Below are 144,179 nucleotides of genomic sequence, written 5' to 3' on the forward strand. Positions count from 1 at the left end.
TATTAAAGGCTTGCCCAGCGGTGAAGATGGCGCTCGTTACTCGCGAAGATACATTTATGCACAACCGGGTTCTATGTTTCCGTTTGAAGAGTGAAGGGCATTAGGACGCCCATAAAAAAATCAAAGACACACAGGCGAACATGCCCCACCTCTCCTTAGTTGTCTTCCATTTCCTCTCATTTTCTTGCTTGCTCCAAATCATACTCTCGTTCGATCTCGTTCTTTCTAGGTATCTGCTTTCAGTGTTTTCCTGCTAAAGTAGTCATCCTGTAGTTAGTAAAAGTATTATTGGAGTAAATCATGAACCTCACCATGTAAAATATTAGAAACAAGGCCCTACGTAGAAAGAAAGGGTAACCTGGAGAAAGGGTAAATGGCCCTCTAAGAACGTGATGTCTACACATGAACTATCAGGAAAGAAAAAGAAACAGTTTTTAAACTGAAAAATAACTTTACTTGAGAGCTGTTTATGACAAAGATCCACTACTTAAATCAGCTAGAAGATGTGAGCTCAGAACACTTAAATATAATGAAGCGGCTAATCGGCACTTGATGGGTGAAATCAGAGCTCCTAAATTTCATTGCGCATTAGACGCGTGCTAGCCTCGACAATCAAGGTGGCCGACTTGCTCCTACTGACTGGGATGCTAAGCGCAGTAGGTCGAACCGTGCTCAAAAAGTGCGCAATCCACCGAAAGAAGTGTGAAGATAGCTCCACCCTTGTGCAGCCTGAAGTTGTGCCTATTTGCATTAAATTTCGTACAATCCCGAGGAAATGGCTAACACACAAAGCAGAGAGTTCTTTATCACTCAACCCCGAAACAGATATATAAACGTTTTACACCGGATCCGCCCCACAGAAGAGACTGGCAGCAAGATAAGACACGAGGCAGCTCTTGGGCTACCGGTGCATGAGGTGTGGGTGTGTGTGTGTGTGTGTGGGGGGGGGGGGGGTTATGAAATCCCATTGACATCTCAAATATACGATCTAAGCCACACAGAGCTGCAGTAGTAGTAGAAAATCTTTATTCAAGTATATGCTTTAGGAATTTTGGGGCGGAGTATTTCATGTTCTAAGCCTGGCATTATTTTGTCTGAAGCCGCTTCGGAAGGTCTGTAAACCTTAGACTGAGCAATGCATCGCCTTATGAAGCAAGCCAAGAAGCTAGAAACTACTGAAGATGATATCCCAAATTGTTTTGTCAGGTCCGCAAGTGAAAGTGCGAAGATCGGCCTGAGAGAGGGAAGGCTCTATTTAGAAGCATGAATAAAAAAGCGAGGGTTCTTTTAGAAGCCTATCAAATCATGAAGAATACAAACTACTGCATAAACGCTGCATCAATGAACTTGTACGGCGTCGAGTTTGGCTATCTAGTTGGCTCGATGCTGCGGCACACAAGTGTGGGCAACAATTAAGTGCAGACATTAGTGCATCAAGGTGAGACTGGATAATATAAAGATACTTGTGCTCCCATTTCGTTGAAGAGGGTTTTAAATTGTCGTCTCTTTTGTAACACCATTTTTGTGTGCGCCCAAGTATCCTCTTCTTTCTAAACTTCTAACGTACAGAACCACCAGCCCGGTGAGATATTTGCTCAAGTGAACCTGATCATCCAGGGTACATCTAGGTCCTCTCGCACAATTGCGTAATTCGATCTGTCGTATTCCAGTAAGTATTCCTTATCCACATCTTGCGCAATAGCGTTTTACTTCGCTGCCATCAAGTGTCGCTCACTGATTAGTTTTTTTGCCAGTACTCCGTTCTTACAGGCTGCCATATACGCTGCCATTAAATGCGACGTCCAACTTTTATTTTTGTGACCTTAGACTCGTGCACATCAAACAGGTGCGCGTGGCTTCATTATGATAAGCTTTAGCTGTGGAGGAAGAGCAGCTTGAGTAAATACCTTGCCCAGTCGTGGTCGGTAGAAACATGGATCAGCCCCATGTGTACCACTTGGCACGGAAAGCAGAAAAAACAGCGACTGCATCACCTTCCCTACACAAGTGAACTCCGGCGGCAAATCCCTGGGGCCTGTGCCAACCAAGAAATATCCTAAACTTTCGTATCAGCGCTCGCAATCCCACTGAAGGAGCCTGTCGCCTTGGCCAATTGGCAGCAAAAGCACAGAATCTTCTTATCCAAGGCGTCTGCTTCACAGAGCAAGCGGTTAGCAACAGCAGGCTACAGCATAGGCGAGCGATATAAGAAAAAACGAAACACGCTGTAACTTTGACCGGATAACCAGCTGATCTAACCGAGCGGCCGGAAGCCTTGTGGGCAACTGGAGGATGAGTTGTTGCGTTATATTCTTTTTGTTTGTATGCTTGCCTGCACGTTAACCGGTAAGCTCGCGTCGCATTCCTTCGAGGTAAAGGCTTCTTTTTTTCTTGTAGTTGTTATGTGTGGGTTATTTGTTGGAACGTTTTTACATATGTTTTACTTTGCTCAGGACCTTGACTTGGTCGGGGTGTCCGTGTTTCGAAGCCAGTCGAATTATTTCTGCACGTGCTGATGGTGCCGACACTCAGAACGGGAATAAAGGCTCGGCGCGCCGTGCTTCTTGGCACCTGTCAAGGATCTGGTTAGGGAAAGACGTGAGGCTCGGTTTACGCAGGTTGCAAACTGAAGAAAGACAAAGTCGATCCATTACATGAAGTAAAAACAGGGAAACAAGAAACAGGTAAACAGACAACGCTTGAAGTTTAACTGTAGAATCCAAAAAAAACTACAGAAACTTTTCTGTTCTGACGACAGAATTTTTTTGCGGGTTTTGACAGTAAGCCTGCTCTGACAACGGGAGTTTCTATTGTTCAAGTAGCAGTTCTAGTAGTTACAACATAATGTACTACCGAGCTGCAGAAAAAGATACCGCTGTCAGGAATTACAGAACTACAAAAAATTCTGGTGCTTACGACAGAGACATTGTAGAAAACTGCAAAATTACAGAATACTTTCTCGTATTCTTTAGATGCTCAGTAGTCTTTCGAATGGGTGTATACAGTCAGCAAATAAGTCTTATATTCTTTAATACTGTCTCAGCCAACTCATGAATATCGCATTGTTTTTATTAGCAGGGTTTAAGCAGGTATTCTGCCACAAGCCGCTTTGTGAAAGCCGCTAGGTATCTGTTAAGGATCGTATGAAATACAAAAGCAGAAAAATATAATGAACAATGAAGAACGCTTTTCTTATCAGGATTTCCTAAAAAAAAATGGACAGTTAGCAGCTAGCCGCAGTCACAGTTCTAATGAGTTATTAATTGGCACTGAAGCCATTTATCACAGTTTCACGATTTCCGAATTTCACTATGAAGGTTCGCTGGGGCACTTATCATGAACGAATCGGCTTTATTTAGGTTTCTAGGTGCGTTCAAGAGGGCTGCTTGTTCTCTCATGCCTAGGCGCGGCGGCTTTATGAAATGTGGAGTGGATCATAAAGCTTTTTCGCCCTAAAATGTTGCGTTGCTTACATTCGTTTTACTTTGCGTGATCGCATAACCACACAAACAGTGTATAACCACACAAACACATGCAAACAAGAAATGACAACCTTTAAACTAACTGTTACCGAGACTTTTGTTGCCTTCGTATTTGAGACTAGATCTTCTTTTAAGCTTGTTAATCTCTTGCACAGCTGGAAAACACGAGGAAGCATAATATAGCAATATATGCCCTCTAGAATTCTACTCCGCTTCATGAATTTTTTGGTGTAGCAAAAAGCTGTCGAAAGACACACATACATGTTCGCTATAAACGTTTTACAGTTAAAGGCTGAATTACACGCAGTACATTTGTGAGAAAAAGGTAAGAGAGATTGTCTCCGGAAGCTTTCATAAGAGTAGATATATGTTCGTTTTTGAAGTTATGTTAAAGGAAACATTATACACACCGTACAATGAGCAAACGTGGAGAGGATTTGGTTTCTGCAGGCGGAGCAGCTGCGGGGAAGCACTGTGGGGCTGCTCTATTGCTGCATACACCGTATGGTGTGTACGCAGTTTAGGAATGCAAACCATCGTGAGCACCAACAAAAGTACCGAATAGCAATGTGCGAATGGCGTGCGAATGGCGTGCGAAGTTGCGCTTGCGACTGGTGTCAACATATTCATCAGACTGCGTATGTTGCTGGGTTTAAAGTCATAAACTTGCATGGAGAGAGGAGCCACGTTCTGACTACGCCCTGCATCCTCAACCCGGAAGTATACGATCCGCTAATTGATTCTCTGTACCCAGCTTCATCCATGTGCGTATTTACATTTGGCACATAGTGACGCGATGACTAGCCTGTGTCGCTGTTTTTTTTTCTTTCAGTCCTCATTGCGTTGGTCGTCCTGCACCCCACAAGGCACATATTGTATGGAAAAAAATTCTAGCTGGCACTTATCATTAAACTGGCTGTATCGCTTCACTCTTACAATCGCGTGAAGAGGAGCAGCCTCTGAATTTTAAGCTGCAATCGAAAAATATTCACCTTAGCAGCCTTTCGTGCCAGTTACGAACACTGTGTTTGTAGATAAGGGACAGGAAAAACTTAATACCCGTGCGACAATAGCAGGCGTGGGGCAACAAGCGGATAATACTCTATGCGACAAAAATTTACTACATGCCGTCTGTGGAAGAAAAAATATTACGACGCTGTCACCTGATATTTATAAAAATATAAAAGAAACATAACCCATTGGAAGACAAAAATTTATATAAAGTTGTTGTCAGCGTATGATTTAGCGAAAGAGCACTACAATATATTTTTTCTGAAACACGCATTTCCTAAGCATACGCTACCGAAAATAAATAATAATGTGGTCATGCGAACAGCAGCCATTCATTAAAATAAGCAAATCCTGCGACAACTGATAGGCTGTACAATAACTGTTCATAAAATCAATTTTCGCTGAGGTCGTAATCGGACATTATGTCAATCGTCAGTTTTGTTTTATCTGGCCGGACCTCAGCATGACGGCAGCATCAGAAGAACGGAGCTCGCACCCAGTCACAGAAATTCCTGGATAGCAGCTCCCGCCCTCGAAGACAGTCATTGTCACTACCCGCAAGCACCCCGCGGCAAGCCGGCAGGTGAGTCATGGAGGCAATGCTGATATCCGATCGCCAGGTAGTGGACGCTTTGTCACCTAACAAAAGTAACTTAGGGCAAATTAAATGGATCCGGAATGGATAATGGCTTCTTATGAATAAATCCCCAGTGAATGTGTGAAAACGCCACGTAGCAGCCACTCAAGCAGTAAAATGTATATGAATAATTACTTGACCCAACACATGTAGCGCGATTAGCATTGCTCCTAAAAATGACAGAAAATGGCTACATTCGCTTGCTTTCTTTGCTCACACTGTTACTGTAGCCCGTCTCTACGAATCATTCAAAGTTAAAAAGTACATAAAAAGCTTCCCTGCATTGCTTGCTTCACTGTTATCGCAGTGAGTAGTGCGCCTTCTCCACTTTGCCACACACACTAATTGTAATTAAGCTTGTAGTTCTCGGCCGATCCGATCAGGCGCATAAGTTCCAGTAATGTCTGATCGAACGGCTCCACTGCTTCTGAAAAGTTCTTTCTTTCAGCCAGGTACTTTCAGACTCAAAACTTGGCATGTGAAAGATTCGAAAGGCCGACGTGCGCTACTTATTGTCTGCGGTTCAGCGGATGCGAGCGCACATACCCGCATGGCGGTTGTTTTCAACATAGCCGCTATATAGCACCACCTGTCTAAAATGACATCGCTGATGATAAAACGGTCTATAAAATAACAATCCTATTTCGAAAAAAAAATGATTTTTGAAAAACTATAAGAAGCATGGCAGCCAGAACCATGATTTAGGCTACGATCCTTCATCACCGCAGCCTAGTGCACAAAACAGTTTTCAACGGCTTTTCCTTATCGCGCTCAAAATATACCGTATTTGCCCAAGAGCTCTCAGCCGCATTCGACTGCGATAACATTAGTATACTTCTTGTTACAACTGTCACATTTTTTTAATCTTACGTAACTTTCACGTTTCGCAGTTTGCATCTTTTTCTCGAATGAAGAAAATCCGGTCGCTGTTCATCGATTGTCCTTTATATGCGCTGAATCGTTTTCCTGGCTATCAATAGGCGTCCTCAATGTCTCTCGTCTTTATAACACACAGTTTTTTCAGGGAGACCTCAAAATATCCCAGTATACTAGTGCAAAATGTCTTATCGCCTTAAATCATATGCAGTTTTTCATACATGCAGAGGTATCTGGCACAATAGTGTTTTCATATTGCATCTTTTAGCTTCACATGCTGCCATTGAAGCAGCGACGACAACGAATGAACCTATGATTAAGCTTTTTGCATACGTAAACACTCAAACAAGCATCGCATGATGTGCGGCAGTCAGTGTGTATTTCGGTGGTCAGCGATGTGTTTTAGTCATGCGCGAGCATTGTTTTGTTGTCCCTAGCGAAACGCTTCGTTAATCCTTGCACTTTCGCGTGGGAGGCTTTTCTTCATGGGCAGATATGACGGCACACCCTAAGATTTCAGGAGCTGCCGCGATCCCTGCCTTTAATGCATGCATATACTCTCCCAGAGAAGGACGCAGAAAAGCGATACGATGCGCGTATGCACTTCCTAGTGTGAACTTCAATAGTTTCATGATTTCGAGTTATTTGCGAAAAGCGTGTGTATGTTTTCATGCTTGCTTCGCGCGCCAGCGTGCTCCAGCATAGTCGTTCTGGTCGAGCTTTAGCAGTCGGTCCGATCTCAGGTGAGAAACGGAAATAATCTGTCTGGTATCAGTAAAATACAGCACGGATTCGTCCGATTTGAGTTCCAAGCCGGACGTGGTCTGTCCGGTATATGAGCTCCATGCCGGACCGATCCGTCCGGTTTAAGATCCATAGAAGAACGGCAAATCCGCTTTGAGATGTAACTGGACATGGTCTATCCGGTTTAGCCTTCATACCGCAAATGGTCTGTTCAGTACTGGATCCATACCGATCAGTCTGTCTGGTTTACATTCCATAGCAAACATAGCCTCGTTGATATAAGCCTCATATCGGACTGGGCATGCGGCTTGAGCATTATTCCAGTTCGCGTACACCTGTTGAACCTTTCACAGGACGGGCCATATCAGGATATGAATATTTGTACCATGCATGCCTGCTAAAAGTCAGTCTGGCCCTACACCGGATTTTTAATAGGGTCATTTAGTCGCATTTGGCCAGTCAGTGTGGTGTGCTGTCATGATTTCATGCATGACTTCACTCCACTGTTTGGAATTTCTGTAGCGCCTGATATCAGCTGCGTGACGTCACCAACGGCACAAAGGGGACGCATCGGATCTATAGCGACGATCTGCAGCAACCAAGCTTGGTGATAATGGGGATTTATGTTCTACTTGCTAGACAGGGGACAGGAAAAGGACCACACACGACACAAGCGCTTGTGTCCTTTGCGGTCGATCTCCTGTCTCCTGTCTAACAAGTAGCGTATAAATCCCCATTATGATAAACCAATTAGCCTCTGTGTTATATAGCATTGAAAACTGAGAGCTTTCTAATTTCTGGTGTTGAGCACTTTCTCGTTAAACCCTCAACCTATCACAAATTATGGTTTTGAACCTTCCATATCCCATTCTGAAAAACGGGGATGCAAGGAAGGAATTGTCACTATACCAAGTCTTAACAGATGGCAGGCAGAGGCAGATGATGATTTCACAGCAGAGCCCATCTGCCACTTTGGAGTGTACGCAGGAGCCGTTTAGCCATGGGACCAAGAACGTGGCACGTAATGCGTCGAGAGAAGCCACCTTGCTGAAACGGGGACGGAACTACTTCGTTGGGAAAACAGTAGCAGCCTACTTCTTACTTGGAGCGTGTATGCGCCTTGCAGTCCAGTTTTTTCATCATGTGCGACACCGGTTCTAATTATCTTTCCTTCTCGTGACGCTTTTACATTGCACGTGTTTCGCCTTATCTGTACGTCCGGCTCATTCCGTTAAAACATTGCTGCACTATCGCCGCCTGCTTTCAAACAATCCCCTACTAAGTCTTTATTCATTTATTTTAACGCTACATCTTCAAAAGGTCCCAGCTTTCAGAAAATGCGGTGTCAATGTTCTAAGTGTATTCAACGTCGGCGTTGCAGTGAAATCACAAGCATGACTCTGGGAGGCAAAAGTTGGCTGGCGACGCGGCTTGCACTGAATGGTAATCGGGCTGCGTGGTGTCACGAGGTCTCCATCATGAGCTCGCGATTGAGATGAGAAGTTGTGATAGGATTCTAATCTTGCTGGACACTTGGATTCCCAGTTAACCAGAATGCCCTTAGGCAGCGCAGAACTTTATGTGGCTTCAATAAAGCGGCGCTCTATATCTCTCAACCAATATTTGACATTAGTGGGTAGCTTATGACTGCATGCTAATGAATGTGTGTGTGTGTGTGATATAACCATCACACGTTAAAGGAATAGTATAAAATTTGTGTCCGCGAACCAAGATTCGTGAGAAGATCCGAAGAATGGAAACCAATAACGCATCTGTGTCACACTTTAAAAGGAGGCCTTATGCACCCCGCTAATGTTTTAATTTCATTGTTGTTCACCACAAAAAAAAAAGAGGCAGAGAATAACAAACAAAAAGCGATGTCTGTGGTGGCTTTCCTTTGGAAAACTGACCCTGGCAACGTTTAATGCTGAAATCTCAGCTAGTGAGGCTAGTTTACCATTGCTGTTAGAGGCCCTACAGGGTACGCAATGGGATATTATAGGGCTTAGTGAGGTGAGGAGGCGAAATGCGGCATACACTTCACTGAATGACGGGCATGTACTGTGTTATCGAGGTTTACTGGAGAGACGAGAACTAGGAGTAGGTTTCCTTGACAATAAGAATATATTGGTAATATAGACGAATTCTATAACATAAATGGGAGGGTAGCTGGCATCGTAATTAAGCTAAATAAGTGGTATAACCTGAAGGTTGTGCAAGCATACGCACCTATATGTAGTTACAATGACCAGGCAGTAGAAATCTTTCATGAAGATGTAGAATCGGCAATGGGGAAAGTAAAAACACATTATACTGTACTGATGGCCGATTTCAGTGCCAAAGTAGGTAGAAAGCAAGCTAGAGACAACGCAGTGGGTAACTATGGCATTGGATTAAGAAATAGCAGGGGGAAGTTACTAGTTGAATATCCTAAGCGCAATAACTAGCGAATCGTGAATGCCTTCTTCAGGAAACGGAAGAACCGGTGTAGACATGTAAAAGCCCTAACAGGGCGACTAAAACGAAATTGATTTCATACTGTGTTCTAACCCCGGCACTATGCAGGATGTAGAGGTAATCGGAAAGGTGCGATGAAGTGACCACAGGATGGTAAGATCTCGAATTATTCTGTATTTGAAGATAGAGTGGAACAGATTAGTGAGAAAGAAGTCCCTAAACGAATTACGGTAAGGGGAAATGTAGAAAAGTTCAGGCTCTCGCTGCAGTTCTATCCGACAAAGCCGACCTTAGCCTAGAAGCAAGGAACAATAATTTTAGAGATATCATGACTCAGTGTGCGGTAGAAGTAGGCGGTAGAGTTGTTAGAGAGAATACCGGTAAACTGTCTAAGGAGACGAAAGACTTGATTAAGAAACGGCAAAGTTTGAAAGCCTGCAACCCAACAGATCGGACAGAATTGGCAGAGATATCAAAGCTAATCAATAGGTGCAAGATGACCGACATATGGAAGTATAGCGTGGGGAAAATTGAGTATGCTCTAAAGAGCGGTGGTAGCCTGAAGAAGCGGTAAATAGGAAATTAGACGTAGGCAAACATCAGATGTATGCACTGAGGGACAAGGCGGGCAATGTCATTACTAACATGGACAAGATAATAAAGGTAGCCGAGGAGTTCTATACGGACCTCTACAGTAGCCATAGTAGTGAGGACAATAATGAAAGTGGCTGTAATGAAGAGTAATCAGATGTTCCGCCAGTAACAAAGGCGAGGTTAAGAAAGCCTTAGAAGCTATGAAAAGGGGGAAGGTAGCTGGGGAGGATCTGGTAACTAGAGATTTGTTCAAGGACGGAGGGGATATCGTACTAGAAAAACTGGCCATTCCGCATATGCAATGCCTGTTGCTTCACCTGTTGCTTCCCCCGCATGCCCGAATTGTTCTGAGCACTATGCAAACTTAGAACACTACATGCTTTCCTGCCCTGTTGAAATTCAGTCACCTCACTTTCCACACCTTCCTCCCCCAACGTGGCGGGCTTGGTTAGCCTCTGACCAGCTGAAAGACCAGTTGGCCTTGGTGACCCTGTCCCATGACATTCTCGACGCTTAATAGTGCGGTAAATAAAATGTTCCCAACTTCTCCTCCTCCTAATGTTTCCTTTCGCTATAGCTACGGATATTTCAGAGTTCACAACTTATAGACAAAGCGGTACAGAAGTTTTTATAGCTGTCTATAGCTATTTCAATGACACTATGTGTGTGGCTATAAATGTCATAGATAGGCATAGCTAGTCATAAGCTTTTCCAAAGAAGCACATAGACTATTTTTGTATGGGTGTGCTCACTTTCGATTTTGGGGTCCTTCATTTCCCAGCATAACACTGCTGCCTGAAATCGGAAATGATTATATAATAAACTCGCATAGATAATTAGGCATTCAGGTATTACGCTTTATCCTGTGTACATATTATGAAGAAGAATATGGACCCTTTCGCTGGACACTGACGAAGAAGAAACAGTTGTGGAACTGCCATCGCGCAGGTCGTGTTAGTCTTGATCGCCCCGCTTCCTCGCCGGCCTCGACGCCTACCTCGACGTCCTTCTACAATATTATAAACCCTGCTTCAAATCTGACCACACAGATCGCGATAACACAACCGTATCTAAACATTACAAAACAGAACTTGTAAAACATTAAAAGAAATAAATAAATAGGAACATATTCTTCTTTAGTGCGCTCATTATTTTTAGCGAAAAATTCTTTTATGAAAATCATATTCGTTAAGCACGCCACAAGGCTACAGAACGCGTCCCTCATTGATTGACATAGAAACATATAGCTTATGTCCGTAGCCGTAACAGAAAAATACAGTAAACAAAAAGTGTTCAGGAGTTTATCCCGGAAGCTATAATATAAACGAGGTAGATATAAGATCACGCAAAAAAAAGCGAAACAAAAAAACGTAAGAAAAAGTAAGTTAAGCGCAGAAACGTGGCGCACTTATGACCGTGTCCGCAGAATGTTACTGTCCGAAGTCGGTAACAACGCTAGCAGGAAGATTAAGCATGCCTGAAAGACCCCGGGATAAATAATCCAACATGCAGCGATGGTACACAGCTCATTAGGCTCATCGAAAAGCTATTTACTATCCACTCCACACATCTGTCCGTGGCAGTTTGCCATGTGCGAAGAGTTCGTTTATTAGAGCTTGTCGTTTTCTCTTGCTCGACTGCGAAAGTTCTCAAGCCATGAAGTTCACCCAGAATGCATTTCCGCTTTCTCCGAGTTCTTTTGCCTTTTGTTTCATTAATCTGCTCCGGGTTGTTGTGACAGTGCAAGCGGTGTAAACATGGTGCATATCGTTTTTGCACTGCAATCTTCCGGGAAGAAGCCAAGGTGTGTTTAGGAGCTCGGCCGCAAATTACGCGGTGCCTTGCACTTCGTGCACTTCGTCGCCAGTAGCGCTGCGCATTGTAAACATCTTCGCGACGTTCCCGGAAACTCGATAACGGAAGTACTTAGGGATAATTAAGTGCCGTTAATCACCGGATGTAGAAGAAAGCCGTTAAATAAATTCTCATCAGGGACCGCCTGACCTCGAACTAGACCTCCTCCTTCTTAACCAAACGCGTGAGCAGCGCTTCGCCGGAACTAGAACTTTTCTGCTCTCGTTCAGTGGTCGCGGCAAAGTCCCGAAACTTTGTCTTCAAACTTACAGAGAGAGTACATTTGTGTTCCGTAAACCTCGAGGGAGCTGAGAAAGGCGAAGTCTCCCCCACTTCCACGAGCACATTCCCACTTCATTGTCTTGCGATGTATTGCAGTAATTTCTCAGGGCACTCCGGCCGACTTAGCCGTATGTTTGTTTCTGTTTGCCATTTGTCTGTTCTTACTGTGTTTCGTTTATATCCAGTGATGTGGTGCAGCGTGTGGTACAGCTAGATGCCAAGCTGCAGCAGCGCGTAGGCCAATGCCTGTCATGAAACATTGTAATGGAGGCCACCATCGCTCTGCTCAATTAATCACAGCGATACGGCAGATTTTGCTGTGACAATGTATTGCCGCTGCTACACTGCATTGCGGCTATTCACAGATATGTTTTCATGTTTAAGATAGAAGTCAACTCTGAATTGTTCGCAGGAACGCCCGTCGCTTGATTGGAAATGTGGAAATTTTTTTTATTCACGAGGTATACGATGCAGTTGAAAAATACTACAGACACGCGGTCGTTGACTCTTCGCGGAATAGGATAAGAGAGGGAGAGGACCGCAGATGATTTTATCACCGCATGTGGTAGGTGGGAAATTGGCGCTGCTGTAGCATTAAATGCATGTGCCTCCTCTCTTATTCCGTCATTTTCTCCTCAATTCCGTTCATTACGCAGAATAGCATGTGAGCGAGTTCTAAACACTAGTTAAGTTTCATGTCCCAGTCGAAAAACACTACAGAACTGTGTCAAACATACGACAAAATATCCTGTAGTTCTGTTGTAACGATCACATTTTTCTGTAGTTCTGTAGTACTTTTCTGTAGTTTTTCTGTATTATATTTCTGTTGTCTGTAGTACTGTAGCACTTTTTGTTGTAACTACAGAAATTTCCGATGTTACTACAGAATGTTCTGTTGTCACAAAAGGCTCCCAGTCAAACACCGCACAGAAATTCTGTCGTAACATCAAAAAAATGTCTGTAGTTTTTTCCGACTGGGATGTCTTTCATTATAGTGTTTCTTTGTCTATATATCTCGTATTCCTGGTATATATGTACTGTCCAGAAGTGAAGCAGCAGCCACTGACGTCTTAAATGCTGGGAGTGGGGTTCAGCCACATTTCGATTGTGCTTGTGAGCATACATCACTTTATGACGTGTGAAACGCTTTATAGGGTTATCTTTAAAACCGTTTGCTGGTCACGACAACTAAGGTTTCCCAGCTCACTGCGTATCTGGTGCCAAAAGTGTCGCTGATGCGACCAAGAAAATGTGTGGATGGCCCAGCATGGTTATGCCAATGCGATTTTGGAGCGGTAGCACATCGGGTTACAGTTCACCTTTGGTTCGAGGATCGGTTTCCCATGTAAAGCGGACTATAGACAACGATCGGCAAAGTAGATAGGCGGCAGTGCAGTGCTATCGCACTGTAAAATAAGTTCGTTTAAGGAACGTAATGCAATTCCTTGCACACGGACGAAAAATGAAGAGGAAAAAAATATATGCAAAGCACGTACAGCGCGAGTGACTGCCAGTTATACCCGCTGAACATATGGCACACGGTCTCGGAGATTGCTTAGTGAGATTCTATTTTTATTAGCTTCTATTTTTCAGCCGAAGCATTCGAGGTACGGACATGTTTGAGGCCTTTATTTCTGTCTTTGTTACAATACATTAGGAAAACAAATGATTGACCTAGGTTTAGCGAATTACATTAATCAGTGTGAACTGATTGGCATTTGCCAGGGTCAAGCCATGCAACCTGGCAACTGCCATCTGCGAAAGGCTCGGTTGTGAGGATGACTGGAAAAATAAACAATCACGGGCGCAGTGCGGGAGTACGGTTTTCAATGATAACACCGCACCTTCTTTTCTCGCCGGCGAGCATGTGCTCTTGCATGGAATACAGGTTGAAGCCATCCCCTGGCCATAACAGATATCCACCAAACGTGTTTTTGTAGCAGCGTAGCTGTGGAAGAGGGCAGACGTATGCGATTAGGGATGGCCGATCTCTTCCGCTTTATGTTTTCGGCGAGATCTCAAGTCACCGTCAAGGGAAGAAGGTAAGCATAGTGGGATTTCAGTGCCCTTGCGCTTGTCGCCTCGATCAGTCGTGATCAGGCATGGTGAGTATAGATCGCTGATTCAGAGAGCAGAGGCGCTAAATTCAGCACTTCGCCCCTTTATGGCAAAAGAGAAGGAACAGGAGAACGGGTAGGATGAGAGAAGGAAGAGCGACCACTTGTTCCCGATAAAGCAGATGCGTAAGCGACACCGTCGCAGCGAGCTGTCCCAATTATTACACCTTCGCGAGATTTAAAAGAGCTAAAGTGTACAGTTAGGTCTATAGGCTCGGCTTGAAGCCTCCTGTCACTCGAGCCATATTATCGAAGGGCATCCGGCTGAGAATCGCGATCATTGGCTGTTTACTGCGTTGCTCATTGAATAAACTATAGGAAAGACAAGGACCTAGAACCGAACACGTCATCTGCATCTCCTTTGTGGATCGAAAAATACTTCGACGTTAAACAAGCAATGAGTTATACATTTTTGAATATAAACTACTCTGGACTACAGTGGAGAGAACTAACTTTGGGTTTAATAAGCGTGTCGTGCTGAAGTGTGAATTGGCGGACGCTGTGTTAATCCATCATAATCCCTACGAAATTAAGGAGGCTGTTAGACATGCAGAATGCTTCTATTGCCCTACATATCTCTCCACTATATTTGGAGATCTCTTCTTCGCCGAGGAGCGCAGGCTTCTTGTTGGGAGAGGGCCACTTCCGGGTAGTGTGTGTATCTATATCATGTTTACAAACATCAGGGGAACCATGCGGACATCTGTTGCGCAGTGGACAGCTGCATTTTAGCAGAATTCTTTAAAGTTGAATTTCGGGCATTTCATTTAAAATGCTAGGTCGTTTCTCTATTTTGTATTTATTTGTTCCTTTCTTAGCAAGGGAAACGATTTTTTCATGTTTCAAATGTATGCCATTCTATCTTCAAAGTACAGATCGTGTGATGTCCTGAACTTCGTCAGGTGGAAGAAAACACATTTTCTTCAGGGAACTGCAGTTTATTCGATGGGGAAGCTGCAACATAAACTTCCAACTTCAATCTAGCCACCATGATAAATCATTGTTCTTCAATTTCCTGAGCCAGCTTGAAGCAGCTAAATCTTCTCCACTTCTCGTTTCAGCCATCATGACACTTTTCAAACCGCCTTGCATGGAGAACTCCGCTTTTTGAAAAGTCTTATAAGCTCGTAAAAGCCCTTTAAAGAAGAATACATAAAACGTTGGGCACACATTGCGCGATGAGCCCCTCTTTCTGCGTTTGCGTCTTTTAGCGCTTTTACAGTCATATAAAATACAACCGATCAGCTGAAACATTACCGCGATTTAAAATCTATTCCCTTGCAAACGATTTAGATGTGGAAAAAATTAATTTCTTGGACGCTGTTCAATTTACACTTTGTCGTTCTTCTGTGTTGGTCCTCAGATGTTTCGCATCGAACTGTTCCGAAGTAGCGACAATTGACATACACTCATTGTTGCCCTCGCGGCCGCCTGTAGCGCCGCAGGGCACAAGCTGTAGCGCGTCGCGACTGTTATCGGCATCCGGCCCTTTTCGGCATCCGGCTGATTTGATTTAGATGCACAGCACCGCGTCATGACTGCCCAGTATTCACATGACTGCCCAGTATTATGCACGTGATCGCGACAGTGATGAGCGTTGACCGTGCTTCCCGAGAGTTCTCCGTAGACGTGGTGGTTAAGGCATGCTAAGAGCTCCTGCCGAGATGTCCTGGACTGCGGCTGAGGAAACAGCGTCTTCGGTCCTTCGTCACTGTGGTGGTTCAATTCTGTCGGCAGACTGGAGCGCTATTCTACGTGAGCAACTGCTTCTCCACGAGCATCCACGATTCGAGCTATGTCTTCGGAGGTGTTACGTTCGCCGAAACGCCGCAGTGTTCCGACTACGGTTCTGAGCGCTATTATGCAACAAAGCTGTGTCGTCGGTTTGGCGCCTTAACATCCAAACCAGTTTCATGTTAATGGCTTTGCTAAATTCGCAAGTTTAGACGTTTTTCGGTCAGTCTTATATTAACCGGTTTTTAACTGTCACTTATCATGTTATCAGAGGAACAACTGTACGGCTTCCGGGTCCTGGTGATTAGAATACGCAGCCTTCATTGCTGACTGAACATTTTTCTTTTGCTTTTTTCGTGCGCTCGAGTTCTGCCACTTCAGCAGGAAGTTTGACACCGTAATTTCGACAGTGGATATAATTTTTTAAAAAGAAGCCTGCTCATCAGCAAGAGGTATCTGCAGGTTGTATTTTAGAGGGGCTAGAACCATTGAACGAAATGATAAAATTGCTTGTTCAATCTACTCTAAAGAAAAAAAAAACGCTAGATAAAACTATGTGCATTCATAAAAGTATTTCAATGCGGTTTTTGACACTGAAGCTGTGGAGAAAACAGAGTTTTCTTTAGTAACATAAAAATATTGTGTAGTCACCGCAGAAAAGGTTAGCAAAGCAGCAGACAACAAAAAGTCTTACAACACGAAATACACATCTACAGAAAAGTAAGACATTCCGATAGTGCAGAATATGTTGTAATGTTTTTGACATGGTTCTGTTTTCGTTTCTACTTAGAATGGTATCAGTCAGGTATGACTCACAAACACACACTCCCAAATAGTCTTACTGAATATATCAGACTTGTAAAATAATTTATTTTCTACGTTGGCAAGTTCAAGGACGCTATACACCTATTATTAGCTTGAATTACTCTGCATATTGCTTCGCTTTAAGATGGAGCAAGCCTGGGTTAGCCTTATGCCTCTTTCTGCAGCTTTGCTCCAACCCAAGATGTCTGAATTGTAAGCAAACTCTGTGACGACAGTTTGAAAGTGAATAGCGGCGCACAACTGCCTCAGAGACTTGTTGCCTAAACACAGACCGGACACTACCACAGATTCCTTGCTAGGACTGTCGCTTGTGAAGGTACATTTAATTATTTATTTTACCTTTTGCATCTTATAAAGCTCCTGTGTTCTATAGCGGTAGTGTATATTTGTCATTGGGAGAGCGTTAAATAATGACACATAAACATTTGAATACTTTTATTTATTAATTTATATCTCCAGTCTTTGCCCCTGTTATCCTTAGAAAGAGCGTATTTCTCATGATGACACAGTTAAGTAATATTACAGGAGCGCTTTAAAATCTCAACGCCTATATCGATGCCTTAAAATGGGAAGCAATCCGTCTTGATGTCAACATACTACTGCATTAGCAGGACCCCTTTCTAGTGAAAATACTGCATTGACGCTGTCGTCGGACACGGATTTGTCGGTAGGCTTTTTGACGTCACGAGAGTATATGACAAAGTCCAGGTGGCAGGGGCTACAAACTTGGGAGATACATTTGCAATGGACGAATAGATGGTAATTGAGCTCGGGATATTTGTTCCCCGGATAAGACACGCTACTTCTATGCCACGTAGGCAATCGTGCTGCTCGCGTAAAGGTAGCGATGCTTTATATCTAGGTCGGGTGGCCTTCCACCTATTATACTAGCTTACACGTGTACACTGATGAGTATTGGTAAGATAAAAGATGAAATAATTTAAGGAACTAGTGACTGCTCAAGCAGTAAACTGCATGTACAGTGTCGTTCACCCTTAAAGTGAACACGCCAGCTGGGGGTCATTTTTTGTCGTGCCATTGCATCCGCCATGTCCGTGCACAGAAGCGAAGTAGCAGACATTGCGAAGCATCTATTCTAGGAACCTTTGTAAATGTACCAATTTGCTTAAATGTGCGAATGCTAGGAATTCAACAGCGCTTTGAAGAGGGCAGTGCCCGACTCCCGTGTACACCCTAGGATTGGACGCCCAGGTAGTAGAACAAGTATCCACAAAGAAATCAGCAGACGGCAGCTATCAACATATTCTCGTCATATCTTCAAAGGCGGAACTCAATTTTTTCCTCATGTTTTTTTTTTAAGTAAAACCTCCTTTTTTGGCGAGAAAGTAGCGTTCGTCACCGGAAAGTCATTAAAGAATGATACATAGAAATGTTTGAAATGTCCTCGATGCATCTTTATAGCAGGCGTAATAAAGTTGAGAGTGTTAAACTAACAGTGTGAACAGAGTAAATGAAAACTTTATCCTAATGGTAAGATAGCAACACTCGGCGAACTCCCCCTTGCTATCATCTGCGCGGGGACGAAACAGAAAAGAGGCAGGCTCCATTACTAGATGGCTTGAAGGTTCGCACTGCTTTTTGCTTTAGCGCCCAAGTTTCTGTCAATCGCTTTGGACGCAGATGCCGGCGATATTTCGCAGACGAAATATCAGCCGTAACTGTAAAAAGGTGTAGAACAATTATGACCACCGCCAATGTGTGCAAATTGCTGCAAGTTCTCACAGTCAATAATGTCCTTGAGACCTTAAGTTCGAATATAGACAATCCTGACACCTAAAAGAAACACGACCTGGGCAGCTAAGGTTTTGTTCATTCCTGATGCCAAATAATATTACAGACGAAAGAGAGAGCAAAAAATTGTATTGGAAGAAAACAATTTCGCGTTTAAATTAAAGCAAAATTTCCTGGTTTTTGCCACTTCACAAAGCGTGTAAGCTGCCTCGGAACTCTTTACCTTACCTGCACGCTATTGAGTTTGTGAGCCTGTAGCGTTAACCTTATGAAAAATGATAATAAGGCAGTGACCCGATTTCAGCTCAAGCCAGAGAAAGGTTAGCATTCATTTAGCTCTGACGCGTGCCAGAGTTTGTCCTGGTTTCGTTATGGCTATTTTCCTCATGTAGCACTGTCGGGAACAAGGGTCCAGATTCCATTACTCGCCCTTTCACGCTCGCTTTCAAAAACACAAAGTCCCTCGGCCTGAACTTATTGGTCCCTAAAAGCGTCTGTATCCAACTAGTAAGAGGATTTCAGGGAATTTGGGTAAATATTACGAATAAAAGTTTGCTGCGCAGATGGGTTCCACCATCGGATAAAGCTGCGAGCGGTGGGCGATGGCTGCCGATTTCGATTTATGGCCGTCGTGTAAGTTGGGGGCTGAGTTATTAAGCTCTCATTATTTCCTTGCACTTTCCTTTCCTCCTCCTCCTCCTCAACTACTCATTCACCCGCCAGAACTTCACCGAGCCAGACGTATAGTCGTTTCGGAGTCTTCAAATCGGAATTTCTTTGCGGAACGAAAGGAAAAAGACTAGTGAAACTGATGTACAAAGGAAAGACAGGAAATCGAACAGTGTGACACTCGAGGCGTAGTGGCAGAACTATTGGGAGCGAGAGACGAACACATCCCATACGAAATTGGAGCACGTGTCACTCCATATTCTGCGCGACAACCAATAGAAATGGAAGCGTGCCGAGCTTATCCCACAGCTGCGCAGCAGAAAGACGCGGGAAATACATTCACGCACAAAACTCCAAGTAAAGCTAACGACCGGAGGGGCAAATAATTGTGAGGCTTCCAGGACACCTCTATTCATATCGCCCCGTGGCTGTTGCTTTCTTCTAGAAGTCTTCCCTCTTCCTTCCGTCCCTTATGTACGTTTCCTTTCTACCATTCGATCATTACCATGTCAGAGCATAATTTTTAGCTTGTCTTTTATTTTGAATAATGTACAGAGAAATATAATAAATACCACAACAGAAAAAATAATTTCCAACTTATGCGACAGAAACGTTTCGTGCTAGCTGGTGCTGAACGTACGCATGTGTCATGGCTCCTGGAGGCCGCACGATGCATATGCGGCAGTAGCTGCATGAAACGCTCTGCATTGTTTATCTTCACTTGTCATAGCCCAATCAGCGAGAAAGAGGGCCATACTAGATTATGTGAATTAAACGAAGGGTTTTTTAACACTGCTGAGCATCCCTTATTGAACTCACAACGAATCCGGTGGCTAGAGAAGGCACCGTTCGACGTGCTGATCACACCCGTCACAAGATGTCCAAATCTGCAGCTTTCGTCACCTAAAATCTGGCATCTTTGCGTCGAAGTCGCGGCGGATCACTCTGCAACTGCCGGCGGAGCAGCCGAATGGCTTTGGTATATTGCTGAAACAGCTTCGGATATGCCTTCGATATTGATGGGAAACGCTGTTCACTTTCCTTCCGTTGCTCGGGTGAAATGAGAATGGGGAGGCATGTAGCACTAAGTGGGGGGTGCACTCCTTCAGTAAATATGTGCGGCTAGAATGATATTTTTCAAAAGGAGGCTAACAATACAAGAAATAACTACGTGTGACACCGGAAGAGCTCGACCACCAGTACTTAGACTAGTTTTCGAAGGCACCGCATGGTTCAAATCAAGTACATGAACGTGCATACATCTTCCATCGCGCTAAGGTGTGGCTGGGTTAACCAGGACAATGCAGCAGGAAACTGGGTTGCGAGGACCCGAAATAGTGCAAGTCATTGCCACACTAACCGGTTCATATTGTGATACAGAATACACGAAAATTGCATGTGCACGTTTCTAAAGTTTTTCTCGATACTTGACGTTTCATAAAGTGCGAAATGCAGTATAAGGTGTTCGTATATAAGCCGAATCACGGCCATGGAGCGAACCCCTCTTTGGACTCAACAATTGGCTTCCGTTTCGTGCATGACAGGGACCGCAGGCCCTGGCAATAAAGAAACGGTTGAATACCGCCTATAGGCTCGTTTATATCTTAAAGCTGCAAAGTTGACTGCATATATCATGTGGCGATACTCGAGCATGGAAAGATGTAAGTGCAGCGACCGTGAGGGAATTAGGGAAACGTATTTCGAGAAAGGTAGCCTTCACGGAACCGAAAGTGTAAAACGTTCGGGCATAAAAGTCTCTGTCCTCTGTGCTTCATCGGTGGTATGGAAAACGGTTGCTAGTGGCATAGAAATACCCCCATTGTGGTGCTTCACCGGAACTATGTGATATGAAGCACTTTTTGTGGGCCCCGCTGTGGTAGTGCGGTGATTAGGCGCTCTACTGCTGCGCCCAAGGATGCGGAATGGAATAACACGTGCCCTGCAGCTAAAGCAGCCTCGCCTGTAGACATGCCATCTGTCTTCATAACGCCGTCTATAGTAAAGGCAACTGTGCCTGGAGATGACGCGGTGCTGATCGCGAGGCAAACGACCCGTGGCGTACAAATCAAAGAATCAGCGCAGTTTTCTATGTGTACATGGCCAGATAGGAATTTTGTATTTACATATGTAGGCTCTGCTTCAATTCTTTTGTAATTATGCTTCGTCCTATACTGACCGCTTCGTATACATGAATTACGGTATATTGCGAGTCATGTTATAGCTGTATGCACTTCAGACATCAAGTGCTGTATTTGTAGACAATCACACAAAATTAAGGTGTAAAGGCTGGATTTTGATAGCAGAAGGCAGACGATGTTCTCCAAGATTGTGTTTTTCCTTATTTATGAAAGTCAACTTTTTTTGTTGTAGTTTGATTTAAGTGTGAATCCGGTCAAACTAGCCCAGTGCGCTGTTCTAATTGTACTAGGTATCATTATTCTAGGACGAAGGCCGGCAATGAAAGTAGAAGCCAAATGTGCAAAGGAGGACGTCAGATGACTTCCTGAGGTTTCTGGGGCAGCAAAGTCAAGAACAAGATAGGAACAGGTACGCATGTGCGGTGACTTGGAATTAGCAGAACCCGACGTTATAAAGAATTGAAGTAGGATGTTTGGTTTGCTACTTTCGTCTCTTAATTGGTATTTGTTTCAGGACATAATAATGTAACGCGGTCATCGTCATAGAACTGTTATATCTCAGCGCGTCTACTCGGAGTCTGTCTTCTCTTAGCGCTTTCGTTTTAATTTTATGAATGAGAAATCAACATGCCGAGATACACGTACTTCTAAGTTTCCTCTTTCAAACAGACTGCTGCGTTTATTGTTTCTTTTTTTTTGCCGCCGCCGCTTTTTGTTTTTTTTTTTCGCTTTTTCGTTTTCCTTTATGCTGACTTTCCGCGACGCAACAATGCAAGCGAGCAGAGTACAGTTTTTTCAGGATTATTTAAAAATCAAGCAGAAAGCTAAGCTAACGCGGAATGGAAAATAAAACTAATGCGAGGGTTGGCGCTGGCCATCCCTGAAAAAATAGAGCGCCTAACGAAGGCGGACCCATTCTCTAACGTAATTATCTGCCCTTAATCTCTCGAGTCTATATACAGCAAAGTTATTAATCTCTCGCGAACATGCACACGGGGATAAATTGAGCTCGGCTGTGGCACAGGACCGGCAAAATACTGAGAAATTCTCGGCCTGTCGTAGGAAAGAAGAAATTGAAAAGCCTGTCGAGCGGCGGCTCGGGTTTCGGCGTACACCCACGTACAAAAGTGGTATACACCACGCGCTGCGAGAAGATTGCTTGCCAGATTTTTCCGACAGAGAAGCAGTTCTTTCTGAGATATGCATAACGTATCCTCCTTGATGTATTTGCCACCTCCTCCAAGCAATTTTGTGTGGCACATTTTTTTATACTGAAAAAAATGCAATAGTTGCGGTTTGCGTGGAGTATACTCCTTTTGTTCACGGGTGTACGTGCAGGAGGCTTTACCGTGCTTTGACTGTTTGGGCTTCAATTTCAGAGTCACGGAAACCAAGATCGCAAGCGCTGCTTAACTCCGCTAAAGAGAGGGCGCGCTCTGGCGAGCTCTGCTGTCTTGTTTGATACCTGGTCCCGGAGACCTGAGGCGGCCAGAGGAGCAGTATTGAGTTTTCAACAACCGAAGCTATTCTTTTCTCAAATTTTTTTAAAGGAGAGACAAGCGAAGACTTATACTTGCTGCGAGAAGTGGTGCATCGTGGGGGTCCAGGGGCTTATTTCTGTCGATTTCTGCCGTTATTCCCTCCCTGTATCTGCAAATTCTGTGGTGGTCACAATATCGTGGCATGTTGATTGTTCCTAGAGGTAGCTTCTCTTTAGCCCGAAATTTCTTCCGCAGTAGTGTTTTGGCATTTTTTCTTGAGCCTGGAGGAACGTGTGCGTCCAATAGGAAAGATATATATATATATATATATATATATATATATATATATATATATATATATATATATATATATATATATATATATATATATATATATGCATTTGGCAGGCCAATCGGGACGTTCGCGCCTGGGGTTGGACTAAAGAACTTGTTTTTTTTTCAATGCATTGTTAGAATTTTCAGTTAAAGAATTCCGGGTAATTTTTGAACCCTGGTGTAAATTGTGCTGCTTTGAGTGTTGAGAGAACAGTTGATGGAATGAAAGGAAGAATAAAACGATGGTTAGGATACTTATAATGTGCGTTGCTAATTGTTTCCGGAACGCACTCTCAGAACTGTTTTAATGTGCGAACATTTGCATGTGATTCCCACAACAAACCCCTCTGTCCGTAACGTAACCCACAACTAACACGTCAGTGCACTGTAAAGAAGATGGCCTCGTGTCACTGCGCCGGAATGAGACGCGAGCCCCAGCTGGACGAGCCCGAACCTAAACTAGTCGCTTATTGATTGATTGATTTATAGAAAGGAAAAGGCGCGGTAACGGTCTCACTTACTTTTTGTGGACACCTCAACCGCGCCGTGAGGAAAGGGAGGAGGTGGGAGTGAAGGTGAAAAGAGAGAAAGTGTAGCCGTAGTGGAGGGCTACGGAGTAATTTCGACCACCTGGGGATCTTTCGCGTGCGCTGACACCGCACAGCACACGGACGCCTCTTCGCTTCGCCTCCATCGAAACGCAGCCGCCAAGGTCGGGTTCGAACCCGGGTACTCCAGCCCAGTAGTCGGGCGTCTTACCAGCGCACCACCCCGGCGGGGCAAACTAATCGGTTATTGAGATGGAGTGCCTAGCCATAGTTTGGGTGATAGGAAAATTCCGACCTGACGTGTGCACCCGGTCACTCGAAGTCCTTACGGACCACCATTTCATGTGTTGGTTTCCCTCGCTCAAAAATTCAATTGACCGCTTTATTCGCTGTGGTTTACAACTTCAAGAGAATAATATTCGCGTAATGTATCAACCTGCGAGGAGGCATATTGACGCTGACGCGTTCTCTCGTTCCCCTCCACCCCCTCGTTACCAGGGACGGCAAAACACTGGACATATGACGAGCGTCTGCAAAATGACGGGGAAATCATCGACCATTATAAATTAGGACGTAGACTGGTACCCCCGCCATATGTTAGACTAAATAATAGAGAAGCTGTCGCGTGAAGGCGGCTACAAACTAATACGTTCATGAACCCGGTCTGGGCGTTTCACGCGCTAGAAGACCATGGAAAAATGATCTGTGCAAACACTGTGGGGCGATAAGGACCCTCGACCACATAACTTGGAAGGGCCCATAATCTCCAGGGATAGGACAAAATATTAAAAGTAGAGAAGCCTGGGATATTCTGCTGCGAAGCGCGGACCCTGCGATCCAGCACCGCACCGTCCATCTGGCGGAAGAGGCCGCAACAAGCCAAGCGCTACCTGCCAGCCTCTAATCCGCGGGCGCACGACTACCCGTCTTCCCCGGTACGCGTGCCGGGGGCGGGGAAGAGGAAGTCCATTTCCGATGGAATTAAAAGTTGTGCAACCAACAACCAACCCTCCACCCTCTGAAAGTGTTTGCGATTACCACATAAATTGCAGTTCCTTGTTTTTGACCAACATGACAGTCGAGCAGCCCACAGATCTCTGAATCAGGTCCTTCCTCGCCTTCGTTTCGCACCTTTCGACCATTTAGACACCTCGCGCAATTCGCCGCCAGGCTGCTCACTTCCAAATTCTTCATGGCCTCTTATACTGCCTTAATTATCTTTATTCAGGCCTTAAATAGCTGCTTGTCATTCCCCAACCCTTTCGACTGCTAATTGTGCCTAAATTCACGGTGACCCGGAAGCCGCTCACGCTGGAGCACTCAAGACTTATACTCAGCATTTTCATGCGTTACTGCAGACGCGGATTGTACATCTACGTTTGTAAGTTCGCCAGGTCCTGCCCTGATGTTCAAGAAGTCAAAAGACCGCTTACAGGTTCGCCCTCGTCCAGCTGGTGCTCGCGTCTCGTGCCGGCGCGCTGGCACCATTTCATCTCTTTCTTTACAAACATACACTTTTACTCCGCGATGTATGTACAAGTTCAAGGTATCCAGTACAAGCGGGGGTTTCCAGTCTTTATTTCGTTCATTTTCTAAAGTTTTGCTGTTCATACAGATATTACATATCAACAGTCCCGTTCAGTCACGCTTGCACGGTGCCTCGTAGAGCCCGGTGGAATATTCAATTCATATCTCAAAAATAAGTTAAAGGAGCTTTGTAATTCCCGCTGCGAAACGCCAATGAAAGTAGCGATCCTTCGCATGAGTGCAGCAAGCATTTCAGCGAGCAAGATTTAGCCTATGAAACTGGCGCTAAACAGTTCAATGAAAAGCGGTAGATTGACCGGCGCGGGCATTTGCATTCTTGTGGTTATCACTTGTGAAGGCAATATAGGCTGATTGCGGGCATTACGGAACATATGCTGGGTCTTTCTAGAAGGATTACATTCTAAGGGCAAGGAAGGTTCGTCCGAAAGCAGAGAGGGTGCGAAGTTCTTCACACTGAAGGCATTCATGCCTGATAATAAACGCTTCATTGTAAAAGTGTTCATTCTGCCGTCCCACGGCAGAATATTCATGATGAGGCTCACTTTAGGCAGCTTTAGCAGTACTGACGTAGTAAATTCAAGTGACCTCGAAAGCAGATAAACATGAACAAGAATATCACAGTTCGTTATATGCAGAGGTAAGGGCCTGCTAAACTGCTCTGCGCGAGAAAAGCAAGCATTCGTCCGAAGTCTAAGTGGTAACGATCGCCGTCAGTGTGCCACAATATGCAGCGTAGAACACACCTCTTCACTGCTGCAGTAAATATCTTTTGCGGCTCCTCTTTAGTGCTCAACCTGCCTATATTCCATTACGTTCAGGGCAGTGAATGCTTCTGCCTCCAGTGCCGAAGTGCGTCACGCTTCTGTCAGGCCCCTTACAGCAGCGCTCATCTCACAGAGAAATTTAATTTTACTGAGAATAAATGAACGCTTACCTCTGACTGACTGTTAAGCATATTATGTTCTTTAAATAACGGCATCAGCAACACTTGTTACTGCACGCCATTGTCGCAATAAAAACATGCCTGGCTATGCCTCGCCTTTTCACCGACACGATAAGTGCTTTCTTGCCGAAAGAGCGGACACACTGCCTGAATTTAAACATAAAACAAACCCAGACTGAATTGTAAAAGGCATAAATAAATAAATACTAACAATAACGCTAAACGAAAGGGCCTAGGAAAGCAACACAGAATAATATAGTTGAAAGCGCGTTATCCCACTTAGTGCGTCACGGACGTGGCCTTTCATTCGTTGTAAACAAAAGTTATCGCCGAGTCTAGCATCGCGAGCTAAATAAACGCCAATGTGCACAGGAACTCAGGAAGAAGGCTGAGTCAGGCTGATTGGTTCACTGAGCCAAGGTTAGAAATCCACATTCACAGAAACTACCGAACGGTTCCGGCGTCTGTCGTTTCTCAGTGTTCTGTGTTAAACAGAACAAAAACATTTTCGTAATTTGCGCTTCGCACGATCTGGCTAAAAACCTTACTGCCAAATTTATGCGAACGCTGCTTTTTAAGGCGAAAGCCTTTAATGGCTCATGCTGTCATGGACAAAATGTGTCCCGCTTTTGCGGCAGCTCTTATTTGCCGAGGCGGGATGACGTCATAGAGGTCTCGACCAATCACAGAGCACCACCACAGTATGCGCGAATGCGTGCCTTATATGGGCATATGGCAATAAATGACCAATTACTAATTAATGATTACTTATTTACCTAATTGCTGATTGATGACAAATTAAGTAACTAATTATTTACTTAATCAGTTATGTACTTAAGTAATAAATTTTCTATCTCCGTAATGACTTATAAATTATTAACTAATGACTAATTGATTGCATAATTATTTACTGCTTAGTGCCAGTTGCTAGCAAGATGCGGCGTTCTGACTTTCGCTTTTCACTGCTTTAGTCGCTAAAGTTTCTCGTAATTTTTAAGCACGAAGCCTGAATATGCCAAGACAAGAATATCAATAAGTTGGGGAACGACACAAGTGCACGGAAGAAACTCTCTTCGGAGACTGTAATACATAGAAAACATTTCTTGGCGGTCGCATTTAGCTAACGAGATTGAAAATCTTTTCGCGGTCCGTTTTTGTTGTAAAGTGTCATTTTCATCCTTTGAACGGCACTCAAAAGAGGCTCCCCAGTTGATGCTTTGAACGTTGTAATATAGTAGTTGCTCGCTACTCCCTTCAAAATGATTACGCGCTTCGCTGAAAGAAAACTGAGGGGTACTTTGCTTCTTTGGTTCGACGCCACTTAGAGCATGATCAGACCGAACCTCTTATACTCCAGCTCTGAGATGACATTTTAAACGTGGCACCAGTGGTCATGCGCCACTCGCAGCCGCCTTTATCTACAAATATCCCTTCTGCTCACCCTGCTACATTCGTGCTTCAGTGTGACTGCAGAACAACAAAAGAAAACAATATGAATGAAAGTGGACATATTTTTTTTTTATTCGAAGCTAAAAACTGTGATAGCCTATCCTCGGCAGACTGTGTCATCGTCTCCAGCAGGTTGGTGTGGTTTCTGCTCTTCCTTGCCCAAAATGGCCTCTTGGTAATTTTGAGATGAACGCATTTGTCTTTATTAGCCGTAAGTCTCGATGAGCTTCGGCAGGATTACTTAGCGCTGGCGGAACCCAGGCTGTTCTCATGGTGGTGATCAGAGAACTGCATGCATCTTTAGCACGGAAGGTGCTGCCTTCGCCATCACTTCTTCGTACGAGGTGGCCTGTCCACCTCGCCAGGGCAGTGAAGAGTCACTTCTTTATTGTAAATAGCAGCTGCATATTCTCGGTAGATCCTCCCATTATCCTCGTTCATTACGGGGGGACAACTGTAACCTTTCTTACTTTCCTGATATATACGGTCGCCGCCCTACGTCAAACGGCTCGGAAGAGCCATCAGCGTCTAGAATCCCATGCTGGTCAGTTTTATCTTTGCTTTTTATTCTTGTCCGACCGCACGAGCCACATGATTTGAGAGAAGTAGGTGGGTGAGCGTTTGGAAGCCTAGACGCAAGTAAGGAAATCCACACGGATAATATCCCGTCGACTTTCCCGCCCTGTCAATTCTCATTACAGTCTGACCTTCGTTTCAAGATATTTAACGCGTCTCTGCTTTTCCTCTCCTAGCGCTGTTATTGCTACGTTCTTGAGTTACGACGTCGTTATCCAGGCACCTTAATTCCCCACGGGCATAGATTCTTCAGTTCACGTATCCGTGTAGGAGAATTTAAGTCGACGGCCTGCTCAGATAGCACGTTTTCTCTAAAGCGCGTGCCATTATGTGATACACTCTTTCATATCTTCACTCTTTGCTTTATACCATAGTCGTTTCTGGTTGCCTAGCGACTGAGAAAAACTAATAATTTCTGTGCCGCGCCACACAAATATAACGGGCCGAAACTAATAAAAGGATTTAGGGATAGCCACCATGAGGAATTTCACATAGCAGGGAGGAAAAGTGTATAAAATTGAAAAGAACAGAAATGAAAGAACTACGAGAAGATGTGGGTGTTTAAACAAACATCTTGCTGGGTCTGTATTGAACTTGCCCGGTAAGCGGAAACTTTCTGTCAACATGCTGCGACGACGACTCGTCGTTCCGGCCAAATCGTTTAGCACGATCGAGGTGCACGTGGATGACCCGGATGCACTTTTTTAAACAAAAACATGAAACGCCCCATTCTTCACGAGTCACGTACGTCGGTGCACCGCCAGTGGTAGAATGAGAGCGCTCCCAGCAGGTTAAATTGAAAAGGAACATGAAGGCGTTAAAAGAAAACGTGACAGTGCGACAGAGACGCAGCCGGTGGGCTTTGCTGCAGATGTACGCACGTGGTTTCATGGAAAGTAGGCCAGTAGTGCTCGAGCGTGTCAGGAAAATATCAGTTCGCTACAGAGGCTTACGCATACTGCGGTAGCGTTTCCGCAGAATTTGGAAATGGGTTATGAAATTGTTTACAAAAACAAACTGAGTGAGGCGTTGAAAGATGGAAATATTGGCGCATGCAATTGCCTTTAGTCGTGAACGCGGCGATAAATGTAGACGAATGAAATCAAGTAAATTGTTGTATTTATTTCTTTCCTGAGGCGCTCACAAAGGTGTATTGTGTTCCCTGGCGAAGAGCTGTTTAGCTCCCGTTTGTTATGGCTCAGGCATCAGATCAAGGCACACCTTTTGACGTGTAAGTTACAAAGCAGATCATATGAAAATCTTAAATCAACGAATCTCCGTGGCCACGGCAGCCATCGCCACTTTCCGGAAATTGAAAATGCAGAGCGAACAGAGTCGATCTCCAGTTTCGATTGCACCGGTTGGCAGGTGTTATCAATGCAACAAAAATAAATAAACTGACCAAATTAAGCCTCGATTTGATGGCAGGATGATATTTGAGATAGCTTATAGATACCAATACATTTTACTGCCTGTACAAAACTTAATTCTTGAATTGGCTGTTCACAATACCTGATAAGTAAAACTGAATTGAAGACGACAAAAGCATAATGATAATGTAAAATACCTAAAACTTTCTCTTAGTGGATATCATGCTGTATTGTTCAACAATTGTTGAAAGCTAGCGCTCTCTACTAAAAAAAAAATATGAAACCCAATTACATATGCCACATGTCTTCAAATGAGCTACTGAGGCTGGTTGAGCGTCAAATCAACATTCAGTCCATGATGCTTTTTCGTGAAGACTGACGGTAAAATTAAGTACAGCTATTTTTATTTATTACAGGAGTGAGGGGTGACGTAAAAGTTTGCTACCGAGGAGCATGCCTAACGATCAACAGGCAGTGTTCTTCCGTCACCACTGACAGTTCTGTGGTCCACATTACCAGGCTTGTGCTGCTGCTGGTTTGTTGCTGCTTCTTCCCACCAATGGTGTTTCTTACTGCTGCCAGTTAGTGCGTCTTGCTGATGTATGCTGCTATGCTGCTCACTACTGCTCTTTGAGTGTGGGCGGTGTCTGTTTTTGGCCCTATGGGGCTGGGACATGTAGGTCACCGCCGCTTGCGGCGTGGACTAGCCTGCCACCGAATGTCTATCTGTTGAAGGCCATCATTGCAACCGGCACCGCTTCGATGGTGGACGACGGCTGTTGCGACGCGCGTCTTTCTCTCCCTCTTTTTTTTTCTTTCTCCTCTATTTTCTCTTCTGTCCGCACGATGCAGCGGAGGTGGATCAGCTACAGAGCTAGTAGCAGGTCCGTGAATTTTCTTTTCCTTCTTCCTACAGTCGCAACAACAACAACAACATGTTGTTGTTGTTGTTGCAACAGACAGTAACAGCAAAGAGCAGTAGTGCACTACTGCTCTTTGCTCTTTGTGGTACTGCTGCTCCTCGCCATTGGTCTTTGCTACTACTTTCCGCAGCTTCTAGTGAGGGTTGGATTTCTCAAGAGGCAGTGAATTTGCCCCAAATCCAATGCCCTGGCGCGGTTTTGCCATTATTACAGTTTTATTAAAGAATATCGGGAAAATTTGAGCGTGTTCAAGGAATTGGAAAACAGACGCAAAAATTAAGGTTTGTCACACATTGAACCACTGACACCTATTAGATCATAGGGGAGTTTTCAGATACGTACCAATGTGGATTAATTATGTAAGCATGGATATAATACATTACCAAACGACGAAAACAATTATGGTGGTTTATCCCGGTTAAGCCTGGTTACCCTAACATCAGCTCTGCTTAATGTGGCTACTCATCGAGCTGCTTCCTGCTCCGTAGGTGGTCTAAACGTCCCAAATTCTCCATCATTTCGTCTCTCGGCTAAACACAGGAGCAAGCGAGTGACTTTGGAAGTTGGACTGCAAAGAGTCAGGCATACGCAGTAAACTCTTAAGCATTTTTTGTCAACCTCAATTTCTAGACCTTTTTACGTAATGGGGTCTTCGGTACAACTTTGTTTTCTTCAAAACAATGTACGAACAATAAGAATATAGTTTGGGGTTAATTCGTATTTTGTGGGTTCTATCCAGAAGGAGTGCCTGAAGCGAACAACGCACCCTTAGGACAAGCTGTCCAATTTCTTTTTACACGTACTTTAAATACCATTATGGGAAACTACTTGCGTGAGAGAGCAGGTGATTTCGCTTTATTTACCACATACAGCGTTCCCTATATTAACCTGAAAAAGCGCAGAGAATATTTTATTCAGCGAGAAGTGCGTGCAGAAATTTTGATTAATCATCCCGCCTGTTTCGTTCATTAGCGTGTCATTCTCGTATTGCTCGTAATATGTTGTTTTCATCATTCATGTTGTTCAGTGTGGTGAAGGGAATGCTCAAACACTATAGGACTTTGGCACTGACGTCAACGTCAGAACAAGTCAGATTTGTTTATGATTATGGCTATGTAGGTTTCGCGTGGGCGTCACCTTGTCTAAGCTGTAAAAGAGGAACTAATAGGTACATCGGAAAAAGATTGGTACCATCGGATAGAGCATCAGGGAATGGTGTGCGGGTCACAAAATGGTTGATATGGGTTGATTAGGAGAATAATTAGAGCTGATTAGATTTCTAATTGCGAGCTAAGGTGGCCGCCAACCAACTTACGGTTTTGTTTCTCAGCTTCTTGTCACGTGTCCCAGTGTATTCTGTTTCAGTGGAACGTACATTTTTCCTTTGAACGCATCAGAGTTCACCGGCGTTCTATCATTGGTTTACAGGAAAGTAAAAGTGCAGTCTCTGCCACTCGCGGAATCTCGCTGACACATATCGTGGACAACCCAGCAAAGCTTAGGCTTACGCAATTCTTCAGGGCAGACTATGCAGGGATCTGGGGAAAATTTTTATCTTTCAATTTTTGTTTTATCACAAAGTCAGAGACTCGACAGCAACTTCAAAATCTTGTGTGTAAACATGAATTTCCGACAGAAAAGCTGATAGCCGAGATTTAGGGATCGATACCTCAGCTGTCCTGGAGTTGAGAGCCTCCCTGAATACGCGGGCTTTGAAAAATTAGAGGAGGTACAAAATAATACTTTGCAAGTTTGTCCATATCTCGCATCGAGTGGTTAAGATAGGCTAAGAAAACCACGGGGAACGCACACTAAGAAATTTAGGACCGATTCTGCAAAGGAGTTTATGAACGTGTTTTTTTTTTCGCATACTTTATGCTGCTGCTAAGGTAACAATTGCATACGCAGATGCTCCCTCGGTAGGCTTGTACTTTGTTTTATTTTATCAAAAACGCACCTGAATGCTTTTTATGACATTCATATGACTCGTTCCCAGCGGAGCGAAAGAAAACTATAAAAGCTAACTTCGCCAAGCATTAAAAGCTAGGACCATTCGCATAAATAGGTACATGACAATTTAATACATTATACCGGAATTTTATCAAAATTAAATTTGTGTTCCGGAAGCAGGGGTTATGGTTTTACTATATCGAAAGCGGCAATAAGCTCCTAAAAGTCGGTCTGCAGATTTGTTGATTGCTTTATTAGATTCCTGTGTTATGCAAAAAAAAAAAAAAAACCACTGCTTCATAAAAATATTTTATCAACGCTATTCCCACTTCGAGTTATAAATCAATTCGCTCTCGAGCTACCATCGGATCTGCTAGCCGTCCAGGTTAGCTCAGTCGGTAGAGCGACTGCCCCGGAAAAGCGGTGGTGCCTGTTTCGATCTTCTGATCAGGACGAATTTTTCTTCAACTACGAAGTTTCTCAGAAAGCTGGATAGCTTTCCTTTGTTGCCGTAAGCTGTGCATGGTGAATTTCACTGAGTATTTACTCCCTTCTTAGGTCACATAGTTGCTGAGGGAAAGGAAAAAGAAACATGCGTGTAGAGCGAAGGAAAACGAAGGAAAAAAAGTCGTCTTTCCGAAGACGCAAAACGGAAACGGAAGGGTAACAGAAAGAGTGAAGCATCGTAGCTAGGGTCTATACGTACTTTGAACTTTCCCAGCTGTAGTTGATTAATATTGGTATTGCGTACCCGTATATTTCAGCGCCGCATTTCTAAGAACAACAGTGGAATGAATATCGGGAACCAGAATCAAGTCTAAACGAAAGGGCGCAGGTATACGGCCATCGGTGACGATACAACATTACAATAATTCCTGTGGATGAAGATGGGGGAGGGAGAGGGTGGGGGTGAAGAAGATTTTATACGTGTCTAACTCTCATCTAACATAGGGGCAGCACCACAGAAAAATGGTTGGGAGGCGTCAATTAACCGGTTCACACAGGGCAAACTAATGAAGAATAATGAACCGGGAGCTCGTGGATCGCTTCGATTCTCTTGTTGCGGGCCAACTGTTTCATGGGAGCTTCTGTCGCTGCACCACAGCTGTCCGAGCCTCGTGACCTCTATCACCTGGTGTTCGTTTTGAGCTCATTGTATTTACATATAGCTTAAAGGTCCCGTATCGCAGAAACGCCAGTGAGTCGGGGCAGTTGGTCGCGTGAGAAAAATTGTGATTGCACAACCGGGCTATGACGTCGCGCGGCATTTTAGGAGCCCCGCCAAGCGCAAGATAAACACGACGTAAGAGATCGAATGAAAGGCAATAAAACCGGCATTTCTCTTCGTTGGATCACTCTTGGCGTGCTACACTACCAGTTATGAAAGCACCTGAGGCCACCTGCGCGCGACTGCTTCGGCTCGTACAATGAACCACGGGTACCGTGGGCCTCTGCGTGCAACGCAATGTCCCTTCAGTATATGCCGTCTTCCATGAGAAGTGCAGTTCGGGGTTGAACTTTGTCTGCATTTCTTCTCATTCAGGTCGAAGTGTGAATTAGAACATTTGCAAGATCACCTTCGCAGATATCTGGGCAAGTTTGTATGAAAACATCGCTAACATGAGCTCATAAACACGGACACAGAGACACCCTAAGCAAACAACAAGCGCTTGTTCTGTGCTTATATTAGCTCTGTATCCATGTTTTTCCGCTCATGCTATAGCTATGTTTGAGCACCTTACCACTATTAGAGCAAATACGCCTAATACCGACTTGTATAATATTTACTATTGAAATTTCATTGTGTCGCTCGATGAGCGAAACTCGTGGGAGTACTCTGCAGCAAAATGGACAATTCTTACTTTATTGTATTTATGTATTTATTTACTGGTTTTCTTCCCAACTCACGGCACGCGAAACCATTTCAAGTTTTGCGCTCAGAAAAATGCGAGCGACACAGCCGCAAGTTATTGTATGTTCGGGTGTTACTGCAGGTTGCACACTATTCTTAGCTTACATGGCGGCGTCATACATAAATTATTACGCGCCCAGTCCAGTTTAGAAGAAGGAGGAATAACAATGCACCTACTTATCTTCAGCGGCTGGTACGAATGTCAAATATGCAGGACATGGAAGCGAGCGACGAGACATGCCGGATAGCTAAGTACGTCTGGAAAGGAAATGCTTCGAGCCTCGACCAGCTTGACACCTTGCAGTGTGACAGGAGATGGCGCCGAAAAGCAGTCTTGTGTTGCTTCAGCAAGTATTGCAAATCTCACAAACGTTTACGGCCGAGGCACCGATGGTAAGCATTCTTCAACGACTGTGACGAAAAAATAAAGCAGGATAGAAGCACATAACAAAGTGAGAACATACTTAAGAACTACTACAGAAGAAAGGCTGAACACTAGAGACAAAGAATATTCCCCTTTTGTACGAATCTCTACTCTTGAATACACATCCCGTGACGGCAGTCAGAAACACCTCTCGGAGCCGAAAATGATGCAGTTTAAACTGTGCCTGAATTGATCCCCTTACAGCCCTGTCAATGTTACTTCTTTGTTGGCATCGAGGTGGCACCTAAGGAAAAACTTAGGCACTTTTCTTTGTAAATAATCTGAAGGTATTATCGCAACCATGTTATAGCTTGTGCGGGCGTAAGTGCAGATGTGCCTGTAATAAAAAATGTGTTGGTATAACCTTTGCTTATTGTTTATTGAGCTCTGTTCTTAACTCTGTTTTATTATCCAATGAATTACACTCGCGAAGTTTGTGTAGTTCCAGAAAATGCAGCACTATATAGCCTAACCAACACGGTACCAGCTGAACATCCTTAAAACAAATCTAAACTAAACGGCATTCTGAAGCTTCACTGATGCAATTGGTGGGCAATAAAGTATGGTAACATTTGTAGCAATTTGTCGACTTTAAGTAAAACACTGATTGAATGCAACTGTACGGTATAATTGTTCTGTTTGAATGAGTGCTACATCAGAGACTTTTCGGGAAACTTTTGCTTTTTAACCTTCTCTTGAAGGAATCTTGTCAATGAACGCCAGACGTTAATCGCACAACATTGTGTTTGTACGAGTAATATTTAAATCAAGACACATCTTAGCGGTCTCTGTATAATTGCAGATCAAGTTTTTACATATGACAATAATCTATCAATGTAATTCATAGTTAGCGCACAAGTTTTTCTGTATGAGGATGATGAATGTGTTAGGTTTGTCACCGATGAGTAATAACATAGGATACGAGTGGAAGCTAAACGCACAGTCGCGTTACACACAATCCTAACGAACGCATATGATCGGCGGGGATGTTTACCTAACTCGCCTCATTTATGTTTCCAGAAATCTCGGCGACCATAAAGGAAGGTAATCTCCTTTACCGTCTGTCGTTTTATTTACTCTACGGAGCATATGGAAGAAAGGCCGGTCAGTAGCTTTGTGATTTCTGCTCCAAAGGCAAACATTGCTGCCCCGTTTGAGACGGTGAATCGAACACGGATGCGGAACCGGATCACAGGAAACGCTGGAGAAATGGAGGCTTCTTTGCGTAGCCCTGCGTATAAATCGTCCGAGACATAGCGGCAACGAAACGAATCGCTCTCCTTTTGTATAAAGAGATAAGCGAAATGCTGCCTGCGAGAGCAAGACGAAGACATGGGGGCAACAAAATTGGCGGAACGCCACGTTTTGACGTATCCGCTTCCGAGGCCCATCAATAGCGCGATATGCGGTAGGACGGACAGGGTGGCAGAGGTGCTGCCTGTGCATGTGTGCTTTGTGTAGACGCACATTCTGAAAGAACGATAGGCTGACATTTCCGCGACACAGGGCGGAGAGTTGTCTGAGGGCGATATTGAGGTTATGAGCGCCGGCTAGCAGCAAAACTTCAAGAGGAATCTCGGTAAGAAAGGAAGAGCATTAGGAAAAAGAGCATTCTTGCTTTGGGCTTTCGTGAGAAGGAAATTCGATGAATTTGAGTATACTGGAACATTGCTGTCACCATCTATCGAATGGTTCTCCACCACGAACTCTATAGACGGCAGTACTGCTCTATTATAATGAAAACTGAATGACTTTCTTGTGTGTCGCTATTGATACGGGCCAATTGGTTTCATTCTTAACATTCTTCACAAGCATTTAGTACATGAACTCAGGTTTGAACCCAGTGTTTGAACTCAGGAAGTCTGAACCCAGGTTTGTATGCCCCGTTGTCATTGATTCCTAGAATTGTGACATCAGCCTAGCACGCCAAAAGCGTAGCGACATTGGAAAAGAAAAAAAAAACATCCATCAAAGAGCCGTACATTCGAACCAAGGCATCTTTCGCGGGAAGCGAGTTTAAAATCACGATGTTATCACCGCTTCTTTTTAATTGCACTCAAAATATCAAATAATTACACAAGCACTGTGACGCGTATTTGACCGACGTAAGATGGCTAAAATAATGGTATTGATTTTTAGGTTTCACTACGCGGATGCCGGTCTAACTGGAGCAGCGATAACTTCACACTATCTTACAATACAATACTTAAAGTATTCCCTGACTTGGCTGATGTTCAATACCGACTTTGCCCAACTCTACAATAGACTGTTTCCACTCCCAGTTTTTTGCCCACCCTTAACAATTAGGTTAGAAAGTCCTTGAATACCGACGTACAATCGAAATTGGGAAGATGTTGTTTGAAAATACATTGTTTGGGGGCATGAAGTGCACAGTTACTTATGATGTTTAGATTTACACTTATCAGACAGAGTGGAATATCTTGACATTGCTTGCCGGCTCAGCAATCGGGGACAGCAACGCTTGTTTCGAGATCAAAAATTAGTAATTGTCTAATGTGACCGAGCAGATAAAGCAGATAAGGCTTTAAATAAAGCTTCTAAATTTTCTAGCCACTAACTTTGACACTGATAACCTTCTGCGAGGTATCGTCTACAACAAAAGAATACATTCGAAGAAGAAAAACATTCATCACATGGCTCAGTCGCGCCAATTGGGCAGTTTTCCCCGCTTTAACGGTGCCTATATTTCTTAAGCCCGAAGTGTGTGTCTAGTAGCTATTGACTATATTCTGGAAACTTCGCACAGATCAGCAAGCTGAAGTTGTTTGTTTCGGCTGCCCAGTTAAGAAGGAACAAATGATCTTCGGCTCCGAAGGACGAACGTTGTAAGTCATCGTACAACAATGACTCGCATGAACAAGACAGGAACGATGTACGACAGTGCAACACGACATGTCCATTTATGTAGCCAAAATACACACCCACCGAACCCTACACAGGGCAGAGAAAGTTGACGTAGCTCCTAAAATAGACATTTCATCCTTGAAATTTTTTTTCGACATATCGCAAAGCCTGACAGTCATGCGCAGAAAGCGCAACAGGACCGCGTTGCATTGGCGTGGTCAACTCGGCGTAATTTTGCCGCCCGTATAAAGAGTCAAAAAGATGCCAAAGAGCAGAACATTTTTTTCTTCAGTTTGACGGCCGCACAAAATTAATAGTCCTGAGAGAGGCGGTTTTACAGCGACGTCGCGTATAATTACATTAGAGGCCGGCCACGCCTCCCTTATGTCTTCTATTTTCCCCATCCTCTTTCGACGACCTCGTAGCCCCAGCTTTTTTTTACAGGTATGTTTCTTGTCTGGGCCGTCTCTTGTGACGTTGAAGAATGTAATATTGGGTGGCCTTCGCCCTTGATATTTGAAGAATGTGCTGGGGAGTAAATAATTTTAGAGCGCAGCTCTTTGGCGTCCGTTCCTCGGTTTCGCGTCCGCGTCGGCCTCGTAACCAGCTCCGCCCCCCTTTCATCCCCCCAGCGCCGCCGCTGCTGCTGCTTGCTGCTGCTTGCTTGCTGCTGCTTGCTTGCTGCTGCTTGCTTGCTGCTGCTTGCTTGCTGCTGCTTGCTTGCTGCTGCTTGCTTGCTGCTGCTTGCTTGCTGCTTGCTTGCTTGCTGCTGCTTGCTTGCTGCTTGCTTGCTTGCTGCTTGCTTGCTTGCTGCTTGCTTGCTTGCTGCTTGCTTGCTTGCTGCTTGCTTGCTTGCTGCTTGCTTGCTTGCTGCTTGCTTGCTTGCTGCTTGCTTGCTTGCTGCTTGCTTGCTTGCTGCTTGCTTGCTTGCTGCTTGCTTGCTTGCTGCTTGCTTGCTTGCTGCTTGCTTGCTTGCTGCTTGCTTGCTTGCTGCTTGCTTGCTTGCTGCTTGCTTGCTTGCTGCTTGCTTGCTTGCTGCTTGCTTGCTTGCTGCTTGCTTGCTTGCTGCTTGCTTGCTTGCTGCTTGCTTGCTTGCTGCTTGCTTGCTTGCTGCTTGCTTGCTTGCTGCTTGCTTGCTTGCTGCTTGCTTGCTTGCTGCTTGCTTGCTTGCTGCTTGCTTGCTTGCTGCTTGCTTGCTTGCTGCTTGCTTGCTTGCTGCTTGCTTGCTTGCTGCTTGCTTGCTTGCTGCTTGCTTGCTTGCTGCTTGCTTGCTTGCTGCTTGCTTGCTTGCTGCTTGCTTGCTTGCTGCTTGCTTGCTTGCTGCTTGCTTGCTGCTTGCTTGCTTGCTTGCTGCTTGCTTGCTGCTTGCTTGCTTGCTTGCTGCTTGCTTGCTGCTTGCTTGCTTGCTGCTTGCTTGCTTGCTGCTTGCTTGCTTGCTGCTTGCTTGCTTGCTGCTTGCTTGCTTGCTGCTTGCTTGCTTGCTGCTGCTTGCTTGCTGCTTGCTTGCTGCTTGCTTGCTTGCTGCTTGCTTGCTTGCTGCTTGCTTGCTTGCTGCTTGCTTGCTTGCTGCTTGCTTGCTTGCTGCTTGCTTGCTTGCTGCTTGCTTGCTTGCTTGCTGCTTGCTTGCTTGCTTGCTGCTGCTTGCTTGCTTGCTTGCTTGCTTGCTTGCTTGCTTGCTTACTTGCTTGCTTGCTTGCTTGCTTGCTTGCTTGCTTGCTTGCTTGCTTGCTTGCTTGCTTGCTTGCTTGCTGCTGCTGCTGCTGCTGCTGCTGCTGCTGCTGCTGCTGCTGCTGCTGCTGCTGCTGCTGCTGCTGCTGCTGCTGCTGCTGCTGCTGCTGCTGCTGCTGCTGCTGCTGCTGCTGCTGCTGCTGCTGCTGCTGCTGCTGCTGCTGCTGCTGCTGCTGCTGCTGCTGCTGCTGCTGCTGCTGCTGCTGCTGCTAAACGAGCTGCCAGAGCAGAGGCCCAGCCCCGTCGCCGCCAGAATCCAGAGCAGTAAGCGAGGCTGAAGCAGAAGCTCATCGCCGCCGCCGAGAAGTGAGTCTTTGTTAAAGGAATACGTGTGAAAAATTAAAAAAAAATCTGTGATAGCGCATACATGTGTTTAATATTCCGGGTGCTGCCTTCGCGGTCTTCACGGCATGACATTTGAGCCATCCCACTGACAACGGGGGATGGACGTACACGGACTGGAATAGCCCATTCTTCACCGCGGGGTACGGCTGTGTGCGCGTGTGTTGTGTTGTGTGGTCGGTGGGTGGCGCGCGAGAGGGACACTCGTGCACGTGCTCCCTTGAAGTGAAAGACACTCAGCGTTTACAGAGCAGTGCGGTGCATGGTTCATGGAGACGCTCTCCGAACAGTGTCCAAAGTGAGTGCAGTTTGGAGAATTAAAATTCATGTTGTAGTTGTTTATAAAAGTTCTCCCTAACGTCATGGAATAACGAACATATATTTTTTGGTGCCAAAACCCGGGAGTAAGCGAAAAAAAACGGCAACTTGAAACCAGCGTTCCACCTGCAACGGACGACAGCGATGGAGCGTCTCCAAACGAAGAGAGAAGTTACGCGCGCCGAACTGAACCGACTCAACGAGGAGCTGGAGCGACTAACGACGGCGAATGAGTTCGGCCCCCAGCAACGAGACATCCTCGCGGAAATATCAGATGAGTTGGAAATTGTTTCGAGAGATTTGAAACAGTTAGGTGCCCTGATTGAGCCGCATGTGCGTGACGAAGGCCTCGCGGAAGAATATAAAGGCGTTCGTCAGTGCCAAGCTCTCATGACACGAATGCGGAAAAAGCTTCGGCGTTCCAGTGAAGCGAATTCTAACGATGCAACAAGCACATTGAATGCTGAAGAAACCGCGTCCAGATTACCTGCTGCCCGTTCGGGACAACTGAGGTTGCCTAAGCTGGAGCTTCAGAAATTCAGCAGCAACAAGCTCGACTGGCAACCGTTCTGTCAACAATTCCGGCAAGCAGTCCACGAGAATACCAGCTTGACCACCATAGAAAAGTTCTTGTACCTGCGGACAGCGTTGACAGGAAAGGCGGCGGCCGCTTTGTGCGGCATCCAAGCGACGGAGAAGGATTACGACTACGCTGTAAAGACACTCCAAAAGCGTTTCGGCCGTCAGGACGTGCTCGTGCTAGAACACCTTACGCAGCTGTTAAACCTTCTCTAGGTTAGAGCTCTCAGTGACGTGAACGCGCTGCGACGCCTCCACGATCATGTTCAGCGAAACATCGCAGGGCTTGAAGCATTAGGTGTCAAATCGGACAGCTATGGTGCGATGCTGTGCGCGGCTTTGTTTCGGGTATTGCCGGCCAAATGGGCTGTTGAGCACCATAAGGCCCACAGTGCAAACAAGGACGTGCTCGACAATTCGAGTCTCCAAGCCATTTTGCAATCAGTTCGCCCGGAAGTGGAGAGCAGGGAAAAGGTACACGGAGGAAGCACGAACGCTCCTCAGCAAACGCACCTGACCGCGCCAGTGAACGGCGTCCCAACAGCGTCTACGGCAAAGGCTCAGCGGCCAGCCTCCAGGTGGGTGCCAAATTTAGCAATGAAAGATGCCCTTTCTGCGCTTCAGAGAGGCATGAAGTTGCAGATTGCAATGCTCCGATATCAACTGATGAGAAGAAAAGAAAACTGCGAAAGGAAGGAAGGTGCTACCGATGCGCGAAGAAGGGGTACATGACGAAAGGGTGTAATAATTGGACACTACGTTGCGCGAAGTGTGGCCGAAGACACATCACCTCGCTTTGTGATCCACCGGCACCGAACGCCGAGGGCGAGACCGCTACTGGGTTGCACTCAACAGCGTCTCTTAGCAACAGCAATAAAAACGCCGTGCTGCTGCAGACGGCGCAGGTGTGGGTCGACGGACCGAAAAGAAAACGCCTCGCTCGCTGTCTGTTTGACGGAGGCAGTCAACGATCGTTTGTAACAGAGAAGCTCTCGCGAATACTGGATCTTGAGGTGATCGGTGAAGAGGAAGTGACCATTTACCCTTTCGGCGGCTTGACCAACGTTATGAAGAAAAAACGACGCCGAGTGATTCCGGCTACGAAGCCAGTACGACCGTAAGGAGCACAGCATCGAAGCCCTCGAAATTGAAGAAATCTGCTCCGAGCAACTGCTGCTTCCAGAAAACGCTGTTGAGATGAGTCAGGTGGCTGATTTGAAATTAGTGGATGTCACCATCTCACCAACTCGCCTCTTCACACAAGGCATCGAAATTTTAATAGGCGCTGATTATTATTGCACTATTGTGCACGCAGAAGTAAGGAGAGTGCAAGGGGCATTGGTTGCGCTCAAGACTGACTTCGGCTGGACCTTGCAAGGGCCTATAGCGCTGTATGCTTCAAGTGTGTCGTGTTCCACCATCGCCGTTCTGCGAACCAGCGTCTGTGACAAGAACGCCAACCTTTCAGACGAACATCGAGCGTTCTGGCAGCTGGAGAGCCTCGGTATCTCCTCAAGCAGCTGCCTACTTGGAAGCGAGGAGCCGCAGGTGAGAGAAGACTTTACTCGTTCTCTGACTTTGACCGATGGGCCATACGAGGAGAGCTTCCCGTGGAAGGCACTTGACCAAGGGCTAGCCAACAACGAAGTTGTAGCAAGAGAACGCCTGGCCTGGTTGATGCGGCGTCTGAGACCCAACAAGAGCAGGCTAGTGGTCTATGATGCAGCCATCCGTGACTACCTAGATAAAGGCTTTGCTAAAAGGGTTCCAGCCGACGAAATCGACAGCACCTCGTCTCGAGTGTATTATATGCCTCATCGTGCTGTTTTCCGTTCAGAGAGCTCTACCACCAAAGTTCGCATAGTGTTCGATGCATCTTCGAGAGCACAAGGCTGCTTGTCACTTAACGAAGCCCTCAGTACCATCCCGAACCTAAACTCTGACCTGCTGCGGCTTATTCTGAATTTTCGATGCCACAAAATTGCATTGACCGCCGACACCGAGAAGGCCTTTCTTCAGATTGGCTTCAAAAGTGAGGACCGCGACGCACTGCGATCCCTCTGGTATTCCTCCGCGTCATGTGAGGACTCATCAGAGTGTGACATAGAGGTCTGGCGCATGACAAGAGTGCCTTTTAGTGCCACAAGTAGTCCTTTCAAGTGGGCTACCGCAATACAACATCTGGCTAATGTCTCTGAGGACCTCTCTCACACCGCACAAATCTTAGGAAGCTGCCTGTACGTCGAAGATTTGATAACCGGAGTCAGCAACACGGAACAGGCGACGAAATTTTATGAGGAGGCAAAGCAAATAATGAGCTCAGCAGGAATGAAACGGCGAAAGTGGAGTTCCAACAACGAACTCCTACAACGGTTCAATGCTGACGGCGTTGAAAATGCCTGCGCTGACACTGCGACGACGACTTCAGCCATGGCAAGAGTGTTGGGGCTCGAGTGGGACAGAGGAAACGACGAGCTGAAGTATTCCCTGAAAACGGCGCTGGAGCTTCTTACTGTCAACAGGAACACTAAACGCTTCGTGATCCATGCCACAGCGAGAATCTTCGATCCCCTCGGTCTGCTGAGCCCAATAACAATAACAACACAAGCACCTCTTCCGGTGATAGAAATTAGGCGCTTCAGCAATCTGAATCGCCTACATCGAGTCACAGCTTGGATGCGATGCTTTGTTCGCAACTGTGATCGGAAAAAAGAATCGACATGAGGGCCTGCTATGTGCATTCGCAATCCAACAGGCGCAAAAATGGCCGCATCACGGAGGAGTTTCCTGGGCCAGATGGAAGAACGCGATCCTGTATGATCCGTTTACCAGGTGGTACTTTTGTACCCGTTGGAAACCAGAAATTAGTGAGCTAGCGCTCATTCGGCGGGGAGGATGTTGAATATTCCGGGTGCTGCCTTCGCGGTCTTCACGGCATGACATTTGGGCCATCCCACTGACAACGGGGGATGGACGTACACGGACTGGAATAGCCCATTCTTCACCGCGGGGTACGGCTGTGTGCGCATTTGTTGTGTTGTGTGGTCGGTGGGTGGGGCGCGAGAGGGACACTCGTGCACGTGCTCCCTTGAAGTGAAAAACACTCAGCGTTTACGGAGCAGTGCGGTGCATGGTTCATGGAGACGCTCTCCGAACAGTGTCCAAAGTGAGTGCAGTTTGGAGAATTAAAATTCATGTTGTAGTTGTTTATAAAAGTTCTCCCGAACGTCATGGAATAACGAACAACATGTGTTGCTCGATTTCTTTGCCTCAATCTATCGAAAAGGTGAAACAGCTTATTTGCTGAGCTCAAATTTCGCATTAGGAAAAAACGTAATCGTCGGTAATTTTTTTCTTAAACGAGAGATTGAAAATTCACAAGGCAAGAGTCAAAGAGAAAAAAGAAAAAAATTTAGCACTTTTAGGCTTCGTCTTTAAGAGTTGAACACGATAGCGTTATCGGGCCCCGTTCGATGACCTTAATACCCATTGCTTTGAAGACGATGGATGGGTGTATAAGGGTTAGAATCGGGCTACGGCTCGCGCCATCTGTTGGAGCAGCGCCGTACGAATGAAGGAATTTTCTGGTGAGCGTCATATTGCAGGTATGCAAAGCGGAAGTGTTCTTTACGATACATGCTTAACTAGTGCATCTGTAATTAGTTTCTTTCTAATCACGCACATAGACATTAGCTGAAGGTCATATGGCAATGAATACATTAGGTTCAACTTTATTCGCAAAGAAACAATACGGTTCTATGGCGGAATGGTTGCGTGCTCGCCTTGCGCTGCGAAGAAAGCGTATTCGACTCCGCGGGTTCCCTTCTTGTGGTAAAACCACTACGCCGACACCAGCTTTTCTGCGACGCGGGGCCCTAAACGCTTTCGCTTTAAAATGGCGTTGAATTCAAAGTTCTCTGAAAAGTTGTTATCCTTGTTCTCGGTAGAAACAAGACAGGGACAGCTAACCTTCAAGTCATTTCTGACATGGAGGCATTTATAGTCCGGAGCTTTCTGGCCCAGAGGTAGTTGAAGCTTGCACAAGTATCCCTTTCCCCGCCTGCGGCAGACCAGCACAGCTTTTAAGAACCACACATCGAGCAGCAACTTTGCCACACGAACGCATGGGCGCTTTTTCTTTCCCACTTTATTTCTTCCTTTTCTCGGTTTCTAGATGTCCCAACAATCGCAGCTGAAATATTTTCAGCTGAGAAGGGTGCATCAAATATTGGGGGACGCTTAATCTGTGTGTTAAGTGTAAGACGCGATGGCGGCTTATGGTTCGCTGTAGTGCTTCGCAAATGACAAACATTACAAAGATTCGCAGTTTACATGGCGAACGCAGTCTGCGAACGGCGAAAGCTAACGCCACGAAGGAAAGGCTACTCGGAACAAGGTTTTGAAGTGTAATCTTAAGTTTGTGTTTTAAGTGCAATCATTTGATTATAACGGTAAATCATTTGTGATATGCGGCTACGTTCAGTTCGCCATCCAGACCATGCTGCAGTACTTTCCCTTCCTCAACTGACTTTATGTTTCAGATGAGCTTTATAGGCTCCTTGAAATAGGCATGCTATGACATGGCTGTGATGTCATGACCCTGCCTATCAATCGATGATTTTAGGACACAAAAGCGACGGCAGCCCAGGCACCGGGCTTCCTGCGACATGGGACTTTTACGCTGTCTTATAACAGTGGACATTTCTGGCACTTTCTCTCTCCTCCCAGTCCCTCACTCATGACCAACATATTCTGCATCAGATGATACAAGACATTCGCAGAAAAGTCCGCTTAAGCTTTACTATGACTGTCATGAGCCATGTGGTGTAAATTATCAGTTGAACATAGTTATTTATATTTTTATGACAGCTTAAGTATTCGACGTGATATAACACCCAACAAGAAATATGACGTCTATAACGGACGACACTTTGTTTCTACTTCCCCATGCAGTTTGTTCTTTTTTTGAGAGTATGCCTGCTAAAAGGTGCAGTGTTGCACATGTGTCCTTCGCTGAAGTACATGCCAATTATGAGGCGAAAGCCTTCTCTATGCCCCATTAAATCAAAACCCGGCATTCGCGAATGCGGCACAAAACCCAAATCACGATATCACGGGTTATAATGACTCCATAACTCACATAAGCGGCAGTTTGTGCAGAAAGTAACGTCGTTGCACTTTAGAAAACGCCGTATGCAGAGAAGTCATAAGGCTTGAAAGTAGTGTCGTGGATTATTATTTGAATACGTGGTGTTGTAGCTCAATGAAAGCCACATGTCATAAGTCATGAAATAGACTAACGTCAATAAATGACCTAGACCCAATGAAGGGAATGGTCACATCATACACACTGTAAATAACCAGGGGTCATGACATTCATGAGCCATGGTAGCAAAGTGCAATGGGAACATGGCCAGACATGCTTACATGCTCGCGGACCAGGCGCTTCAGCTTTTCGGTGAGGAGAGGGTAGTACGCACATGTAGAGCCAGATAACCTGCGAGGGAAGAGAGGATAATATCATGGGGACGATGAGATATCACTACGCAAATTGAAGCAGGGCGTTGCTTGCCGGAGCCTCACTAACAGAATACTCATGGATTCCACAGAGACTTATATTGCTTTCGATTTCAAACACGTTCGCAGTTGTGAGTCTGTGGCAAATTGTTCTCATTTAAAAATGCCACGGCTATGCATAGCTAGCGGTTTTAAAATTGTGTTTTATGTTCAGTCGGTTAAACGACAACGCTGGATCAATCGTACCCTATCTATATTTGGCACGAGAACGGACTCAGTTTTGCCTGACAAATTTTAACTCATTCCGGAGTCATGGAAAGTCTCCTTTTATAAAAGAGTACTCCTCTGTACATATGCTTATGCCTTGACATGGCCCCATTACCGTGTCTCTGTTAAAGCAGCACTCAGCTCAGCCAGAGAAAACGCGAACTCTTGAGGACACAGGAGTGCGGCACTAGGTCCATGTCCATTTCCGCGAGCTGGGGACTGCGCTAGGACTTTAAACCTGCCACACGGGGAGGTGAAGGTTTGCCCACATTTTCTGCGTATAATAAACCACTAGAGGTGCTTGCGACTCTTGGACACATCGCTCATTAGTGCCTCGGGCAGGCCATCAGCGCATTTACAAAGAACCGAGGGGCATCGAATCCTACATAAAGGATTCCACGTTTTTGACGCGGTGAAAGCAGGCGGGAGGTTTCGTAATTAAGGCGGCTAACTTATTCAAGGCGCTCCGAAAGAGGCGCCTGCAGATGAAAGCAGGACGCTTCACCTTCTTTCAACTCTGTGACCTACATGGAATTCAAGTGCTGCTGTATTCGTGACTTAGATCGAAGAGAGGCGCTTTTAGATGCCTTCCATCCGTTTCTGGGGCGGAGAGTAGAGCGTTCACTGCTTTTAAACGCGCCGTGATGCATCCATCTTTGTCATGAAAATGGTCACTCTGGATAGACTGACTTCCTGAATAAATGCATGTCTCTTCTATGCTTCAGGTAGAGTCAGTTATTTGTCGGCGTAGGCTAAGCTTAGAGGCTGTTTAGGTGTATAGCGGGGGAGGCCTGCTCTGAAAAACTTCAGTGATATGCGTAAGAGAATTTCAGAACGGGTATAACAACGTGGAAAGGAGTCTTATGACGCAAGAGCCTTTTTCTTACCAGTTTTCTGAAATCCTTGAAGCTATCTTGTGAGTGCTTTAGGTCACATATAATTTCACTATTCAGCTAAAGATCTTAAAAGATGGGAGCCAGTAGAAGACCGCCTAAAGAGAGACGTGAAACCAAGCAGCCTTTGGATGAAAGTGCCTTCAAGCAGGAGTGGTAGAACTTTTTAAAAGTTGTTATCGGTCGGAACATTGCAACAAAGACACAAAAGCAACTATTGGAGTAAAAACATAAATTATCTTCTTTCTCGAAACTTTGAGAGCCTTCTTCAAGGTCATCATTTTTTAGCCCGCACATAACAATAGGAACTATTACAAAAATATTTTCTACAATATTTTGGTGCTCGGGTTTTCATATTCTCAGTACCTGCAAGAATTAGGAACAGTTAATTGACATAGCGAGTTCCTGGTAGACAGTCACAATATAAAATTCCTTGCTGCGCTACATTAAACTTGCGAATGTCTTGCTCCGACGTGTCAGCCGCTTCCCTATAATATGTCACGATACCCACCAGCGCGTGGCACATACACCGCAATATATCCGTATGAGTGGGTCCAAGAGAACGTTAGTGCCTTGTCAAAGCAATACTTTTTCCACTTTCTGAACGTGAAAGACCGCCATTCAAGGAGGGTTCATGCCGAGCTACTGACGGTGTATATCGGTAATTTTCAAGCCTATAATAGTGCCGCTAAATGATACGCAAGATTTTAGGTCACTTAAGCAAGCCTGGATGACTAGGAATGAAATTCATATAACATTTCATGCTCTGAAAAGAAAAAAAAAAAGGCGCCAGAACCCTTAGAGAACGTGTAGTTGCTGGCACTCACGGGCGTTGCTAACAACTGCGCCGGCCATGAGCAGCTAGGAGATGGGTCTGCGCAGAACCAGGATGTTCGAACGCAAGATTGCGTGTAAATATTATTATGCTTTTTTTTTTTCATATCATGTGAGAGCATCGCAGAAAACATTAACCATCAATGAAGACACGGTGGCCTTTCAATTATTATTGCGTTTTAGGGACTGTGAATGAAAAATAGCAGTTCTGCAGTAAAGTAATAAAAAACTCTTACAAAGTACTTAAAAGACGAGAAAATTTTTCATCTTTTTGTAAACAATAAGCTTTTATAGACTGATGTGTCCACTGAAAGCAATGATAAAGTAGGGGTAGAAATTATAATCCACGGGTGAATAAAAAGATTCCAGCTCTAAACAATAACTCTTTGTGTACAGCAAAAAAAAGAACAGGCAATTTCTTATAGGCTTTGGGCCAATGTTCTTAAACTGAAGCGAGTAAACAAAGTAGATGTATGCAAAATGTAGAAATTAAGATTATCGGGCATAGAGAAATGACAATTCACAGAGAAAGTACACATCAAAATAGCACTTACTGCGAATTTTTGCCGAATTAAACCATAAGCTGATGAAGGCATGGCTACAGAAATAAAAAAAAAACGTATTAATAAAGCAAACTGTAGTTCAACTCCTTGTTTTCTTGCTTTTGCAATTATGACTCGTGTATCTACAGGTTTCTTTTGTTTAGTATTAAGTCTTTGAAACCATAGAAAAGACAGGCGGGTCTAAGGAGCCAAGAAAATAAATATTCCTAACCGAAACATTTACATCTTCCAACAGCGTGTATTACAATCTATCTTATCAGATATTTTTTCATCCGCATACAAATTATTCTTTTTAAACTTAAATATGAAACCTGCAGAAACATATCTGTGAGCTTGTCAAAATACAACACAAATCGAAGAAGGCATGAATATACTGATAAAAAGCCCCGACAACAATAATATCAGAATGTAAGAAATGCGCTGCACTGAAACATTTATTAATTGTAAACCTTCCCACGCGTATCTCCATGTTTCTGTTTTTTGTGTGTGATTAAGTACCAGTGGTAACCACCCAGCTCCCAAGCGACCTCTACGATTCTGATGTGCGGGTTTCTCAAAATATATCAATAAAATGTTATGAACTAAATTTCTTGGTACACAAATATTGATGTGGTAAGGTCGTTGAGAAGGCGTGCTGCTATCGTAACATTACTAATTTGCTAAAAAAAACACCCCTATCTCGATCATTCTTGGTTTCAGAGCACAAATTACAATTTTCGGGGCCTCGAACTTAGCTTGGATTATGACAGAGGCTGTTTGCGAAGGGTGGCTATTGTCGGTCGGTTTGCATCAGTATTGAGCGCCGGCTTAAGGAGCTGTTCTCTGAAAACTAGATGGCCACACTTGGTTGAGTGTTGCAAAACGTAGATATATAGGTGCCAATATACGTAACTGAGAGTTCCTCGTGACGTCTGGGTCGTAACATCTATCTCTGCAACTTGCACGAGCGCCGGCAATACAGTAAAGCGTCTTCGACGCGTCGCCCCTGCGGAAAGCAGACCTCACTATAGATGTTTCCCGCACTTCAATACAATTTGAGTTTTCGAATCGTTACAATGCCCATGAAAATAGCGAGGCCTATGACCTTGAGCATTACACTTGGAGTGCACTTCGAATGCAATAACCCCTCGGAATACGTATGCGTTATTTCTCCCAAATATGTGTCCGTGTCCAAGCATACTTGTTTTTTAAAGACATTTATTGCTTCAGGACATCAGCGGGGGTATGCAATAAAGGATGAAGAAACGAATAAATTAATGAAAATATGGTTTGCTGATTTTATGAAATCCAGGAGTGAGCAATGATTTGGTCCCTGTTTCTAGACAATATATGAAGCCTGTGTTCTCGGTGAAAGGACTGCTGCGGCCGCCAGGTGTCGAATTCTGGCAGGTTTCAATGCTGGGCAGTCCCACAGTAAGGGGTGAATATAGGCTTCAAAGTCTTTATATTTGCATATCGGATACCCTGGGTAGGGATATAAGTGACGTAAATGAGACTGCATCTGAGTGACGGCAGGAGTGAGGGCAACACCGACCCGGATCCATCGAAGTGCAACTTCCTCGGCAAGGATCAGATCACAGATAATTGTTGCCGCACACTGAGGCATGAGATCACGTGTGGCGCCGGAGGTGTTACTTTCTCGATAAAAAGTAGAATAGTATCGTCTAATTTAATAAACCGATGCAATGATGAGCTTGCGGTCTTGGCAGGGTCAATATATCTGCAAAGTTTTGAGACAGTAGTATGTCTCGTAGGACCCACTCGTACTTATAGACTGCGGGGTATGTGATGCGAGCTAGGGGATGCCCCGACATAGTAATGGGAACCGGCTGACACGTCACAGTAATCGTACTGCTTCATTGGCGTCAGTATCAATTATAACGTAGGCTGCAGGAGGCATAGTTGTGGCGGCCACGGAGTAGAGTGTGTATTGAACTGCAACGAGGTCAGCGCTTGAACCTTGGAGGTCTGACTAAGGCCAGGTCTGCACGGACAGTACACTGCTGTTCTTGCTTCGCAACGTTGAAAGCATGCATCCACGAATATAACAATGGGTCCTCGATGACAGATCACCCTCTTGCTCTTCCATCTCTACCAAAGCGACGATATATGCTCATGATTTCACAAATCACTTGTCATACATTGAATGAAGGAAAATATGAAGAGAAAAGAAGTTTCTGCGCAGGCAGAAGTTTGCCTTATTCGGTTAAGCCGAAAAGCCATCGCCTTTGCTGTTGCTGTCGCTGTAACACAAACTCAGAACCACAAGCACTATTCAATGGAAACCCGGTTGCCAGTTTAAGTCTGGTTTTATTTAAAGATATCACCTTTTTATCCCTTTCAACGACTGGCTCTTGATTCATCTTCGACCATATGCGGCGAAGTGCTCTTCAATTTTGCGTGCCGTAAATTTCTTATGTGCTCTTACGCATGATATTGCCCTGAATATGTTATAGTGGTGCCGCTTTCTCTCGCTTTCTTTTTATTTTCACCCTTCTTTTCTTTATACCTATGGTTTTCAATAAGCTCACACGTGTGATGTTGTTAGGATTGTAGAAATGGCGATATCTCAATACTGAACTAAAAACAAAAGAATACTACAGATACATAAACACAATAGTGGATTCAAATGGATGAGGCGTCTTAACCTCCAGTAATGTAAGGCGGAAGAAACGCATCCAAGAATGATGCACGCATGTAACCGGAACCAGCAAGCAGGCGCGATCTACATTATTATTTGCACGCGCTACCGCTAACGTCGTAAAAAGAACAACAAGCGACGATGACAGTAAAAGATACGTATCTTCGCAATGACGCGCCAGTCTCAAAATGAGTGAGTCGCATGTGTAAATAAAACCCATAACAATGAGAAGTTTGATCTGACTTTTATATGATGACTCATGTGTTTTTTGTTATTGTTTCTCATAAAGTTTCTTCAAATTTTTATATTAGATTCACCAAATTGAAGAGTAATAGCATCCTGTCAGGTCGCCACAGAATTCCTCACAAATTTGGCAGGTGCTGGGTTCAATTCCTAGTGCCGCCATGTACCCACCGCTTTCAGATCAAAATTTTGAAATCAATGTTTCTTTGTCATCTACAGCTGCAATAAAACTCTTAAGTTCTTTACACTGACTCATCAGAAAATTTAGCATGCGCATTCCGTTTCTTCTAGAGCGCCGTCATAGCATAGGTAAAATCAGTGCTTCATCAATGAAAAATATAAATGAAAAGATAATTCATGCTTATAAAATCGGACCTTTAGCCAGCCATCCGTCTGTTTGTTGTATTTCATTTAATGTCATTCGGCTGTTCACACTCAATGCAACTCCGGCGCAAACTTAGCTTAACATGCGCTGTTTCTGAGTCCGGCCAGCATTACTAATGGAGCTATACGAAAAAAAAAGCGAATTTAGTTTTAGACGAAGCAACCTCCGCAATATAACACGGCCAGCATCTAGAGCGTTTGAACAGCCCGTTACTATAGTGATATGGTTTTGTCACAAAGTTATCATATATTTGAAAGAGCCCTGCCTGGCTTGAGCGACCACCAGTGATCCCGCCTGTACTATTGTATTCCACGTACGAGCTTCACATAAGCGTGTAATTGACGAAGCGAGAAACCCCTAGGTATTTCACAAAATAATAAAACTTTGCTTTAACATTTGCTGACATTTCGATATAGGTTATTTTTTGCACAAAACAAACACGGATAACTAAAATCTGACTGATGAAGAACATTGCAATGAATTCCAGTTCAGAAAAAAGGATGCACATGCGCCATATTCCCCCAAATTTATGAATACACGAATACGCGCGGGCCATACGCGGGTGCGTGAACGGCGACAAGAGGCCCGAAAACCTAAATAAATAAAACCAATAAACGGTTCAATTGAACCGCTCGATAAGCCGGCAGCGGTGCGAAGCAGTTAAAGTAAAAAAAATTAGAGAAGGATGCTGGAACTTTCCGCCAAACAATTCCTCAAATTGTAAAAGGAAACCTTACTAGGAAGGAGCTTATGCCTCATTCGGTAAAATGGATCCCCGCTACTCAGGCTGTTTACAGTGGCTAAGACTTTCTTCGCAATTAGGTCGATCTCCGAGAAATCCGTTTTACGAGAGAAGTCTTGAAGCGGTCGTAGGGAAGGAATGAGGAAAGAATGGACGACTAGTCGATAGAAACAAGCGAGTGCTCAGTGCCAGTAGGTCTAATCCAGGGCTCAGATGAAGAGTAAAACATTAAGGAAGAATAGACGGACGTGCCCAGCTTAGACAAGTCATCAGAGAGCGGACGACGCTTCTGTGTTGTTTTGTTGTTGTAGCTAACTTGAAGGAAGGAACCAACATAGAAAAGTTTAAGGAGAGCCTAAGCTCTGGAAGCTAAACATTCTTAAGAAAGCCAAAAACAATTTATAAGAAAAACGGGGCAGCATCACAGCAGCATATGAAAGAGGAAGACAATACTTGCGGGATTTGCGTCCATATTTTTTGTCATCAGTAAGGCAGGATCTTAATTTGCGTCCATATTTTTTGTCATCAGTAAGGCAGGATCTTACAATATGGTGGAATTAGGATCTGAAGCACCATAATATAGCGATGTAAATTGCTCATTTATCGATTTGCGTGTTCTGGGGTCCATCATTCTGAAGCTAAATAACCATGGCATGCCTTTATATTACATTCTCAATTGTCGTCTGTACTTTTTTTCAATTTCTGACCACCCCCTACCAGTGTTGTGCAGGAGGACCCTGTGCTTATCACATTAATATATCTTGACCTTCAATAAATGAGGTGCAACAGTCCTGATTTTATAATCGCCGTGCACGTGTGTTTCCGCATTTCATACTGGATTTCATCTTGGTTTTCCTTACTGTAAGCTTAGGATCGACGTTTTGAGCCCTTTTCTGAAGGAAGGGTTCTAGCCGCGTACAATATTCATCCACATATTATCTAGGATTTGAGAAATGTTTCGTGAAAACAAAACGCGATCGCGTTATATTGCACAAATGGCTTACAGTGGTTATTATATCAGCCTGTTCATTGGGTTCCGTTCCACTCACACCTAATATAAGCAACTAGTAACTGCTGTAAGCGTATATACCGTCCTAAAGGCTACGGAAGGCGAAGAGACGTGGAATACAGAAGCGAAGGCCACTCATAAAGGTGAAATGCCAACTTGCACACCAACGTAATGCATATACTTTCTTTTTGTCTTGAAATAATAGGCTTGCTGCTTTGCTCATGCACCCTTCCTCTCCGCTTTGCTGTACTATTTTAAAACGACCAGCCTAACCCTACTGCGCATGCACAATTGAAGTAACTGACAACCGCATATACGTTTCATCTTAGCTTCAAGTTCAAGCGACCGATCACGGGATCTGTCAAACACAAACACTTTCGACTCCACCGTTGGTGCCTCGCGGAACCGGCCCGTGGCTGCGCCTACTTGAAGCGTGTATTTCCGATCAATATCAGGCGAATATAACCTATTCCCCAGAGGGCTTGAATACACATGAATAATGGTGAATATTTGTAAGGTACGTGACAGCAGTGTTTCCAAAAAGCTTATGCGCCGAGTGATTTAAATGCTCAAAATCAACGCTTTTCGAATTCATGCATTATACGGTACAATCGGCCTTCCGGTATTGATGTTTATCATTGTTTTGTCCCATTACTAGCTGGCGACTGTGGCCAGCACTAATACTCATATACTATACTTAACAGACCCGAAATATTTGACATGTGTTTTAGAATGCGCATTACCAGCACTTTTCATTTGCCTCGAGAAGCTCTTAACTGATTCCTATTATCCTCGAATATGAAGTGAACCGACGTAAATGTACTAGCCATTATAAAAGCGGTATGTCTACAAAACGTTAGCGGTGCAGAACTGGTACAGCGTGCAATAAAGCCAAGATATGCAGCGCTTAAAATCTCCCCCTGGAATGCGAGTCTTTTCGCCCTAGTGTGAAACCAAGTATTCCGGTACTGAAAGGAAGCGCTAACGCGTGGTCGCCTACTCCGTGCAGCAATGAACGACAATTTGTCCCATCTGCGCAGATACACTGCATTTGCTTTCAAAGCTTCTGCAGTATTTGCTCCACGGGAGGCTTTGAACGGCTGCTAATGGCCAGTTCCTGGATTGTGCAGCATTCTCACAATCCGAAAAGATAAGAGGAGGAAGTAAGCGGAGAAAAGAAGATGAGGGAAATCCACTATTCTACGCTGATAACTCAGAGTATAGCGACGCCCTTCTTTACACCCCTGCCACGCACTTTGTTGTTAGGTTTGGACACAGTGGTCTCACACACTGTCTTCGAACGGATATAGATAGGAAATGAAATTTGATATGCATATTTAAATGAAGAAAAGATTGATCGGGAGCTGCAAGTCACGACACTAGCTGTTTATACAAGACAGGCGACAGAGTTTAGAAAAAAAACCTACCTCCCCGGGCTGCTCTGTCTAAACTGAGAACCCGTTTGTTTACTGACCGTCAGTATTAGTTGACGGTAGACCGGTGCGGCGAATGCATTCGGTCGGAAGTAATCAAATTTCTGGATAAGCCATGAAGGCACTGTTTTTTCATTTTCCTTCAGAGCTGTTCTACCCCTTCACATGCCTCTCAGTTTGGTTTAAAAACAACGCCGAGGCCAATGCTCGCACGGATGGTCCACTGGGGACCATCCCCGGAAAAACACAATACTCTGATTTCATTTATCCACTCCTACTTTTTTTTTTTAATGCACCTTTTCACCTGCAATGCATCCAGGCGGCGCAGAACGTTAAGCAAAGGCGAGAAGGCAATTCCGAGAAGCCTGTGCAAATAAAATATTCTTCCAAAAAGCGAGGATGATCACAATTTCAAAAAACAAAAACGGAAGATGCGTCAAGGAGAGTCTCCGAGAAGCCCTCGACAAAGTCCCTGTAGAATACCGACAGCCTCCAGGCAAGTGACCATGCTTTTCGGTGGGATTTAACGTCAGCGGACGTCAAGCGACAGAGGAAAGTAGAGTTGGGAAGCCGCTCCGCTGCCGGAACTTGACCAGTTTTTGTATTTGGTTCTCTTCCTTTATTCTGATGTTATTTAATTCTCTTTCATTCTCTTTCTACCTCTCGGGGCGCATGGAGGGAGGATGGTGTGCGAAGCAGTTGTCGGAGTTCCGCAGTTTGTCTACGTTAGCATGTTTTCCGACCACTGCTGTTTTTCGTTCGTGTTTCAGTTTCATTTGTGCTTTAATGTGCTTAGTATACTCTCTCTGTGAGAATTATTTGGAGCAAGCTTTTGCAAATCCAGGACCCTAATTGCAAAGGTTATGCCATGGGTCCCGCAAAGTTAAACTATGGTTTGGTTTGGTTTGCGGGATTTAATGTCCCAAAGCGACTGAGGCTATGAGAGACGCCGTAGTGGACGACTCCGGAAGTTTCGACCACCTGGGGATCTTTAACGTGCGCTAACATTGCACAGCACACGGATGTGGGCGGCACGCAGTAAAATACCGAGGCTGAAGTTGCCAGCTGTTTAGTGTTTTCCAGAGGGCAAAACAAGTTGCCACCCCATCGGGGTGGTGGTGGCGGTGGTGCAAAACGTTTATTGTATATTTGGAGGTTTGACGCGGAGCCTTAAGGGCCTCGGCCTTACAATACTGGGTGGAGACCTTAGTCAGAGATCCCATTTCCCAGTTGATCTGTTAAGGACCTCGGCCTTATAATACTGGGTGGAGACCCTAGTCATGAACCCCATTGCCCAGTTGATCTGGTAAGGTGTGAGAGCTTAGATCGTTTGCACTACGTCGCATCGAAGTTTTTATGTACTAGTGTAGAGAGGTAAGTAGAATGCGTGTTTGCAATGTCCCAAAATGTGTGCGAATATTAGCGGCAAACTTATGAAGGTGAGAGACAAACCACTCTTCTACTTTTGTTTTTCATGTCATGCGATTTCTTGCTGCCTTTTAGCATATATATGATTCAGACTTCTTCAAGTGAAAGCTCTGCAGAATTTAGCATGCTCGCAACGCCCGGTAAATATGAGTTACACTCAGCATTCTTCCTGATGGTATGGCCACAAAATGCAGTATTAAACGTTAAAAGTGGCCCAATAAAAATTTACATACTCTGTAAATCTCACCGAGGGGCACATACAAACGGAAAACGAAACAAATTGCTAACGCATAAGCAGTTGTATTTGACCACACTTGTGACATCGGAGCTAGGCTACGAAGTACACCCTGTTTAAATTTAAATAGAGCCTCTTATCTTTCTTCCTTCACAATGAGAAGCATTGTTAAACACTGGCTTATATTCGCTTCTTCTTACGTTCAACAACGCCTTTGCGTGCTGAGCCAAGAGAGAGAAAGTGGTCTCTTGCATCCTCCCCATAAAACGCTCTACTCGTACTCTGGACCTGCACACTTTCAGCTATAGTCCTAAGAAAAGTATCCTTGAACCGGAGTACACCTCTGATGTTATTGAAGTTGTGTGTTGTGACCATCTTGTTAGTCGTGGTTTTAAATGTGCGCAGGTATCCTTGCCTCTGCCACGTCTACGTTCATAATAACATTATGATCCTTAGCATAAATCTGTGCACGTTAGTGAATAGGAGATACAAGCGCCTCTAGTGAAAAGCAATAAAGTAGATATTAAGTTCAGCTGCATTTTATCAGAAATAGGTTGCAGTCCTTAGAGTAACCAGTATTTTTCTAACCTCAGTCTCGTTCTTTTTTTAATTTGTGTTATTCGAGCTACAAGACTTTGGAATTGTCAATTCCAGTGATGCATCGATGTGTGCAGCACATCCGAATAGTATACCTAAAATCAAATGGTTGTTGCATTACATCAAGACATGCATGTTGGTCTTCTCAATTTCTGTGATTGTTATGCCTGGCCATCGCTTTCATCTTTCCTCTTCACTGATACTATGGTGAGGACATGGACATTAAGAATGAAGGTGAGCGAAAAACAAGACCTTTCTCAGAGGATGGCGCAACCCCAAGAACTGACGGATGCCTTCTACGAGCAAGAAGCTGTGCTGCCCTCGGGGGAAGAAAACGACCAAATGGGCCGCTTCATCAGTGACCCAATGCGAACACCACGGCTACCCAGGCTCTCAGAACTGGGATGATGATCACCCCGCCGGTGTGGCGCAGTGGTTACGACGCTCGACTGCTGTTCCCAAGGACGCGGGATCGAATCCCGGCCTCGGCGGCAGCTTTTCGATGGAGGCGAAAAGGAAGGCGTCCGTGTGCTGTGCGATGTCAGTGCACGTTAAAGAACCCCAGTTGGTCGAAATTTCTGGAGTCCTCCACTACGGCGTCTCTCATAGCCCGAGTTGCTTTGGGACGTTAAACCCCACAAACCAACCAACCAACCAGAACTGGGATGAGAACCAATCCGCCGCATTGTTGCTTACACATGTAGCGCGCCCGTGCGTGTGCCTTTTTTTTTGCCCACAGGTATAAAAAGAAAATGCAGGCTCTCTTTTGGAGGCTCCTACATCATAGTCTGGCCCGACCACTTCATTTGAGGCACCTGACGTGACATTCGGACGGCGTTCCTCCCTGCACTCCTTTCGTCAACTGCAATTTTTTTCCTTTGAAAGGAGTTCCCTGCGGTATTACGCTTCCTGGGCGTTGCCCTCTAGCCATCCTGTTTTTGTGTTTTTATTTATTTTCCACTATGAAGTTTCCTATTTTTTTCTCATCGGGCGTCATGCATACACGTCATGGAGCTTTCCATCGCCTTCCTCTAGCTACAGGGACTACCCACCCTCCGGCGGATTCTCGCACTCAGCAACCAATAAGCCTCGCAGGAAGGGTCTTTTTTCAGTGATTACAAAGCACTCCTTACCTGCTGCCTACAGGCTGCACCGCGCCGCGGTTCGCGTAAGCAGCGTTTTTCGAAATAGCAGAAGGCCATGATATCCTCCTTCAATGGCTGCCAGGATGGTGCTATATTACAAAAACGGCGGACTAATGAAGCGGCAAGATCTTCACAAAGAACACTGGCTGAACGAGGCTTCCCGACCTGCCCATAACGACAGACTTGAAATCAATATTTCTTTATCACGAGGGGAAGCGATGACGTGCTTTTAAGGTGCTGCAGAAGCTCCCATGTGAAGCGTGGAACAGGAAGAGGTTTTCAGCCCCCACCTCACTACACTGAACCCTGGGTTACGCCTCGGCATTCCACTTCACATACTACAGCATTGTTATGCCGTCTATGGACGACAGTTACTTTAAGGAAGTAAAATACGTTCCGCATTGAATGCGTTCGGATCGTTAATAGCCAATATTGTGAAGTTGTTGTTTTTCCTCTTCTCTTTATGTATTGTAGAATAGTAATCAGTTTTGATTCCAGGGGAAGGAATTGTGGGGCCCTGTGTGGTTGTTGAGGCGCTACGTCAACAACTTGTATTTTTCTGTCCAGTGGTGCGCTCACGGCCTGTTCAAGGTCATGTAGCATCCGCTTCTTCTCTGTATTTTCTTTGATAGTACTAATCGAGTGTATTGCAAAGAGTGGAATTTTTTTTTTTATTTACTGAAAAACGTTTCTTTAACAATATTAGAGTCTGCACTAACGTGCAGCTTTTTTCGTTAACTGTAGGAACACGGTAACAAGGAACTTTGAAGAATCCTGTAGAGTAGCGTGAAGTAACAGTATAAGCAAGCCAATGACAGGCGAAAAAACGAACGAGTTAACATTTAAGTTGTTCTTTCAAGGGTGTGGGACGAAATCGTTAACTTCTACCATTCACGCCTGCGCTTGCGGATCCTCGTTTGCATATTTCATTTCACAACTCGCTTAATCAACAATGTCTTTATTTGTGCCTCTGTTATCTCCTATATAAAATTTAGCGTAAAATCTTAATGTACCTCCTTATTTGAAGGACCATCGACTCAAATCTTAATCCGCGCTTAAACAAGCTTAATAAATGTGCCTTGCATGGGCTAGGAGTACCAGGTGTGACTCGGAACGCGAGTTGTAGATGAATTATATTGCCCTCGCCTGTCTATCAGATGCCCCTGAGCTGCCAATTCCTATAAAATCCTCAGGTGATCACGTGACGTCGCGAAAACTCACGACCAATCTGTGCGCGGCCACGTCAGCTGTCATCTACCACCTTCCACAGCCGTGGCCGCAATTGTTCTCATCCACGGTAACGACGCCTACAACGCGGACAGCGCTGACACCGGATTTTGTACTGAACAAGACGACAAACGCCATGTTGTCGAAATGTTAAATTAATTATCCTTACACTAAAAGTTAGAGTTGGCGCCACGCATGCCATGGAGGGACAAGGCTCAGAAAACGATCGTGAATGCACAGTAGTTGTGACTGCGACACTGTGCCTGCAGCGAGATCCTGAAATAGGAACACGAGCTTTTGCTTGTTTGCCAAAGAGGTGCGGCAGCCCCCATGCAAACGCAAGCAGCCGGAGGCAACAACGGGGACGCAGTTTGAGGCCTTTTCGATTGAACCTGGCTTTCTCACTACCTCTAGCGTTCTTTGCCCATATGTGCTGCTCAAATTTGTTTCGTTGATTTCTGCCACGTCATGTGAAATTGAATGGAACTCGACCAGGAACAGGGGTTATGTTTATGCCTGGGGCGAAATGTGATTGATGCGACCACTCTTAAGCTAGCGTTGTATTCTTGTACAAATACAGTGTTGTACAAATACAGTGCTGAACAAATACAGTGGACTTGATGAATCTCTCCGCCACAGCCTTAGTGAATGATTATTGATCCGGTTGGAGAAGGGCTTGATGTGGGGAAACTGTGTCGTCTGGGACTGAGTAAGATACGCTGAACTTTTACATGCGTGAAGTATTCAAGGGCTCCCTTGTTGGGTATTCAGTTCAGTATTCCCGCGGCCAGTGCTGCCCGACTAAGGCTTCAATACACCGAAGGTGGTCTTACGGATCTCGGCTGGAATGCGCAACATCCGACTGCTCCCGCATGGCGGTGTCTGTTATGTGATACCGCATCTATTTTCTGGCTGTTTCAATTGGTGCTAATATGAGCTTGTCTCTGCGCCAGAACACGCAAGAACACGTGTATGCATTTTTTTACAGTTGCTGTCAACCGCTGACGGCTCTCTGTATACTTTCTTTCTTGCAGAGAGGTGTATACCATCTCAGTGTTTTTTGGAAATGCTCCAAAATTTCGCCGTTAGCACGGGTCATGACTTCGACCTCTCCAACTCTTCATTTACTCCTATTAGGATTGCGTAGCCTCAAGATACGAGGTTGGCTTGGAGATTACCGGTGAGACTAGTGTGTCCCGCCGCACAACCTTTCTGGTGTATTAAGGCAAAAACCTTTTATGGCTCATGTCTCACCGCGTGTCCGTGTGTGCGTTCGTGCTTCCGTGGCATCTGCCCACCAGAAAAAATAAAAATCCTGCCTCCACTGAGAATCAAAACTCCATCCCTCGGATCCCTAGCCTAAAGCTTTAACCTACTACGCCACGCCCGGGATCGTGAAGCGAGCCTCAGAATTCTCCTCGTCTATCGTGAGAATTATAATAGCGCTGGCAATGATGCCGAAATTATTGGTAATCTCAATGATGACAGTGGCAATGATAATAATGTAGCATTTAGTTGATAATGATAATGAGAGAAAACATGATATACCCTGCGCAGCAGCAGTGCTTATGCGTGTGCATTTCTGCAGTGTAGATTCCACAGAGCTCTAGGAATTTTTTTCTCAACACTTGCCACAACCTTTAAGATGCTGGCGCTTTTTTTTTCCTCTCATGTCGTTGGTGTACACACAGTAAGCACCTTGAAAATCTGTGATAATTACTTGCGTACGCCTGGACCTGTTGCTTTCAGCGACCGATGGAACATTGATGGCCTCTTGAACGTTAGCCACAGTGCAATTCCTTTGTATCGATGCACGGATCGCCTTTTCATTGTATTTGATCACCGAGCAAGTCAATTATATGATGAATTCTGCATAAATTGCGGCATTCTTCTACATCATCTAGAAATTTGTTGCTGTAGATGGCGGAGAAGCACAGGAAATCGGATATGCCAATGCATATACACCTTACCCAAATACTCAATTACTTATTAGATAGGACGTTTGAGGTAATAATGAATAACATTAATAAATACGAATATCAGCTGCATTAAAGCAAAAGTATTATGTAGCAAATTATTGACTTCTTATCACTTCTCACCACATCAGCGCAGCTGATGGTGCTGTTGACTTTACCTTCCAAGCATCTAGAGCGGCCCGTTCTTGTTTGAAAGCTCCTCCGGTGACGTTATATTAAACTACATCGTTCGAAATATATTGAACACTGTTAATGACACTGAGAGCTAAAGTATTTGGTGCCTCTATTACCATCTTGCTTAACTCACTGCCTCGCAACTACCTGCTTAATTGCGTTTTAATTGCAAAAGCAATGCTACTCTTGGTTTCGAGCCTTCAGTGTAGCGCGGCCGGTAGCCACGTCTTACCCATGTGACGCTGTGACATCACACCCCACATGACACTAGGATGAGAGCTGGGCTACCAACTCAAGCGGTCGGCGTAGCGTGGTCGCAGCCGCGGCGCTGTGGGCGGGCAGGAGCTGCCAATTTTGGTCTCTCGTTTCACATGGGATGGTTATGTTAGAATCAGCCTGCTAGGACCTTGGCATTCACGTTACCCCTATAGGCCACTAAGGCACGTTCATACGGTTTGGTTAAAACGGAGCTTTATATGTGGGCTGAGGAAGAATAAAAAAGCGAAGAAGTAGAACCCATGTCTGACTCCTGCTTTACCACAAAGGGGAAACGAAAATCACCACCAAGGTGATCCACAAGCCGAACCTAAGCGCAGCCAATAAGTATTGCTTTCGCAGCCCTCTGGGCTTAACCATGCTAAGCCTCTGCCAATTGTGTTTTTCTTAGTGTGCCTGTCAAGCAGCCCGAACATGAAAATTTGAGCTACGATGCTAATTATTATACTTATATACAATGTCATCACTGCGGTGGCATTGAGTCCGCATAGATAATTCGGTTCCTTGCCGGCAATCTGACGATGAAAATTTTTAATTGATCTACAGGGTAGACATCGTCACGTGCCATGCTTAACGAGTCTTAAAGACTTGAAACATTCAGACAGAATCATTGATGCGCTATGGGAGGCATTAACTCTGGATAACGTGGTGGGGCTCGAAGATGTGTTCGTCCTCCTGGAACTAGCTCTACCAGATTCACTGAAAATGAGAAAATGTGCACAGCACCTGGTTGAAACTTTGTATTGTTGTGCAGGAAGGGAATTTCACAGTCGTGACAAACACGACCTCCGCCATGCAAATGAGGAGGAGCGTTTATGCGAATTCCATCTGTTCTGCGTCGCAACTCTTCTTGACCCTGGTTGCATGCCAATTGAAGAGTCTCGTATTGGTGCCTGTTCACTGTTAATCGCCAAAACCTAATGCACGAGACCTACACACTCGATAGAAGTCTAGGCCAACTCTACGAGGTCGCAAAGGGCACGCGGTTGCAGGCCTTAATCTCATCACATGTAAGGCACTGGTCAGGTGACGGCCCCTTTTCATGTGATGGCCAATTTCATTCGTTCTGTCTGCTACAGGAACTTTTGCGAGTCCTCTCAGGAGTAGTTAATAACTATAACTAATCAAAGAGCAAAGGCGGCGAGAGACTCCGAGCACATGCGAAATACTAAACAAAACAAAATTTATGCTCTCGGCAAACACCAAGAGCGGCAAATGAACCCGATCACGCTTTCTAGCCTTGAAGAAGTATGAGAACACTTAAATTAGTAAAAAGGTGTGAGATAACCATGGAGCAGAACCCGGCAGTGGAAGGCCTAGTTCACGAGTCCAGCAATCTAGCTAATATTATTACTGATGGTCTTATCATTACTAATGGTAACACGTGGTATAGCTCTTTAAATAACAGAAGAAGCCGGTCAAATGGACCAAGAAGATTCGGAAGGCGCCAAGATGAAGACGGGAAGCAAAAAGAATAGGAAGACGCCACAAAAAAAAAAGAGGAAGAAAGTCAGAAGAAGGGAAGAAGACGGGGTGCATGCGCAGTTGTGGCCTGCACTCGGAGAGGGGACCTTGGCTTTACGTGGCGTAGTGAAGCTTTCGTCGCAATAGATGGCCGGATTCTAGCCCCTATGAATTGCACTAGATGCGGTACAACCTTCTCACAATACATTTAACGCATACGTTTCCTCTGAACCAGCAAACCGTCTACAAGAGTTATCTGACAATCTACAAAAGCTGCTGAAGGGAATATTGCATTGTTTAATAGAAATTTCTGTGGCGAAGAAGATTTTCAAATAAGGAGTAATTGGTCATAAGCTTCTTCCCAAGTGCAGTCATATGGCTACAAACAAAAGATATGCCGCTTTCTTAGAAACTCCAAAGGTAAATGTTCGTCCTTGTCCGAGGTCACAAATAGGGGCCAGCGCCGGTCGGAGGCAGTCGCTTTAGAGTGTGAACCTGAACTCGAGCCGAAATGGAAAAATTGAAGTTTGACACACTGCGAATAATGCCTTCTCCTCTCTTATTAAACAACAAATTTCACAGGGGCAGTGGTTAGCACGGGGGATCATTTAGATGGTTTGCGAAACTTTGAAATGGTGCCGCCGCACTGAAAACAAAGCGCGCAGTCTCTTGGTAAGCACGCAGGACTTGATATTTCTATGATTTCAAGTTTGGAGCAATATACCGGGTGGTAATAGTTTTAGTAGGAAGCCGATGAAACGATGAAAATTATTTTTAAAAGAGTAATTCAGCAGCCACCCATCTCCCTTCACCTATACGCGATACTAAGAGGAATTGCTTAAGAACCTCAAACAACGCGTCCAAAAGCAACGCTGTTCATGCACATCGTAACTGCAATTTGCTTTTGATATAAAAAAAAATCTTCAGACTAACTTAAAGCAACACAGTAGGTATAGGCAGCGACTAGGGTAGTATTAACAGGGGAAAAATTACATTTTAACCTCCGCAGGTATCCAGGCGAAACTGCTTGAATGAATAAAAAAGTGCAATATTTCCTGCACTGCCTGTATTTCTCACATGACGCTCTCAATATAATGCTTTCATCAAAACAAACAAAAATGGGGGAGACACTCAGCGAGGACATCCACAGTGCCGCCCTTTTACGACCACAGGGATATTACCGGGCGCAGGCGGCGTGAAGGATGCCCGATGAAAAGGTACCTGAACGCCTTGCGTGTCAAGATAATGCCGAAATTGCGTCAGAGACAAAGCGAATTTTAAACGTACCTTCCAGAGGCAAGGAGAACAGACATTAAGGGCACCTCGCCGTAAGAGCGATCGGAGAGAGGTTAGCATGCACAAGAAAATGCACAGCGAAAAATGTTCGCACCAGATATCCGTAGACAAAACAAAAGAGGGGCGATGCGGGCGTGCCCAGGCGGATTTTTCGTAGACAAGTACGTACCGTTGCTGTAAGCCTAAACCATTGCGAAGGTGGTCGACATTGTGCGCGGCAGAGGGGCCCTAAATTTAATATCGAGGCACCGCAAAGGGCTAGATTCACGAGCAGAATATGAAGCCGCGTTGCGTCGCTTCAGCGCAGCCCTATGGGCTCTTTTTTCTTGTTTTCAACTAAAGCTAGACGCCCTTAAATGGCAAGCAATTTTTCATTCCATTGACGTCCACAAAAGGTGGATCGCCTTCGGAGATATGTTTTACAACAATTTTCCAGGTAATTACGCTAGAGACCATAGCCGTCTTTATACTCCGCCTTTCCATGGTTCCTCATCGCTCAACTGGACCGAGGCTTCCGCATTGTCTTTGCAGCTTTGCTTTAAACAATATTTAATCACTTCTTTGCTTTTTGTTTACGTTCTTAAATCTGAAAGGTCTAATGTTGCACTGCCTTAAAGGGTTAAAGTACCGATTATTATACTGAGGGGAAAATGGATGTGGAAGGGAGGAAAAACCCTTGCATCGCTATGCGGCGTTCAGCAACTCTAGCGCAGGGTGCTTTTTGCACCGTCTTTGTACACAGGGCCACAGACTTCGCCGGTTTTATTCTTAGCGTAAGCGGCTTCTTTTCGTTGGAAGCGTAGCTAAAGAAACAATGATGCCGCGGCTTAGTTGAAGCATTTTACCAGACCCACGATATTCCTCCACTTCCTATCTTATCTTCCTTCGTTTTTCTTTCCCGGCTTGACGGCTGTCATCTTTTATTCTTTCTTTTCTATTCTTCCTATTCTTGTTTCCTTTAATCTTCTCCTCTCTCACGGCTCTGATTGTATCTCCTTCCTAGCTTCTTTCACCATTACTTTCTTACTGGCACTTTTTATTCTTCCTACACCACCTGGTTTGTGCTGCCTGAACTCGTCTACGGCATTTCTACGACAGCAATTACGAAGTGATACGGTAACGCCACTACTCAGGGCGTGGCCACAGTAACGGCTTTTGAGGAGTGCCGCGCTTCCGTTTTCTTATACAGCGATCATCTTCGGTTGTCATTCCTGAATTGCGTGCGTGGTTGTATTTGTGTAGTCGGCGCAGCCTTTTACGTGGCCGGCATTACAAGTCACCTGCCAGCAACGGCAGGCATTAGTAAAGAGATACGTCGCTTGAGGTATCGGTACCCGCATGTGCAAACCCAACATAGGACGGTTGTGATTACTGATCTCGAGCCGAGCATCCTGAAGAGTGAAGTTGAATGGGCCTTAGCCAGCCTTGATAAGAACAAAGCTAGCGGAATTGATGGCATTCCAGCTGAGTTGCTTCAAAACATCAACCATGACGCTGTTAACATTCTGCATACATTACGTCAGAAGATTTGGACAACCCTGCAGTGGCCACAGGATTGGAGGAGGTCAATTTACATGCCCATTCCAAAGAAAGGCACGCCAAAGATTGTTCCAACTACCGCACGATCGCGCTTATTTCGCATGCTAGCAAGGTGATGTTGAAAATCCTCCAAGGTAGGCTGCAGCAGTATGTCGATCTGGAGCTTCCGGACGTGCGAGCTGGGTTCCGCAGGGGCAGAGGAACTAGAGACCAAATTACCAACCTTCGGTGGATCATGGAAAAAGCAAGAGAGTTCCAAAAACCCATCTACTTCTGCTTTATTGATTATGCGAAAGCGTTTGACTGCGTAGATCACAGCAGATTGTGGCAAGCTCTCCAAGAGATGGGAGTTCCAATTCACCTCATCTGTCTCCTCAGGAACCTGTGTGAAGGGCAAGAGGCCACAGTCAGAACTGGGCAGGGTCTTACTGATTGGGTTCCGATCGAGAAAGGAGTGAGGCAAGGCTGCATACTGTCGCCCTAACTATGTAACCTATATACAGAGTGCATCATGAGGAAGGCCGGTCTGGACGAGTCTTCAGCTGGAGTGAAGATTGCTGGAAAACGTATCAACAACCTTAGATATGCGGATGATACCATTTTAATGGCAGAAAGTGAAGTGGAACTCAAGAGACTTCTGATGCGCGTACAAGAAGAGAGTGAGTAGTTTGGGCTTAAACTGAACATTAAAAACACAAAGATCATGGCGTCTTGCCCTATCAAGTCCTGGAGCATCAATGGACAAGAAGTGGAAGCTGGGACAGATTTTCTGTTCTTGGGCTCCAAGATTACCTCGGAAGGAGACTGCAGCCTTGAAATTAGGAGACGCCTGCTTCTGGGAAAGAGAGCAATGGTTAGCCTTGACCGCCTAGTAAAGAGCAGAGACATTAGTCTGCCAACCAAGATCCGTATAACCCGTGCTATGGTCTTTCCAGTTGTGATGTATGGATGCGAGAGTTGGACTGTGAAAAAGGCTAACCGCCGAAGAATTGACGCGTTTGAATTGTGGTGCTGTCGAAGTCGGTATTGTCGACCATAAACCCTGACTGCTCATTGGAGGGTCAAATTCTAAAGTTAAAGCTCAGCTACTTTGGTCATCTGATGAGAAGAGAGGAGTGACTGGAGAAAGATTTGATGTTGGGAAAGGTTGAGGGTCGCCGGAAAAGGGGTAGGCAGCGAACGCGATGGTTAGATGGCATCCTCGAGGCACTGCAGATGAAGTTATGTGATGTTAGGAAGATAGAGAGAGACCGGAAAGCGTGGCGTGACATGGTCCATAGGGTCACGAAGAGTCGGACACGACTGAACGACTGAACTGAACGTCGCTTGACACTGCCAGCAGGTCGTAAGATGAAAATCCCAGAAAATTCCTTCAGCAATTGTGGAGGGAAGGCAGAGAGAGAGAGAGAGAGAAAAGGAATAACTCACTCGATTGGGCTGGGTGAGGGAGGAATGCTTAATCAGAACGTCGCTGCCATGGTATTAACTCAAATCCACCCTCTGAGAGCTACAATGTAAGATATAGAGGCTGTGCGAAGCTTCTAAAAATAAACAAATTCGAAGGGTGCCGATCCAGGCGGAGGACCTGTACGAAAACTGAAGTGGTTAGCGGCAGAAGAGGGAAAGGTTTTAGCATAAGGTGGAAAGTGGAGGAAGAGGAGAAAGGCAAGGCAGTGAATTTGGAGAGAGATCGCGCTTCGTTCGCGCCGAATGATGTATAATTTATTGAAGTGAGAGAATCAGGCTCTTATTGAATGAAAACCTCACGTCGATGTTGTAGTCAGTGCGGTGACCGACAAATCAAGAGCGTCCACATAACAAGCGTAACATATACTGTGCCTTTCCTTTCCTGTTAACCAAATAAAATAAATTAGGGCGACGAGGAATGCATGAGGGACATGCAAGCGGTGGTGACATGATCACGGAATGGAGTCACGCTTACGACCTCACAAAACCTGCATATCAATTCTATAGCGTCAGTTGTTGAGTGAGGTGGTGATGATGTTCAATATCTAATGCTCTATGAACAGGACAAGGAAGAAACGTCTAGTGACACACAGCGCTACAGCGCGTGTTTGTCATATGTTTCTTCTCGTCCTGTTTAATGCACTGTAGATATGAATCAATTCAATACTTTAGGAGGCATTGCTCTAAAGATGCTCTCATACATGCCACGGCTTCTGATCCGCTGAATGCAAACAGTTTCCGGGTTGAAAGAACGTCGGAGAATATAGCCTTTCGCCCCTGATTTGCTTTGTATATTCCAGTGTCTTAACCATTCTCGGGCGAGACCATTTTCTGCCGACTGGCGCGCCGCTGCGCGGCCGTGTTCTTCTAGACTATAGTAGTGCGGTAACTTCGCAGCCGCGCCTTCACTAAAGCCACGATTACCTACCCTTCGACCACAATTATTGCCATAGATGTTTTTACAGCGCGGTAGTGTTAGAGCAGGTTTATTCGCGTATTGTACAGATAAAATCAACGCGTTATGGGTTTTAGTTTGACATCCATGTTGACGGTATTGATGCTCAGCACACATGTTCGATAATGCTGCCCTTTTGTACGTATACACAACACCAGAGAAAAGCGATTGAACAATTGCAAGCATTACTGCTGTATACGGCTCGCGTATATTTGAATTCTAATGTGATCTTCATCCTTCGTGCCAGTTGTGGCGAACATCACCTATTAGGCCATTTTGTCGCCTGCGTGGTGATACACCAATCACGTTATCAAATTATCTCTGTGTGCTTATCTGAGTTGCCAAGCTAGCAGGAAGCAAGTTTTGTTGCGCTTTATTATAAACGCAGCCGCCTTAGGATGGTCTCTTTCAGCAACGTATAGCACCTGTCAAACTGTTGCCCCTGCATATCACACATAATATATCTTTTTAAATCCTCCAAGTACATTGTCGTATAAGTCAGATAATGCAATAGCAGCAAGGAAATGCAAGCTGGAGCATAACAACATAGTTTTAATATGCTATATAGAATTTAGCGTCCCCCAAGTGGCATCGGTTATTTAGTACGCCGTTGTAGTGTCCCTCGAACATTTCGGCCACACGACGTTCTTTAAGGTGCGCTGACATCGCGCACAACATGGACGCCTTCTACTTTACCTTCATCAAAGGGTGGTCGTCGCTGCCATGATAGAACCTACGTTTTCGGACTCAGCAGTCAAGGACCACCATTCACCGCTGTGGCACACAGCACCGTTTCTTTATGTGTAATAAGTGTTCAATAAACATTAACAGAGTAGTCAGCTGTCGTTACTTCTCCACTCAGAAGACGAGTATATTTTACATCGAAACTATTGTTGCATATCAAAAAGCTGCGTGTATTTTTTGGCTAGTGCAATAGCATGTATGAAACCACATTTATATGTAGCGTCTCACGAAGAGAATAACAGCAAAAATATCCTGCGCTCAACCGATTTCCGCGCCAATTTTTTCTTTAATACGGAAATAATAGGGATTGTTGGTGGGTGTTTTAAACTTCGGCAAAAGAACGTCAAAAGAAAATCAAAGGCGAATTATTGATCACCAAGAACAAGCTGTGTACCTAAACAACCTTAAGCAGGAAGCTCGTCGATCCGGTTATCTCTCACACCATGGAGTCAGGTAAAAATCTTTGTCCTCATGCACGAAATGAAAAATTTAAAGCTAAATTTATGTGCATTTATCACATGTGAAAGGCAGCCACAGAAAGAAAAAAAAAACGCCAGCGCACTTTTTTGTATAAAGGCAATTTCCTCTTCGTAACCTGCATACACATACACTCGGATACCGCGTCAGCGAGAGATCAGGGCTGATCCAGGCCCTGATGGGGCTGGCACAGGTAGGTCACCGCCGCTTGCGGCGGTTGCTAGCCTGCCACAGAATTTTTATCTGTTGTAGGCCGTCATTGCGCCCGCCACCGCTTCGGTGGTGGTGGACGACGGCTGCTGTTGCGGCGCGCGTCTTTCTCTCCCTCTTCTTTTTTTTTTCTTGTCTATTTAATCTTCTGTCCGCACGAGGCAGCGGAGGTGGCTCAGCTACGGAGCCAGTTGTTGTTGTTGTTGTTCTCCTCTAATGTGATGGCACATACCCACACAGGGGGATCGGCCAAGAATTGGGGTGCAGAGATATTAGATTTTGAGATGTATAACTACATCGTGAAAAAAAAAATAATAATAAATGCTAGGGAATAGAAAAGGAAATGTAGATATGATAAACCAAAATATATAATAGTAAATACTAACGCACGCAGTAAGAGAATAGTAAGATTTATATGTACAGAATAAAACTTCAAAGCATATTAGTCAGGTAGACGTTTTGTTTCTATTAAGAAGTTTTGAATGGCGTTGAAAACATACCTGTGGCTGTACCCAAGCATGGTGGCACCGAACGATAATAAAATTTGGCTGCTCAAATTAAGACCCAGCTGTTGTAACGGCTTCTCTAAGTACCGTTTTCTCATCATGGTAAAACGGCGGCAAAATATCAAGAAATGGTCTATTGTTTCCGGTTCCCCGCAGAATGCGCAGACAGGAGAAAGCGCCAAACCAGACCTGTGCATATAGAAATTTAGGGGCGGAATACGACAGCGTAGCCTTGTTAGAGAGACCTCAGTCTGCCTTGATTGACATGATTTCCTATTCCACGAATACTTGAGGTGCAGGAAGTCATCCGAGGATAAAATAGATCCAGACTGCGTGCTTAATAAGGCACGCCGCCGAAATCTTGCTGCTGTTATGTACGCTGTTGCCGGGAGGATGGGCAATACAGGGCCGTTCAGAGAATCTTTGGCTAGTCTGTCTGCAATCTCATTGGCTGTCACATTGCTGTGTCCTGGTACCCACACTATATGTATGAGCCTCAAATGTGAGGGGAGCAATGAAAGAAAGGTGTTTAAAATTTGCGAATCCATATTCGAAGAAAGCGACAAGCACAAAGAATAAGAGTCTGTAATTACAGCCACTGTTGAGTATGTTGTGTCTAGTTTGCGCAGAGCAAGCACCACCGCCAGCAACTCCGCCTGGAAAATTGGAGTAAAATCCGGAAGACGGACTGAAAAAGCCCAGTCTAAAAGCGGACAGTATATTCCAACGCCGGCTTTTTCATTAAATTGAGAAGCATCCGTTGCTATTGTTATGCTAACGGGAAGACTTTGTAAATGATCTTCTAATAAACCATTTAAAATGTGAGGTGCTAAGTGTTTCGCATTATTTGGGAAAATGTCATCAAAGATAATTTGAACCGACGATGCACTTACTTTTGTTGGAAAGATGTTAGAAAGGACTACGTGCAAAGGTTGTAACAGATTTTGCACTAGAATTACCTGCGGGGTATGAAACCGAGGCCATACGACTCCAAAAAAGGAGTCTGGCTCGCAACAAAAAATTGTTATGGAGCGGTGGAATTGTGATTCATATATTTTCAGATACGTCTGGACAGTCAAGAATTGTAATCTAGTTATTAACGGTGGTATTCGGGCTTCAAGGTATAATACATTATTAGCCACGAATTTGGGGAGCCCAAGGCATAATCTAAGCGCTTCCCGCTCTAAAAGAACAAGCGGACGAATTTTGTAAGCAGGTGAACCAGAAAATAACACAGATCCAAATTCTATAATTGGGCGGACATACATAACATAAATCATTAATAGTGCGTCTCGCCGCATCCCAGACCTTGGACTGCTTAACCTGCGCAACATACCCACAGCACGTGCCCCCTTCGCTGCAACATGTTCAATGTGATCCCTCCATGCCAGATGGTCATCGTAAATCACCCCTAGATATTTCAAAGACTTAACTTGAGGAATCATTTCCTGCTTAAATGTTAGAGCAAGAGTTACTGGATCCTGAATTTGGAAAACAAGGAACGCGCACTTTTTAACATTTAATTTAAATTTTAAGTCATCTAACCAATTTTGAAGGAAGCTTAGGTACGATTGCAGGCGCCTGTTGAGGGATTGAATGTCAGGTGCAGCCGTAAAGAATGCGATGTCATCCGCATAGACATACGTGCGGATCTCCTGATTAGTGGGAATTGAACTCATTAAAATGTTAAGGAGCACGGGCGAGAGAACTGCCCCTTGAGGGACACCTCTGGTTTGTTGATATTTGCTAGAATGTACTCCATTCAATGAACAGTAAAATTGTCTGTTTTGTAGGAATGTAGATATCCAATCAATTAAGTATTGTGGAAAGCATAGCGATTCTAATCTGTGCAATAAAATTCGGGGCTCTACACTATCATAAGCCTTCTCTATATCTAGAGTCAGTAGCGGGCCCGTGCATTTTCTTTTCTTCTTTCCTACAGCCATAACAGCCACAACAACCAACTACAACAATTTATGTAGTACTGTCTGGAACAGGAAAACAATACAGACAGTTTTAACTCAGTTAATTACGGAATATCGTGCAGCAAGCAGCAGCGTGTTTTGGCAGGATTGTGTCTGCTGTGTCTCAGTTTATTAAACATTATTTTGCTGTATTAATCAGGCGACAATGCTTCTAGACCACACATTACATGTGCTTCACAGATACGATCTTCTTTAATCAGTGCTTTTATTAGCGATGGCGTTGGATACGAATCACACTTTGTACGAAAGCCTGAGTGATGCTGCTGCACACGGTACATTGCGTGCCCCTTGTATAACACAGCCAGCATTTCATTGGACGCATCAAAGTTCACCGGCATTCTATAATTTGTTTGCAGGAAAGGAAAGGCATAGTATCTGTAACACTTAATTATTTCTTTGGACATATGAAGATCCCTTGGGAAGATAAAAGGTCAAATCGGCTTCAGACATAGGGTTTTTGCGAGAATGTGAGTAGCGATGCACAGCACACCCCTACATGCTTAGGCAGCAGGCGCGTTAACGACAGAACTGAAGAACGCTTGGTCACATATTCAACGCGAGACGCGTGGGCGACCTGCAGTCTCTGCGCCGCATGCGCGCTCGATAGATGGCGAATGATGTCGAGAATAGGAGGGCTCTAGCAGCGTGCATGTAAGGGTAAAAAAATCTGATCCCTACAATCCGAAGGCATTTTAGGCAGCTGTAAGTTTGCCTTCAATTTTCTTGCGAAGAGGAAATAGGTACAGCACAAACCATAAAAGGTATTTCAGATGATATCAGCATTCAGTATACCGAAGCGGACAGTTCGTTCAAACTGACCTTCGATTTACAGGAGCCGACAACAACTAAATGCCACTACCACAATTCTGAATGAGCATCTCTGGCAGTTATTCCATTTACTTAGTGCCTTAAAGCAGGTTGGAAGGTAAGAACTAGTTTCCTGCTAATAGTCCTACGTTTACACCACACGCGATTGAAATTGGCTTCAGTTGGATTAGTAACTGTGTAGATGGTGCATCCTTTACAGAAAACTAAGCACGATACTGCGTAAGTGATGTGACCTAAGGTGCATTTCGCTGCACGATAAACCGGTTATATGTACAGACAACACCTTAATTTGTCATGCAGGTCGCAGAGGTTACCCTTACGGCTGGCTATATTGCAGTCCTCAAACACAGCTGGTAGATGTTGTTCTGCAGAGTAGGCTCTCATTAAGCATTCCCCAAACGCTTTCCAGCTAATTCCACATTAAATAATATACCTCGGCAGGAATCTCATTGCTCGCGTACATTGAACATACCCTCATTTGCAGGTTACTGTTACGAAAAAGTTAACACGGAGAAGCTAAAACATTAGGAAAATCTAGTGTCGACAATTGACTGTAACCTACTACAGCAATGCAGTATCATCCTAATCCTTCAAATAGTAAACTTCTATACCTGAAAGCAAAAAAAGAAAAGTTTCTGCTGTGGGAAACTTGTGAGCCTACTACATGGAGTTCGAAGTAGTTCCAGTCCCGTTGTTGTTTTTTTCTGCGAGCGTCAACATGTTCAAAGACCTTTGGTCGTCACCACAATTCGGCATTCGGTTCTCCTGAAAAGGCAGACCCTCCTCCGCAGAAACTTTGCTCGAGGTGGCGAGGAGCATTTTGTTGTTAAACTTTTCTTAAGAGGAACTACAAACAGCTCTCGAAAGACTTCTGAGAAAGTTCCCTGTAGTGTGACCTCGTTTTACACCCGTAGCTTTGACACTCGTTTCTCTCTGGCTCTGCTCGCATCTCATTACGCCTTCTTTACCCAGCCCTTCATCTGAAGCCCGTCCACGCCGATGATGTTGAGAATCTAAGGCGGGCCTATTATCGTCCGGGAAAGGGTAAACAACGAGGCGATCTTTTCCTTTTGCTTCAGAAATAGTGTCACTGCCGGAAACAAGGTTTGAATAGGAAAAGTACTTGCGCTGCGGCGAGAAGCGGTGACACGAGAGTGTTGCATTCTCTTTGCAGGACGCCGGAGCAAATATTGACGCATTCCGTTACGAACATCGCATTTCCGAGGCGGCGAGTATGCCAGCCCATTGTATTTCGGCTTGCGGCCGCGCAAACAAAGTTGCTTGGTTCCAAGGAAAGGACAAAGAAGATGTAAAGAAGTGTTTTTTGGGATGGGACCATGGTCTAAGGGGTTGCTGAAGTGGCAGGTGCTTTCTATAGCAGAATGAGAAGCACATTCTGTAGCACACCGAAATGCCACTCCGGAACAAAGAGCATATGAAGGAGGAACGAGAAAGCAAAACTTAGGACGGTAGAAAAAATAACGATGGCGTGCTGTGCTTTTCCTATGAACTTAATGCAGAAATTATTTATTCAATTCTTGCTTTTTATTCCAATCGCCGCATAGGTTCTAACATCAGAGCGTTATGTCCGGAGAGGTTTAGATAGATAGGAGTAATGTCAGGAGCAGGAGTAATATGTTTACACAAAAGTTGTTGATTGTTAAGACCGATCACAGAAAAGAAGGAACATCATTACAAAGGTAATGACATCCTAGTAATGCGAAAAAATTAGCTGGGGTTTAGCTTTAATTAAACATGGTAGGTTGCGTAAACAAAGCAGACGTATCTGCTTCTTCTGTTTCTGCTTCTGCTTCGTCTGCTTCTTCTGCTTGTTCTTCTTCTTTGTCTTCTCCTTCTTCTCCTTTGTCTTCTTCTTCTTTGTCTTCTCCTTCTTCTCCTTTGTCTTCTTCTTCTTCTTCTTTGTCTTCTGCGGCGCGGCGTGACTGCCGACCGGATTTACCTGGCGGCTTGAAGAGGAGCCTCATCTGCGGCTGCTCTAAAGTTCAAACGTGGCTACCGGGCGGGTTTACGCGACGGGCTCAAACCTAGCATAGTATTGCTTAAGCAATAAAAATTGACTGTATTTCGGTCCTAAATGAGCTGGAACACAAATATTCACTATGGTTCCCAGAAGACCGCCCGGGTGAACGATAGCCTGCGACAGAGTGAGTGAAATGAATACTACAGTTCTACGAGAAATATGCTGAAAGCTTAGATAGTTGTTAAAACGATGTGAGGTGCCGCATGGTTGTGCGAACGGCAGCGTGAAAGGGCAACCAGTTTAGACGATTCTGTGAAGGGGAGAGATTAGGGCGGTTAATTTGCGTGACTGCATTGTAGGGAGAGAAAGGTGTATGATTTCATGTTTGTTGTGCTTGAGGGATGGTTGTAATATCTGGAAATGAAACTTGCAGCTGAACGAATTCAAGGCAGGTAACTATATAAGCCTCATATTATGACCAGGTAGGAGACGCGCATCCGAGTAGCGGACGAACAAATGTTAAGACGAGCATACGGGTAGTGGCAGGAATTTCATGAAGACTACGTTTTATGTACCCTAATGTGCGTGAATGCAATAGCTGAAAGAAGGGTTTAAATGCTTCCCCCTGAATTCCTATTACTGTTATAGGAGATGAGGTTCATTTAACCATAAGTATGAAGACTGATTTTCCGCCTCGCACCCTTTCCTATTCGTTGTGCTTCTGCTGAAACAACTTAAAGTGAACATGACAGTGACTCCCGAACCTAACTGAGTTTTACCGATGCTTGTTCAAATGTTTCGTGAGTGCTTCCCCTTAGACATACATCATTTATTATTTAGGCATGAACCCTACACTCCAGCAGGAATGTTCCTATTCGCAGATTACAACAGCGCCCCCAGAGTGTTTACTTAGCTTTTGAATATAACTGATGTATGCTGCTCGTTCGCATGGCATAAAATGCAAGCTTAGCTAGCCATGCCAAAAATATTATCTTCTTTTCACACTAATAGCACCTCTATTTAATTACAAATTACAAAAGCGCTGCTTGCGCCGTATACCCAGAAGCGGCGCCGATCCTGCCGGCTGCCCTCTGTGTTGCTCGCCAGACGGAGTCATGGTGGACAGGTCCACATCGACGCTTCATGCTGAATGCGCACGTGCTTTGTGAATTAAGCAGTCGATGATTTGGGATCACTTTGCCAGAACTACACTCGATGGTAACATGCAACCGCTGAAGCTTGTGAATCGGCGCTCCGTAATCGCCGAAATCGCAAGCCCCAACCTCGTGATAGGCCTACTCGTCGTGGAGCGGATCGGCAGTTCAGCGTCGGCTGATATTTCTGGCCATGGTCGTTACTGATGAGAAGTGAGAACATATAAATTGTAGTGACTTGTTTTCTTTTTTTCTAACATGGTTAAGCTACAGACAAGCGCAGTGGTTCAGGCCGTTACTCATCGGGTGTCAAGTCTCACTGGGCCTCCGATCTGACCAAAACAGATCGGGCGACCGTCCGCTGGTTAGTTCCGCACGTGTAGCGGGGCAGAAAACCTGACACTACGTCGATAGGTGACCGTTTGTCGTGTTTTCATCGCCGGTGTAATGCGATATATCAGTGCGTCGGTAAGCTAAGGAACCTACCCGCGCAGCCCACTAACCGTGATTGTGCCTTAACTATGCCGAAGAAAAGATACCTTATTCTATATCACTTTTGTGCTATAATACGTTCATCAAGAACTTCTGAATGAGGGATGACCACTGTGTCAATCATCCAAGAAAGAAAGAAAAAGACGTTTCCTTTGACCACGGCCGCTGGATGGAAGCGCTTTGACTTGTTGCCTGCATTGCAGACTGCGCTTGGTCATCTATTCTCCTGTGACGTCACACGAGCATTTCAATATGGCGGTAACTCTCGGTAGGAGGAGTTTCCCTATTCCTTTTCTATCAAGGTTTTTGTAATATAAGCAGTGCGCCGGAGGCTAAAACTTTCTGAGCAAAATCACAGATTTTTATGTTGTTCACAGAAGCGTAAAACGGCCATACATCCAACGGCTCTGTCATCACCCCTTTAAGGATAGATAAATTTTCTTCCTTCTAGACTGCTTTTTCAAACTGGCAGTAACATAGTATTTTGCGGAAGGTAAGACCGGAATCAGATGCGGGACCGTTGGTTCTCAAGTCGGACACGTTAACTTTAGACCCCACAAGCATGACCTTGCGGCGTGCTATCAGGAGAGCTTTCTATATTTTCAGGTAATGGGAAACAATTGCATTTAATGTATTTTTTTTTTCAGTTCTTTACTTTTTCAAACAGCAACCTTTCGGGAAGTCCAGTTATTTCCCCCATAATTCATTGCCGGTTTTCAGTTACTTCTTCCCAAGAAAAGTGAACAAAGCTGAAGCTTCTGTGACGATGTGATTGCGTCAGATTGTTTGGCCGTACGATAGTGCGCATGCCTGCCTGGCATGCCGCGCTCTCTGGGGTCTTTTTCTTAGTATAGGTTATGCTAGCCCCTGTTGAAATTTGCTTTAATGCTAAATGGGTGCAGTGTTTATTTCTAGAACATTGTAGTACGTTGTGAAGGACAATGCCATAATCAGTTTCATCATTTGATCGAAGCATTCAAATGACCTTCCTAGGGTTACACAGTGCAGCGTCACAGCACCACGACCGAAGCGTGGTGCTACATAGACGAAGTATAAACTGGTATTGAAACATTGCGCAACCACGAGCAAGTGCGCAAGTTATTCGTACGTTGTACCACTGCACTAACTCCCATCGGTGATTTTTGAAGAGTGCTCAGTGTTGTGGCTTATGTTTTCGGGTGGAAACTTTTCAGGATCAGTGACGACAGATTTGAGAATCGGCTATAGAAGGTCAACAACGCGTTACAAAATCTAATAAAGCTGCCTTTAGTTTACTGCAATTTTTTAATGGGATCTTCTGTTATGGAATCAAAGTTTAAAAAGTAAAAAATGACGCAATATTAATCGACTGGTTTTCGGAATTGGTTCAGTTACTTCCAGTGGTTGTAACTGAACTGTGTAAACAGTTACATATGCAATGCAATAATTATAACTGTAGTCACTTATTTTTCTGGTACGTCTACAAGGCTGCCGGGTAGTATTTGATGTAAGTAATGGCTCAAGACTGCCTGCTAATGAGTATGAGATAATACGAGCACACATTAGAGGCTTAACAATTAAATTAATGATAGGAGTATACATGTTAGTAGATAAAAAGGGACCACATTACTTTTGGGACAACCGTATAAATCATAGATCACATGCGACCTGTAATTTTCTGAGCACTACCAAACTCGGATTATCTGGTGCTGGAAGTAGCCTCATTCAACCGAATAGTATGTTTTTAAGCATGTTCGAGCATATCAGTAGTACATGTTGTGTATGCTACAATGTTTTTAGATACTTTTATATGTTAAAAAGCTTCATTGACGCCTTATCATAATGTGTTTTCTAACGACTTAAAAAAGGAACATGTGGCCGAAATGTTTCACTAATTCAGCCGGGTTTGTGTTGCACATGCCTTTCAGTTCTTTGACGTATCCCTGTGCTGCTTCAATTTGGTTGACATTTTGCTTAGTATGGGCCCATAAACTCACTCGACAATTTGGTTGCGTTAGTTTTTAGGCTTTTAGGCAGCCGGTTTTGCTTCTGCGAGCATACAGGATGTGAAAAGAATCGGACTAATAGGCTCAAATGCTGAGAAAGTATACTCAATGCGGCATGTGCATGGTTCTCTGTCCCAGCGATATCTCTTACGGGTTTTGAATAGCAAGCTCGGTACATATCTAAGCTCTGCACCCTAGTGTGGGAATATTATCCGTGATTATATCTTGGATTTTTCCAATACTTGATCTGGATACACATGCGTCCATGTTACTAGTGTGGGAAATAACTCACATCTATTTTTAGTCTTCCACGATTCGTGGTTCCCGACGACTCTATGAGATGAACATTTTTAACGGTTTATGACGGTAAGGTCTTCACCAAGTGCAAAGGTGCAGTTCCTACAGACAGCTACTATTGAAGATTTCTTTTAGATTATTTGTGGGCACAGCTTGACGCTTTAGTCTCTGAAAGTGCATGCTTGGTGCACTCGTTAACTACTGTAACACCGGAACAACTTAGAAAGCGGCAAGGACAATACATTTCTTGTTTCACATTGCCATTCCTGTGAAACAATGAAGAAGGAGAAGAAGAAGTGTACTCCCATGTTTACCCAGGTTACGATTTTGTATCGCCACAAAGAAAAGTTGACGAGGGAAATAGCTGAAGCATGTTTTATTTCAAGGGACAATAACTTTGTCAGCACGACTTCTCTTCCTCTTTCCAGAAAAGAGATTTCTTTTTTGAGTGACTTTTTGTGTAGCAGGTGAACCCAAGGGTTGTTTCACGTGATTGCTTCGTTTTCTTCATGTTTGTTTTTATCTGGGCCTTGGAGTAAAGGCTTAGGCTGAGCTGTGAGTCAGCGCTTGTACTGTGGCTTCCTTGTATCTTATCCTGTGTCTTCCTGTTCGAGCTCTTTAAACTAGATCGTATGACTCCTTAACACGACTATAGCCGCAGTTGTGGCCATTGCAGAAATCCCGAAGCCAAGATAGGCGATGTCAAAGCGAAGAAGCAAAGAGGAGAAAAGGACAAAAGGGTGACGATGGAAGAAGGTATAAGATGGCAGACAGAATCCAAGCCAGAGATATAAGTAGAAGAAAAAAGCGGCGTAAAATAAGCACATCATTGCATCCATTGGTTGTTTCTACTGAGCCGTAAAAAGATAAAACATTCTTGTTTTCTCGTTTCGGCAAATAGAACACAAAAGAAAATCTTGTTTATCTCTTTTCCTTGTTTACTATTCTTTGCACTACACTGATACATCTGGCGATAAATTATGTTTTGTGTTTCGTCAATACATTTCACTATTTACTTTTCGGGCACTCCTCGCGAAGATTGGCGACGAGAAACGACACTGACATAGAAACCGGCGCAGATTACGCGCAATTTATTTACGCCGATAACAGGACATATTTGCCCTAAGCCATGAGTCCAAGCGAGTAATAACATAATGATTGCCTTAGCAAGGTCGACTTATATAACTGCGAAGCTAGGCAATATTTACGCGGGCCTGCTGAGGTGTATGCAAAGCTCTGAAAGCGCCGCAAGCGATGCATGCTAACAGCGAAAGCTTTCAGCGGCGCCGCGATCTCCTTGAATATTTGAAGAGTAAGCTCACACACTCCGGTCAAAGTATAGGTTACGCGGAAATATTTAAACACTGCAGTATTTAGCAATTTAACTTCTTAATGCACTGAACATATACTAGCTTCGGAAATTTAGCTTCTCTGCAAATCTGTGATATTTTTTTCTAAGGCCTTTCGCACATACTCCGTGTAAGTGCAGAAGGAGACCTGCATAGTAACCTTTTGTAGCAAGTATGAATAATCGGTCGAAACAACAAATTTGTGACTAAAAATCTTTCAGGTCACCCTATTTTTGACAAATTACAAGTTTAAAATATACCTTCAGGTATTGTTCACAACTGGCGGGCAAGAAAGAGTGCCAATTGCTGTTTTTTTTTTTGCTAGCTGGCTGCATTATGGTGTGCCCGGTGACTACATTCTGTATCTGCTAAAATTGTTGTGATTATTAAACGAATTGCCCCTACTGAACTCTTCTCATTGCGTTTACATGTTTTATCTGCTGGTAATGCTTGTGTAGTTGCACTATACAGTCATGCGTCCTCATTACGGCGCCCTTCAGTATGGACGCCTTCAATTACGGACGAACGTTTTTTTATGCATGTAGGCCTCACTCGTTGTCCAAACAACAGAGAAAGAACAACTGCGCAAAGATCATTTTAAGCCCGTGCATTTCTGTCGCGTTTTTGCGGGCGGCAAGGAAAACACCTTTGCTAGCCCCAACGCAGGTGTGTTCCTGGTAGTAGTATTCGCATAACCTTGAAATAAGCACAACTTTACGTGTTGCATTTCCTCCATAGCACATCACATCTCAGCTGTCACATCCACATAACATGGCAAGCGCTCCCGACTCGTGCTTCTTTGTGATGGAAGGGTGTAGTGAGAATTGAACCTACAAGAATTCATGCGTTCCTTAAGAAGCACCTTAGACGCTTTCAGGTTAAAATATATCTTTCAGCATCACAGTAGACTAGGTCAAGAAATAGTCGGTGGCGACAACATCTAAGTTTTGTGCCACTTTATACCTCTCAAAAAGGATATGGAGCGAAAGCTATAAATGTTCCCTCAGCCTTCGGATCTTCATTCAAGCAAATTTGGTTTCTTATCGCTTTATTGTCAATCCTTTATTATGTACCTCTAATATATAATATATTCTGAATATGACACAGAACTAAACTACCACGTTATTCTGCAACTAATCGTGGAGGAAACCCGACATAGTAAGCTCTCTTAACCACGCTGTATTTGCATGTCTGCTTTGCTCAGGGGCAGATTGGTTGAGTCGGCATTCAAAAGCATTGGAATGTTGATTCCTATCTCACCATCCCCTCTCAAATGAGCAACCTTAGTTGGCAGCTCCGCCCCTCTTTTCGATATCACATTGTGATTGTTTGTTCATGTAGATTTTCTACCAGACAAGCGGCCATATTACAGTCGTTTCGAAGGGAGAAGGAGAGTCGGGCCACTCTACCGCGATGGTATAGACAGGAGAGACTCATTTCCTCCGATCCAGTAATTGTCGCCCGGAAATTGGCCATTCAGCAGAGAAAGAATGAATTCCGAAAGGCCAAGCGAGCAGCAGAGACACCTGAACAGGGAGAACGTCGTGTGAAGCGGAAACGCCGGGATGAAGAGCGTAACTGGCGGCGCATAGACATTAGGTGAAACATTCAGAAGATCAAGTGGAACCGACGACAGCGGCAGAAGGGAATGTAAAAGCTTGCCTTTTAACTATCTTAGCAATCGAATATCAGAAAGTTCATTTGCAACTCGAGCATTTGAAGCAGACTCGTGAACAATATAAGCTAAACAACAGGCTCGGAAAAATGCCAAAACTAAAACTAAGTAGCTCTCGCTACGTATATTGTAGCGTAGCCGAGTTACGCCACGGCCAATATTTTTTCATGCTGAAATTTCCTTGGTCGAGGAGCTCATAGAAAACGATGTGTTAATCGATGCGCCCCATAAAACGTTGTTAACTGTAAAGTCGATTAAAGAACGGGTAATTTTTTTGTGCGAGTGTTTTCATCTATACGCACAGAATGTGGAACCCAGCATTTGTTATATAATGTAATAATAGGGAACCGGCCAGCCATTCTTAAACTAACGAAGTACTCTTAGTAATTTTCTCCCCGTGGGACTCATTCTGTGCTGCTAGCGACAAATCAGCCCTGACTTCGTCATCCAGTCACTACATTTCGTCCCCGGGGTGAAGCAAATTGCGGCACTGAGACGTCAGTTAGATGCGGCATTCTCCTGTAAGGTTAGGAAAAGATGCTCCTCACGAGAATGGCGCTTTACCACTTAGGGTTATCTAGCTTGCTCGGCAACTTTCATCGGATATCTAGTTTAGCATTCTGTAACAGGTTGCATAGGGTAGTTAGCCATGCGCAGAAATAATCTAAGGCTAGGAGACGTTTAGTACAGTTAGTGTAATTACGCTGTCTGGTCCACGTAAAGAAAGGAAAGTTACAGCAATGAGTTTGCAGGCGCTCTCCCTTGGGGAAGAAGACCTGAGCATCCACGCTACCTTTCCTAGGCTGGAGTTGACGTTAAGTGAAACAGAACGTTGTTATTTCAGGAATGGTTGCCATGGTTCGGAATGGAGGTGGCAAACCATTCCGAGGCTCTAGCACGTCTCATCTGATGCTCACCGTGTCTTCTGCACTCCCCGTCAGCAAAAGTGGAAAAAAAGTCGTATATCTAGAGACATTTTTATTTTTGCCTAGCTGTTGCGCCGACAGCCATTGTTTACTGCGGGGAGGGGGGGGGGGGGGGGGGGGGAGGGAGGCGGTGATTTTGCTGGTAAGCGAAAAAAAAAGCTATTTCGCGAAGCGGATCGCCAGCGCAAGCAGGATTCAAGTCAGGGAAATGAACTGTACCGGCACTCTTCCGGGCTAGGTAGGAAATAGTTTGAGCGCTACTCTTGTGAGGGTGGAGCACACTACCGGAAGCTGCCTTTAATTCATTTGCAATGCAACCTTAGATATAACGAAAATGAAGCTAGAGTTCCAGCCTGTGACCAATCCAAGGAGGCGTCCATTTTAGGATAGGCTGACTAAAGGGCTTGACATAGAGCACACCTTCCCAGCCATGTTACGGAAGCGATGTCTGATGTAAAACGAGGCTAATATGAGATGGATGGTTGGGAGTGACAGAAAGAGTGTTAAAATGTCATTATGTCAGGAAAAACCACAAGTTTGTCTTTTTATTTCGGAGGTTCAAAGATTGAGAGCCAAAGTCAGTGCTTCAGCACCTAGCGAAATCGTCTAACTGCTCGTGCATCCTTGTAAAGCTTACACAATAAAAAAGTTAAATAACTATTGCAGCGAAACGAATTCGAACTCCGCAATTTCGCATGGAAAGCAAGTACGGAATGTAACAGCTATCGAAGCATTTTTTTTTGTTTTTATCGCCTTTATTTCACTTCCAACACAGACCATTCTGCACGCGGAGTAATTGGCAGCTTCGATAGCTGTCACATGTTGTTGTTGAAAAACCTATCGAAGCAGCCAGTCGCTCCACGTGCGGAGTACACCGAGCTCTCGCGCTCTGAACTTTATATATGATCGTCTCCACCAAATTTTACATGTGCTTGAATACTTTCCCGCGTCCTACTTTATCCAACTGCATTAATACTCTGGCACTTTTCACCTCTTGTACCGTAATCATACCGCGGCTATATCATTTTTCACCAACTTTTTTTTACCTCGTGTGGTCGCGAAGTTGTTGCTTTAGTCACCACCGGCAACAGTTTTTCCTTCCGCTGAATCTCTTCACTCCTCAGTTTTACTGCGCCCTTCTGTAGCATGGTCGACGTGTGTTTCATATGGCCTTCAATGTGCCTAGCGGGCGCGACCTCGTCGCCGCGCCCTCCTCGCACGAATGATGCGTGGAGCCGGTTTCCGATTCTTCTTCTGCATCACACAACTGCTTCGTTTCCTTCACACATCTAGCAAACCTAATTAGTACCAGTACACATATCCCAACAGCATTCCAGTTCCCTGCCCACCCTTTCTTGCCACCGCTTCCATATGGCTCACCTCATGGGACCTCCTCCTTCAAAATTCGTGTCGTCTTCGTGTGTGTACGAATGGTTTACTCAAGGCTAAAGCTGCCTTAAATAGAGGTAGTAATGGCTATGAGTATCCGTCGTTACTGCCGGGAGTGCAAGTTGTAATCGATGTCGATTAACGATTAATAACTATGCATAACCTCCCACTTAAAAATGTCCTCGACATCTTCGGGTCATCTATAATTGTAAGAACAGTTCACTCAGGGCTAAAGCAGCGCTATATAGCATTAGTGATGGCTGTAAATGTCTGCCGCTACCATAAAGTGCCAGTTTTGGCCGATATCGCTGCACATTTACTAGCTACGCATAAACTTTCCCTTCAAAATACCCTCGACACAGTGTTTAGCCGTGTTAAACATTTCTTTCTCTTTAGAGTTTTAGCTCCAATAGCACATCAAGATGTATGGTATTCATCCGGTGCTCAAGACGGTTCCAACGAAGCCTCACAATACTTAGCCATTTTCGATCAAATGTCGCGCTTTGCGGGGGTAATTACTGTCCCCACCTAGTCAGCTTTCCAAACGAAGCGTGAATGCCGTAGTACAAATACGCATTTATATATCCTCGCACCTCCGTAACAAACCAAATAAACTACTCTTAACTCCGCAGACCGTAGCAGTGCAGACGTGAATGTTTGCTTTTTGTTTTTTTGTTGTTGTTTTTTTTTTGCAGAAAGCACGCTTAATATCTGTCTTATAACGAGCATCCTGGGAGAAATAGACATTTTTGAAGCGCGAAGATTGGGATAGTGTTGCGTTCGAAGTGCTGTGTCTTCGTTCGTGGAGCAGTGCGCGTTAATGGACAGGCCCCGGCACCCCCTTCGCACTTCGCCGGGAGAACTCGCCGCCTGCATGCGCCCAGCAGGATGCCCCCCACGGCGGGCTCCCTCATCCTCCTCTAGTTCTGGGAGGCAAACCTCATCTCCATCTCCGGCCTCCGTTTCCTCCGTCCTTCGCCCGGCCAGCTCGGCTTACGCCTCAGCCGACGGTGGTCGCACCCTCTTGTCTGGTGAATAAAGAAAGTTGACAGTTTAACAGTAGCGCGTACGTCTTTTCTAAATCGACGACGCGCAAACACGACAGATAGGAAAGAGAAACGCAGGCAGTAGTAATTTTGAGCATGTGTAAGTTTTCCTGCAATGAATTATGAGTAAATTTTAATATTTTTCCTCAGGTTTCTAGATTTCTCTTTCAAAGCCTTTTGATCATTTATGCAATCAATAGAGTTTTTCTTTTCTGTGGGCAGACATTAACTCGTGAAAAGTTAATAAGCCCAAGGGTATGACATGACCACTTGGTGGACCAGACAGAAGGGGCAACTTTTGCTTTCGCTAAACAGTGATTGAAGAGCACATTTATGAGGGTTCTGGGTTTTGTACAAACGATGTGCGCCAGGAAACCGCTAGATAGAAATAGTGCGGAGAAGCTGTAATCCCGCAGTACGAAAAATTTCAGGCACTGCGAAATTGCAACTTCTTCCATTCAGAACTTCGAAAAAGAAGTTAGAAATTGGTTAGCGCTACGTCTCTCAGTCGGAAAAAACTAGAGAAACTTTTTTGTTGTTACAAGAGAAAAGTACTACAGGACTACAGACAACAGAAATTTACCACAGAAAAACTACAGAACTACAGAAATGTACTACACAACTACATAAAAATCTGACGTTTACGACAGAGCTACAGAATATTTAGTCGTATTTTTGACACGGTTCTGCAGTTTTTTTTTTTACTTGGCTATGCCACTATTTGGCTCCAAGTTTGTCTTTCCTTCAAGTTGCATTAAAATTGGTTTATTGTGGCATTCCCTTCTCGTGTGCTATACCAATCTGCTTATATATGCCGATCTGTACAGCAAATACATTCAGATGAAAGTTGTCTCTTCTCCAAATGTCTGCTGCTTTGATGTGCTTCTCATGTACCTTAACTTCACTAGATTGTAAAACTAAGCTACGATAATATTTTAGCGCATCCGATTTGCTTGACGTGGAAAGAAAAAGAAGAATCCCCTAGGAACGCAGAAGCAGCACAGAAAACGCTGTGCAGTTTGTATAAAGTAGTCCATGCTGCTGGTCAGTCTGACCTGTCAACACACAACCGACTTATCTTTATGCAAACATATAGAACATTAATATGAAGGTCTCATCTGCCTAGATTCTTATTGAGGTATGCATATGTGATAGAGTGTGAATAATAACGAAAATATTTAAGTGGCTGCTCTTTAGAAAACCAGACGTCTCCGCTGCCGGCCTCGTAAGCGAAATATCATAGGCACCCCTGTGGCCGGTGGTAGTTGATAGGTGATTTAGCCAGGGAACGATTGGTCGGTGGGTTTCGTAACGTCAAGTAGTCACATGATACAGCCGGGAAGCAAGCGCTGCTGAATCACGCACCTATTTGAGATGGGAATCATATCTGCAACCTTGGAAGAGTTGAAATTGTCACCGACAGGTTTGAGAAAGGGTGCCAGCTATGGCCTGTATCATTACCTTAATACTTTTGATGCGGAATAAAAGTTGCTTTACAGATGCAAGCTGAGTCAAGACGTATTATGCGTGAGATTATTTATAGAAAGGACTGAGACAGCTAATTATTCATTGAAATTTATTTTTGCGTAAAACGGAGCCTCGTACAACCCAATACCTGCACTGGAAAAAAAACACACAAAACATCAAAAGTCTATTTGCAAACGCCAAGGCACTGTGATAGCTTTTGCGATATCTCGGTAGTATTCACTCTTGTGTGGAGCTCTCAACAGAGCCCATGTACCTTGACAGCTTGTTTTTAACTTTGGAGTATGGTTGTGTAGGTCTTGCTCATTTGTTTGTACAACACCACGTTAGATGAATTTCATTTTTAAAAATGGCAAACGAAAAACTTCTATGACTTCGCTCATCAGGTGCCTGAACGTTCATTTTTAAGCGGAAGCTTCACAGAGCTATGTTAAACCAAAGTCACTGTGTTGTTGTTGTTGTTTACCAAATAACATCCATGCAGTCCATATATATTCATATAGACCAAGACTGCGCATGGGCCCAGTCTTCGTCTTTCTCCTTCCTCGTAGCATTTTTCGAGTAATATTTCTGTAAATGAAGTCCTTAATCATGTGTAACCATTACTAATGAAGCATTCGCTTACACGCTGTATTTAATCAAGCTAAACCATTAGTAATTTTTTTCGTTAGTTATTCACCACTCATGGACTAGCCTGGGAGGGGCCTCTATAGGAATTCTTTAAATTTCCTGACTGGTTCAATTTCCTGACAATGTGCGTTTCTCTAGATTATCTCTATAACCTGTCTTAAGAGAAGATTATTGAAATTTTTATTTAATATTTGCCTTCTGTACTCTCTGATCGGCTGACTTTTCAGGGGGTGCAGTCAGGTAAGACCATATATGGATGCATCTTTTCAAAGCATAACTTGACCTCAAGGAGATGATCATGACAATGAATTGCCGCTTTTGTTTGTGAATGGATAGTTTTGTCTTCCCTCCATCTTGGTTCAGGTTCACTCTGGGCCCCCTCCAGTGCCAGTTACAATCCTGAAAGAAGTTTCCACGCGATAGTAGTAGTGAAAACAACATTAAATTACTGGAAATATCCGAAATACTAGCACTAGTAACTCCAGCCCAGCGAAATAATTGAGCTCCTTTTGGGATGCGTGAAGAAGAAAAACGCAAAAACAACAACAAGTATGCCACGCTTTAGATGATGGCCCTCAAGGACTGTGTCCTTATCTCTTTATACACGAAAATGAAAACAAAAAGAATAATCGGAAGACCCTGACCTTCGATATTGGACTTCAGTTCGGATGGAGGCAAAGCCTTTCTCTTGCGTTTTAAGATCGAATGGTTCTGAAGAATACTAAGCAATGCAGAGCTAACGAAAAGCAATAAAAATGTTAAGAAGCCTGTTACGAAAAAAACTAATGAATAAACGGAACTTGAGGCTCTATACAAGATACAAATATGAGACACAAAGCCAGCGCATAAGGGAGAAGCATCCTGACGTCCCGGCTAATGGATCACATGAACAAAACCCCATAATGGTGCAATAAGGAGCTTAGTGGAACGCTTAAGTCATGGTTACATCATCTTGCGCGTGTCCCCGAAGGCCTTTCAGGATCTTGTGAGTGAGGGTTATGTGCGTAAAATATGAGAAGGAAAAGGCTACATTGCATGCAATGGTATCGACCGAAATGGGGAAAGCTTACACAGTATGCAAGTGTTCCTCAAGCTCAATTGGAGCGGCGCTAGCAATGAGAAAGTCGTCCAGGTAGAGGTGGCAAAAGTCTAGGACACGAAAACACCAAAGACGCCGTCCAAGAAGCGCTGAAACGTCTGCCCGGCTTTAGAAGTCCGAAAAGTATTCGAAGAAATTACAAGAGGCCGACGGGTGCTGTTATGGTGGTTTTTGCTATTGGTGATATGCCCTTACTAGGTCCGCTTTGGAAAATATTTTAGCACCGTGCGAGTTGGTCGTTATGTCGTGAATGTGCTGCACAGGGTAGCGGTCGGGCATAGTTGCTCTATTTAGCGCCTGGTAAATCCACAAGAGCGCCTGTACTGTAAATATAATACCAATTATCAGCGTTCTGTCTAGTGTGCTAGCCCTTTTATCTGATATTTCTAAATTATTACCAGCTACACTATCTAGCCTTTTAATTCACTGTCGTCTGTCGCAGGCTTTTCAGCTCGTCTTTCTGTATCTTTTTCCTCAAACTGTTCGCAAAGGATAAATGAAGTTTACAAATTAACACCGCAAGCACTGGTGTCAGCTACTGCTCGCATTCGCTTTGTTCTCTGGCATGCCATATTTGCAGCGCTAGCTACGCGGCATTGTTTTGCAATTACCGTGGGTTTGCAACCTCTTGTATCTCTTGAATTACACAGACGACGCCACGCACTCGCGTCCTGAACATTGTTTTATCACGCGCTGTACAGTAAGCATCGTCATCTTCATCGTCGTGCCAAGGCATGGCAGTGTTAGGCTATCGCTGCAGCCGATCACGCCTCGTGTAAAACTGCAACGCACTCTCGCGCTGTGCAGTAAACATTGTCGTCCTCATCGATTTCCGACTGCAAAATGCTCTCAGCATTGAGCCTCGTCGTCTTCATGGCGTTCCACCTGCGTCGCTCCTTCATTTAACATAGGTAAATATGCGCCATACACATGTGACATCTCTTTACATGCAAATCAACTGGTCGTAAAAGCACTAAGAATTAAGAAAATTCAGATTCAGAGAGAAGTTTAAACGATCGAGGCGACCCACTTTTTAGAGAGCCAGCTTTCAGCTTGCTTCTCAGCAGGTAGAGGACGATGGTAGCGATAAACGGTGAAAATCTCTAATATCTTGTTTTCATTTTGTTTTCCACAAAATACTTTGTTTCTCACACTCATTTCGGCTGTATTGCACGAACAACGCCAGTGTATCGAATACCCACGTCTCATGTGGTGAAAAATTCAGTTATATTGCATGGAACTGTCTTCATGACAAATTATTGCAGCGGAATGATAAAGATGTTTTCAGTGGGCTTCCCCATAAGTAAAAATGGCGAAAAGTCTGCGTTTTGCCGTTCGACTACATTATCTGTTAAAGAAAGATGCAGAAACATTACTTAACTCTTTCGTTACATAGAATGCAAGCATGCACGATTATGCACGAATATGAATTAGTATAACGATTTAGAGGAGTTTTATGAAGTTGAAAAATAAATGAAGCATTTTCTTTTTTCGTGATAAACATGGACCCCATTATGCAAGGCAAGCTGAATTATTTGGTTTTCCGCCTAGCCACGCCTTCTGTTTAGTTAGGTAAATGTTCCGGCAATAGTAATTTTCTTTTCGTTTTAAATGAATTTCGCCTTATCGTTGCAGAAAAGCAATGTCCAGCACAAATGACAAAAAAAAAATGGAGCGTAAACTTGTTTCCGCGCTATGGTCTCCGGGTGGCCATGCGAATAGCATAATGCTTACTTTGCTAAGTGGGTACAGAATGCTTTGACTGCCTGAGATCATTGCGGCTGCTCAGTTCAAGTACAGCCTCTAAGTAGCAATCATAGCGCCTGAAAGCGAGACTATTGCCCTGGTTTTGTCTACGTTAGCCGGAAATCAATGCGAGGCTGTCCAAACTACGCACAGGATCGAAGGCACAGTTGCGATTCACCATAAAGTTGTGAAATATTTTTGGGCGAAAGTAACCGAATAAGAGATGTATCAGTTGTGCCTTTTCATATAAGGGCTTGTCCTGAATATATATCTTTATTCTGTATTGCGGTAGGCTTTGCAAAACATTTTCGTGGATGAAGATGTGACGCGTCAGCGCTGCTTTGATTCAGCAGTATACGATGCAAAGAGCTGTCTATGACATATATAGTTTACAAAAAGAAAGCCATGTTTCTAAATCAAGCCTAACAGTTGATCACGGCAATATCGTGAGGTTTAGGGTGCCCAGCTGTTTCGGATTCGTATGTTTTTGCAATGACTGCATCACCATTGCGTCCTCCATGTTGAACCACAGCAGCGCCACGTGGAGGAGATTTAAGTGAGAATGAGAAAGATGAACGCAAGGAAACGTTGTTGGTGCCGCAATTAACGTGTGTGGTGATAGCGCACATACACAAGTCTCGCAGACCGTTGATTACCGGCAGGTTAGGATAACACTACCCCTGAAGCCGTCAAAGCTTGCTATATACTGACAGCCAGAATATCACAATATTTGCCTGGAAGGATATATTGAAATAGAGCCTGTTCAAATTATGTAAGTACGTTTTACGCCGACGGTGTATACGCCCACTACGCTTCCCGATACACCGAGGGGACGTATGAACTTGGCTGCTGAATTCTTGAAAAGACGGAGGCGGAAGTTCCACCCACAAGCTGTTTATGGAAGGCAGCGCAATAGTTTTGATGAAGTTCTCAATGGGTCCTGGCTGATTTTAGCATATAATAATTTTGGCGGTTTTTGAAGGGGATTTAGTCTGCTTGTTATTAAGGATGAATGCTTTAGGCTGCAAGCTAAAATGTAAGAAGAAATGCAAACTAGAACTGCCCCCCTCCCCCTTAAAACAAATACACAAATTTCTCGAAAACAATAGATTGTAGTGCGAGGACAAAGTGTAAGACAAACAATACAAAGGGTGTCATCATAAGCGTTAACCATGTCATGAAGTGACTTGGCTTCTTGCGCCTGTAATGTAATGTAAAAAAATCGCAAAATATAAATATAGAGCCAGTCCAAGGCATCTTGGTCAAGATAGATGGGCAGCGGGAAGGAGAAGGTTGACAAGAAGAAGGTCGAGGACACCATTCTTAGCGCGTAAGGAATGAAATATTGTTCGGTGATATTAAGGCTGGGCGCCTCTGCGCAGTTACATAGATGTGGAGGAATGAATCACTGAATGCGGTCGCGGTTCCTAGAAATCCGAGATACACAATGCAAAGGCAAAAGTACATACGTTGATGCTTTGTGCGCAAAAAACCATTTATACCGGTAAAACCAATGCAACACTGAGAAAGTCATCTATTGCCATTATTTGAATTTCGCGGAAGCCAACCTTCAGCTTCACATGACTGAAGAGACGGTCTCGTTATCTCGGACCCCATTCTCTGCTGCCTGGAATGCAAAGGCACAAAAGGGAGAAAGGATGGCGGTAATTTAACGCGAACGCAGCTAAGGAGAAAAATGTCTGCTGTCTTGTTCACCAAGTTTCTTTCTCTCAGGACTGTAAAAAGAAAATTCTATCCCTGATTTTTCTCCTCCTTCCGCAGCTTTTCTGGTGTACGCAAAGGGGCTTCAAGACGTTTTATCAAAGTAAAAATTTATTGCTGCCACAATTCAACCTAAATAGCATTGACTACTTATTCCGGAAAGCTGTCCGGATCGAACAGTTTTTTTCCCTCACAACAAACGAAAATGCGCTAGAGAGATTGTGCTACGGAAATGAAGAAATAAATACGAATTCGTGAAAGGCCTGCAAAATATAAAAGATTTTTCAGCCGGTTCACGCCGCCTTGCGGGGTTACGCTACGAGAATTTTTAGCATTGTGTTAATATCGTTTGAGTAATGAGAGGAGGGAAAGGGCACTCGCTTTCAACTATGCATGCAATGATATACTGCGCACACTGAGAAATGTCATTCACGACGTTTTTCATACAAAATCATTGCGTGCTTCTCACAGATTTTACTTACATACAGACAGTGCCTTACGTCTTGCGCCTTTCTAGTCTTGAAACAAAGTTTCTTTATCTCTTCGCCTTCGCAGAGAGATAGAATGAGACAAATGTCGGGCAGATAACAGGCGATTTTTAATAACATTTATCTCGCTGCAAGTGCTCTGGTTTGGCATAAAGCTGCCTGCCTGTTTATGAAATAGCGTAAGGCGGTGTGGTATGCAGAAAAATGAGCCAGTATTACGGTTCCGCGCCGCTCCGTGCTACGACGATCATTCAAGCGATAAAAAAGCGCCATGAATAATGGCAATGTGGGGTCGCGTACTGCGCTTGTCTGCCATGACGTATAATAACAAAGAATGGCTCTTCTCGATTGGCTCAAACTAGAAGATAAATAGCGCCCGCATATTTCATCAAACTTTCGATAGAGGCAGCTGTGCTTTGAGACGGCTACGGCCTCCCGTTGAAACTTAACAGCGCCTATCAAGCATCCGTCTAAAAAGATTGTTATTTCACCAGCCTTTATTGTATTTATTGAGGATTATTTATTTGTAATTACTTAAGTCTATCTTTATTTTTCTTATTTCCCTTTAAGCTGTTTTGTTCATTATTAAAAAGGCTGGCGCAAATAACACAGACATAGCAGAAGACAGGACGAGCGCTCGTCCTGTCATCTCCTATATCTGCGTCTGTGTTATTTGCGCTAGCCTTTTTATTAATGATGACACGCCACCTAGCCCGGTTTTCTGCTTTGACTGTTTTGTTCTATTTAGCATTATCAAAGTATAGTCCCCGCAGGAGACTCGAAGAGGTAAGTGCAAGCGCTCGCGTAAGTAGTAATACATTTTTCTACCGAATTAGTAAAGGATTCCTGGGTATTAAGTACTGTGAAGCCCACGTGTTGATGGTTCTGAGTTTGAATGCTTGTTTGGCACGCTGTATCACGGGTAGATACCGGGCAGCGGCAGCAAAAAAAAAAAAAAAAAAGAATTTTTTTGCTATTGACAAAGTGAAATTTTAATTCAGTAATGGAAGCAATTGACTGCAAAAATGTGATGGAATAACAGCCACAAGCCGCAGGAGACATTCGACTCCCTTACGTCTCAATTTGGCTTTCTATGCTCTACTGACCTATGATATCAAGAGCGCCAGAACGCAGGATGAATTGAAGATAATCAGCCAATACAGGGGAAATGAAGGGCTCATTATGAAATGCATAAGAAGCGTGCCAACAGCAACTGGCACCGGAGACACCATGGGGCATATTTGTTGTGCTGTTAATCATAGCGAATAATTGATGTAATCAAGATTTAATTGATTAGAAAAGCAGAAGAAAAAGCAAGTATATGCCACGTGTGAAATGCGAACCCTGACCGTGAAATTTCGGCTCCGTAGTTTGTTGGCAGAGCGACGAACGCAAAATTCAAAGGTCGAATGTTCGAATTGCGCCAGCGCCGTGGGGTTGTATTTCTTTTACGTTTGTAATCCACTCTAACGCAGTACATCAAACACGTGCTGTGATGTATTTAATTTTATTGTGTAACCCTTCCTATCAGTCCAAAAATCATCTCCTCACAGCTCCGGTCGTGGTGCGCTCGTTTCCCGCATGCAAATTTTTGCATAAAACAAAATTTTGATCTTGAAAGTTGCTGTATTCGGTGGATTAACTACGTGCTGCGACGAGAGCTCCGGCCTATATGGGCCGCGTTGGGCGCGCGCGCTATTCCAGGACACGTCAGCAAAGGAGTTCACTGTTGTTTTTTTACCTTGCAAAACTGGAATGTAGTGGAAAAGAGCGTAACACAAAGCGAGAGCTCTTAATTGTGCCCTGGAAAACAAGAGTGCCTTTCGAAGCCTCAGTCCCCATGCACATTGTGAGCTTCTCCTAATCACCAAAAATAACCGCTAATGGGCGACGTGTAGTGCGCTTCCCGTAGCATTGAAGTATTTTTCCCAACATATGAAATAACATTATAGGCCGCGGTGAGAGGGAAAGGTGGCGTCCTTCAGAAGGTGACGTTCAAAAAACCACCGGACAGCAGCCACTTGCCGCTATGAATTGAAGGATCTGTTTGAATCGATTTCATATTGAATTAAATATTGTCCGAACAGTGAGTACGTGCCTTCGTTCTCTAGAGGTAGTATGTCTGACTTGGAATCCAAGTATCTTAGAAGGTCTGATTCTATTATTCTGAAACTATATGGTCAAGTTTGGAGCTCCTGCCAAATCATCCACATCGCGTGACGTCACGGAATCTTAGCACCAGTGAGTGCCCAGTCCTATCAAATGCCTGTCGCTGCCTCCCAGAGTCGCATATCCATGATTTTTTCCTCACAATGCCGGCAACGCCGACACCAACAGCGCCAGATATTCTGAAGAGCAGGACCTTTAACGCTAACTTGTTAAATCATGTCGCTGAGGAGCGGATTTGTAGCCTGGTATTTGTGGTGAGAAGCGAGTACGGAACCTCTTAGTTATTGCTGCCGCTGATAACACTGCATGTTTTGCTTCATCCTCTTGCGCTGTACGTTGCATATCGTCTTCACCAACTTCCATTCGTACACAATAAACCCAGATGCACAGTCATCGTTTTGTCTTCTTAAGGTGCGTCCCAACCAATCGTCCCATTTGCTTTTGTTGCGAAAGCAACATTACGCCAGGTTTCAGCTCGACGCGTATGGCGTGGCCACGAATGATCTTGAACAGCCGCGAAGAAGACCAAGATGAATTTGAAGCAGAAGAAGACGAAGAGGAAGGCAACGAAGAAGACGAAGAAGGCGGAGAAAGTGAAGACGACTAAAGAGAAGAAGACGACAATGAAGAAGATGAAGAGGAAGAAGAAGAACGCTCGGCCATCCGCAGCTAATGCTTTCGCTCCGCATTTGGTTCAGCAGCGTTGAACCCTTCTCATTTTATTACTTCATTGCTGTATTCAACAATCAAATCTTGTAGCTAAGGCAAGAAGTAGCTATCCACAAAATGTTAAATCGAGAGCTTTAAAGAACGCATTCACCAGAAAATCCGGCGCTGGCATTGTGAACGAAAAATCACGAGCGTGGCGCTTGCAGTCGGTAGCTGGCAGCTGACACAGCTGAGCACTGACCGGACATAGGTTGCCTGACGTTACTTTTGGCAGGAGCTGCCAACTTGGGGCTCTCCTCTTCTTCCAGGAGAGTGATATCACAATCAGCTTGCCAGTACATTTAAACTCGCGATATTATTAGGCAATGAAGACGCGTTCATACGGCTATGCTATCGTGTCACACCCTTGAAAGTGAAGCTTAAGCGTCCCCCCCCTTAAGCAACGCCGTATCAGCGAGCATGATGTACGATTCCGCGAGTTAGGTGTGCGCATATGACAAGGACATATCGGGATTTCTTTTTGAGTATTGTACTGGGCATTGCGTACAATATGAGGCTAGGATACTGAACGAATACGAAAGCTGTTCTTATTACGCTAATATTAAATCTACCCTTTAGCTGCTTGTTGGGGTATGAGTTCAGGGGTTGGGGTATGAGTTCGTTTGGAGCAAGCGTAACGTGACTGATTGGCTGCGGGTTAATTTCTTATCCGGGAGGGGAAATGCTCGTCTGCCTAGATAAAAGTGCTTAGTGAGCTCGTTGTACGTGAATAATTGATCTCTGTACTCGATATGTGGAGTAACAGGGGAAACCGGAGGGACGCGGTCGATGAGTCCTCGCGCCGCCTCGTGTGCGATCTCATTGAGATTCCGCAGGCCGCCCCCTAAGCTGCCCATGTGTGCCGGGAACCATACGATGGAGTGATCGGTGATGTTACTTCCGCCTAAGATCCGTAGCGTCGTCTTGTCTATCCCGCCCTTGGCGAAAGCTCGAGTGGCTGCTCTAGAGTCGCTGTATACAGTTGTGAAGTCCGAGTCTTTTAGAGCTAGTGCTATCGCTGCTTGTTCAGCTATCTCTGGCTTCTTGGTGTAAAGTGTGAGTGAGTTGCGCGTACGCCCGTGTCCGTCGACTACTGCTACCGAGTAGGCATGCTTTCCCGGTATGTACGCTGCATCCACGAAAGCTGTCTGGTTGGGGAACTGTGCCGCGTCCGCAGCGAGGGCTTTGGCGCGGGCGAGCCTTCTTCCTTGATTGTGGATCGGGTAAACGTATCTTGGGAAGGGGGACACTTTGATTGCTTCTCGCACGACTTTAGGCACTGCAGGACGTTGTCCTTTTCTACTATGGTGTTCAGCCCGAGCTTAACGAGAATCTCTCTGCCCGCTTTGGTGCTTGATAGGCGTGCAATCTGTGCCGTGTGCTGTGCCTCGATGATTTCGGCAAGGGTATTGTGCACTCCTAGCTGTAAGAGTAGTTCAGTGGAGGCATTATCGGGGAGCCCCAACGCTGTCTTGAAAGCTCGGCGTATGTGTACCTCAAGCCTTCTCTGATGTTCCTTTTTCCAGTTGAGCATTGCAGCCACGTATGTGATGTGACAGAGTACAAAAGCAAATTCTTTATTTCAGCACATTGAAAAATATATATCTGGAGATCTGAATTTCGCACTTCCGTGTAATGTAATCGCCGGCAAGCTTTTTGTCAGCCTGAACTTCGGGAGCTGCGCTGCACTCCACCCTCGAAGGCGAGGTGCGTTCCAGAGAGGGGTCGGAGGGTATTTAATGGAAGTTCAGTAATTGTGTACTTTCACCCTATGTCCTGCATTAATCTATTCTGCATTTTTAATGCAACAATACTAATTTTTCTGTTTGACTTTAGGTGGGTTAATTTGAAATTCGCGGCGCTAACAGCTGACGACTTGGCGACTCGGTTATAAATCACTTCGCCTGCTGTGGCCGAATACGTATGAAACATAGATTCTCGGCTGCATTTACCTGGCGGCTGTTTATACGCTGAGCTGAGCATGTTGGTCCTTGAAAAACAAAAATGGTCAGATCGACTTATTATAAACATAAAACACAAAACAACAAAAATATACTTTAATGTATGCATTGAAGATGATTTGCAAAAGAGTCCTATAAATCTAGAGGTTTGACACGCTTCTCAGGAGCCTTCAATGTTATGTCCTTAAAAAAGCAACATACTTACCTTATTGGGTATGGTGTCTATGGTACAGTGCCAGCCGTAAGCAAGTATTTTGTGCTTTTACCTATTGCCTGCGTAGGTAGGGAATAAAAAGTCCATGTGTTAGTATTGCCTGAAAATGCCATCTTTCCTGATTATGACTTTTAAGTAGCGTTTTCCATGCCAGCAAGGAAAACAAAGGCAGCTTTATGAGCTTTCAGACATTTTCAAACGTTATTACTGCGTATCAGCTCTATAACCTAGATTGATACGAGACATATATGTCGGTGTGGATAATGCGGTGCAGGCATCAGAGCACAATCTGTTTTCTTTTAGTTTTCCTTTGTGGCGACGGCATATTGTTGGGGCTATATGCAGTGGGAAGGATGATATTCCTACAGCCGTAAATAGTAACATAAGAAATCGCTAAAAATTCTCGGGAAGATCAGTAATAGGGCTCATAATGTTGCAAAAGGTAGAAAGTATAAGTAATTCTTACCGAAGTTTTTTCCTTTTATATGAACCTTGTCTTCTATCCTCCCCCTTCTTGTAGTCACGACGTTAATGATTATGATGCTTTCAAAAATGCACGGGCTACCGCACGTCCTCAACTGCCATTAGAAGAACCCATTATAATTAATTACTTGACATACGCTGCTTTATAGCAGCGTAAATGAATAGTATTTCCATCACCAACTTGTTTACGCGCTTATATGCAAGGTAACTTGAGCCTTCAAAGGCAGTTCGGAATTAATTCACAGTTCTTAATTATCTGCGTGCGAAGTCAGTCGCGGCACTTCTCTTTCATGAGATTAAGTTTTCAATTACTCAACGGGTGGCAGTAACAGGCTCAGAAAAAGTTCGATAAGCGTAATATAAAGGAACTCTGCTTGAGCACATCGCTCGTGCATGACCATGTTTGCGTAATATTGAATTTCGCGCGTTTTTCCAAATATTGTGAAACATTGTGCCTGGTAATGTCAGCGCGCCACGCCAGTCCTAATGGGACTCTTTGCACAAAACATACAGTCATAACCGCTTTTTGAAAGTATCTTGCTAACCAGAACTTTAATATTTGTTGACGATGGTAATTTTTAAACGTTGGTAATGCCGTTAGGCTCCAGAGTGCTATAGTAATAAAAATTAAAAGAAAATTTTTTCCGTTTCAGAGCTCATTAACTAAATCCCAGCTCCATCCAACTCAAGATTAAGACCGCAATAGCACCCGCTAGACAGCTATATAAAGGAATACATTAATTTTCAAACGAAATAAAAATAACAGCATGGCATGTGTCTCATCGTTTGTTATCTGTGCGCCCATTGTTTTTGTGTATTCAGAGGACCATACAAAAATCGAGTGAAAAATAAAGTATTGTGTTTCGATTCTATTGTAATTATTACATAAATAATTGTAATAAACGTCTTGATTGAGTTTGCTAGAAACACAACCCTGGTGAATGCGCTGTTATGTCCCGAGTTCTGCCTATATGTTCAAACCCATCACTGACTGGCATTCGGGCCAAACAGTAATTCAATGTATTACGACATCACACGGAGCGTCACCAAACGGGGACCAATGAAAGTGACGTTCTTTCTTAACTTCCTACATCACGTCTCACTATTCCGCAGCATCACATGTAAACGTAACATCAGAGGTTAAAGTAGCCTCAAACGACTCGCAATGAAAAAAAATATATATACGTTTGAGATCACTGTGGTCACCCGGATTGGAGGCATTCATTAACACCTCCATTTCCGGTTTTATGACGTCACAAACTGACTTCACATCGGGCATCGACATGACTACTTCACTATTCGAACGTCCATATAGGTCACGTGGCCGTAAGTGAGGTACCAAGTGATCAATTTGGATGTCAACGTTACCCCTTTTGGCTATATCGACGTGTAATGGAGTTAATAGGCTCTCTTTAATTAACTGTTAACTCCGTATGCACCAAATGTTTTCCGTGGCAGCAATTTTCATCCTTTATTGACTATAATCATTCCCGTTTTCCTATCTCCCTTCACTGTTCTGGTGACAAACTCTCCAAACATAGCCACTTAATGCTTACGCATGAATAAATTCGTACATCTTGTCCGCTAGCCCGGAGTTATGACTCCGCAAAACAAACCACCTCGGATCCCGGACTTTTCATTGCGACTTGGTTGTGCGCGCCCAAGGCGGACAATGAAATTGCTTTCTGGGCAGGGTGTGTTTTCATTTTCTGATAGGAAATGTGCTTATGGACGAAATGCGGGAAGTATGGACGATTACCATACCTCCCATATAAAGAGAAAAATATTTTAATACGAATAAAAATTTGTTGCATTTTTTGGGGCGGACCTTGGATGACCCGAACAGCTTGCGGATTTCCCGACTACGTATCGATGCCTCACTATGAACGCAAGGAATCAATATTATGGCATGGGAAGCTTACTCGAAAATACATAGTATGTGTAGTGCTCACACAAGGCTTTCTTTTCAGCGAATAATTAATCCCACCTCGCTTCCACAGTTATTTCCTATTTTCCGCCAGCTCTGACGGAAATTTTCTGACATAAAGCGGGTACGAAACTATACGTCGTGCTTCAAAGGCCAACGTGCAGAGTAAAAGTAAAGTTTTGGTCTCCGTGCATTATTTATGCACTTATACAGAATACTTAGGCCCTAAAGGCGTTCACAGCTGAGGGTGTTACACGGTTCGTGGAAGAGAGGGGGGGGGGGGGGGCGTCAGTTACTCCCAAATCATCAAAAATAGACAGAACCACGAAGAGACAACAAGGCAACACAGCATATGACAATGGAAGGAAAATATTATTTAGATATAAATAACATTAGAACATAAGGAAAGTAGCAAACAAAATAAATAACATTTGAAGAGAGAAGTATACGGGGACAAATTGATGCCAACTATACACATTCGTGGAAAAAACATCAGGTAGCTATTCATCATAGTGGCGCCTTAACCACGTGTAAATTTCTACGCTAGGTTTAACGAAAGTTCCTGCACAGAGGCACTATGTTCTCACCTGGAGAATTGGATAATCATTGCTCGTATCCACTAATTAGTATCAGAGATATTTGCATCTCAAAAGAGTTCGCTGACCTTCTATGCAGCCCAGAACATGCTGCCAGATGCTACTGGAAGTAGAAAGTCATCGCTAAATATTTTATTATGACAAAGGTAAACAAATTTCTTTAACTTCTTATGGGACACACAGACAGGATTCAATTTACCTGCACTGAACATTTTCGCTACAATGGATTCTGCTTCACACGCTTCTACTGCCGACTCATCGATTATCCATGCATGAGAAAACTGAAATGGAAGCTTAGCCATAGACAGATCCCACCGGCCAGTTTTGTGACACCACCCGTGCCGCGGTGCATGCTGGTGCACATTGTCATCCGGCCGCTCCAACCACCTGGAGAGCATGCGCTCCGCGTTTCCAAAATATTTTTACAACTTTTGAATAAGAGAGTGCATTTGGAAAATTCCCCTTTTACGTTCCTTGATGCTATAGCAACACAAGGGACAAATGACTCTGGTTTTATATATTAAGCAATAGTTTATGCAGCTCGTTCGGTCAAAAAGCAGTCGGCGTCGTCGTCCTAGTGGTAGTAGTCGACACCACGCCTCGGAAGTCATTCCCGTAGCGTAAACAAATTGTATCATAGTAATTCATGGTCCTAGTGATTGATAATTGATCGTGTTGTGATTGGCGGTGACGAGTTAATGAAAGCATTGAAATTAGTGCATTATTTGATGTATTAAACAAATAAAAACTGCAAAAAGTGGGTCCAAAAGTGTCAAAATGCTCAGAATGATAAAACGATGCTTGACGATGCTATTTGAGAAAATTTAGAGTTTCTAACTGGTCAATTTATAAGTGGAAATAATTTCAACTATCAGAAATTTTAAAAACTAGGAATCAAGTTGTAAAAATATACAGACTGAAAAGCCACTGCTTGGTGATGCTAATTCAAAAATTTAGTTATTTATCAATCACAAAAATTAATAACTAAATTCCAGGTCTATCCCACTCAGAAATAAAACCTGAATAGAACCTGCCAGATAGCTTTTTATTTTATTTAGATAGCTTCATTTTTCTCTTCATTTTTGTTTTTATTATATTTTTTAAATTTTTATACGCCGATACTTAGCTTCACCAAAGACCGAAGTTTCATTCTGAGTAGTTTCACACCTTTAAACGCATTTTTTATTTTATTGAATTATTTCAAATATTTAATAGATTGATTACACACAATGAATTTTCTTTATTAGCATCATAAAACATCGGCTTTTCAAAGGTGGTAGTTTCTGCCAGTTACGAATAGCAGTCGACATAGACCTAGCACCGCTTTAATCAAACCTTCGAAAAGTGCTTACCTTGGAGTAGCCTGTCTGAGGCGGGATTCAAGAGAACCGGGTAGTTCCATTCTCATCTTCTCAACCAAGATGACAGGTCCCGCGATGCCACATCACACGCCGACAAAGACACTACCATCGCTGCTGCACCATCTTGGACGATTAGCATAGAGGTTTGGGGATTGCTAAGAATGCATGTATCAGTGCTACCGAATTAAAAATACTGCTTCTGAGCTCTGGCAGAGCGTGAACACTTCTGTACCTCTGTAGCGCAAGTCGCACGCTAACATCTGGAAAGCGTCATCGTCAGTACCCTTCAAAACGTGTTTGATCTTGTCAGCCTCTGACATGTTGGCGTCCACACGTTTGCACGGGTCGACGACTTTTTCTATATAGCTAATGAAGCTTCCTCCGACCTGCCGTGATTGTTCACGCAAACGCTACGCTATTCGGCGCGCAACTTCCGGACAGCAGGGCGACCGAAAACGTCTGAAAACGTCGTTTTAAAAGCAGCCCGAGTACCTATGTCGCCTTCATGGTTGCGGTGCCATGGTTAGATACGTCGGTGAGATAAAAAATTATTTCGTTAAGCTCCGTCTCGTCACCCCACTTATAGTAGAGGTTAATCCGTTCGTAATAAGACAGCTACTCTCCTAAATCATGCTCATGGTTCTCGCTGAAGGTAGCAGGGTCCCGCTAGCGAAGGGATCCTGAGCAGATGACAGCTGGGCCCGTTTGCCTGACTTAGTTTTGGACGCCCTCTGAAAGTGTAAGTTTGAAGAGAGTACGGCTACAGAGCTCCAAGACCACACATTTCTACGCGGCAAGTCTATAAAATGTAGGATAGGTGCTTATTCGAGGTACTGGGACTCAGAAAGCAGTGGCGGGAAGAGTCCGTGTACAGACAGGAAAAACACAGGCAGCGATAGCGATACCACACACCGCAGCGCTCAGAATCGCCTTCCTCGTCTTGACAGTTTTTTTCGTTTAGAGTACTAATTTTTGTTTTCTCAGCGGCTTGATAAAGCTTTGAATATTTTTGTAATCGTAGATGTTCAAATAGAGGACTTGGAACGGGGTTTACGGGATGGCAGCATTGATCTCATATTAACACCCTAAAAGAAGCGTGTGGTTGCATTAAATGACAACTGTTTTTGCAACGATTCATGAAACGTTTTTCAAGCATACCTTAGTCAACATTGTTTCAATACTTCCAGCAATTTAGCTCTATTCTCACATAAAGAGAAGCAGCTCGTGGCACAAATTTAAATAAAAGGACCATTTTGTTACTTTTTTCTTTTGCTGTAATGAAATAAACGCAGCTAAGATTCAAAACAAAACATCTTGAGCACTCGCCACGAAGAAAATTAGAAGGTTGATTATTTCTAGATGACATGCCAGCTTGCTAGCACTTTCCGCATTACTATTATAGTAATTCACTTTTCGCCCACAATTGAATTATTTTCTGCTGGCATATTACTCGTTTTTTCTTTAAGTGAAATTTATCATCTGTCCTAAGTGTGGTGCAGCTCATACATTCATCGTAATTCCTCTTTGTATTTTTTCGTCTTCTCCGACACATCTACTGGCCGTTGAAGCCATGATGCAACGCAGATTGCCTGCATTTCATTTCTAGAAAAGCCACATCTACCAGAGACGCCCTCAAAGCTCTTCCCACTTTAATTTCATTCCTATAGATTGCTTGCTTCATTTGGAAACATTACATATATGTCGGAATCCGTAGCGCTTCGCGCGATGCTGCTCTAGCAATGGGATGTCTACCGCCACTTTGGAATCATTTTCCTGTAGTAGTGAATGGCAGTCATGTAAGCATTCAAAAAAGCTAGCTTCTCTCTTATATGAAAATGAAACGAAAGCATACGCATTCATAGGTGCTCAACATACCTGAATTGCCTTTAGGAATCCGGGTAGAGTGCCGTAAAATCGGTTTGATCAAGCATTGCTTCGCGATCGACAGTATGTTTGCCAACCGCTGGAGGTCAATTTGAGCGGTTTCACCGCTTCCATTCTTGTCAACTGATTATTTTACTTGGCTACGAGTTATAGCGTACAGACTGCGTCATGATAAATGCATTCAGAAAAAAACAAACAACACAACCTATTTGAGAGAAAAACCTGAGCATAACTGATTGCCTCCAAGAATTCGTTTTCAGATGGTTTCGAGCGGACATCTGCGGCAAGCCTGGTACCAATGCAGCCTGGCCCCAGCTTTTTTACAGAAAAAGGAACTCAACTTGCCAACGGTGGCAAAACTCGAGACATTCGGAAGTGATCCGTGCAGAGCATTTGCATCTAGCGCACAAACTACATCGTTCAAGGCGCTTGAATATTTCTTAATTCTGTAGATGATATCCTGAATTTTACCTAGAAATGGGCCCTGCTGTTGGCGGTTTAGAATTCAGTTTCTCATCAGGCCAGTGCTTCTCTCGCAACTTCTGTCGTCTGCTTTGCTCCATTTGGCGCAAAATATGTCACATGAACACAGTGAATAAAAATAAAATTGAGGTTTCTATCAGAGGAAAAGTCTTGATGGAATTTTTCAGTCCTCGCATATAGCTACCATTTTCATGCCCAGCTTCCAGGCGATCCCCTTTCCAGACCGTATTTTTAAAAAGTAGTCTAAAGTAACTCTTATCGCGAAGTGGCTTACAAATAGAGACACTTGGAGTGAGCGATCGTGTTAACCCCGAGATCACAACCATGGAGCTACGTTCCTTTCGAAAATGTTCAAAGCCGAGTACAAATTCAACGCTGAAGGAAACAAAAATAGCTGTCTTTTACTAAAACAGCCAGTCAGAATAATACAATATATCGATCGCGTCATTTTGTAATGTACGGGACAGTATGCGTCTGCATATGTTTTGGTTCTCAAGGAGCTCGCAATGTTGAGTGAAGGTAGACGTTTTGCTCCGTATGTTTTGAACGACAGCTGCGTCAAAAAAATCTTCAAAACAAATATTTAAATGTGGCAGAGAGCTTATCAGTTGCGTCTTCCGCCTGACCTTAGCATATATTATCAAGCGGTGCGTTTCTTTTCTACGTTTCTTTTCTTTGTTGTCCTGAATCATTTCACCTGGTAAAAAGCTAGGTGCTATTAATGAGACGATTGGTAAGACGCATAAAGTAGCATCCTCTAAAAGTAACCAGTTTTGGCAGGCTGTCGCAAAGGAAGATCCGCCATACCTTGCACCTGTCTTTTTGTCGTGTCGTTTGCTCTCAGCCTCTACTAAGCGCTTTCGTGAAAAATTGGCGGTATTTCCATTACAGAAATAAATGCAGCCACGAAATGTTAATGTGTAGTCTGCGTGTGCATGCCTGCGTGTGTATGTATGTAAGTATGTATGTATGTATGTATGTATGTATGTATGTATGTATGTATGTATGTATGTATGTATGTATGTATGTATGTATGTATGTATGTATGTATGTATGTATGTATGTATGTATGTATGTATGTATGTATGTATGTATGTATGTATGTATGTATGTATGTATGTATGTATGTATGTATGTATGTATGCATGCATGCATGCATGCATGCATGTATGTATGTATGTATGTATGTATGTATGTATGTATGTATGTATGTATGTATGTATGTATGTATGTATGTATGCATGCATGCATGCATGCATGCATGCATGCATGCATGCATGTATGTATGTATGTATGTATGTATGTATGTATGTATGTATGTATGTATGTATGTATGTATGTATGTATGTATGTATGTATGTATGTATGCATGCATGCATGCATGCATGCATGCATGTATGTATGTATGTATGTATGTATGTATGTATGTATGTATGTATGTATGTATGTATGTATGTATGTATGTATGTATGTATGTATGTATGCATGTATGCATGTATGTATGTATGTATGTATGTATGTATGTATGTATGTATGTATGTATGTATATGTATGTATGTATGTTTGCATGCATGCATGCATGTATGTATGTATGTAAGTATGTATGTATGTATGTATGTATGTATGTATGTATGTATGTATGTATGTATGTATGTATGTATGTATGTATGTATGTATGTATGTATGTATGTATGTATGTATGTATGTATGTATGTATGTATGTATGTATGTATGTTTGCGTGTTCTTTTTTGCTTCGATCATTGTTTAGATCCGTCCTCATTTCTTAATATTACAATTTATGTGTGCTCTCTCAGCTCTCTTTAACATGAGATTACAGTTGTACTATTTTCTCACAATGAAGAAAATTTTCTTTTTGCACTTGTCGCGCTTTTTTTTACTTTATATTCCCATACTTGGACATATCAACCAGAGTTCCAAGTTTTTTTTGAAGCAGGTGCCTTTCTGGAGGCCACTTGAGAGACGGAGGAATGGCTTTTCACGACCTCTCAAAAATCAAAACGTTTCTTATGTCACCCTTCGATGGCAATTGACTGGTTCTGATCATTATACGAACTTCTATATGTGCAAACTACGTTCATTTTGCGAGCGGACATTCTGGCCAGAGTTCGCGCAACTCGCATGCTCCAATTGCATAACCATGCAGCTTCGTTCAGGGCTAAACACTCAAGTTCTCCCTCTGGAGTGGTTTACAAAATACGCAGAGTTCTGAGAAATGCAACAGCTTGTTCAGTTTCGCAATAACGATGAGTTTCGCTCATGCTCGCATTAAATTTCGCAAGATTTCTTCTGTTATGAAAGAGCAATTATGGAGCGCTCTCAAGCAAGCTATGAGAGCAGCCTATGAGGCTCCACTCTGCAGGCAGGTAGAAATGAGGAAACTCTGGTGTCGAATTTATGAAATTACTATACATGAATCGGTGGAGGTCTGCGCAGTAATGTTGGAAAGCGATGTGCCGTCAGCACGTGCAGCGTTCAAGGCTATATTGCAAGTAAATTGGTCTAGAATATTGTTTGCTCAGTGAACTACGGTGATACAAAATGTCTTTCATCTGCACCCTTCTTTACTTTAAATGGGTTGCTATGTGGATTCTCATTCCTATATTTTATATATCGACCAAAAAATTCGCATTTAAGGCTGCCTCCAGTTCAAGCACAAACAGACTTGAGGACGCAACACTGTTAAAATAAGTTGCTTTTTTTTCGCACATTTTGTGTGCGCTCCTCATCGAGTCATAAATGTATCGACGGGGAATTCTTCATGCTTCTTTTGGCGCAGTGCGTAGATGAACACATGTAGTTGCATAACCGTTGGCATAGCGAATCACCGCGACCAGCTTGCTTGCTTTCTTTCTTTCTTTCTTTCTTTTAGCGAATCACCGCGATCAGCTTTCTTTCTTCCTTTCTTTCTTTCTTTCTGTCTTTCTTTCTTTCTTTCTTTCTTTCTTTCTTTCTTTCTTTCTTTCTTTCTTTCTTTCTTTCTTTCTTTCTTTCTTTCTTTCTTTTCTTCCTTTCTTTCTTTCTTTCTTTCTTTCTTTCTTTCTTTCTTTCTTTGTTATTCTCTTTCGTTTTCTCTTTATTCCATATTTTTCTTCTCGCATAAATTATCAGATGTATACAAGTTTCAGTTCAGTTCAGTTCAGGCGTTCAGTCGTGTCCGACTCTTCGTGACCCTATGGACCATGTCACGCCACGCTTTCCGGTCTCTCACTATCTTCTTAACATCACATAGCTTCATCTGCAATGCCTCGAGAATGCCATTTAACCATCGCGTTCGCTGCCTACCCCTTCTCCGGCGACCCTCAACCTTTCCCAACATCAAATCTTTCTCCAGCGACTCCTCTCTTCTCATCAGATGACCAAAGTAGCTGAGCTTTAACTTTAGAATTTGACCCTCCAATGAGCAGTCAGGGTTTATGGTCGACAATATCGACTGATTTGATCTTCTGGCAGTCCAAGGAAGTCTTAAGAGTCTTCGCCAGCACCACAATTCAAACGCGTCAATTCTTCGGCGGTCAGCCTTTTTCACAGTCCAACTCTCGCATCCATACATCACAACTGGAAAGACCATAGCACGGGTTATACGGATCTTGGTTGGCAGACTAATGTCTCTGCTCTTTACTAGGCAGTCAAGGCTAACCATTGCTCTCTTTCCCAGAAGCAGGCGTCTCCTAATTTCATGGCTGCAGTCTCCTTCCGAGGTAATCTTGGCGCCCAAGAACAGAAAATCTGTCACAGCTTCCACTTCTTGTCCATTGATGCTCCAGGACTTGATAGGGCAAGACGTCATGATCTTCGTCTTTTTAATGTTCAGTTTAAGCCCAAACTTCTCACTCATTTCTTGTACGCGCATCAGAAGTCTCTTGAGATCCACTTCACTTTCTGCCATTAAAGTGGTATCATCCGCTTATCTAAGGTTGTTGATGCGTTTTCCAGCGATCTTCACTCCAGCTGAAGACTCGTCCAGACCGGCCTTCCTCATGATGCACTCTGCATATAGGTTAAATAGGCAGGGCGACAGTATGCAGCCTTGCTCTCCCCTTTCTCAATCGGAAACCAATCAGTAAGACCATGCCCAGTTCTGACTGTGGCCTCTTACAAGTTTAGGAAAGCTTATAAAGCCACAGTGGAAACATCATATCTTCGGCTCAATTCTTTTTTTTTTTTTCGCTATTTTCTCTTAGCTTCTTTTAAAACTTCCACTAACTGACGCATCTGTTCTTCTACTGCGATTTAACTTCCAACAGTTTGCGAAGTGTCTCATTTGCACTCTTTGTTACTAACTGAATAGATCGAAAGCCTCTCGCATAAAAAAAGTTCACCAGCCACTTTAAAATGACCCTCAAAAGTGCCGATCTCGAAAGAACTATTTGCATACGAAGCTTACTGTAAGAAAGGCCAAAGAAAGTCAAGATTCACTACAGCATGGTGAAACCGAGGGGTGTGCTTAAGGGACATTGAATTTTTGACTTACAGCATGTCGATTTTTTAAAGGCATTTCGCCTACTCTTTTTGCTCAGCGTTATTTATCGCTTTCTACCAAAAGTACTTCGTTTTCCTGAGCTTTATATATCGCTTGCGACCAAAAGTACTTTCTTCGCAGGGAATGTATTTCGTGCAAATAAGATGCAAAATTAAGTTGCGGCGTTAATAGGGCAGTGAACTGTTGGTAAAGAAGTTGTAGCGTAAACAGGCTAGAGGCTGTATTCACCGTGTGGTTTGGAAGAAAAGAAAATTGGAATGACGTTCAAGCATTGCCATAAATGTGTACAATAAGCCTTTTAAACCTTAAAAGGTGTAACGCTGTCCCCGGGCTAACATCATATGAGTAGAGCAGCACTGCTTTACCGTGTTGCTCTACTCTTTGTGCAAATGTCGTTTGCTTGGCGTCGAAAAGTGGATGGATATGTTCAATTGAGGCGCAGCGCGCGACAGCCGTCACAGTACTGCGGACACTGCTGCAGAGGTGTTTGGCTTTCCAGACCGCATTTTTCTCTTCCACTTTTTCTTATATGCCCGTCTCCCTATATTACATAACGTAGAGTAGCCAAACTGAAATCCCTGATTGTTAACCGCCATTCTTTATCCCTGCTTAGTCGTTTGTCGCGTAGGGTGTTAGCCCAAGGACACCCGGGCACCCATTTCACACCCAAAACAGTGTAAAAATATTTACAGTGATTCATGGTGTCTATAATGCCTTTAATTCCACCGTTTCATTCCGCAAATTGTTTTCATATTTTGTTTCATATGCTTTTGGAGAAACGAAGCTGCAGTATCTGTCTGTTTTCGGTGCGTATACTCGTTTGTAAGAAAGTAAAGTCGCTGTAGTTGTCACACTTCCAGGTAAACAATTGAACCGTGCCTCCATTTTTCCTCCTACGTTCCGAAAATTTCCGCCGCATTGCCACAATATATTTTCGACCGACTGAAGCGGTTTTTCAACCTACCAACCCCTAGTACGTTTCGCATAAAATTTTGTTAAACATTGTAAATCACCAACTCTTGAAAGAAAAAAGAAACTCATGGGTGGGTTAGTTATCACGGCGTATTGATTAAGCGACAGGCTCAAAATTATTTTATTTTGGTAGTGCATTAAAGTAAAAAACTCAAAAGCGGCTAGCTAATATCCACCAGCAGCAATAGATGAAACGGGAACAAACTACAGATAATGTAAACACGAGAACAAAAAAAAAAACGTTTTCAGAGTTTAGTGTGGTTTGTGGGGTTTTACATCACCAAGCGACTCAGGCTATGAGAGACGCCGTAGTGAAGGACTCGAAAATTTTGACCCCCTGGGGTTTTTTAACGTGCAGCTACATCGCACAGAGAACAAACACCAAAGTGGTGTATTTGCGACCTTCACGAAGCAGTCTAGGTACCATCTAAGGTACAGGTAATTCCGCTGATTTTCCGGTTTGCTCGACAAAACGATTTTCGTCGGGCTGTTAAATTTTAAATTGCTCGTTCGTGTTTAATTTTACCGCTGATAGTGAACTAGAGGCAAACGTTTTACTTTTAAGATGCATTTTTTTTTTCATTTTCAAAGAATCCCGTTTCACACTCTCTGATAACCACGAAGGAAGCTTGTGACCTCATAAGTGGCAAGAGATGTTTTCGAATTGTAGGGCTAATGTTCGATTCTGAAAGACGAGGCCTCTGCGCGGGACGAGGCCTATGTCTTTGTTCTTGGGGGCCGCCGCAGGAGTGGAAGAAGCTTTGCGATAAAGCGGAAATGCAGTGTCAGAACTTGACATAAATAATTTATAACAGTCAGCGTGGACGCGTTCTCATGAGACGTTCCGACGGGGTTATGAGTGAGGTCATTGCCAGCCTTAGTCACCCACTAAGGATGGTTGCCACGGTTGCGGAGAGGCAGTTACTATTGACTGGTTACAGAGGACTTGCTACTGCTGTAATACAGCTAATACTGCTACAATGTCAACGCTGAATACGGAACAGTGCTTTAAGAACTGTCGCTGTAGATACCTTAAGGCAAGCATTTACATCCGCGTTCCAACCATCCAAGGTGAACAAGCATACGCCCGACCAGCTTCGCGAATCTGAAGTAGTTCCTCCGCCTTTAGGTGTGTACATGATAGCGTAGGCTACAACACGACGTTTTGAAGACGTTTAACAAAGCCGTATCAACGTGCCTACCTAGCCTAGGTGTAGCATGGCGGATTCGGCATGCAATCGCACTAGAATTTTGGTCCTTATTGCCCTTTCCCACTTGAAACGAGCAACTCGAGTTTGCATCTCCTTTCGGCTTTCTGATATCGTGCGGTCTCGTTAAGTTGCACAAATCAGCAAATAACGAGTGCTCGGCCATTTGACTACAGCCTGGCAGCGCCATGCCGGTGGTTTTTCGACGTCGGATTTTTTAAATTGACCTTTAACGTCACTGAATTATTATGTGGACGTCACCTAGTGGAAACGCGTGACATTTCGGACGTTTAGGCTACAACCGATTTACTATTAATACAAAGCACAATGACAACACATTCGTCTGAAAAGTCTTTTTCATACTGCTTCCACGGCGAGTGCTCAATATAAGACATTGTTTTGACCTCAACCAGCTCCTATTACTGCGTACGGGCATAAAGAGGATAACAAACACTTACATAATGGTTACCAGTGTTTAATGCCAGCTGGCGCCAAGGGCTGCTTTAAGTGGCAAACTTACTAGATATGGTTTACATCAATGCGTTCATACCACTAAGCAAAGTTATCGTTACGATGAGGTCATGCGTGTGCCACTGCAAGGTAAACAATGAAGCCACGTGGTGCTACGCCAAATGCGCCTGTACAATTAACGACCATGGCTGTAAAACATATTTATACGCTGTTCGTTAGCGTCTTTAAGCTCAAGGACATCTTTCTCGGAAGCAAATGCATGGCGATAACCTTCGAAGGAATGCGGTCGAAATTCGGCTTTGCCAATGACGTGCATTTGTGCAGCTAGATCCAGCTTTGCAATAAGCATGCTGAAACGAAGTTCAAAGGAATCTTGTGGCTCGTGAATATCGTTCTCAAACTCAGATTAAGCGGATGCAGTACGACACAGTCCCACATGTGTCGAAACAAAACAATCCGCGAAACTTGCTGCTGACCGCAGCGCGGGAGAGCAAAATTGCCTCTCCGTAGAATACCTAGACCCGCACTTGGAACCGCAAATCTTCAACGGCTGCATAATTAGCTCCAACTGAGCAAACCCTATTCGCAATGCGTCCCTGCTCTTCCGCTCTCTCATGCTCTTATTCTCTAGTTACGTCCGTTATTGCAGACAGGAGCGCGTCCTCGATGCATGCACGGCGGAAATGCGCTTAGCAGCTTCCCAGGGAGCTGCCGAACGTTTCTTCGCGGCCGTTACGGCGCTGACTCCGTAAAAGCAAGAAGCTAATTGCTTCGCGAGCTACTTGTGCTAATCAAGGAATACCTATAAAAGCACGTGCCGTTTCGTTCTCGCTCTTTGTCACGAGATAAATAATGTTTGCGTTTTTTGTTTGAGGCGTAGCTGCCGCTCATTGGTGTTCCCAGCAACGAGGAACGCGGAGAATCCAATTTGCCGCCCCGCCGACCGTTTTTTTTTTTTCGATACTTTTAAATGCAAAAAGTTGTTTTTCCGCCAGCGTGTGCCTATTATAGAAGTGTTTGTTGCTAGGAGCAACTGGTGCAATGAAGGAAGTACTGGCTCCGTATGCGTCATCTGTGGTTTGAAGTGCGATCTGCTTAGCTAGAAAAGGGCCCAATCAGCGTTTATTTTTCGTTTCAAGCTTAAGGAGCCGGGAGGGGGTTCCACGCAGTGAAGCAGCTTTCTTTTTTGTTTTCGATTTCGATAACAGGGCAAACGTTATTTGCAGGTATGATTCCAAGCATTTTTTTAAAAGTTGTGTTTAGCTGCTTGGTGTTAGCAGGGAGCATTAATAAGTCAGACAGGAGTTTGAGATAGCGAAGCATTTGTTCGAGTAAGACTGATACAGGTGGCGCAGAACAGCGGTTGTTTTTTTAGCATAATATGTTTTGCAGTGAGCGTAGTCCGGCTGATGACAGCCAAACACAATTAGGTGGCGTTTCAGTTCCTGTCGACACGATACTATATAAATAATACTTTATTGTGTGCGAATATTTCAGTGTATTAGCTTGCTCTTTAAAGAAAGCCATAATCAAGATATCAACGGCATCGCTACTTCACGATCTCTTATCTTTATTTATATCAAATTTGTGCCTTGGTTCGAAACTGTGAATATTCTTTCTCAACTCTGACAGCAGTCCAAAACATATGTAGTGCGAAGCGTTAGCGGCCAACAAATTGTATCGTTGTTCCTTTTTTTTTGTTGTTTTTTTGCTACTGTCTTGCAGTTCATGCATCCTAAATATGAGTAGGACGAAACGATAAATAGAAAAGGGAAAATGCTAATGCTAATCTCAAATATTCCCTTATTGAGAATCGCCTGTGAAAAAATACAAGTATCGTGCGTGCGTACACACACACGTCCGCTCAACCAGCCACTGCTATTAAGGATCGCTGGGAGGAAGCATAATGGCTCTAGTTAAGTACGTACATGTTTTGCACTATATTACATTTACATGCACAGTATAGTTTGTTAAGTTCGTTCAACTTTTACTCCCATTTAATCGCGAAATCTAAAAAGTTCGGCTACCGATACACTCTCTCTTTACAAAAAAAAAATAAAAATGGTTGACGAAAGTTACTCCATGAGACTTATTTTGAGCTCTCAGTTTTTAGTTTACGTTCAAAAACCGTAAGAAGGATAGAAAAAAAAAACTATCCATACAACATTATTTTTCTCAACAAAACTGCGTGAATATGACGTAGAGTCGGGCCTCAACTACAAGCCATAAATGCAATGACAAACATAAAGTAAGCGATTTAAAAAAGACGCAAAACCTGAAATGGTACCTTCCTAGATGCTCGCTTTTTCTACCACAGAGCCGATCTAATGGTTTATGTGAATCGGGTGAAAGTAGATTCAAGTAACGTACAAAGGGATCGGGCGCGAAAAAGGAAATACGCAACTCCCCAAAGTGATATAAACTTTAAATACCCACCAAATATGCAAATAGCCATGGACGGAATTCAAGCGCTTCAAGGGAACGAAAGAAGGGGGAAAACAGGAAAGAGGTGCTGAAGCGCAGATGGTCGCGCATACTGAGTAACAGAGGATAGTAACTAGACACTTTTTCCTTACTTTATAATCCCCATATTGTGTTGCGTTTCTCTTGTAAGTTCTTCTTAGTTCTTAGAGACGCATTTTGTTTTGCTTTTGGTATTTCGGATATTTGAGAGGAGAAAAAGAACTCCGGTACTTTATTTGCCAATTTTGAGATTAGAGATCACAAAAAGAGGTAATGTAAAGCGGAGCAGAGAAAAAAGGAGTGAAGGATCAATACGAATTTGGCAAAGACGAGTTCATCCCAAGAATGGATGGGCAATGATAATGAATTGCGGATAAGCTGTTTTTCTACTAATTTGCTGCCATCTTGCGAAACAAATCATGTGGCCTCATTGAATAACATTTTGGCGTTTATGAACTGAGCTTATTTTTACTGTTTTTAATTCGCTCTAGCAAGGTCATTCCAGTTTAAACAAAACTGTGCTGCTTGCAGACTCGTTGCAGAAAAAGGGAATATACATCTGTTTGCATGAAACCGTGGTTAACCACAAAGAAATATGAGATGCGAGGCATAACAGTCTGCCTTGTTTTCTGACAACCACGAAAGCTAGGTGGCCTCATGTTTGACATCATATTGAAAACAAAACGAGAAGAGCAAAGGAAATACAGTAGCAAATAAGGCCAAACAATGAAGTCAGAACTGTTTTTTCTTGTATAATTATTGTCCCTTCGTAGCAATTCTACCCCTTCATATTATTTTGTAGCGACGCACGTGGTCACCACCAGCCAGCTACCGAATAACAGGAGCCAGCACTAGCACGAGCGCTTTAGAACGTTCTGGCCAATCCCCCTTGTGGGTATGCGCCATATTTATGATTACAAGAACCGCAACGACGACTCTCGCTTCGGGTAAAGTCGAAACGAAATGCTTAAACGGCGGGAGTCTCAATTCACGTACATCTTTGAACTATTTAGGTAAGAAAGCCGTCAATGAAAGGTGATCTTAATTTATGAAAAACAAAATAGTCCGTCTTAGCAATCTATTGTTAGAACACTGTGTGAAGTCAGTTTCATTCTTAGAGTTCCCCCGTTAGGGCTTTTCCATGACCATTTCAGCTTCTTTCGTTAGCTGAAGAAGGTATTCATGATACCTAGGTTAATGCGTTAAGCGAACTCAACTAATAACACCTCTTTTTCATTCCTTAATCCAGTACCATAGTTACTAACTGCCTGGTCTCCAGCTTGCTTTTTGCCTACCTTGACATTGAAGTCGCCCATCTGTACAATATACTTTGTTTGTACTTTCCTTTTGCCGATTCTACATCTTCCTAGAAGCTTTAGACTGCCTGATCATCATGACAACACATTGGCGCGTAGGCCTGCACAATCTTCAGGTTATACGACTTATTACGCCTAACTGCGATGCGTGCCATCCTTGAATTAATGCTATAAAACTCATCTATATCACCAGCTATATGCTTATTGACAAGAAACCCTACTCCTGGTTCTCGCTTCTCCGGTAAAATCTCAATAAAACAATACCTGCCCGCCCTTTAGTAGAATATATACCTGACTGGGCCTCCTAACCTCATTAAGCACTATTAAATCCCACTTCACACCCTCTAGCTCCTCAAATACCACTGCTAATCTAGCCTCTCTAGCTAGGTTCCTAGCATTAAATGTTAGCAGGGTCAGTTTTCAATGGCGGCCTGTCCGCCACCAGACATTCTTAGCACCTTCCTCTGTGTTGCAGGCCTGACAACCACCACGATCAGTTGCTCACTCAGCCGCTGGGTAATGAGGGCAGGTTGTGTATTTTTTTTTCTCATGCCCAATGTAAATTTCATGTTTTCGACTGTTTATCAACCTAATATATACTAATTTTTGGTGCTATACCCTGCTGCTGTGTTTTCGTTTTGTGTGCTACTGCCATGTAGTGGTCTCTTGGACCTTCTTGAGGAGCTTTTAGCCCAGGAGACCATACAACTTGTTTTCTGGAAAAATAATATACATTGATTGATTAATTGAGTATTCACAGGAGGGTGTCTTCAGATAAGCGCTAACAAACGTTCGCAGTCGTTGGCTGTTAAAATAATTTTTTTTGTTTTATTGTTTCCTTTAAATCTCTGCTTCGACACATTATTTTATTTTCCTATGTAGACCCCGTAAATTGTGTCACCTTTTAATTCGTATGCTTGCTGAATTAGGATGCTGAAATATGCATGCTATTCTACACTCGTGAAAATAGCAGCAGTTACTCTCGGTAAAATAGGGATGGCTCTGATAGAAATCTTGTACTTACGCTCATTAGGAGCAGTAAGGGAATGAAGATTTTTCATTAGGATCTGTGCTGCTGCTTTATAAGATGTTATCAGCACTGTTCTTTTTCCTTAGCCAAAAAGCAATTAGAAAATTAGCTTCACAAAATGTTTTATCCTTCACGTAATTGATTCGTACCTCTTGGGCTACTGTTATCCTCGACGCAAGAAACTGACGATACAGGCAGCACACCTGTACAGATAGCGAAATCATAGCAGGTAATAACTCCTAAATATTTCTTTTTTTTTTGCACTACTATAGCACGTGCTTTGTCCTACTTTTGGTCTCCAGGAATAGGTGCATAGAAAGAAATACATTTGCAGGCAGATACAAACTTTATGTTGCCTTTTCTGAGCCTCAAATACTAATTGATGTATAGGTGCGGAAAGTCAAGGAGAAATAGACTCTAAGATGAAAAAATCTGAAAGTGACGTCATGTAGAATATGACGCTCTCGTCATCTACAAACTTGTGCTCTCATGCGGTAAACGTAGCAATACCAAATAATTAAGCTTCAAAAATGCAAGGAAAAGGTAGCTTACGAACGTCTGTCGGCTCAATGCTCTTCCAGAAAATCTCGGAACGTGTTGTCAAATTTTGCGCCCTCAGCGATAATGCCATGTGGAAGCACACGGAGAACAGAGGTCTGATCAAGGTTTAAAGACAAAAAGTGCAAGCTTTTGTTGAGAATGGCGAACAAGGAAGAAGGCTAGAATACGTCACCCACGAAAACGACAACGCTTTGGAGACAAATAGGCAAGGCACTTTAATTCCTTTTTCCTTTCTTTTTCCCTTCCTTTCTTTCTTCCCTCTCTCTCTCTCTCTCTCTCTTTTGTTGCATTTCCTTCTTCGTGGCTGCAGCTTCGTAAACATTGCCTTGGAAGGCATAACAAAAGACCTGAAGAGAGCCTGACGCGGCTATGCCAAACCAGCAGCAATTGGAGCAAACGCAATTTTTGTATACAAATAAATAATACTAAAACCCAACACTGTATCAAACTCGTGACAAAACCATTCTCTGTTCAGGGTGGTGTTTCACCATTTCGCTTCGCATTTAGCGTCCATCCGGTACTAAAAATGAGGCTTGCTTGCGATAGCAATTGGAAACGACGACGTAAGTACCTGCCTTTCTATGCCGTTCATTGTAAATGAAATTATGTGCTGCAAATGTTCATTCACAGATTTGAATTCGGTATCTTTGAGCTCGAGACTTGTAAAGGCGCCAATTCGTTGTCCAAGCTCCATACAATTAAAATTTTGGAAAATGACAATGATAGAAAAGCCATGCATAAAGAAGCGAGTGAATAATATTTTCCCTAAACTCCAGCTCTCAAAGCCTTCACTGGCCTTCTTCAGGGTGGTCGAGAAATAACCGAGGAAAGGGGAGGGTAGGCAGATTTGAAATTACAGGTTCTTATAATTGGCGCTTTCGGCTTTAAGCATATTGTCTGCAAACCTCTCCAGATTTTAGTTCTAGCAGTTGCTTAAAGATGAACCGAAGGTGAATAAAAAGAAACAGAGCGAGTGGCCATACAACGCCTGTTAACTGAATAAAAGGTAATGAGGTTTCGGGGCGAGAATTATTTTCATTGGGGCAGTAAGCAATAAAAAAGCACAAGAGTTCGTAAATCTACAAAGTTGTGGCGTAGCTATACGCTTACAATTCGTGCGCTACTCCTGAGACGAAACAAAGCCGTGCCTGTACATTAAACCTCGGGGCTAACGACATCGTTACCCAAGAATGTCACGGCCGCAGCTAGCTTGCAGGGGAGGTGATGAAGAAAAGCAGCCATTAAACTGCAGAGGCACAATCTCGCGGACACGCACACTCGAACCACGGTTGTAGGTAAAAGCTTGTCGACAATGGCATGCTATCTTTGTGTTCAAACTTTTAAAGGCAGCAACCTTTATTTTTCACACTCAGTTCTAGATGACCCCGATCTAGAGGCCATCGGGGAGCAACAAAAGAAATTTGGAGAAGACGTACAACGAGGTCAAGAGAGCCAAATAGTTAGGGGAGAAAGAGCCGTTACCAACCAATTGGGTACGCAATTCTCATAAAGAAGCGAGCGTATCGTTAAGCATATATGAAATTTCCCCCTCTCTTTCCTCAGTGTTCCTTCTCTGAGTCAGTGTTTGCTAGCATCCTCTTCGACAAACAAAATGTTGGCAAGCCTAGTACTTCGTCTTTAAGAAAATATATCCACGAGAAAGTATTATTGACGGCCTTGCAACCGGTATATTGCGGAGGTATACGGCTAATAAATGCCCAAGGCTACCATACCGCGACTGTTTCAGAAAAATGTCAACCACAAAGAACTGTGCGCTAAGGGGAAAGGAGATTATTTCTGTACTGACCAGAAAAAAAAATTTAGTGAAGAATCTACGCGATTAGGTAGCGTAAACGCATAGAAAGATTGGAAAATACATCAAATGAAATTTCTAATTGTTAAGAGACCGAACATTCCAATGTGTGCTGCATGCTAGAGGAGGAAGACGGAGGCCTTAACTTGAATTGTTTTCCGTCTCGGTCTTCAAATTCGTCTTCGTTTGTATGTTAAAACCAGGGCTGATATTGTGAGCTTAGTGGCAATGCTCTTGCGTTTCCAGCTTATTTTTATAACGCAGTAATAAATAGACGCCTAATGACGTTTAGTGAATACCAGCTGACCTCAAATGCACCGGAGCGCTTGTCCACGGCTCAACCACCTGATGCTGCATTCGGCAGTATCCAGTTCATCACTGGTGTTAAAATGAACAGAAAGGAATGCAAACCACAATATATAAGCTTAGTTTCTTCCCCTCTTATGAAAGCTGTCTTGGCGATGGTTTTCTACTCTATACTACAAGATCGAAAAACTGCTTCGTTTCTCACTTACTACGAAAAATACATTACCGTATAAAAGAACAAATTACGCGCAGCTGTGCGCCGATCAATGCGAATGTCATTCTTCAGCGAAAGTTACAAGGTTGAACTTTCCCTTAATACTTCCAAATTACAGAGTGTTCAATGATGTTTAAATAAAAGCAAAGCACTTCATAATTTAAGCCGGCCGAACAACCTATGTTTTGTTAGTGGCTGCTTGACGACAGTGCATACAAGATACAATACTTGAGCAACAAATAATATGTTACAATCACTTTATATATTGTTTGAAAAAAGCAGTTTTCTCCTCCAGGTCTATCTAAAGGCAGCCAGTTCTAAACCTAACGCACATATACCATTGCCAACACGAGGGGAGACTCAAGGTCCCATCTCCTGTCTGAGACAACAACTACAAGAGGATAAACATGCAGCATGTGTGGACGTCCTGGAATAACCAGAAGCAGGCACATACATTATAACTGCAATCGACCACGAACATAATCGCTATGACCGAGGCTTTAATCAGAACTAAGAACTAAGCCCAGTAGAAATCAGCACTGTGACGCTAGCCACGAAACACCAGGATCGGCTCAGGAAATCGACATATGTCATAGCCGACTGGCAACAAGCCTGCCGGGATTCCGCGGTGCACAGCTCGTCAGGACACGAAGAGATTGAAGCGAATCCTTATCTGGCTCGTGTAATAATAAACCAAATGGGTCGGTATTCAAGCAAACTTGAGCCCCTTCTAGCCTTTACGCGAGATATTAAAAACGCACTAACATAGCCGCAGCACATGAGCAGCACCACTTAAAATATGTGCTCAGAAGAAGAAACAACGTCAATATGATTCCAAACCAACTCATTTCCAAACCACCTACGAGTACTCCAAAAACCTACCTGGCACAGCTATCTATTTAGTGTAGCGCCCAATCCACTCTTTACCACTTTACGTCGGGGTACAGGATAAACCTGAACATTTAAAACCTGCACATTACATCGTTTGTGCAGTGGAAGGCAGGGCTGACTATGGGCACCCTGGAGGGTTTGCGTGCTCTCATTTAGCTGGTTCATAAGCTGGCACGAACATTTGGGGTCTTTGAATGGAGACACCATCCACGATACTCTACACTCTTTAAAATGAACAAACAATGTTTTTCCTCATTCTTCTCATCGTTCTACCCGGAAGCAAAATGGGCAGTGCGACCTAATGCGCAGTGGCGACGTTTGCTGGCACCCGTAAAAAAATATGCCCAGCCAGCATATCGGGAATGCATTCATATTTGTGTTTAGGAATGGGGTCAAAAGAAAATAGACCTCTATAAATGTTACGGCGGCGTCAGTAAACACTATTAAAGTGCAGCGAACGTTAATTATTGCCTTCCAAGCAACCATCGATCTTCTGTAGAGGCCTTTCGTGTCTGCCTTTTCTTGTCCACTGTACAAGATGTCCTTGACGCCGCCAAATTAATAGCCCCGACCGAGTGGAAATGGGCCAGAGGGTCGTTACATTTAGCCCTTAGTAAGGGTGTTTAATTGCGAGTGTAGGAGGGGCTGTCTGTGGCGAAGCCTAGGAAAAAGAACCCGTATGTTGCCAGGCTATATTGCCGGACCCAGATGAGAACATGGAAGACCCAGACGCGAACACAGAAGAGACAACCCCTTTGTTCCCTTTTTTCGTGAGAGTGCTTATTGGACATGGCAGCAGCGTGGCCGTGCAGGTTGCTAACATAGGAAGAATGTCACCTCCTTTGTATCTAAACATTCTCGCTCGTCACTTGTTTCGCGCGTTCTTGGTGCTTAAGACAACAATCCTGTTCCGCGTTCTAGCGACCTTTGTGGAAGTGAACCGCTTAGCAGCATAGACATTGGACCCAACTAACGAGATCTTTGTGTCTGTTTACTTGATTATACTGTTCGCACTATAAAAGAAATGCTTCAAAACTGGCAAAGAATGCAAATAAAGCGAAACCAAGCGCGAAATATCTTTAACGTAGGAGCTCAGTATGGAAGAGCAGTGATTTCTGCGCCAAGTACGTATTTTACGGTCTTCCTCTTAGGAAAATCACAAATGGAATCGTTCTGCTGGTGCAATCTCTACTGTATTCGCTATCTGCTTCCTCTTCCCCTATATTACAACACTTCTTGATGAAAATATTCGCTGCACGGAAGCTAGATTTCTTCACAAAGCTTATTTTCTAGAATAAGTTGGAAAGACATGCAGCAACAATCTTTAGCGTTGTCGGATTTCTGCTCTATAATGGAAAGATTTTATGGGAACGGCATAGAAAGCTGGGGAACGGTACGGGGAGAACTCGAAGAATATTGAAGAGCGTGAGCTCTTATTCTTTGTGCTTGTCGATTTGGTGCCCGTGTGCGGAGCGAGTCGATCGACGTGAAACTCTACATCCGAGGAATTCAAGGTGGCGGCACAATTCGAGTGCCAATGAAGACATCATAGTCCAATATGGCAACTGGAAGTGGAACTACGTGTCTACAACTGACGGGGAAATGACGGCCTAGTTTCTGAATCATGAACCGAAGATTGTAGCTCTCGGCATGCTGTCGTAGCCAAGATGATGAATTCTAGAGTGAGCTGTTCCCATACAATCTCCCTTACGATGCAAATGGAATGGCATTTGTGCAATAATTTCAATAATTTGGCCAGCTACCACTTTTCACTAGCAGGCTAGCGATTTTCCGAGGCTGGCAGGGTTCAAACCATCGGCGACGCCACAGCTTGACACGTTTTCCAACATGGGAGTTTCTGCCGACTAGGCGGACCCGCGCTACGTTGCTCACCTACCTAACCTTCGCTCGGCAGTCAAAAACTCTCCAACTCCAAACCCCTTCTGGAACCTCATTTGATATCCTGCGCGCTTTCCTTCACTCCTTGATCGTCATATATTCAGAGTTTAACAAATTCAACTCAGATAACCATAAACAGCAGAACTACAAAAATACCCAACCTACTAGAGCCTAAATACAAATCCATAAGTCTGTTGCAATAAGTTTATGGGCACACATTATAGGGCACGTTATTCAATATGGATTCCAACGGGAGCTCCAATCGCAGCAGTGATCGAGACATGATTGTTTGGGGCATTGGTGAAACTTTAAGAAACATTTAATACCTAAAGATTCTCATTCGCAGATACCAAACAAAAACCGAGTGTTACCATGGAGGGCCTACGAGTTCTCCTCTAACTAGTGCGTTTCTCAGTTGCTCAGCCAAAGCCAATGGCTCCCTTGAGTCAGGACTTCAACCACCGCCTAGTCAACGTCTATTCTTCTGTCAATAAGTTATTTTTTTCTTCCATTGCACCTTTCTCATTTGTACACGTACGTCGTAAACAACGCTTTTCTGATCCCACGAAACCGAATCCACCACCTCTTTTCCCCATGAATCGTTGGCCACGAGGACAAAAGACCTGGGGCACGGACCATATTTGCTCAGTTGTAGTAAATTAGACCCGAGTCTGGTGGCAATCGCCATTAGACACGTCGTATAGTAGATTTGTTTCTTGGAGCAACTCGTACATACGCAAAAAGTACGAATGAACAAAGCGCGACCGTGCCCTTCTCTGATGAGAACACAGTACGCTAAGAAATCAGCTTGTTAGCGGACTTATTTGACCACTCGTACCGCTGCGACGACAAGTGCCGATCGACGAATCACCGACCGCCTCCTGACGCGGCCACGTGTTTACCCGGCAGAACAGGGAAGAGATACGGTTGATTAACGCCACTCCCAGAGTGCGTGCCACACAACGCTCTGTGTCTCTCTGTCTTGATCTGAATGACCGCACATCGCGGTGGTTTGTTGCAGAACCGTGCAGGAAGTTCCGCAGGATTAAGCATGGCGAAAAGGATCAACCGTTTGTTAATATAGTCGCTCAATACTAAATACCGCTAACGCCTCTTCCCAAGGCGACAGGCCAACAAAGACAGCGCTCACTTGTTATATAAATTCATTCCTCGCTGATTGGTTGGATCCCCATCCGTAGAGTCCCGCTAATGAGCCTAAGCGATTGAAGTAAACTAAATTGGAGCGGAAGTTGCGATTTCAACTGTAAGTGTGATCGCCAGCGGCCAGCGTCAATGCGCAAGGCACCCCGTCATTTGGCCAGTCGCGGAATTCGCCCAATGAACCATGTACCAGGTTATCTATGCCTTGAGAACCGAGGATTGTCGCAAAATTGAGGCGCAGACTTGACGTTTTTAGGTGCATAAAACTACCGGAAATGAGTGTTCCAGTTGCATGCCAATAGCTGTCGGCTCATTATTATTGCAGGCGCCACCACATTGTGATTCTAAGGCGCTGTCAGAATGTTATACGCTGACTTCAATTTGGGCTTGCTTAACTGCAAGGCGTACTTGCTGGTGTTTAAAACGTTTACAACCACCAGTTTTGCTTGTTATGATTTGGTTTGGTTTGTGGGTTTTAACGTCCGAAATCAAATAAGGGCATTAAGGGCTCCGTAGTGGTGGGTTCTGGAAATTTCGACCACCTGGGGTTATTTAAAGTGTACTTACATCGCACAATACAAGGACATCTTTCCTTTTAGCGCCATCAAAAAGAGGTCGGAGCGGTGGGGATTCGATCCCGCATCCTTGGAAACAGAGGTCGAGCATCCTAACCACTGCACTACCACGACGGTGTAAACCGCCAGTGAAACTAAGTAAAGATCCAACTTTACTAGCTACTGGATGTAAATGGGTGAGATGGAACAGAACAAAAACAGGTGTCTTTTTTTTTTTTTTGTTCTGGCTTCTCAAGCATTCATTCAATTTTGGCTGCCGCTTAGCCATGCAGGATGCAGAAATCAACCCCAAGAGAAATCGCCATGGTGCTGGCGGAGCGTAGTTCTTTTAAATTCTGAAATAGTTACTCGATTTGGCGCCTGATGTATTTAACGACTCTGGAGCTACAAGACCGTGCCTCAGTGTCACTAGTTATGATCTTTGAGGGATGATGACTGCCACAACAAGCAATAACCACCTGCCATCTTTTTAAGCTCTTCTGAGAGCAATTTGCGCACTCTTACAATACAGCCCCGCCTTTGTGCTGAGTATACGACTAGGCTGCGGCACATGATGAAATTGTGCGAAGCTGGCTATGGACTCGTGTGCACAGATCGTAGTAAAGTAAGTACACCGATCTCAGTGGCAAAAGACCTGCAAAATTGGCCGTGTCGATGGAGGCGAAGCGGAATGGCATCTGTGTGCTGTGCAATGTCAGTGCACGTTAGAGAACCCCAGGTGGTCGAAATTTCCGGAGTCTTCCACTACGACGTCTCTCATAGCCTAAATCGCTTTGTGAAGTTAAACCCCACAAACCAACCAAACCAACAAAAAATTGGCCGTGTCACGTATTCTAGTGACGTCACACAAACCGACCATCAGTCAGGAAACGGCGTCGCCTGCTACTACAGTGTGCAATAGTACCGTGTTTCGCTCACAACGCCAATTCCAACTCCTACTACTCAGATGCCGACATTTTGTTTTTAATTTATTATGCAGAAAAAGATGGGGATAGCAAACCAGCACTCACCAACCGCCGTTTTCATTGTTCCGAGATTTTCTGAGAACTACGGTTGTGGTTTTCTGGGGTCACGTGTGTGTGTGAGGCACCTGAGAGAAGAAATGGAAACATTCACTTACTTTGTGTTGCGCTGACCTGGCATGGGCAGGAAAGTAAAAGCAAAAGTTACGAAAAGGCATGCATATCACTCTGTTTAAAGAACGGCGTCCACTTGGTGCCGTCTATGAATGCTGATTGAGAATAAACGCAGGAGACGGCAGAAGTACAAACAAAACAGACTAAGAAGAATATCGGTCTACGCCTGCAGCTGTAAATAGGCCACAGTAAGGAAAATCTACAAAAGAAAGTGAGGAAACATTCACGAGTCCATCTGGCACAGGAAGATCTCATGAATAACGAGCGCTCAGAAAGAAAAATCTAGCTCAGGAGTTCACCGGGCTCAATTATCAATCTCCACTACGCGCATAGCACATGGGCTGCATTGTCTGTCGTGCAGAACATTCGATGCGAAGAAGGGCGGAAAACAACAAAAAAACAACTTTTGCTTGTCAGTGAACAAGACAGCACCCTCATCGTAGAGAATGTAGAGTAAAGAAATAAACAAGCATCCTTCGAAAGCATGCATTAACGCTGAACAATTAACGCCATACGCAGCGTGACGATAATTAAAAAGTTTGTGGACTCTACCGAAAAGATGCCGGCATTCACTTCCTACGTCGACTCATCCTCTTGCAAATAAAGGCTTTTCTCCCTTTCTTTCTCTACTTGACTGTGATGTGTGATGCACTTCCGACATCTGCGTATGTTCTTAAATATGCGCCTTTTTTCTTGTACTGTTAGCAGCATCTTTACTCGGTCTATATCATCATTCGCATTTCTTTTCTTCACTATAAGCCTCTCTGCTATTACCGGAAGCACAAACGATCCCCTCGAGCAACCTAAGAGCACTGTGCTGGATCACGTTTCGCTTGGCGTAGACATCAATTAGACGACGAACTCAAGCTTTCACATATGGCATGGCTTACTTCATATTTCAAGTCTATTTCTATAATTCGTGCTCACCCCTTCTTTCCCGCTATATTTAACGAATTCTTCAATGAGCTGCACTAAGCTTTGTATCAATAATGTTTTTCGCTATATATGGTTTTACCGCCGGATCGTAAGAAATTAGGAGCATCATCTTCCGTTGTTTTATACAATATAGGCGAAGGACCTCCAGGAAATATTGCTTTCGATGGATCGAATTGCATTACGTCCTTTCTGTATTACTTCTACATTGAGTAAATATAACTAACAACAGCACAAAATTAAAACAAAAACTGGTGTTCTGAGATATTCATATGCCGTTTGCGGCACATTTACTCCTGCGTTCGCAGGTATCAGAAAGCAGGAGAAATTGTAGCTATTTAGCTGTTTAATAATTACTGCAAATTTAAATTTTATATATTACTAGAACTTTTATTATAATCAGGTAGATTTAGCCGGCTATTATTATTTGCCATATAGGTTTTTTAGAATTGCACCCTTTCTCGAACGACTTTCCCGACACCACCAAAAAATGGCGCAATTGTCTCGCTACCTATTGTCTCATATGCTGCAGTGTCAGGAAAAGATTGACGTTATAATGCAAGCCACATTTTGCTTGTGGTCGCAGGTAAATATAGCTTATGTACCGAGCCCAGCCTAGTTTAATCAATAAGAGGCAGGCTCCTAACACGTCCGAGCTCGTCAAACTGAAACCGCTAGCGCCAAACCGCTCTGGTTGATGATCCTGCTTGAAGTGCTGGCGGCTGCCACTATCAGCTTCGTCCACCTTCGTTACCTCCTGGGACCACTTGTCGTCCGAAAACGTGAAATATATTTGTTTCAGCGTTGTATTTCGCTCACTCTGGTCAACCATTCACATTTGCTACCAGTTTATTCTAGTTCCCCAGTAACACCAGTTTATCACTTAATATTCTGGGGTACGTGAAACTCGCCCAGGGGCACTGCATCTGAGCAAGGTCGTGTGCCGTCTACTGGAAAGGCACTACAATGTGTGTGTGTGTTATCTGTGTTGCGTGCTGCCTGTGATCTATTACGGCTTCTCAGAGTATAATTCTGCTGCACACTAGTCCTTGGAGATACCAAAGGGAACAAAGTTTAAGCGAAAAAAAACATTTTCCCACTCTTCAGAAAGTCAGGACTGGACAAAAATGAAAGGACCAGGAAGTGTTCTCCTTATTCTGCTTGTTTTCCTTTTCTCTGGCACAAACTTTTTTCTTCATTCAGAATGTTGGCACTCAGAGTGCTTTCCTGGTGTTTCCAAGAGGAAACCTTTCATTCCCCCTAGTGCATCCCAACAAATCCTAGCACAACCATTATGTTTGTGTTTTTTCGCTTCACTTTGATCTACGCCTCCACATCCTTGAAAGGATTAGCATTTTTATGCGGCCTAGGTTAGAACGGAATGAAAGAAAAAGTTGTGTTTTCGCCTCATTTCCCATCCACACAGGCTCATGAGCTTGCGCGTAAAGCAATAAAAAAAAAAGAATACATTAAGCGGCACGGAATGCTTGAACTGGGTCATATGTTTTTGTTAGTATTTTTGTCAAGAAACTGCGGCAATTTTCTCAGCTCAGTCCCAAAGGAGAATGTATGTTTGCTAGGTAAGACGTAACTGGAATTTAATTTCTTCTTTTGAGGTTTTTTGTCAAGCACTTCTACGAAGACATCGCACGCTGTACCTCGCTTGTGAAGAGCGAGTGTGTACAAAGGCGTGCGCGTATTCGTTCATGCTTCTGAGGATCAGGCTGTGCGAAAACGAAAAACTTTCTCTAAGGCACCGTAGTAGGTCTGGAAGCCCGCGAATTATTCCAAGGTGACTTTGTTATCTTTTGTTTATTTGGTGAATGCGGAACCCCAGCAAACTTAGCAGGTTGCTTGCCGATACTAAATGTTATTAATAAGTGACCGTAGCGCTTTGTAAAACAACGCAAATGGAGTGATGTATTTGAAACCAGTCAAATTATTCGCACACAATGGTTGATGGGCCCAGCGAAAATTGAGGACTCGGATATGGGTGTTTGCTTCTGAGTGTTGACTCTCTGCATGTCTATCAAATCTTGATTCAATTTAGGAGTATACTGGCACCCTTTCGCAAATGGCGTCGTCAGCAACTCCTCATAGGCAATGAGCTGGCAGATAACTTCGCCCACAAAGCCTTGCCTCGTGCATCCACAAAATTAAAAATTCCTGGTGATATTTTATTTTTATTTTTGTGATTCACAAGAGATCGCTTTGTAGGAGAAGTTGTCTACCAGCTTATTGCCAGGGCCACTGTGAGCAGGTAATTAAGACGCCAGTTGAGAAATGGCGTCAGTAGGCTTTTGAATTGAATCATGGTTTGATAGACATGCAGAGAGTCAACGCTCGGAAGCAAACACGCACACCCCTGTCTTCGATTTTCACTCTGCCTATGAACCATTGCGTGTGAAACAACTGACAATGATCTTAGGGACTGTTTACTGTACAACACGGAAAGGTGTGTGTTGTTCGCTTCCCTCAAGAATACAAAATACTCTCATAATTAGGTTCTGGAAATTATTTGCCCGCGTAGCAACTCAGCTCAGTCGTTCAGTCATGTCCGACTCTTCGTGACCCTATGGACCATGTCACGCCACGCTTTCCGGTCTCTCACTTTCTTCCTAACATCACATAACTTCATCTGCAGAGCCTCGAGGGTGCCATCTAACCATCGCGTTCACTGCCTACTCCTTATCCGGTGATCCTCAACCTTTCCCAACATCAATTCTTTCTCCAGCGACTCCTCTCTTCTCATCAGATGACCAAAGTAGTTGCGCTTTAACTTTATAATTTGACCTTCCAATGAGCAGTCAGGGTTTATGGTCGACAATATCGACTGATTTGATCTTCTGGCAGTCCAAGGAACTCTCAAGAGTCTTCACCAGCACCACAATTCAAACGCGTCAATTCTTCGGCGGTCAGCCTCTTTCACAGTCCAACTCTCGCATCCATACATCACAACTGGAAAGACCATAGCTCGAGTTATACGGAGCTTGGTTGGCACACTAATGTCTCTGCTCTTTACTAGGCGATCAAGGCTAACCATGGCTCTCTTTCATGTAGAAAAGAGGCTTCGTGCAGTTTTTTAAGTTTTTCATACTCCGACCTGGCGACTCATGATGACAGTAGAAATAGACCTTTGAGCATGGTAGCCGATTATCTGTACAGTATAACAATGTAGGCCTGCCAGTTCTCATATTGTTCCTGATCTATAGGCCATACTTAACATCTGAGTGTCGCCACAGGGCAGTAATTGCCACAAGAGCCTGCAAGGGTACCCACATCATCATCTTGCAACAACTTCAGCCTCATCTGGCTAACTCCTAGAATATTTGACAGATTTATGAACAAAATAAAGCGTAGGGAAGATAAAGGTAAAGAGGTGGCGCCCGTATGCAGTGCGACACTATTTGAAATTTGGTGCAGAGGGAAGGCGGAGATGCTGGTTTTTTTGCTCACAGTGTACATAAATGCACATTCCGAAAAAAAGGCTTCAAAAACATATTACATCACTTTTTCTCATAACCGTGTAGTATTATATTTTAGCAGATGGAAAGCAAACAATTATACCTCGCAATGAAAACATTTGAAGGTAAGGATAACGTTCAGCCATGATTGGTTTGTGCTCGAGGAGCGTTTACGCAAACTATAGCGGCTTGTTTCCCATTTTAAACCATCATCCCGCTAACAGCCCATCAAAAAAAAAAAAAGATTTTCAGGCATTGAGACGGTTTTGGGAATAGCAGAAGGTAAAGTTTACCTGCATTCATTCGAGCATTGATTGAACTTCTGGTAGCTTTTTTTAAGAGGCAGCTCTAGCGATGTAAAATCATAAAACGTGAATTCGATTTTGCATTTATATTAAAATTTTTAAGACAATGCAATTTCTTAATGTACGTGACGAAGTACTGATGTTTACACTGCGGTTATCAAGAAATCGAAAATGGTTCTTTATTCTTTAGAAAAAGTTTTTTGTGTAGAATATTTTCAGATGTTGGCAGATTTTGAAGCACAGTAGAGGAAAAGATACTAGTGTAGAAGCGTGAGGTTTGCCTGTAATGAAGCTGGAGCGAAGTTTGCAATTTTGGCCCTAGTATTCGCCAAAAATATAAAAGAAGGGCTTTTGCTGCATTCCCAATAGTAAAAATATCACAGATACAATGAATGAATGAATGAATGAATGAATGAATGAATGAATGAATGAATGAATGAATGAATGTGCTACAAAAATTAATGTCTTGTACCTTTTCTGCTCATCCCACCCCTTATGTAATACCCCGCGAGGGGTCTTTAAGGTAATAAAGTGAAATGGAAATGAAAATGTAAACGCAGCTGAGCTCAGGACTGATATCTTGGCGAAATGTTAGAAATTATGTTTTGCACTCGTTGTGAAACATAATTTGTGACGAAAAGTACAGCCTATTTTCCCGAACTTAGTATATTTTTCATTACTTTGCACCGATATATACTTTTGCTTATTACATATAAACATTTTATTCAGAACAAAAATTTAATGAGCCGTCAACTGTAATTCTTTTGTGAGCATACATACGTGCTTCCTATATTCTTGAATACAAGATGGCTTTGACTTTCGTATTTTATTGTCCTCAAAACCATTTGCTTCTTAGAAACGAATAAATATGGAAGCTTGCGAAATTCTCAGTTTCGCCTGGCATGTATCTATAAGACTGCTGTAACTTTGTCCATCTATATAAGATAATCTAATCTCATCTTATTCAAGTCTGTTCATAATATTTTGTATTTGTTCTCAGGTATACAACTAACCATGCACTACCTCCATCCGCTATTTGCAAGGCGTCTCAATCTTTTATATACAAGAAAATCACAGAATCATTAGGTGCCGCACATGTTTGTTTTGATGACATTGTCTTCTTTCAAGACGGAACATTTTACTGGTATGCCTAATGCAAATTCGGGATCTCGCTGCAGCGGCCATATACCCATTTTGCCAGAAATTTGCATTATTTCTTTGTTTATCATGTTCAAAGACGGCCGCATTTGCACATAAACATAAACACCGGATATTTCAGCTTTGTTTGTGACGCGAGGTGCGACCAGATTTTCTAGAACGACTGTCGCCATTACTGTCGGATTATGCGATGCTCAGTATTTTGGTGATGCGGTACTTCTCAAGTTATTTGTCTCATATCAGGGAAGTACGTCTGAAAAAGGGGGAGATTCAGTTCATGGACGACAGTCGATCTATAGAGGTTCCATAGAGCCCTTGTCGCCATGTGACAGTATTAATGCGGCACTTACCGAGGGAACATCCACACTGGTAGCGATACCTTGAACATTATAAGGGTGTGCGCCACGTGGCGACCGTCACGCCAAGTAAAAACGTTATTGCCCAATTTATAGTTCCGACGGAATGGCGGCACGTAGAACCATAGTGTTTCAAGACTCGTGTGAACGTATCAGGCCAATGACACGGTGAAGGCATCAGCGCAAAGGGAGGAAGTGTTATATTTTATATTTATTATCACCATAACTCAATGCGTGATATTATGATATCATGTTATTAATTGTTTCAAATATATGAATAAAGCAGAAAATTTTATGACGATTCTTAATGCAAGACTGTTAAATTGACTGATTCAATGGGACATCTGTGGTACGTTGTCATTGTATATTTTCTGCCTCCTCAAAAAAATTGAGGCGAGGTTTTCACTACGCAAAAAGCATTCGAACGAAATTTACTCTACGCAGTGACTTCCTCCGCACATAAACTGATCTGCCTTTCCCTCGATAAACGTTGCCTACAGTACACCCGTGACGTAGCAATAAGTTTGCCCCTATAGCGCAAGCTCACGCGCTCGCTCATACTTTTTAAATCTATGCTTGAGAACGATAATAGGCGCATGCTGTACAGATCAAGAATGAATGCCGTAGCACCCTCCTATTTTTCTCCAGCAACTGTGTGCTTTGAGTGCGCTGGAGATCTCACCATGCACGCGCAAAAAATTTACCTCAACCCTTTGGTGAAAGCAGCAGCCTCTGATGTGCCCCTTATAAAAATATTGCGTGGATCGCATGCGGGAGTTGCAGCTCATGTCAAAATCTATACATGAGACTGTGCATGCACGTGTACTCCACACTGGTTGGCTGCCACAGTAGGAAGGATATTCACTTAAGGAGCTATATTAACGGAGCGCCCGAGAGCGCGTCGCTCCGGCAACATTCCCTGATTCGAGGTTGATGGCACGCGCCAAAGGTCGAGCACGATGCGGGCGTCGCAATAAGACGGCAAACACACCGAATTATTGCCGCGCTTCCGAAAAACACGTCGATTTTTCTGCGTTATGGTACTGACCTCACGCCCACCATTCCCATATCTTGCCCTTCGCTTGCTCTCACCTTTTCGCGCTTCTCAAATGTACAAAGAGCTTTTTTATAGCTAAGGGCTCCCACAGACACACCGCACGGTGCTCCAAGAGCGCGCCCTTTTTCCGTATTCGGTGCAGCGAATAAGCCGCTATTATTACAGACACCACACTGATCTGCGGATGCATTATGCAAAGGAAATCTGCTCGTGTATGCGCCGATATTTAAGCCCCCTATACGTGTTCTTTACAAATGGCTTCCTTGTATCGCAGATGGGCTAATTCCGACACCCGTTTGTGCACAAAGTTGTATGCATGAAGGCGAGCGAATGAAAATTAAATTAAAGCGAAGGCATTGAACCGGCTACCAAAGCGTACATTCGTTTACAGTGAAGTAACAGTCGTTCTTTGGTAGGTTTAGGGGGCTATGGACTGGATGATTACAGTAGTCATCTAGTGATGACTGGGAGGGTTTAACCACGTAAATAAAAATGACTCCATGCAGTATTTTGTTTAAGCACTTCGCTGCAGGTTTTTGGAACGACCATTGAGCAAGCGCGAGAAATATCTCGTAATATATGTCTCATATTCCCAAGCAGTCAAAGTGCCGCTGAATTTTCTTACATGAGAGTTAGCGGACCCGAATTTCTTTTCTTGAATTAAAAGGGGCAGAAGCTTAACAGAGTGAATTGTTCTGCTTTTTTTTTTTTTTGCACTTTCCCCTACATTTTTATCTGATCGCTACCTACGAGCAGTCCCAACGTCGTCATGTAAAACGAAGAAAGTGGTCTTTTGGCTGCGGTGCAGTTGGCAGCCGCTTAGCATACGCTGAACCTTGTGTGTTTGCTGGTGCGCCTCTTTTAATGCACTCGTTTCGATAGATGATTAAATTATTATTACATTTTACTGCGCACTGCACAATAAAGAGCGATAACGAATGTTAAACTTTAGACAGGCCTCCCAGGCCACCTAGAACATTGTCACTTTTATGACTGTGCGCTAGACAAGCAACCTTTGAAGAAGCAAGTGATACTCAGAGGCTAGTTGTCTCGGTGTTTTATTCAACAAAGAGGTCCTTTCGTGGTGCTCGGCACCTCGCCAGGGTTTATTTTGCCGCGAAACAGCGCCGCGAGCCTATAGTGAAGTGACCGGGGCAGAAAGAATTAACAGCGATCTTCCATATTAGTACTCGTTTAATATTCTCCTAAACATTAAGCTTCACTTTCGCAATCGGCACCGCTCAAAGAATTGTATGTTGGGTTGCAAAGAATGGGGATGTTTATAGCAAGCAATCTGAACAAATCCGTTGTTAGCTGAATATCATTGAATAAACCGGCACAATAAACTTGTGCTACTGTCGTCACCTTGGTCATCATGCAATTTACCTGGCATCTAGCCATCGCTGAAATTTATCTTATTGGTAGCGCTTGTGCACCCTGCTAACGCGTTTTATTCTTTTTTTAAACCGAATGTGTTAAACACGTGATATCAAAAACATCATCCCTAGGCCCTATCAGACTCGCAGTTATGAGCGAAATGTCGCGAAGATGAATGCTTCTGGCTGGCAATATATAGAGCGACAGTTCGACAAATGCAGGACCCGTATTGCGAGTTTTCGTCGTTATTGAAAGTGTCGCTATATCTCTGACCTCGAGTCATCTGACTGGTAGAATTGCCGGAACCGGAAGTGGTAGTGACATACGATTCCAGCAATTCCACTCGTCGGATGACTCGGTTTCTGGGAGATAGTGACACTTTAGATAACGATGAAAACTTGGAATGCGGACTCTCGTGATAGTTTTACATGGCTGGGAACAGATTGGTAGGTGGCTTTTACAACGTCACGAGACCACGTGACAAGACCATATTTGGAGGAGCTGCCAGCGCAGGCACCTCAATTCAGAGTCAGTAGGTGAGATGGAAATCCGTCCCATTGGCATCCTTGCCTCTCCAGTCAGCCTCGTTATTCTCAGGCCGCACAGGTGCCTTTCTTACAGCTCTGTTATAGCACGGCTTTACTTCTAGTTAAGGTTAGTTTTGCACATTATGCGGTAAGTTTATGACTGTATGCAGATTAGTAAATGTACAATTAAGCGAGAATTAAAGGTTAAGGGAGCATCAGTAGCGAAGTGCATGTATGCGAACAACATTCGCAAGGGGAGCAACAAGCGGGAGCTAAAAATTATTTCTTGTCATGCCACTAAAGGCGCCGTTTAAGCATGCCCTAAATTCTTATAGCCATTTTCAATTGCGAAATCATGCGCAGCAAGCAATTTTCTCATTTCTCTCCAACTAGAAGATAGAGATTCCCGGCTGCTTGTGATAGAAAACTTCCCCCTTGCCGTAATCTAAATGAGCAGCCGTACAATACTCCAGCCTCCCGATGCTGCAGATTAGTGAACTGGGGATGTTGCTAAGCCGTTCGTAAGCGAACAGATGTAACTAAGCCGGGCACTCAATTCTTCTAGTCTATCTTACGAAAAAGAACACTTGTGGTTCACGATTACGGTTGTAACTGTAGGTCTGCTCTGGGATGGTTATTATTCCAAATTGTGTACAGGATCTGAAAGGGTAGCAAAACGCGCCGACATAGTCATGCGCGTAATGATGCCGGTACACGTTTCAAACACTTCACCGAAGACGGTCAAAGCAGGATGCTGAGTTGAGGTTTGTTGCCCCGTGGTTACAGAATCATGTCCAAGAAATCGAGCGAAGATTAAGAGCCGGGAGGACGAAGGAAGAGAGCATAAGAAATGCGTGACACTTCAAGCGGCATTTCTCAGCCCTTACTTCTTCGCTTCTCAGCCATGAATAAATGAGGCCACTTAATCTCGATAACTGCTAGCCGCTTTCAATATAGCACAGTGCGGTGTACTTATAAGGTATAAATGAGGCTCCTAGCTCATTCATTATGCGTCGATGTCTTTGCCGAGCCGAAATGAATGGAGCGTCATTCGCATTTTGTTGCGTCAGGCTGCTGTTCTATTCATTGCAAGTGCTTCTTGACGATCACTTGATGGCCGCTTTGTTCTGTAGTAGCGAGGCTTGAATGAGTGCTTTATGCACCATGGCTGTGTTGACGAGGTCTAATGCTTGTTCCTTGTTTATAAACCCACTCCTATCTATCCTCATTAATCTTTGGGCCTAGGAGCAACCCTTTTAAGAAATATATGTCCGCTCACTCTACATGAAGATCCTGACTTGATTGTCACTGTAATCAAACTTGTTAGCACCGAACACCGCCCTTCGTATAGTGAGGTAAAAACCTGCACGAAACTACCTTTGCAAAGGACAGTAAAAAATATGTTGGTATTCATTGTTTTTCATATATTTGTTTTTAAAAAACACAAATACAGCTTCTCTATAGCTATTTTTATATTTATATAAAATATAAAAGAAACTAGGAATTTCAAAATAAAAATATATGACATAAAAATAAATAAGTGAAAATAAAAATAAGAAAAAATCAATAAAACAAAAGTAGCAAATAATTTTTTTGAAATATTTATTTCAAAATTAAAAAAAAAAAGAAATGTCACGGCGGCGTCAATTCTTTCGCGTTCTCCTTTCTCCCTGCGCAGTTTTTGCTGTGATTTCTAATTGGGTTCATCACCAAATTGCTTCATAGAAAAAAAAGGCGGATGCTCTCAATTTGCATCACGTGAGCAGTAAATCCCGCTTACATGCCGAAGCTCCCCCTGCATGTAATCTTTATTTTTCTGAGCGTATACCCCCCCCCCCCCCCCCCAACTCTACATCCGCCTCGCACGCTGAAACTCCGCTAATGATGACGAACGTACATTGCCCCCCCCCCCCGCCCCACTTCTAAATGCGACCTTGTTGGATTTCTTTATTTTTCTTTCTATGGGATCGATTCTAGGCAGCTGCGGCAACGTTTCAATGAAGGTAAAATAGCGCAAGGCAGTGTACAAAAAACGTGCGGTGGCTTTTCAGTACGGATCCATGTCGATGAATATAGAACTGATTATATACATCACTATTAGGAAGAAAGAACGCAGGAGACTTTGCTTGTTTTCCTATGTCTTCCAAATGTATTCTAATGCTTATCAATGTCCCGATGCTAATGAAGAGCTGTGTCACAAATGTTTTTTTTTTTTCATTTTCATTAATTCTTCACTATTTAATGTGACATTTTTGTCTGAGGTTTTATTGGAGTAGTACAGTCGATGCCATATATGTTAAAATCGGATGCATTGAATTATTGCTTACATTGAGCATTTACTATGTCCCTTTGGAAACTGTATGCATAACCCCGCACTGCCGTTCAGCGAACATTTGATATACCAATCTACGCGCAATGCTCCTGCAGAGCTTGGCTCCATTTTTCACCAGCGCTCTTTAACATTACAAGTTGCGAAATTTCCCATTGGGCCCATGTACTAAAAAGGGCGGCTCTGATTGATCACAGTTTGGCTACTCATCCATATCGGCGGCGCCAGCGGTCAGTAAACTCAACTGAGCCTATGTTGCATCTTTTCAGATTGCTGAAAATGGCGCACTCCCTTGGAGAATAAAATCAGTTGAAAAAAATTCAGTAGCGAAAATAATTAGACGTCAGAAACTTAGAGATATTTAAGGGAGCAAAAGAAAAAAGAAAAATGAAATTAAGGCAACGAGGACAATAGGAGACAGCTTTTATTGGAATTTTCTAGATTATGCAACCACACATAAGCAAGAGAAATCTGCATGCTGAAAATAGTAACATTTTAAAGCGGAGTTTTACCCCTACTGTGGGAAATAAAGTTTTACGAAACCAAACGAAAGCGGATTTTCCCAAATGGTATAAAAAAAGTCTCTGGGCTGCACATCACTTTGCATCTACTGGCTGTGCTAGCGCTTTGTAACCACGTGACGAGGTGAACATCTAATCCGCTTGAACGTGGTCTTCGGTATGGCGTGCTCCTCTTGGACACGACGCTGTTGTGATGCGAAGAGGCTAGCGTTATGTGCACCCTTTGTTCTGTAGTGAAATAAACCTAGCTTTCGGCGACACTCGCGCGGGCTGCACCGCTGCTGAAGGTGACAGAAAAATCAGCTGCACGATGATTTTTGTTGAGATAATATTGCGTTTGTAGTTTCACAGTGCAAGAAGGATGGATTTTTCCAAAACACTGCCAGCTGCAAATTTCAAGTGAGCAGCATCTCAAGGGGTGCTAGTGCCGCGCGGCGCAAGGCAGCGTGCGCTCTCCCCTCGAAACGTGGCTCACTCGATGTGATCACTACACTATCAGTGCTAGCGTGTGTGCACCGTATTCTTCCTTCTGGGTAACAGAGAAGCATATCTTTTGGCGTATGTTTATATGGAATTATTGATATATCGAACTGTCTGCCAATTTCCTTCGAGTTCAGTATAACAACAATCGAGAGTAACGCAATGTTTAGCTTAGCAGAACTTAATTCCTTTCCCTTCGAGACATACTTCTAAAGTTTGCGTGTCTTTAAATATATCGGTTTGCTTTACAGTAATCACGGGGCAGGCGGTGGGGAAACCTTGTGGGCCAATCCGTTTTCATGTCGCTTTTGGTGAATATGGAATCTCCAAATGGGTCTCAGGGAAATTAGTTTCTCTCTTTCAGTTTTATTTCCTGAAAGAGCGGGGATATATTTCTGTTTAGTCGCCACCACAAAGCTTTCAGCGGCCATTTCAGGAGATAGGACGGCGGTCCTTTCGGTCAAAATGCTCGAGTAGCCGCAGAGAAAGTCTATGGAGCGCTAAAACATTCTATTCATTGCAAGTGTCTGTTAAAACTTTGTATATATTTCCTGCTTGAAAATAATGTGCGTATGGTCTCTCTAAAATTTCCGTAATACACATGAATCGGAAGAAGATGAATACAATGGGAAAAAAGAAATTATCTTCACTGACCTGACAGCCGTTGAGGCGTACTTCGGCCCGTACTGGCACTATTTAGTCTAACTAGGCCTATATATATGCTCACTCACTAAATATGTCCGCGCGTCTCGTAGCGATGTGATACTTACGAGTTGTTTTGTGCTACATATTACAAAGAAAAGTTAAAAATACATGCCCCTACAATTGGCGCTGACTTCAGCGTTCGCCAGATTTTATCCCCCTTATTGAGCAATATCGTTTATAGTAAGAAAGCCCATTTTCTGTCTCCGTCTTCCTGGAGCCCTTCCGATACTCCGAAACGACCATTTAGTGCTTGTCCCCAACCGGAATGCGAGCAGCCATAGGTAGAGACACGTACCGGTTGAATTACGTACGACGTGACTTTTCCCGACCTGTTCGCCCGCTCCCGGCCTAATGGCAAACACGCGAGTCAGATTCGTATAATCATCCCAGGAAGAAGGGACTGCACGGCGATTTAACAATATAGTAAAGAATGCTGAAGCGCGTGTGAATTGTGCCGTGCGCGGGTTCCTTTTCTTTCTTCGTATCAGTTAGAATATTGCAAGGGGAAAACGGGGGCGTTTAGATTGTGCGACGACAGCGATGTGAGGGGATGAGCTAGGGGTTGAAGGAGGAGACAGAGAGCAATTTCTAGCTGATATGACAAGGTTGGCGTGAGTTCGCTTTTGACGCCAGCCACACCGACGCCATGACTGCTGCTGATGCATGCCGAAAGCTTTATTTCGGTTACTGCTGCTTTCATCTCCACTCGTTGCAGCTTCACTGTAAGGCGCGCAGGACATCATAAAATTCACTGTAGGAGTTCCATGACTTCGACGCATATGCAGCAGGACGGCAGCTTGGTTACAACCTAATCGCAATTTCAGATTGTTCGCCATGACAAGAGCAACTAAATATTCGATCGTGTTGGGAGCCTAAATGCAGCAACTGGTGCAGGCCACATGTAAGAACATTCCCTTTCGCTGCTAGCCCAAGAGCTGACCACAGGGCAACATTTTTCTTCATCGGCTCTTGTCCTTTCAGTACACAAAATAAATGAAATCAAATAACTCAGATACCTGGTGGCTTGGATGCACAAAATAGTATTGTCCAGTGGCGTGCTGCTTCTTATCCTTGTATACAGCACAATGTTCACTGCATCACATCAGGAACGTTGCTGAAATAGTTGTGATTTCGTCACCCAGTTCACCTGTTCCATAGCCTGCTGTATAAATGAGCTCAATGACTTAATTATTAACACATGATTTGCAAACTGCTGGCGACAAGTACATACGATAAATTACGCCTCTTAACATTGCATCCGCCCGTTGTAACTTTCAATATAGCATTACTGCATATTACGACCGCATAAACACTATTTTAGGCAGTTCAGTTGAGCCGCATAATGACCGACATTTACATATGCTTCTATCAGACGTGTTCCTTGCTACTGTGATTTTATTTCTACGAAAACAAGCACGGTTAAAAAAAAACAGAAGTGATGTAAGAAAACGTCTCGGTCACTACAGCACAGTCACTGGGGCTTCCTTGCTTTCCTTGAAATGAGGGCTGTCTTAATTTCTGACGTTGTACACAGCGACTGACAAGCAAACGTTCAATGTAGATAGCCTGTTCACTGTGATTTTTCATCTACTGTAGCCCATTTCATGCAATTATTCTTTAAAAGTGACAATCGCCTTTCGAAGGCACATGCACGGCGACCCGCTAGGCCCTAGCTGTTACCATCAAACAGAAATATCACAAAAATATGAAGGTTCCTGCCATAGAGATTATATTTGCAACACTGATCCAGCCACTAAAGTCTGACGCCATCAGCGGAGATTTGAAATCTATTGCAAGACGCGCAGCTTCTTCTTATTCTCCTGCCACTTGCGCACCATCCAATACCCTTTCTCGTCGTTTTTGTTTTTGTAAGTTGCGTTTTAACTCCCTTTTTATTGTTATAGCGACATCCATTGGGTAATGTGTGCGCTATTCATTGCATACAGATTGAACAGTCGCTGCTAGCATCTCTGACTTGTTTCGGGCTGCATAGTCTGTGAAGCGGTCTTTCTGAACCTCTGTCTTTTTTTTTTTTTTTTTTTTAATACAAGTCATTTTGTTATTCTAATTTTTGTATCGTGAAAGCTAGATAAATTAACAGTAAATAACTATTTACTTCATTAAACAATTCTAATAACAATGTGCTCGCCGTGCACAACATCACAACATAACTTTAATAAAGTGAGTTTAAAGTCTCTAACCAATATAGCCTGAGAAAGCAGAGTAGAATTCTAAACTTGGCGAGATTACAACAATGATAGCGTTTCTGTGCACACTTAGTTCTGCTGGCCCGGCCATTAGCCATGGTACCTGATGTGCCATCTTTGCCTCCAATGTCTGGCTTTTTGCAAAGCCGGCATGCAGAAGACGTTTGAGACATCGATGTAAACCACCCCCGGCGGGGTTAAAAAACGACGTCGCTTATAGCAGAGACATGGAAAAAAGATAAAGGCCTAACTTCGCGATTGAGGCCATTCGGGTGAACTAAGAACTCAAGAGGTAGAGGGGGAGAAAAAAAGAAAGAGAGGTTGGCTTCGAGTTCGAGCGTGAGAAACACGAACGTGCTTCACAAACGGGGAAGAGAGATCTGGAGAATACATGCAACGCGCCTGTTGTGCTCTTTAGCTACGGTGAGAGGAAGCAAATCGCGTTTCGTTGAAATTGTTGCGATCACGGAACTGAAGTGCAAATCGCGTTTCGTGGTAACGCTCGCGATCATCGGACTCACGGCTTCGGGAGATGGGGAATTAGGTAGTAGAAACTATTTCGGCTAGGAGGGAAGAGGTACGATTAGCCGCAGCACGTGGCTTTTCGTAGTCAAAAATTTTCGAGGCTTACGGCTAAATTACGGCAGTTTCGCCCGGGGTTGCGCCGAGGAGGACTCTCGGCTCCCGCGTGTGTTTCTTTGAGAGAAGCATAACGAGCTCAGTTTGCTGATGCCTAATGAGTTTTTGTTATGAAAACGAAAGCAGTGTAGGGAGGAGCAGCTTCGATTGGGTAGGTAGCGATTGGGGAGATCTGAAGGGAAAGTGGGCTCCACTGCTTCGTTCCTAGACGATGCATGACAATGTTCTGAAGTACATTAGTTGTTCAAATTCGCAGCCGTTATTACAACATTCCCATATCTTCGGCCAGAGAAAATGTCTACTTAATTCAAATTATACACAGGCTGATTTCGAGAAACTCAATTATCAAGAAGCTGTTTACTTCACACGAGTGCAAAATGTACAGTCTTCAACCACTTGCGTAAATTCCTTTTCATAAAACTTAAAACACGCGCGGTAATTTGCAACGAGTAAACATTCTATAGCACGAGAAAAGCCTCCTCATCAAAACTTAAAGCGGCCAGAAGTTTAAATATCTAGAGTTTGACCTCGTCCAAAAAAGTGTAATAGTGCGAAGCGTACGTCGACACCGGCTCGTCAATGTGTCGAGGATAACGAAAATACTTTAAGCAAATTATACGAACACTCATCCGAAGAGAGGGATGAGCGCCGCCTCATTGTTCGTTAAGAGTGGCAGAGCGTCCGCTATTGTATGGGGTACGCAGCTAGAGATTTTGTAAACTTGGCACAACAGCTGCGCGGCTCCAAGAGGAAGACATGTATTTAAGAAACATTATATCAACTGATAAAGAAGCGGTGTAGTAAATAAATGGTACAAACTGTTTTTTGGGACGACGAAATATTCGGTCCAATGAAGTAGTGCTCCCGAAGAGAGAGCCATGGTTACGAACGTTTTTAAAGTGTTTTAATTACATCCATTTACAGCCAAGCTTCACCTTCTCCCTTCTTTCTTAGTACTTCTGTACTTTCTATCGTTAGTCAGCTTTCTGGCCCTTACATAATTTTTTTTTTCACAGCCGAGTTAACTACACATCACTTTTACTTGTATAAACGATGCAAGAACGTGGCCTAGTGCATTTCTCTGCTAAATGTAACGCGAGATGCTAGAGTCTAGAACTTCATCTTCGTATCTTTACCCGTGAAAGCACGAGAGAAGAATACAATGGGAAAAAGAAGCTACCTTCACTGACCTGACAGCCGTTTAGGCGTACTTCGGCCCGTAGTGACACTATTTAGTCGAACTAGGCCTATCTATATGCTCACTCACTAAATATGTCCGTAAGTCTCGCAGCGATGTGATACTCATGAGTTGTTTTGTGCGATATATTACGAAGAAAAGTCAAAAACACGTGCCACTATAATTGGTGCTGACTTCAACTTTCGTCAGATTTTATCCTACTTTATTGAGCAATATCGTTTATAGTAGGAAAGCCCATTTTCTGAGTCCGCCTTCCTGGAGCCCTTCCGATACTCCAGAACGAATAGTTAGTGCTTGTCCCCAACCGGAATGTGAGCAGCCATAGGTAGAGAAAGGTATACCGGTTGAATCATATACGACGTGACTTTCCTCGACCTGTTTTCCCGCTCCCGGCCTAATGGCAAGGACGCAGGTCAGATTCGTAATAATCATCCCAGGAAGGAGGGACTGCACGGCGATTTAACAATATAGTAAAGAATGCTGAAGCGCTTGTGAGTGGTCCCGTGTGCGAGTTCCTTTTCTGTCTTCGTATCAGTTAAAATATTGCGAGGGGAAAAGAGGGGCGTTTAAATTGTGCGGGGACAGCGGTGTGAGGGATGAACAAGTGTTGAAGAGGGAAAGAGAGCAATTCCGAGCTGATGTGACAGGTTGGCGTGAGTTCGCTTTTGTCGCTAGCCACATCAACGCCATGACTGCTGCTGATGCATGCCGAAACCTTTATGTCGGTTACTGCTGCTTTCCTCTCCACTCGTTCGAACTTCACTGTAAGGCGCACAGGACGTCATAAAATTCACTGTAAGGCTTCCATGACCTCGACACATCTGACAGTAAGACGACCGCTTGGTTCCAACCTAATCGCAATTTCAGGTTGTTCGGCATGACGAGAGTAACCAAAAAGTCGATCGTGTTGGAAGCCTAAAGGCAGCAACGTGCGCAGGCCACATGTAGGAACGTTCCTCTTCGCTGCTAGCCCAAGAGCTGACCACAGAGCAGCCTTTTTCTTCATCGGCTCTTGTCCTTTCAGTACACAAAATAAACGAAATCAAACAAATCAGATACGGGGCGACTTGGATGCACAAAAGAGAATTGTCCAGTGGCGTGCTGCTTCTTATCCTTGTATACAGCACAATGTTCACTGCATCACATCAGGAACGTTGGTGAAATAGTTGTGATTTCGTCACCCAGTTCACCTGTTCCATAGCCTGCTGTATAAATGAGCTCAATGACTTAATTATTAACACAGGATTTGCAAACTGCTCGCGACAAGTACATACGATAAATTACGCCTCTTAACATTGCATCCGCCCGTTGTAACTTTCAATATAGCATTACTGCATATTACGACCGCATAAACACTATTTTAGGCAGTTCAGTTGAGCCGCATAATGACAGACATTTACATATGCTTCTATCAGACGTGTTCCTTGCTACAGTGATTTTATTTCTTTAAAAAACATTCACGGTGAAAAAAAAAAGCAGAAGTGATGTAGAAAAATGTGTTGGTAACTACAGCACAGTCACTGGGGCTTCCTTGCTTTCCTTGACGGGAGACCTGTCTTACTTTCTGATGTTGGACACAGCGAGTGACAAGCACACGTTCAATGTAGGTAGCCTGTTCACTGTGATTTTTCATCT

This window comes from Amblyomma maculatum, chromosome 10 (genome assembly GCF_055883805.1).
Source record: "Amblyomma maculatum isolate TAMU_Amacu chromosome 10, ASM5588380v1, whole genome shotgun sequence".
Lineage (NCBI taxonomy): Eukaryota > Metazoa > Arthropoda > Arachnida > Ixodida > Ixodidae > Amblyomma > Amblyomma maculatum.